At 38.8% G+C, this 144179-nt stretch overlaps 4 protein-coding genes across 7 annotated transcripts; 2 read left to right on the forward strand and 2 right to left on the reverse strand.

The window, feature by feature from the left end:
* Positions 1 to 11047: 11047 nt before the first annotated feature.
* Positions 11048 to 15289, reverse strand: nanp (N-acetylneuraminic acid phosphatase). Its single transcript, XM_042502312.2, has 2 exons — positions 15133 to 15289; positions 11048 to 13129 (listed from the first exon to the last, which is right to left on the reverse strand). Exons 1-2 carry the CDS (start codon positions 15220 to 15222, stop codon positions 12488 to 12490), a joined length of 732 nt encoding a protein of 243 aa, XP_042358246.2. The 5' UTR covers positions 15223 to 15289; the 3' UTR covers positions 11048 to 12487.
* Positions 15290 to 48276: 32987 nt separating this feature from the next.
* Positions 48277 to 56940, forward strand: cyp1b1 (cytochrome P450, family 1, subfamily B, polypeptide 1). 3 transcript variants are annotated; one of them, XM_042502687.2, is made up of 3 exons: positions 48277 to 48398; positions 51389 to 52393; positions 53898 to 56940. In XM_042502687.2, the coding sequence occupies exons 2-3, from the start codon at positions 51399 to 51401 to the stop codon at positions 54514 to 54516; spliced, it is 1614 nt and encodes a 537-aa protein (XP_042358621.2). In that variant the 5' UTR covers positions 48277 to 48398; positions 51389 to 51398; the 3' UTR covers positions 54517 to 56940. The 3 variants fall into 3 exon arrangements, with proteins under 3 accessions (XP_042358621.2, XP_087942272.1, XP_042358618.2); XM_088086146.1 differs by lacking the exon at positions 48277 to 48398 and adding an exon at positions 50973 to 51233; XM_042502684.2 differs by lacking the exon at positions 48277 to 48398 and adding an exon at positions 50974 to 51269.
* A 4547-nt stretch (positions 56941 to 61487) lies between these two features.
* On the reverse strand, positions 61488 to 103738 carry rmdn2 (regulator of microtubule dynamics 2). Of its 2 annotated transcripts, none has more exons than XM_088086147.1 (11): positions 103620 to 103738; positions 100214 to 100668; positions 88282 to 88459; positions 88070 to 88172; positions 85146 to 85206; positions 71929 to 72004; positions 71265 to 71342; positions 68901 to 68999; positions 66123 to 66176; positions 65898 to 65978; positions 61488 to 65774 (listed from the first exon to the last, which is right to left on the reverse strand). In XM_088086147.1, the coding sequence occupies exons 2-11, from the start codon at positions 100657 to 100659 to the stop codon at positions 65721 to 65723; spliced, it is 1230 nt and encodes a 409-aa protein (XP_087942273.1). In that variant the 5' UTR covers positions 100660 to 100668; positions 103620 to 103738; the 3' UTR covers positions 61488 to 65720. The 2 variants fall into 2 exon arrangements, with proteins under 2 accessions (XP_087942273.1, XP_042358417.1); XM_042502483.2 differs by lacking the exon at positions 103620 to 103738 and adding an exon at positions 102261 to 102305.
* Positions 103739 to 130714: 26976 nt separating this feature from the next.
* cdc42ep3 (CDC42 effector protein (Rho GTPase binding) 3) lies at positions 130715 to 137721 on the forward strand. Its single transcript, XM_042502233.2, has 2 exons — positions 130715 to 131337; positions 135889 to 137721. The coding sequence occupies exon 2, from the start codon at positions 136111 to 136113 to the stop codon at positions 137182 to 137184; it is 1074 nt and encodes a 357-aa protein (XP_042358167.1). The 5' UTR covers positions 130715 to 131337; positions 135889 to 136110; the 3' UTR covers positions 137185 to 137721.
* Positions 137722 to 144179: the final 6458 nt, after the last annotated feature.

Here is a 144179-nt window from a genome sequence, read left to right on the forward strand (position 1 = left end):
TTGCATGTTGAAAAAATGGCCGAAAAAGCCATACTATAGTATTGCACTTTTGTTGAAAAATGTCCAACTTTAAAATGTCTTAAAAACACTTGGAATCCACCTAAAATAGCATGTTAAAACATGTCATGGCAAAGAAAGTCGCAACAACGGTCAAAAACAGCATAAAATTGCATATTGAAAAAATGACCGAAAAAGCCATACTATAGTATTGCACTTTTGTTGAAAAATGTCCAAATTTAAAATGTCTTCAAAACACTTGGAATCCACCTAAAATAGCATGTCAAAACATGTCATGGCAAAGAAAGTCGCAACAACGGTCAAAAAAAGCATAAAATTGCATATTGAAAAAATGGCCGAAAAAGCCATACTATAGTATTGCACTTTTGTTGAAAAATGTCCAAATTTAAAATGTCTTAAAAACACTTGGAATCCACTTTAAATAGTGTGTCGAAACATGCCATGGCAAAGAAAGTTGCAACAACGGTCAAAAACAGCATAAAATTGCATATTGAAAAAATGGCAGAAAAAGCCATACTATAGTATTGCACTTTTGTTGAAAAATGTCCAAATTTAAAATGTCTTCAAAACACTTGGAATCCACTTTAAATAGCGTGCCGAAACATGCCATGGTGAAGAAAACTGCATAGACGGTCAAAAACAGCATAAAATTGCATGTTGAAAAAGTGGCCGAAAAAGTCATACTATAGTATTGCACTTTTGTTGAAAAATGTCCAAATTTCAAATGTCTTAAAAACAATTGGAATCCACCTAAAATAGCATGTTAACACATGCCATGGCAAAGAAAGTTGCAAAAACTAGTCAAAAAATGCATAAAATTGCATGTTGAAAAAATGACCGAAAAGTCATACTATAGTATTGCACTTTTGTTGAAAAATGTCCAAATTTAAAATGTCTTCAAAACACTTGGAATCCACCTAAAATAGCGTGCCGAAACATGCCATGGTGACGAAAACTGCATAGACGGTCAAAAACAGCATAAAATTGCATGTTGAAAAAGTGGTCGAAAAAGTCATACTATAGTATTGCACTTTTGTTGAAAAATGTCCAAATTTCAAATGTCTTAAAAACAATTGGAACCCACCTAAAATAGCGTGCCGAAACATGCCATGGCAAAGAAAACTGCATAGACGGTCAAAAATAGCGTAAAATTGCATATTGAAAAAATGGCAGAAAAAGCCATACTATAGTATTGCACTTTTGTTGAAAAATGTCCAAATTTAAAATGTCTTCAAAACACTTGGAATCCACTTTAAATAGTGTGTCGAAACATGCCATGGCAAAGAAAGTCGCAACAACGGTCAAAAACAGCATAAAATTGCATATTGAAAAAATGACCGAAAAAGCCATACTATAGTATTGCACTTTTGTTGAAAAATGTCCAAATTTAAAATGTCTTCAAAACACTTGGAATCCACCTAAAATAGCATGTTAACACATGCCATGGCAAAGAAAGTTGCAAAAACGGTGAAAAAATGCATAAAATTGCATGTTGAAAAAATTACCGAAAAAGCCATACTATAGTATTGCACTTTTGTTGAAAAATGTCCAAATTTAAAATGTCTTCAAAACACTTGGAATATACCTAAAATAGCGTGCCGAAACATGCCATGGTGACGAAAACTGCATAGACGGTCAAAAACAGCATAAAATTGCATGTTGAAAAAGTGGCCGAAAAAGCCATACTATAGTATTGCACTTTTGTTGAAAAATGTCCAAATTTAAAATGTCTTAAAAACAATTGGAATCCACCTAAAATAGCATGTTAAAACATGCCATGGCAAAGAAAGTTGCAAAAACGGTCAAAAACAGCATAAAATTACATATTGAAAAAATGGCCGAAAAAGCCATACTATAGTATTGCATTTTTGGTGAAAAATGTCCAAATTTAAAATGTCTTAAAAACAATTGGAATCCACCAAAAATAGCATGTTAAAACATGCCATGGCAAAGAAAGTTGCAACAACGGTCAAAAACAGCATAAAATTGCATATTGAAAAAATGGCCGAAAAAGCCATACTATAGTATTGCATATTTCGTGAAAAATGTCCAAATTTCAAATGTGGTAAAAACACTTGGAATCCACCTAAAATAGTGTGTCGAAACATGCCATGGCAAAGAAAGTCGCAACAACGGTCAAAAACAGCATAAAATTGCATATTGAAAAAATGACCGAAAAAGCCATACTATAGTATTGCACTTTTGTTGAAAAATGTCCAAATTTAAAATGTCTTCAAAACACTTGGAATCCACCTAAAATAGCATGTCAAAACATGTCATGGCAAAGAAAGTCGCAACAACGGTCAAAAAAAGCATAAAATTGCATATTGAAAAAATGGCCGAAAAAGCCATACTATAGTATTGCACTTTTGTTGAAAAATGTCCAAATTTAAAATGTCTTCAAAACACTTGGAATCCACTTTAAATAGCGTGCCGAAACATGCCATGGTGAAGAAAACTGCATAGACGGTCAAAAACAGCATAAAATTGCATGTTGAAAAAGTGGCCGAAAAAGCCATACTATAGTATTGCACTTTTGTTGAAAAATGTCCAAATTTAAAATGTCTTCAAAGCACTTGGAACCCACCTAAAATAGCGTGCTGAAACATGCCATGGTGACGAAAACTGCATAGATGGTCAAAAACAGCACAAAATTGCATGTTGAAAAAATGGCCGAAAAAGCCATACTATAGTATTGCATTTTTGGTGAAAAATGTCCAAATTTCAAATGTGTTAAAAACATTTGGAATATACCTAAAATAGCGTGCCGAAACATGCCATGGCAAAGAAAACTGCATAGACGGTCAAAAATAGCGTAAAATTGCATATTGAAAAAATGACCGAAAAAGCCATACTATAGTATTGCACTTTTGTTGAAAAATGTCCAAATTTAAAATGTCTTCAAAACACTTGGAATCCACTTTAAATAGTGTGTCGAAACATGCCATGGCAAAGAAAGTCGCAACAACGGTCAAAAACAGCATAAAATTGCATATTGAAAAAATGGCCGAAAAAGCCATACTATAGTATTGCACTTTTGTTGAAAAATGTCCAAATTTAAAATGTCTTCAAAACACTTGGAATCCACCTAAAATAGCATGTTAACACATGCCATGGCAAAGAAAGTTGCAAAAACGGTGAAAAAATGCATAAAATTGCATGTTGAAAAAATTACCGAAAAAGCCATACTATAGTATTGCACTTTTGTTGAAAAATGTCCAAATTTAAAATGTCTTCAAAACACTTGGAATATACCTAAAATAGCGTGCCGAAACATGCCATGGTGACGAAAACTGCATAGACGGTCAAAAACAGCATAAAATTGCATGTTGAAAAAATGGCAGAAAAAGTCATACTATAGTATTGCACTTTTGTTGAAAAATGTCCAAATTTAAAATGTCTTAAAAACAACTGGAATCCACCTAAAATAGCATGTTAAAACATGCCATGGTAAAGAAAGTTGCAAAAACGGTCAAAAACAGCATAAAATTACATATTGAAAAAATGGCCGAAAAAGCCATACTATAGTATTGCATTTTTGGTGAAAAATGTCCAAATTTAAAATGTCTTCAAAACCCTTGGAATCCACCTAAAATAGCATGTCAAAACATGTCATGGCAAAGAAAGTCGCAACAACGGTCAAAAAAAGCATAAAATTGCATATTGAAAAAATGGCAGAAAAAGCCATACTATAGTATTGCACTTTTGTTGAAAAATGTCCAAATTTAAAATGTCTTAAAAACACTTGGAATCCACTTTAAATAGTGTGTTGAAACATGCCATGGCAAAGAAAGTTGCAACAACGGTCAAAAACAGCGTAAAATTGCATATTGAAAAAATGACCGAAAAAGCCATACTATAGTATTGCACTTTTGTTGAAAAATGTCCAAATTTAAAATGTCTTCAAAACACTTGGAATCCACTTTAAATAGCGTGCCGAAACATGCCATGGTGAAGAAAACTGCATAGACGGTCAAAAACAGCATAAAATTGCATGTTGAAAAAATGGCCGAAAAAGCCATACTATAGTATTGCACTTTTGTTGAAAAATGTCCAAAGTTAAGATGTCTTAAAAACAATTGGAATCCACCTAAAATAGCATGTTAAAACATGCCATGGCAAAGAAAGTTGCAAAAACGGTCAAAAACAGCATAAAATTACATATTGAAAAAATGGCCGAAAAAGCCATACTATAGTATTGCATTTTTGGTGAAAAATGTCCAAATTTAAAATGTCTTCAAAACCCTTGGAATCCACCTAAAATAGCATGTCAAAACATGTCATGGCAAAGAAAGTCGCAACAACGGTCAAAAAAAGCATAAAATTGCATATTGAAAAAGTGGTCGAAAAAGTCATACTATAGTATTGCACTTTTGTTGAAAAATGTCCAAATTTAAAATGTCTTCAAAACACTTGGAATCCACTTTAAATAGCGTGCCGAAACATGCCATGGTGAAGAAAACTGCATAGACGGTCAAAAACAGCATAAAATTGCATGTTGAAAAAGTGGCCGAAAAAGTCATACTATAGTATTGCACTTTTGTTGAAAAATGTCCAAATTTAAAATGTCTTCAAAACACTTGGAATCCACTTTAAATAGCGTGCCGAAACATGCCATGGTGAAGAAAACTGCATAGACGGTCAAAAACAGCATAAAATTGCATGTTGAAAAAGTGGCCGAAAAAGTCATACTATAGTATTGCACTTTTGTTGAAAAATGTCCAAATTTAAAATGTCTTAAAAACAATTGGAATCCACCTAAAATAGCATGTTAAAACATGCCATGGCAAAGAAAGTTGCAAAAACGGTCAAAAACAGCATAAAATTACATATTGAAAAAATGGCCGAAAAAGCCATACTATAGTATTGCACTTTTGTTGAAAAATGTCCAAATTTAAAATGTCTTCAAAACACTTGGAATCCACCTAAAATAGTGTGTCGAAACATGCCATGGCAAAGAAAGTCGCAACAATGGTCAAAAACAGCATAAAATTGCATATTGAAAAAATGGCAGAAAAAGCCATACTATAGTATTGCACTTTTGTTGAAAAATGTCCAAATTTAAAATGTCTTAAAAACACTTGGAATCCACTTTAAATAGTGTGTTGAAACATGCCATGGCAAAGAAAGTTGCAACAACGGTCAAAAACAGCGTAAAATTGCATATTGAAAAAATGACCGAAAAAGCCATACTATAGTATTGCACTTTTGTTGAAAAATGTCCAAATTTAAAATGTCTTCAAAACACTTGGAATCCACTTTAAATAGCGTGCCGAAACATGCCATGGTGAAGAAAACTGCATAGACGGTCAAAAACAGCATAAAATTGCATGTTGAAAAAGTGGCCGAAAAAGTCATACTATAGTATTGCACTTTTGTTGAAAAATGTCCAAATTTAAAATGTCTTAAAAACAATTGGAATCCACCTAAAATAGCATGTTAAAACATGCCATGGCAAAGAAAGTTGCAAAAACGGTCAAAAACAGCATAAAATTACATATTGAAAAAATGGCCGAAAAAGCCATACTATAGTATTGCATTTTTGGTGAAAAATGTCCAAATTTAAAATGTCTTAAAAACAATTGGAATCCACCAAAAATAGCATGTTAAAACATGCCATGGCAAAGAAAGTTGCAACAACGGTCAAAAACAGCATAAAATTGCATATTGAAAAAATGGCCGAAAAAGCCATACTATAGTATTGCATATTTCGTGAAAAATGTCCAAATTTCAAATGTGGTAAAAACACTTGGAATCCACCTAAAATAGTGTGTCGAAACATGCCATGGCAAAGAAAGTCGCAACAACGGTCAAAAACAGCATAAAATTGCATATTGAAAAAATGACCGAAAAAGCCATACTATAGTATTGCACTTTTGTTGAAAAATGTCCAAATTTAAAATGTCTTCAAAACACTTGGAATCCACCTAAAATAGCATGTCAAAACATGTCATGGCAAAGAAAGTCGCAACAACGGTCAAAAAAAGTATAAAATTGCATATTGAAAAAATGGCCGAAAAAGCCATACGATAGTATTGCACTTTTGTTGAAAAATGTCCAAATTTAAAATGTCTTCAAAACACTTGGAATCCACTTTAAATAGCGTGCCGAAACATGCCATGGTGAAGAAAACTGCATAGACGGTCAAAAACAGCATAAAATTGCATGTTGAAAAAGTGGCCGAAAAAGCCATACTATAGTATTGCACTTTTGTTGAAAAATGTCCAAATTTAAAATGTCTTCAAAGCACTTGGAACCCACCTAAAATAGCGTGCTGAAACATGCCATGGTGACGAAAACTGCATAGATGGTCAAAAACAGCACAAAATTGCATGTTGAAAAAATGGCCGAAAAAGCCATACTATAGTATTGCATTTTTGGTGAAAAATGTCCAAATTTCAAATGTGTTAAAAACATTTGGAATACACCTAAAATAGCGTGCCGAAACATGCCATGGCAAAGAAAACTGCATAGACGGTCAAAAATAGCGTAAAATTGCATATTGAAAAAATGGCAGAAAAAGCCATACTATAGTATTGCACTTTTGTTGAAAAATGTCCAAATTTAAAATGTCTTCAAAACACTTGGAATCCACCTAAAATTGCATGTTAACACATGCCATGGCAAAGAAAGTTGCAAAAACGGTGAAAAAATGCATAAAATTGCATGTTGAAAAAATGACCGAAAAAGCCATAATATAGTATTGCACTTTTGTTGAAAAATGTCCAAATTTAAAATGTCTTCAAAACACTTGGAATATACCTAAAATAGCGTGCCGAAACATGCCATGGTGACGAAAACTGCATAGACGGTCAAAAACAGCATAAAATTGCATGTTGAAAACGTGGCCGAAAAAGCCATACTATAGTATTGCACTTTTGTTGAAAAATGTCCAAATTTAAAATGTCTTAAAAACAATTGGAATCCACCTAAAATAGCATGTTAAAACATGCCATGGCAAAGAAAGTTGCAAAAACGGTCAAAAAAAGCATAAAATTGCATATTGAAAAAATGGCCGAAAAAGCCATACGATAGTATTGCACTTTTGTTGAAAAATGTCCAAATTTAAAATGTCTTCAAAACACTTGGAATCCACTTTAAATAGCGTGCCGAAACATGCCATGGTGAAGAAAACTGCATAGACGGTCAAAAACAGCATAAAATTGCATGTTGAAAAAGTGGCCGAAAAAGCCATACTATAGTATTGCACTTTTGTTGAAAAATGTCCAAATTTAAAATGTCTTCAAAGCACTTGGAACCCACCTAAAATAGCGTGCCGAAACATGCCATGGTGACGAAAACTGCATAGACGGTCAAAAACGGCACAAAATTGCATGTTGAAAAAATGGCCGAAAAAGCCATACTATAGTATTGCACTTTTGTTGAAAAATGTCCAAATTTCAAATGTCTTAAAAACACTTGGAATACACCTAAAATAGCGTGCCGAAACATGCCATGGCAAAGAAAACTGCATAGACGGTCAAAAACAGCATAAAATTGCATATTGAAAAAATGGCCGAAAAAGCCATACTATAGTATTGCATATTTCGTGAAAAATGTCCAAATTTCAAATGTGGTAAAAACACTTGGAATCCACCTAAAATAGTGTGTCGAAACATGCCATGGCAAAGAAAGTCGCAACAACGGTCAAAAACAGCATAAAATTGCATATTGAAAAAATGACCGAAAAAGCCATACTATAGTATTGCACTTTTGTTGAAAAATGTCCAAATTTAAAATGTCTTCAAAACACTTGGAATCCACCTAAAATAGCATGTCAAAACATGTCATGGCAAAGAAAGTCGCAACAACGGTCAAAAAAAGCATAAAATTGCATATTGAAAAAAATGGCCGAAAAAGCCATACTATAGTATTGCACTTTTGTTGAAAAATGTCCAAATTTCAAATGTCTTAAAAACACTTGGAATCCACCTAAAATAGCATGTTAAAACATGCCATGGCAAAGAAAGTTGCAAAAACGGTCAAAAACAGCATAAAATTGCATATTGAAAAAATGGCCGAAAAAGTCATACTATAGTATTGCACTTTTGTTGAAAAATGTCCAAATTTCAAATGTCTTAAAAACACTTGGAATACACCTAAAATAGCGTGCCGAAACATGCCATGGCAAAGAAAACTGCATAGACGGTCAAAAACAGCATAAAATTGCATATTGAAAAAATGGCAGAAAAAGTCATACTATAGTATTGCACTTTTGTTGAAAAATGTCCAAATTTCAAATGTCTTAAAAACACTTGGAATACACCTAAAATAGCGTGCCGAAACATGCCATGGCAAAGAAAACTGCATAGACAGTCAAAAATAGCGTAAAATTGCATATTGAAAAAATGACCGAAAAAGCCATACTATAGTATTGCACTTTTGTTGAAAAATGTCCAAATTTAAAATGTCTTCAAAACACTTGGAATCCACCTAAAATAGTGTGCCGAAACATGCCATGGCAAAGAATGTGTCAAAACCGGTCAAAAACAGCATAAAATTGCATATTGAAAAAATGACCGAAAAAGCCATACTATAGTATTGCATGTTTGGTGAAATATGTCCAAATTTCAAATGTCTTAAAAATAATTGGAATCCACCTAAAATAGCATGTTAAAACATGCCATGGCAAAGAAAGTTGCAAAAACTAGTCAAAAAATGCATAAAATTGCATGTTGAAAAAATGACCAAAAAGTCATACTATAGTATTGCACTTTTGGTGAAAAATGTCCAAATTTAAAATGTCTTCAAAACACTTGGAATCCACCTAAAATAGCGTGCCGAAACATGCCATGGCAAAGAATGTCTCAAAAACAGTCAAAAACAGCATAAAATTGCATGTTGAAAAAATGGCAGAAAAAGCCATACTATAGTATTGCACTTTTGGTGAAAAATGTCCAAATTTCAAATGTCTTCAAAACACTTGGAATCCACCTAAAACAGCATGTTAAAACATGCCATGGCAAAGAAAGTCGCAACAACGGTCAAAAACAGCATAAAATTGCATATTGAAAAAATGGCCGAAAAAAGCCATACTATAGTATTGCACTTTTGTTGAAAAATGTCCAAATTTAGAATGTCTTCAAAACACTTGGAATCCACCTAAAATAGCATGTTAACACATGCCATGGTGATGAAAACTGCATAGACGGTCAAAAAATGCATAAAATTGCATGTTGAAAAAAATGACCGAAAAAGCCATACTATAGTATTGCACTTTTGTTGAAAAATGTCCAAATTTTAAATGTCTTAAAAACAATTGGAATCCACCTAAAACAGCGTGCCGAAACATGCCATGGTAAAGAAAATTGCATAGACGGTCAAAAACAGCATAAAATTGCATATTGAAAAAATGACCGAAAAAGCCATACTACAGAACTACAGTATTGCATTTTTGGTGAAAAATGTCTAAATTTCAAATGCCTTAAAAACACTTGGAATACACCTAAAAAAGTATGTTAAAACATGCCATGGCAAAGAATGTCGCTAAAACGGTCAAAAACATCAAAAACTGGTACATTGAAAGAATGACCGAAAAAGCCATAGTATAGTATTGCATTTTTGTTGAACAATGTCCAAATTTTAAATGTCTTCAAAACACTGGTAATCCACCTAAAATAGCGTGCCAAAACATGCCATTGCAACGAAAGTCTAAGAAACGGTCAAAAACAGCATAAAATTGCATATTGAAAAAATGACCAAAAAAGCCATACTATAGTATTGCATGTTTGGTGAAAAATGTCAAAATTTGATATGTCTTAAAAACATTTAAAATGCACCTAAAATAGCGTGCCAAAACATGCCATGGCAAAGAAAGTCACAAAAACGGTCAAAAACAGCATAAAATTGCATTTTTAAAAAATGACCAAAAAAGCCATACTATAGTATTGAATTTTTAATGAAAATGACCAAAAGCACTTGGAATCCACCTAAAATAGCGTGCTGAAACATGCCATGGCAAAGATATTAAAAAAATGTCCAAAAATGCCATAGTATAGTATGGCAAAAATGTCAAAATTTGACACGTCCAAAAAAGGCTATGAACAGCTGAAACCCACTTCAAATAACATGTAGAGGCACGCCATATCATAAAATGTTGCAAAAACTCCTGAAAACAACTTTAAATAGCATGTGGAAAAAATGACTGAAAAAGCCATACTATAGTATGGTAAAAAATGTTCAAATTTGACATGTCCAAAAAAGGCTAAACACAGCTAAAAACCAGTAGAAATAATGTGCAGAGGCATGCCATCGCGTAAAATGTTGCAAAACAGCCTAAAACAACTTGAAATAGCATTTTCAAAAAATATTAAAGCCATATAGAACCATATTATGACGTTTTCTTGCCATTTTCAATAACATATTATAATGTGCTGTTCTTGTGCCATTGTTGACAAGGCACAAAACATTGAAGACAACCAATAGTATTATGACATATGATGCTCTGACTTTTTCATTCCATTTTGGATTTCATACTATAGAGTGATGATTTTGTGACATTTTGGACTAAATACTATACTAAAACAACTTTGTGTCATGACTGACATAGTATACTATGAGGTTGTGTACCATTTCGCACAACAAAATATACCATTACATTTTGGTGCCATTTTGGACGACATACTCTAGTATTACATTTCCTTTGGACGACGTACCATACCATGACATTTTGGTGGTCCTTTGAAAGACGTAGTATAGTATGACATTTTGGTACCTTTTTGGACAACATACTATAGTGTGATTTTTTTTTTTTGTTGCCAGTGTGGACAACACAGTGAACTGTGATGGTTATGTGCCATTTTGGACAACATACTATATTATGACGGGTTTTTTTTTTTTCCATTTTCGATGACATCTTATAGTATTACGTTTTTTAGTAATTTTGGTCGACATACTATACTATGATGTGTTTTGGTGCCATTTTGGACCACATACTTATGTTATATCTCCAGTCTAAGGGGAACCTAGATATGACATGTTTGTGGCTTTCCCACACTCCCATTTCCAAGAACAGCCAGCTTTACAGTAGTTGTTTACAAACAAAACAGCAGTTTATTATCTCTGTTGTAAGTTAATGCCAAACACAACAAACACAAAACACCCCAATCTCTCAACTTACCTACAAATTAAACAAAAGCCAAACAAAAAGACCGGTCTCTAACGGGAAGTCCTGAACCGAAGAACAGGAGAAAACATTCAACACAAGAAACAGGCTACGCACTTCTACTACTGCTGCAACAAAGTTGTGTTCAAATATTTACAGTGGTTTAGTGTAATATCAAACAGAGTATTTACAAAATTCAATTTCAATAAAGTGTATAATAACACTATAACATGATGTTTTGATGCCATTTTAGAGGACATATCATACAATAATATTTTTATGCCATTTTTGATGACATACTTTATTATGATGCTTTAGTGCCATTTTGGAGAACCTACGGTACACTGACTTTTTTGTGCAATTTTGGATGACATGCTTTATATTTTAGACCACATACTATGCACACTACACATACTATAAGGATTTTTTTGAGTCATACTATACTATGAAATTTTTATGAGAGTTTGGACTACATATGATATTCTGACTTTTTTAAATGATTTTTTGAGCATCATAACATACTATGACTTTTTGTTAATATTTTGAGTGACGTACTATACTATGATGTTTTTATGATTTCTTCAGCAGCATACTATACTATGATGTTTTCAGCATTTTTTGAGCGGCAGACTACACCATGATGTTTTTATGATTTACTGAGTGACATACATAATGTCTTTTTATTATTTCACATTTCATGCGTGAACATGGTGGTACAAAAACCCTGAATTATTTTCATTTGCTGAAAGTGGCAAAGTGTGGGCTGGTTTAATTTTTAAACTTTGGAAAACTGGGCAAACTAGAATGAGTAATACACCTACAAAATGAGATCAGTTTATCTGATTCAAGTCTATGAATACCTTTATAGATGATAAATGATAATCTGCTGGGTAAGCCTGTTTCAGTTGAGCATTTTAATGCCAGATACTATACTGTTATCAAAATTCAGACCCTTTTATACATAGTTTAGTCGAAAAGAGGGTCAAAATTATTTGGCACTGTTAGGTTGAACATCTTTCCAGTATAACTTTATGATGGTCAATTTGAGAATGTAACAGCTGTCAGGTAAAAGTCATTTGAAAATTTACAGGGAGGTGTAGTTAGAGTTGCAGCCCTGCAGTGTCCACATATTACCTGTGCTGATTAGATGCCAAGAAGTCCTTAAAATAACACTGTTGATGCACAAGTTTCTTAGCTGCAAGTATAAAACAAGAAAATAATGTGTCCTCTGTTAAAAGTTAGATAATTAATCATGACCTCCATCTATTCATTTATACATAACTACAAATTCCCACAAAGTCCCCCTTGAAATGACAGTCCTTCTCATCCATTTGTTTTACACACAGTTACAGTCACCAGCTGTCCTTAGTTCAGTTGCTGCAAAATATCTGGCAGGTCCAGCACAGTCAAGATAGTGAAGTCTGGTTTCACTGAACCTTCTGGCACAGCACCTCCTGCACTGCTGACCCAAACTGTAGCTCGCAGTCTGGCATTAAAGCCCCCCTGAATATCTGTGTCCAGAGAGTCTCCCACTATTATACAGTCCTGGGCCTCCAACTCCAGCATGCTGAAACACAATGTGAAGATGGAGACGAATGGTTTCTGCTCTGCATGTTCTCCTGCAACCACGACGGCATTGAAGAACTCCTCACATCCGACTGCTTTAATTTTCTCCCTCTGAACCTGAGCTTCCCCGTTGGTCAGAAGCACCAGCTTGTATCTGCTGCGCAGTTGTCTCAGGAGGTTGCATATTTCAGGGGACAAACGGAGAACGTCCAGGCGACTGTTTTTCCATAGGTAGTAGCACTGAGCTCCCAGCAAGGGTGTGGAACAAATTCCAACAGCCTCCTGGATGCTCTCCTCCCAGTGACCCACACGGACCTCATCAATGGACCTGCCTGCTGAGGGGTCAAAGCTCTCATGAAGAAGCTTCTGCTTGAACTTGTCACAAATGCTGCTGACGGTCTTGTCATCGAGGGCCAGTGTGGTCTTCAAAAGTTCACTGCACTGTAAGATTCAAACACAAGATAAAACCCTTTAAAAAGTAAACCATGCTCATGTAACTCAGCAATACACCACAAGAGGTCAGCTCTGAGGTGGTATCGAGGTTAAAGTGTAAAACAGGAGTCAGGTGGTGGCAGAAGCACAGGACAGTGAGTGAATCTCTGATGATGCTGCAGGCTCCTCCATGAACTTTCGGTTGGTAGATGGTGAGGTTTGACAGTCTTCCCAGCAGTCTTTACCTCTCTCTGCAGGTGTTTTTGGTCCATAGTGGTGCTGTTTCTATACCACACGGTAGTTATACAGCTGGTTGAGATGCTCTATTTGATGCAATTGTAGAAACTTCTGTGAATCCTCTGTGACATGCCCAAATTTCCAATGTATTCTTGGAAGTACAACTGCTGTTGTGCTTTCTTGACCAGCTGGCTGATGGTAAATGTCCAGGTGAGGTCATCACAGATGTGGACGTCCAGGATTTTAAAGCTGCTTCACCTCAGCTTTGTGGACTGTAAGTTGCTGATGAGGTGTCCTCTCGTTCATGTTATCCGCCGTCATCTCCTTGGTTAAATCAGATCATATCAGATCCCTCCCTTAAAGCACCAGTGTGTAGTACTGAGGGGGGTATTTATATTTGCAGAAATAATAATTATAACTATTTTTTAAAATAGTTTATAATCACCTGTAAATAGGAATTGTTGTGTTTTCATAACATTAGAATGAACCATTTATATCTAATTACAGAGCGGGTCCTCGTCCTCTGCCATATTGTTCTACAGTAGCACAGAAAAGACACACCAAATACTGAATCTAAATTAGGACTAATAGTGTTTGTGCAAAGTATCACAGGTCAAATTACTCATCACGCAGAATGTGCTTTCATTTATCCTGACTGACTGCACCTCTGCTCAGGTTAAAGTTGGGCAGAGCTCTGATTGGACTTATATGAGAACACTAAACTGAACAAATAGTGATGATGTGGAAGTTGCCCTGCCCTAACTGGTGCAAATAAAACTAACAAGAATGTGTGCGAGACTTTTATCACACAGGATATTTTCACATGTCAAAGTAACACATAATAGGTGCAAATAATGAAAATAAATGTGGCTGTAATATTTCTCAATTCTTGTAACTAATGAGTCAATATGAGAGGAGTATTTCAGTGGTTGCTTCAGAAGGAGCTGATTGTAATGGTCGTATATGTTTTTGGGCAGTTTAATCTGTACAATGCACATTTTTGCACTGATAATATGTTTTAAATGTAAGATGTTAATTAATTAAGTAACAATAGCTACAAGATACATGTTGAACATACAAAAGTGGCCTGAAATGCAGAGGAGTTAAATTAGCCTTGAACAGAGAAGAAATGAAAATTCTCCAGTAAATTAAAGAAAGCTTAAGTCACATTTGAAATCATTTGCATGGCTGCATCATTTCAATGCAATGGTGTCATCAGTTAATTGGTAACATCGATGCTTTTCCTGCTATCACAAGTAAAAATGTCTGTTATAAAGGACTAGGGCGCCATAAGTGAATTCACCTATATGTTTAGGTGGAGGCTACAAGGCCTTTCAAGTGGAGTAAAAGTGCATAAAATAGTAATTATATTCATAAGGGATCTACTTGAGTAAATGTAGCTACTTTCTTTACAAATTCCAAAACTGTCAGTTGTGGAAAAAAGTACATTTACTCAAGTGGGTAAGTAGCAAAAATATATTTCCGAAGTAAATTAAAGGATTTATTTTTCACCCATTGCCTTTGAACGCAACTCAGCCAATGACTACCGGGTGATAGTAACCAAAGCGTTCACAACACCCCCTTTAGCTCAATTATCACTCAACACAGACATTAAAGTAGCCTTAAGTAAATACTTTAATATGACAGTCATTCTCCTGCAGTATCAGACAGGTCATTAGTAGTACACGACCCCTCAACTGAGTTCATTGAACACTTACGTTAACGGCTGACGTTACAAACACGGAAGTTAAGTGTAAAAAATTAAACTTTGTCACCTTTTGTATCGCCACACCGCCTGCCCGGCTTGTTTCAATGAGCGTGTTGTCCAAGTCAAACAATATCGCCTTTACAGCTTTTCCCTCCATCGCAGAAACACGCCGTTCGTATTATAAGGAAGTCGTTTCCTGGCAGAGGTAGTGCCGGGTAAACTGCATGATGGGAGTTGTAGTTCTAGTACATGTGCAGTACCTGCGAGCTTCCTCCTCAAGAGGGCGCCATTATACCAAAATACAAACTGATTTTTTAGCAGCGGTTTATAAGATTCTCAATGAGCTCTCCACACTGATCAAGCATTGATTTCAGCGGCTGCACCCATACTGAATAACTCAACACATTTTTACATTCAAACTTTTAAAATGTGTGTGCCATTTAAAGGATATGTGGACATCTTGCAGCTACTTATACACAAACAACATTTCAGATATTACTGTTTCAAAAACTACCCCACAAAAAAACCAAACAAACAAACCCCACCAAATTTCAAGGTGACTAGAGCCACTAGAGCACATGTCACTGCATTATATTATTTATTTTTTAGATAAGGCTATATTTAAATAAATTACTATATCAAAGATCCAGTGTGTCTGTTGGTAAGGTTGCAAAACTAAAACTTATCCAGTGTGCCAAGCATGTAGAAAAACACAGCTGACCAACTCAGAAGCACAAATGACTCTATATAGAGCCAGTGTTTGTTTTGTCCCTTCTGGGTTTCTGTTGAAACTCCGTGAAAGAGGACCCACATTGTATGTAGATAAAAATGTCTCATTCTAATAAAAACACAATAATTCTTATTTTTAGGTGATTATATAGTATTGGGAACAGTTATGAATATTGAATTATATTTTAGCCAATATATGCTTTTATAAACTGACATACTGGTCCTTTAAAGTACAATAAAAATATGAAACATATGAGAAAAAAAGAAGAAAAAGAAAGAAAAATTGATCTAGAGCTAATGGCACCTAACACTAAAATGCAGCATAGAAATTTTAAAGTGATTGTTTGTGAGAAAAAGGCCAAAGTGGAGCACTTGATTTGACTCTGCCACACACTACTTTTCATTTCAGACAAATTTTCCTTTTGGCGCTAACTGAACTGTAACTGGATCCCGCTTCAATTACACTCCAAAATTATTTATAGAAAGGAATAATCAAACTGAAAGGAAAATAATCAGTGTCATCACTTGTCTAGTTAAAAGCCCTACGTGACTTTTGACCACGCGTATTGCCAATTTAAACACATATTCCGTGACAGACACTCTTTCAAAATCAAAACATACCTCAATTCTTATGCAACCTGTCCTTTAACTCGCTCTCTCACCTGGCAACGGGCCAGAGGTTCACACGCAACATTGTGCAGGCCTGTTGCACTACTAAACCCAATCAGAAATCACAACAATCCTTTCTCACATTGCCTGACAGTATTCAGTTCATGTGCTTGTGTCTTTAAAAGAAACCTGACCTAATTATTTCAATTACTGTGGACCAAAAAGTGTCAAAGATAAACTATAAATGAAGAAATGGTGTGAGAGGCCTAACCTGCTTTCATCTATCAGAGCAGACAACAACTACAGCTTGCATGCAAAGGAGGAATATGCGTGTTTAAATGACAGACGAACAGCAGATGAGCTCAAAACCTTTTTTTTTTTATTACCCTTAACCTTAAAAAGGGAAGAGAAACATAAACAGTGGATGCGTGAAGAGTGAACTCACAAGTGCAGAGATGGAATTTCCCTTTTGATGTACAGGGGGAAAAAAAAGACACAAATGACTTCCCTAATAGTCCACGTGTGCATCTTCCAAGAAAGTGCATGCATCTGAAGGACCGGTGAGGCCTGGTGTCTTTGTCTGCACGACACCATTCCTCTTTTATCTGCGTGGGTGGCTGTGGCTACACAGTCACACGCTATCTCTCAGCTGGCCATGAAACCCCTGCAAAGGCCGATTATTAAGGGTGTCATTCCACCAAACACCTCTGAGCCTCTCAAGAGCAGGAAGATAACACTTAAGTACATTTGATCTGCCTTTTTTCTCCATTAGTTAAAGGACTTTATTATCACCTATTGTGTTTTTGTGACCCTCCCTTGGTTCTTTATAATTGGGGTGTTGATGTGGGCCAGAGGCATTTCTGATATACGGGTACCTCTGGGAGTGTGTGTGTGTGTGTGTTTATAAGTGTACAGTGGGCAGGTTTGCTCCTCCTTGGTGACTAAGTGTGGTTTAGGCCTGGATGGAACAAATGTAGGCCAGAGGGACAGGTGAGTCTTTAGGCCCTCAAAGGTAGAAGCTTATTTTTAAGAGGGATTTAAATTATTTTAGCTGCCGCTGAGTTTTAAAGGTTCAGTGAGTAAAAATTTGGGGGAATATATTGGCATAAATGAAATATTATATATATAAGTATATATATAAGTATTGAGAACTGTTAAATAAGAATTGTTGTGTTTTCTTTACCTTGGAGTGAGTCGTTTTTTTTTTTTATCTACACAGGAAGTGGGTCCTCAGCCATATTGCAATGCCATGTTTCTACAGTAGCCCACAATAAAAAAAATGCAAACACTGGCCATTCAGCATCAAGAGTGTAGGATTTAAAAAAAAATGGTTAAACTATGTTTTTCCATGTTTTAAACCACATGGTCCATTTGTTTTTCAATTGTACAATTTATGCTTGTTAGATGCATACAATCCATTTCAAAATGATCTGGAAAAACTCCTCGTATTTACCTTGTGCAACACAAGCATGTGGTTAGATTGATAGGAGAAGCTTGTATGTAGGTTATTATTGAAATATTCTGAGCTCTATGTGACACCAGACTGTTTAACAGAAAGTGTGCAGGTCACCCATAAATTGAGATATAATTCAGTCAAATTCAATTCAGTTTTATTTATAAAGCCCATTATCACAAAACACAGTTTGCCTCAGAGGGCTTTACAGCATATGACATCCCTCTGTCCCTCACATTGGCTAAGGAAAAACTCCCCCCAAAAACCTTGCAACGGGGGAAAAAATGGAAACCTCAGGAAAAGCGGCTGAGGAGGGATCCCTCTTTCAGGATGGACAGACGTGCAATAGATGTTGTAACTAACAATTAAATTACAATAACAACAAAAAAGAAAGAGAAAGAGAGAGGGGAAGGGAGAGGGAGAAAGGGGGAGAGATGCACAGCAATAATGGTAACAATAGCATGTCATATAACAATAGTGATAGTAAAATTACTAAATGCACTCTATGATAGCATGTGATGTTACGTGCAAATATTGTGGGGGTTGATAAGAGTCCCATGCGTATATTGATAGTGGAGGCATGACGCATATAAGCATTCCCTCCCATAGATGTTGCTCAGGGGTGTAACTTTTGACTAAATGACACCGAAATCATTACCTACAATCATTAAGTTGCTCTAAAAAATTGAACATATTTCAGATTTGGATCAAATATGCCTGCAATGCTGCTGCGATAGAGAAGAGAGCGACGTGCTCCAGTCAGGCCTGACCTCTGATACAGAGACAAACTACGGCCACACACACATGGATGTGAGATTTTATCTTGGCCGGGGGAATGTATGAACTACAGTCTAAAGAGAGAAACACTGGTGTGGCTAATGGCACTTGTCATGGTAACAAGAGGAGTCTGGCAACCTACATGCATAAACAAACAAAAACAACATGATCTGGGGCAGGATGGTGCCTCAACACGTGGTTATGTAATGCTCTTTATGATCAAGGCCCGATACGCTTTTCTACACTGCTTATGTAAATTGTGTGTCAAGACCTCCAGCAGCGTCTCACTCATAGACATCAGTAGCATTGCCAAATTCAAAGTATTTTTCATCTGCTTCAATTTACGGTATCAATGGTGGCTTCTTTTTGAGGCTGAAAGAACAAACAAACCAACAAGAAACATCCAACTGTAATTAGCCATTTTCTAAATGGGCTTATGGGGACAAATATTTATGTATATTTTAAAGTGTGGCTTGTGAGTGTTCTTATGAAAACACAGGACCTCCCATAGTCTGGCAGGCTTCCAGTAGCCCCTGTCTGTGTGCCGATACACCTGAGTTCTCCTGACCGGCCACTGAACCAGCACAGCAGCAGGGAGGGAGACAAACTATGTGTGGTCACTGGAGTATAGCCTTGAGAGCCACAGACATCAGCCAGTCCTTATTCAGCACTGGCTGAGACACAGCAGTCAATAACCAGAGGGGGATGTGTGTGTAGACTTATAATACTTCACCAATGTGTGAATGTGTGTTTGAATAGGTGAGAGTGACGAGTGCACTTTGAGTGGTCAGAACACCAGAAAGGCGCTATAAAATTTCAGGTCTCTTTGCTATTTACACGTCTCTAATGTGGGGACAAAAAGATGGTCCACAGCAAATAGGGTTAGGACTTGGTTTATGGTTGAGTGTGTAGTATGATATTTTAATGATTTTTTCAAAAAATGTAACAAAATATTATAGCATAGTCATGTCATTTAAAATGCCATGAAAAATATCATAGTATAGCAAGGGAGGAAAAAAATGTCATAAAAAAGTTGTGGTTTACTATGATTTAAACAATGTCATAAAAATACTATTGTATAATATGCCATAAAAATGTCATAAAAATATGTTACAGTATGCCTTAAAATGTCATAAAAATATCATAGTATGCTATACTTTAAAGAAAATGTCATAAAAATACCATAGCATAGTATGCCTTAAATGCCAAAAAATGTCATAAAGTAAGGTTAAGTCTGTTAATACGGGAAAAAAGTTACATTTTAGCAGTGAATCACCAAACATGTTTTTGCATTTTTACTATAAATGTGCTTTTCACAAAACAATTATTTTCATTGGCATGAGATTACAAAACTGGGCTGAGCAAGGAGTCCAAAAATCAGCGGTCCCAGAACCTGCAAGGAAAGCCACATTGCATGTTGGTTTTCTCTTTTTTGGTATTTAGAAGTACTGTAGCCAAAACAAGGAGGGCATTACAACTCAAATGGTTGTAGGGATGTTGCATTTTATTGAGTTTATTAAGTTATTTCATTAAACAAGTTTACATGCAATGGGAAACGGATTTGAGTGAGTACTTAATGCATTCAGGTAAAATGGGACCAAAAAAACCCCAACCCTAAAATGGGACATTTTTCTGAAGAGAAACTAGCATGTTTTAATTCTACCAGGTGCCATAAAATCCTGTCTTATGCTATTGTAAGGCTCTTCATTCTATTACAGACTATTTGAGTATTTTTTTCATTCAAAAAATATGAAAGATGATGTAGTTCCATTTAAATTTAAACAAACAAACGAATATGTCTGTCCTGTTTTAAGTATTTTACTTGGCAACATATTTTTTAGAAACATAGAAACATAGCAGCAAAACATAACAAGTTCTAAAAGTAAGAGTTATGGTAGTCTTTACTTTTATAATCTACCAAAACGTATCTCAAATTATCTGACCTCTCCCTATGACAATTCTGTAAAAACTATTCAAAAATTATCACGATTTGTTAAATGGAATTAATTCAACAAATTAAAATTGATTTTCCCTGTATTATTTCTTGGTCACCTCATGCTTTAGCAAGTTACAAAAAAAAAAAAAAAAAAATACAGCCGATAAACACGTCACAGATTTCTGAAGAATCATGCCCCTTCAGCTTGAAACACACCTGCTGTCAACTCCTAAACTCTCATGCTATAACTTTATTGTCACTCCTTTCTTTGTGACTCCAGTTTCTGTTTCAACAGGAAATAAACTGAATAAAGAAATCAGGATGTCAAAATGCGCAAACAAAATGCTACGTAATTGTGACTTCAAGACTCAAATCTCTGACTCTTATTACTCAAAGACAAACAAGTCGCAACAACATCACCACTTCTCTGGCACTGCTCTGTTGGCATGTAACTCACACTTATTATAACGTCTCATTTTTTTACAAGAGGTATGTAAACAACCTAAGAGACGTGATTTGACAGAAAATAAAATACTGTGTTAATGAAAACTTGTTCATACCTTATCTTAACTCATCAACACACTTAACATAACTTTTTTTTCCTGTTTTGAGTTCACGTATTTTGTAAAGATCATAAAGAATCAGCACTAACATTACAGACTGTTTGAAGATGACTTTCTTTTTAAGCTGATTCATCATGAGGTATGAGCAGCCTGGAGTAAATTGATATGAGTGTGTGTTTGTGTGTGTGTGTGATGGAGCTCCGCTAACCCTGAGGAGTTACACTACAGATTCTACATCACGTCACTGTATCCCAAAGGTGCAATTTTCCGGCTGGCTGGCCAAGGACGGGATGGGACAGGCTGAGACAGGTGACTGGACAAGGTGTATCAGAGGCTTTGATGCTTCTCTCTGACACACGCGATAGGAACCACAACACAGACACAACTTGCTGTTACCAAGTTAATAGTAATGTGGACTGCGGAAAGCAACATAATCTCTCATCAAAACATATTATTTGTAAGGTTTTGAAGATACAACACGATTATTTTAATAACAATAGCAAGAGGTTTACTCAAAGGAAGGGTCTTGGTTTTGAGTTTTAATACAGATGATGGCTGGAACTACAAAAATACTGTGAAAAACCCAAGTTGTTGTAGCACACAGAAGGTTCAACTGAATCAGAAAATAATTTAAATTCAGTACCAGACAGGCCGTCATCTTTGAGAGTAACTGGTATCATCTGAATTTTGTAACCTACTACTTCCCAGTGTGATTTTGAAATGATGATGTCATTAGTTTGTACACAACATTTCCTTGGAAAAACCCTTCAGGGACAGTTTCAAAGTTCAGACGTTTCAATCAATTGACAGCAGCTACACTCCATCAAGTGTCAGATGATTTGTCATCCGAGGCTGACTCAGAGCATATATGCCCTTTGAACTGAATGTGAAATATGACACAATGTCTCAGAGATTATAGAATCATGATCTTGGTTAGTGGTTCCCCAATCTTTGGGTCAGGACACAAATTTGTGGGTTCATGAGATGATTAATGGGACAGGATGCAATTTCAAATTTTGTTCTGTTATTTAAAAAAAAAAATCATTTTTAGTCTTTCTGTATTTATTCCTAATTTTGAGTGAAATAGTATAGTAATATAATAGCATAGTGTATTTTCTGGGATTGTTATTTTTTAAGACTTTTCTACAAGTTACTTGGAAAGCATTTTGTAATTTGGTTTTAACTGCAGGGAATATTGAGATAATGTTCTAATATTTTAGTTAGTTCTGCTCTGTTTAAATGCAAGTCAGTATTTACTTTTTTAATTTTATAATTTGAAACTTTGTTCTTTATTTATGTATAATTATAAGTTTGTCTGCAGACATATCAGACAGTTTCTGTGTGTCCAGCTGATCTGCTTTTGAATTGAGGTTATGCCATCTGAGCATTTAAAGGAATAGCTTGACAGTTTAGAAAATATTCTCATTTACATTCTTGAGACTTAAAACGAGAAGACTGATACCACTCTCATATTTGTGCAAAATGTGAAGCTATATGCAATGAGCCCAATAGCTTAGAAAATGTTGTGTCTGATGGACAAAAAAAAACAAATAAAAAACAAAACCCAATTCTCCCTACCAGCACCTCCTAAGTTCACTAACTAACATAATATATCTTGTTTGTTAATTTCACTGGGATAATGTGGTAGGGAATTTTTTTTGGCCATGTATAGAAACTTCCTGGACATGAGCAGGCAGCTGGCAGAGACTCCAGGAAGTTACTAAACCTGGCTAAGAAATAATCCCCTATGCATTGTTTTCATACTTTTTTCCTGTGATACAGTCTGGTATTGATCTTCTTATCTAAATGGCTAACTTTTTGTAATGTAATTAATTAATTTAAAGTGTGCCAGTTAAGACTGATCTCTATTTTACTGATAATTAGTACCACATTATACGTATGTTTCTTTAAAGGAAACCTCTTAAGGAACTGTAAAATACTGGGGGAAAAAACTTGCTCAATACTTTTAAACCTGTACCAGTGGTCACAAGTAGATATTGCTTTGTTCTGAGCCAGTTATGTCCAAAGTATGGCCCACAGGCCAATTGAGGCCCTCATACTAATTTAAATGGCCCTCAATTTGTCGTTCAAAATATACTATATGATTAACAAAAATGGATAATCAAGACATCTTCCAGGTAGGAGCTGCATATTCAAAACTTGTGCATTTTCATAAAGAGTGTAAGAGTGTGTAGGTTACCTCATAATAGATATTTCCTGCTAGGTATAGCAGACATGGCCACAGTAAAGAATCATGAATTTGGCAGCAAGGGGTGCTGCTTTCAGGAGCGGTGGAAAATTAAATACTTTTTCACTTAAATATAAAACTGTTGTGTTTAAAAAAAAACCCCATATGATGCAAGAAGCATCTGGCCCCGAGGTATTTTTAACATGATCTAATCTGGCCCAAATTTAAAAGTTTGGACACTCCTGTTCTAAGCGATACAAACTACTGCTCTGGATGATCTAGCCGCTGGATGATCACACGAATAGCTGTAATTTACTGATATATTTCTTCTGTGAGGTCTTTTTTGCACCTTACTCTCCTTGTTTATACCCTCCATCTGCTCAGAATTTACCCTGGACATGTCTGCAGGGTTTGCTCAAGGATGAAAAAACAAACCCAATCAAGTCCCTGTTTCCTCGCACTCCCTGACTGGATCATGACATGCAATGCAGAAAGGCAGGGAGCGGAGAGAACAGATGGTGTGTAGCTGCTTGACTCTGCCTGCACCGGCTGCAAACACTTTCCATTTGAAGGGCTTTTTTTCTCCTTCATCGGGTAGAAGTGTTGATGACATGATTTGTCCAGTGTCAATTGCAGAGCTTTAGAAGAGGCTTCCAGATGGATGTCTGGTGCTGACGTGGAGAAGACATGACTCCATATGGATTCTGTGTGTCATTCCTGCCCGTCCTTGTGTACGGGTTCACTCTTAGATCATCCACCCGTCACCTCCAACATATGACTGACAGAAGAGTCAGCAAGAAGAAAGTTTTCTGTTTTCTCTTTTTATATAGTATGAAGGAGAATTTCACAGCAGACTTGTAAATGAAAAGTCTGTGATACACAGCTTTTAAAACTTACTAAAACTTTAGCAGTGTATCAGATTTGAAAAATTCCCCATGCTTGCCTGCCTATAGTCATAAGCCACATTTAGGTTGCATAAATCATTGCAGGTACAGCTGTTAATACAGATGCACAGTAGTTCCCAGGCTGATACACTTCCTGTATCGAATGAACAGCTCAGTTTCTGTTCTCGGTGCCAAATAATTGTGACATAGTAGTATGTTACGGTACATGCTACTAATTCAACTGTCACAGACAGACTGCCAAAGCTGGTTTGACCCTTTCTTTTTTTTTACAGACACAAACAAATTCACACAGTGTAAAGTGCTGGATATTTCTCTGTTGTACAACATCGGTAAAAGCAGTATTCTCTTGCTAAAACAATTAATAAATAGAAAGAGCATTTAATGAATGGATGTTTGTTGTTGTTGCAAGATGTAAATCCAAAAGGGATTAATCTTACCTACTGCTGTTAGCAGAGGCATAGACTCAAGTCACATGTCTTGGACTCAAGTCAGACCTGAGTCAAATATTTGGTGACTTTAGAGTCGACTTGACAAAATCAAAAAGGTTTGCAACTTGACTTTGACACAAATGACTCCTTACTTCACTTTGTTTTGAGCCTTTTGATTTAAAAAAATACTTGATTTCATTTTGACTACATTTCATTAATGCCCAAAGTTACACATACTTAAAGGTGGGGCCGCTTGAGTGACATGCTGTCTGCAAAGTGTCATAGTCTATGACCTACATCAACCCCCTGCGCTACCTCATAGCTTCAGCCCCTCATCCAAATATGGTCACTTCTGGCTCCAAAAAAACAAGATGGCAACCGCCAAAATGTCAGTCTAAAAGTCCACAAACCAATGGGTGAAGTCATGGTAGTCATGTCCATATTTATACAGTCTATGCTTTGGACTTAACTTGGGACTCGAGTGCAAAGACTTATGACTTACTTGTTGGTTGCAAAAAATGACTTCCTTCCAACTCTGACTATTAACAAAATTGATTAAAATTATTGAGCTACTATTAAGCTTTGTGATCTAAGTTTATTGGATAAATCACAGTTGTGTTTAACAGGATTACGTTGTGAATATTGAGAAAAATCTTACTAAAGTGATATCCTTAAGCATCAGTGGCAAGACCAATTGCTCTTAACTCTAGAAAAGTTATTTAGAATCTGTCCTCTGTCCTCTCTGCCAGCAGAAAAAAACAATATCATTAAATAAAGAAAAAAATGTCAAATGATTTGTGGTTTATATCAGACTAATGAAAAAATTAGAAGTTGCGGTAATTTGGAGTATACACGGAATTGTGTTTCTCATGCATCCCTCGCCTCAGGGAGTTGGAAAAGTCTGCAAAGATTTCTTCTTTTAGCAGTGACTATATGGCTTATGTCATTACATAATTGGATCAAGTGGATTTCGTTTCCAGGGCAATGAAAGCAAGCATGATCAAAACTATACTAACCAGTTCCCATAAACACACCACGGCAAACACTGCATAGTATACACTGAGCATATACAATATGAATGACTTCAGATTTAGATCTACAGCACATAAAGGGAAGATAAATAAACATTTTACTGCAATTTTCAGGATACCCTTACATCTAATGACTCAGTGGAAATAAGCAGCGGTTCGGGTGTGCTGGTGAATTACATTCCTCACTGAACATCCTGGAGGTCCTTGCGCAGGCCTCTCTCATGAAGCAGGATCCCAGATGCTGATAAGAGCTGGTGACAGACGGCCCCCAGAGAGACTGATAACTGGACCCTTCTTTTATCTCACCTGGCTGAGAAGGACGGGACCTCTGACCTGGCCCGCTGAGGCTCAAGGGAAGCTTTGTTGTCAGCAACAGACCACAAAGAGGCCTTCTCTACAATCCCGTCTCATCAGTAACCTGTGCTCTGAGGACAGGTACACCTGTGTCTCTAGTCTGTCCGATGATGTGGGTAGAGTCGTTATCTGCTGTTATATGGCTGAGGTAGATCAAATGATCAGCCCTGCTATGGCTCACCGAGTTTGCACATCACAGTACGGTAATCATAATAAACTACAGCAAGTAGTTCTCGAAGCAGAGTGTGCAATGAGTTTTACAAGAAATCATGAAGCAGCAAGTGGGGATAGGAAAGACAGGACATTATAGAAATAAATTAAAATGTGAAAAAGCACTTAAATGAAAGCAAGTCTGGTGTGTTTTATCACAACTGAAACTGCACTAATCAACATTCTTACATCAAAAATGGGTCACATAATAATAAATGTGAAAGGTGGTGACCCCACAGAGAATAATCACAGAACTTTGAACAAACCCTCTCAGATCTAAAATATATCATCTCATTGTTATTGTTTTACAGCCTGCAACTTTAGGTTCCCTCTCATCAGTGAAACTTCCAGATGCACCCGACAGCTGTTTTCAGCAATAAAATTCTCATAAAATCGACTGTTTTATTGGCAGACAGACAAACTTTGTGCCTGCTAGATGTGTCAGTAGGAAACTCTTAACACATTTGCCACAACAGCTTTACAAAGAGCCAGAGTGAGATTAGAAGAGAAGTGAGAAAGGCTCCTTTCATAAGACTTTGCCATTCTGAATATCGTAAATAACTAATAAGTCTAATCCTGGAATATAGCTTTACCAAAAAGTATGATGTGTGGTTTTTACCATATGTCTAGCAAGCCAGTTGCCAAAGTAAATGTTGGCAATGTACATTTCTTCAGACCACTGATATGTTACATTTGTAGGTTATTATGTAGTGGATATGTTAAAACTTTATGTTTCAACAGGGCTGTGTTTAACATGTGGGTAGGTTAGGGCACAAAAACCGCTTGGTTGTGGTTAGGAAAATATAATGTAAAAAGGCAACATTTTCTACTGCTAAGTGGACTGTGTCTAGATAAGGATGATAATTCTGTTTTTAGCTTCTTTTTTAACAAACATTATGGAAATACCTCTACTTTATTTCTGAGTTTGGACAATTTAGTACAGATCATTTTCTCATTATGTTGTTTTGTTTTATGTTATTATGAAAAAGATGTATACGAACACGAGGAAACACTGCCCTCCAGTTGACATCCACACAGAGAATCCAAGTAATAAGTCCTAAAATCTGGAAATTACTTAGCATTTTAGCACCTCCAGTTCCCTTGTTGCAAAGTCAATGGACTTTTTGAATGGGTTTTTGGTTAGAAGCCTTAAATAAGGTCTGTGGTTAACATAAGCTTAGGAGACTTTCACGTTTTGTTCTACAACATAAAATACATCAGTAAACACCCCACTCACAAACTTTGGAGCTTCTATGTGTCTTAAAAAATATGGTTGCTAACAAGTAGCTAAACAAGACTACAGAACATTATCACGCCAAATCACACCAAACATGGCTTTGCAGCCTTGTAGTGGTGGATTATGGTAGATTATGAGGCTGAACATAACATGTAAGTATCATAAACATTTGTTTACCACAGAGCTTATTTTCTGTAATAATCCAAAATCCAATGGAAAAATCCCACAGGCTTTTTGGCAAGGGAACCAGGGTGACCTTAGCTTTTGGGTTTCGCCAAGAGAAAAACTTCATCCCTGGGGCACTCTATTAGCAATGAGTGCCCCATTCTGAGAATTTTTTTTTTTGTGTGTTGTTATGAATAGCGTTACCTGAGGGTGTATAAAGTATGTGTTGAAAATGATTTTAAGACTTAGATGATTTTCCATGACCAAGGGGTGGTGAGTAAGCTGCTAATGATGTGTTGGGACTTGGGTTTGTGAGGGCTGGTATGGTGTGCTAGTGCGCTAATGACGACCCACACCATGGTTACATTCCTGGAATGATGTTGATGAGTCAAACTGACTCGCAGCGGGAACAGCATGTTTGTAGAACAGATAATTGTTGGGTCTTGTTGCCTAATCCTGCTGTGGGATTATCTTTCTCATGACACATATCTGTCTGTTATACAGTAAATATGTATGTTGTATCAAGCTGAGTCATCACGCTTTTCTTGCATCATTACACCTGCAATCTTATTAATGAACAGACACACCAGCAAAGCCTTTGCAGGGTGATACTACCCTATGTACACCGTACATGGATGGATATTTATCCACAAGCCACAGGTGATCGCTTTTTTTCAAGCCAATCGCCAGAAAAAACATTTAGGCATTATACATTTCTGCAAACCACAGCCGTGTTACACATTACACATTATTTTAGAATAATGAAATGAATGAAACTTATATTTTCTCACCAACACTGTTTTGAAAGTGTGGTTAAGGTTAGGCACAAAAATCACTTGGTTATGATTAGGACAAGATCATGTTTTACCTTAAAGGATTAGGGTTAGGATAAAACATGGGTTCGGTGGCCCATATACTACTGAGAAACACTGTGATGTGTTAATAAAACAAAACAAACAAGCAAACAAAAGAAACTCCTTGAGTAAAAAAAATTAGATAAAAAAATGTTGTTCAGTCCAAATGAAGGTTTGTGCCAATTTGAAAAAGAAAATCCGCAGGGCAATCTTCACATATAGCGTTTGTGAGAATGACACAGATACAAGTTCACAGTCCACTTGACATCTGGCCTATGACCACCAATTTCAATAAAGGTCATCGTTGAGTCCAAGTGGATGTTTTTGCCAAATCTTAAGAAATTCCATTGGTGTGTTCATGAGTTACTGTGTCCACAAGAATGAGATCGAGAGGGTCACAGTGACTTTGATCTTTTACCGATGACCACCAAAGCTACTCAGTTCATTGTTGAGTCCCAGTAAACATTTATGCCCAATTTAAATATATTGCCTCAAGGTGTTCTTGAGATATCGCGTTCACAAGAATGGGACAGACTTACAGATGCAGGGATGTACACATGTACAGATGTACGGATGTACAGATGTATGGATTTACTGAACGTGGACGTGTGGATGTGTGGACATGCAGAAAATCCAAAAACGTAATGCCTCTAGCCGGGGTTATCACAGGCAAGGAAGCATAAAAAAACACCCACGCTCAGAACATTTTCCTCTGGCGACTGGGCTGCTTTCTTTTTTTAAGAAAATAACTAAGGTTGACCTAGGTAGGTTTATCTCTTACCTTAAAATTCTTCAGATTAGGTTGATCAGGTCTCCTAATATATATCACACCCTTCTTTTGATCATGTCTAGCCCTTTACTGATACCTCAGTGTTGATATATCCGTAAATACAGATGCATGCACTCAGTCCCTTTGTGCATTTAAAAAGTCAGAAGGTAAGGTAGAGGGTTTTCCCCCATCCTCCTAAATCCTAAACCAGGAAGCTGCAAATGGTTTGATAAAAAGAGACAGACAAAATGGCACCACATTGTTGTTTACTGTACCTGGCCTGACGGTTACTTTCCAACCAAACATCAAAGCAACAAACTGAGCCAACTGTGCAAACACAATGGCAGTGAATGAATCAACGTTAAAAATAGCAATGGTGGCAATATCACGTACTGTGCAGGTAGACAATCAGTTTTAGGAAATGTGTCAACAGGTTCATAGGGGTGGGCGGGATACGCAGACCGTGACACACATTGGGCTTTATTGTATCACCATTACCCAGGAGGTTTCATCTCCCTCTTTAGCACCAGGTTCCGGTTGAGGTGCATTGCTTTATTTACCAGGGTGTGACAGAGATTGCTTTAATACACCTAAATGCTTGCAAAAACATCCATGGTGATGACATTGTTGTATGGGTAGAGTCACATCATACTTTAGTGAGCTTGAATCGAATTTGATCTTTGCAATAAAATACTGCATATCTACAATATAAATTTCATTGTGCTTCTTGATGATCAATTTTGCATTTATGACCTTTGACATTATGCATCCTACGTTACTGTGTTATAATTAGCCTGCGGTGCGGTAGGACAGCAACAGATGTTGACATCAATTAGCAACGAGTAAACACATGAAAACAAAGGTCTGTCACTAAGACCTGTGGAAAGTGTTAAATTCAGCATGCACATGTTAACACAAAGAAGAACAGGCAGGGCTTATACAGCACAATGGGAAGCTGTCAGTGCCACCATCAGCAGTCCGGTAATTACTGAACACTTATTTCAGTTGTAGTGTAGGAGGAGGCCAGGCTCGAGTATCGCTGAAAAGGCCTCGATCAAAGAGATTACACTTAAGTGTCGGCTCTCAATGAAGCAGCACAAATCTTAGCATTTGGAAATTAAATAAGGATGGATTATGGTTAACAGTGATGTAAACCCAGCGGAGAAAGAGCAGAAGTCAACAAATATGTTTTCCATGAAAATCTCCCAGAGGCGTCATCTTTTGAAATCAAGTTAGCAGACATTGCCAAATGTATCAAAATGCGCTTCAATTTTGGGAATAATGATCAATGAAATACAAGCCATTAACGTGTCAGCCTTGCAGGGATTATGTTCATATTGGCTGATTCTGCAACTCAGAGTGATGAATGGTAGTGTGGCTTTCATGAAAAAAACAAAATAAACAAACAAACTAACGAACAAAAAAAACACATTTGTGTCCTGCAACAGACCTACAAATAACATCTATATTAATTGAGTTTTTCTTCTTTTGTGTTTGTGTAATCTGTCACCTTTCACACAGTAGAGAAAGTTCTGTATATGTATTTGCACTGTTTACCTCATATTGCAGAGATGTGCACAGACATGCTATGTTTTCACCACAAGGGACACAACAACAATCTACAGCCTCATTCCCACTACACAAAGACACTATATATGGAAATACAACACTTGGGTGAACATGCTAATTTCAGCTCCTTAACCGACATGCCACTAATTACTGTCCATCTCCTCCTAAGCCGTGCTATAACATCACTCCAGAAGACAGACTGAAAGTAAGAGATATGTAAAGATATATAAAGAGTGTTTATATATATAGTGTCTGTGTTTGAAAACCTGCGTGCATGCACTTGCTTTAGTGGGAAAGGGGTACACTAGTCATTTTCAGTGAAAACTGGTGAAGTGACAAACTTAAACCCGACACTTGTTGCTGCTGACAGGTGTAACGTGATGCAAACTAATCTTGGGCTGGTTTCAACTTTTTTCAGTGCTCCGATGATGCGGTGAAGCCTCAACCAATCATATGGTTTTGTTTCTAGCTGTGGTATTTTGTTATTTAGTGTACTCAGCTGATGCTATGCAAGCTTTATGTGCATTGCTGTGCACACAGAGATAGAAAGAGGCAGGCAAAATGTGATGTTAAAATGTGGCTGCATGGGGCCCATGTACAAAAAAGAGTCCTTTGCAGTGGTTCAATTGCAACCCAGGACCCTTTGCTACTTGTCCCCCCCCGCCCTTTTTTCTGGGGATATCTATCTTCAACTGTCCTGTCAAATAAAGGCAAAAAGCCCAAAAACTAATCTTAAAAACTTTGCATTGGATGTTAAAGTGCTGCTATCAGACTAAATTCAGAGGTTTGCAGAATCCACAAATATCAATGATACTGTCGAGTGATACAGTAGCATTATCTCATGTGGTCAATGCCATAAGTTCTTCAAGGTAGGTCATCAAACTATTTTGCACAAACGCAGGTAAAAAATATTCGACTTAAGCGCAAATACCTAAAATGTAAATTAAAGACTGAGACTGAGTTGCCATCTAACAGATCAGCTTTGTATATAGAAGCCTGTGTTTTAGGGTGTGATTTTAACTGGTTCAGCCGGAATTCTCAGACACACAGTGTTTCAGTGCCTACAGGGTCCTCACAAACAGCTGTTGATAATTTGATTAAATTCAAAACTGTTGGATTTGACGCTCATACTGAGCACATCATAGCTGGAAGTGTGTCTAGACTTTTAAGTAATCAGTCAGCAAAAACAGTTGCTGTGGTAAACCTCAAAGACACATAATTTCCCGAGTGTCCCGAGTTTTTTTTTCTCAAGTACTGCGACAATCAAATGTACTCTTCAGCAGGGTGTTACATTTCAAACACTGTTTCATTCATTTACTGTACATCCACTTTGATATGTGATGCGGCCTTGACTCAGTGAAACATGCAAGCATTCATCTCATTTTTCTGTTGCATTGTCACCCTCCTCCTGAGTGTGCCAGAACAGCCCTCCAGCTCTGTCTCACTGAGCCGAGCTTGTCTAGGGCTTTCAGCAAAATCTTGATATCCTTGCAAGCTCCCTATTTATCTGATGCAGCAGACTCTAATAGCTACTTCTGAGAGATTCTTCATTAGATATTGCACAGCGCTGTGAATCCTCCCCTCCCTCGCACAATCTTTTCGTGAGAAGACGGTGCAACAGAGAGTTGTCGGGGCAGAGCCACCACACGTGATGGTTGCGCTGTAACAATAACTCGTCGACAGCTCATCTTACCTCTGAACACCCTCATCTGCTGCTGTCTACTGAGCAGCCGAGGCCAAGTCCTGGTATTCATAAATCATACAGTCTGTGAGCAGCTGGAAAACAGGCAACCCATCATATTTTTTAAAATAAACGCCTTTTAATGGTTGAAAAATTTAACCCAAAATTTACACGCATGCAAAGCGTTGAATGTGATTGAGGCTGCAAAGCAAACTTCCCAGCAGGCATGTTTGCATGCTAACATGCGTGCCTGCAAGAGTCTGAAGGTTACAGCATCGCGTGCATCTGCAGCTACAACCCTGTCCATCCAGTTTGGTGTGTTTCATTCAGCTTGACACACACACACACACACACACACACACACACACACACACACACACACACACACACACACATATACACACTTCCATTACCTGGTTACAAACAGGAATGTAAACTACAAAGAATGTGGATGCAAAAAAAAAAAAAAAAGACAGACACACAGGGCACAACACAAAGACTTTTATGAATGGAAACAGTCTTTCTCATACACCATTCATAAATCCAGCTGAATGTACAGCATCATGTGTGGTGCCTGAACAAACTGCATCCCAAGAGGGGATACTGCAATTATCACTGATTTAATGTTGATCTTTTGGCCTCTTGCATCTCGAAAGCTAAAACATGCACGTAGCTCAGACAGACAATAAGATGAATTCGCAATAGCATTTTTTCCTTCCTGGGAAAGTTGCATTGCTCATGCAAACGCACTTGCCAGTTGAATAAATGTCCTGTCCATGGGAGCCAATCCAAACACAGAGAGGAAGCGTATGTTCCTGCAGCTTGTAAAAGTTATCTAAGGCTGTCAGTGCACATCAAAGTCCCGCTGAGACAGAAGTAATCCAGAGTGACAGGCCAGCCTCTCACCTCTCTGCCAGAGTACCAAAGCCATGACAGCACTTCTTTTTTTCAGAGAAACAAAACAATCCCTCACGATCCTGGCAGTGCTCTGTACACCTTGTTAGCGCCTTGGCAACCGAAGCGCCTGGCATGAACACTGGGAGTGGATACGTAGCGTGGTATCATGGGAAAGCTGCAAATAGCTCATAAAAGATGGTGTGTTTGAGGGCCTCAGTGGATGGACCCTGATGCATCAGGACTGTGAGGGTTAGAGGTCCTTCTGTCAGGCCAGACTCACCCAGAGGGTCGGACTCAATCTGACCAAAAAGGTCCTACCAACGCTAGGATCTAATTAGAGTTCAGTCTGAGTTATTAGAGCATGTCTGTCTTTGTGCCGCCAACCGTTAGACACACCCAAACAGTGGCCAAGGACAGGCACCTACATACGTTTGACCTCAATTAGACCTGTCAACATTTGTATTGTAGGTTCATCTCATAATGACCATCAGCCACACGCATTCTATTGAAATTAGCCCAAAATATAAACATGTCTTTAAGAGAAAAGGTTGCTCCTCAGGTTAATTCTGAAACCATCACATTATTTACAAAAATACAATTTAAAGACTTCATTTTTACAGTTAATTACAAAAACCATTTATGTAAAGCAGTATTACTTGATTATTTGGCAACTTAGGGGCAGCAGGACGAACACAGTATTGATTATCATCTTACAATATAAAAATAACAACTTTATACAGTAATTCAAGTATAATCCACGCATTTCAAAAGGCTGTGATCACGCGACCAATGTGCTTATGGGAGTAAACAAGGAAGCGGACCCGAGCGGTTCAGGAAAGAGGCAGGTTTGGGCGGTGTATAGCTCATAAAGCACAGGACTTTCCCAGCTGACCGTTGTTGGAGACTGTGTGAAATTTCAGTGAAATTTCGATCATTTTAAGGAATTTCCTCACCAAGTTTCTTTTCCCTAAACCTAACCACAGTAAATTTGCTTTCTTTTCCTGAACCCAATCTCAATTACAGTACTTTATGTTAAGAATGTAACATCATTCATGGGGTGTTAATTTGTAGGATATCATAAAACCGTTGAAAACATTATTCAACTACATCCATATTTGAGGTTTTTTTGTGAATTCAACTGCTCAAACCACAAACAATTTTGAGCCATAAAATGAAAAAATAGTATTTTATCATTGCTTCTGTAATGTATAATTGAACCCTCGGTGTAATTAATCACTTTCCAGCATCCAAAACACTTGTTCATGCAACATCCCTTCAAGGATCAATATGATCTACTTTCATAACAAAAGCAAGCAGCTCATGAAATAATAAAAATCACAACGGTTAAACTGGTGCATTAAAACAAACATTATCAAACATAGTCTCTGTCAAATATGTAATTATTTGACCAATTGTTGATTGTAACCTTACGGTGTAGAAAAGCTTTACAAGGTGACCGTTCTTGCAGCACACCACTACCATTAACAAAAAGGTTTACTGCTTACTCTCCCATGCCCTCAAAATCCTTCGCCGCTTTTCAGATTGACTGTCCAAGTGTGTGCACCCCCTGTGTCACCTTTATCTGCAATATATTGAGGAGCTGTGACATTCTGACAATGTTGTGGCAACATGATGAGAACGTCATGCTTGAGAGATCTTTCGCCACTGTCTCACAGTCCGTTTGGAGTCTTTTTGTGTGCGCGCATTTGTGTGTTTGTGTGTGTGAGACCGTTTACTCCCAGCACAACAGGGGACCGTCACGCTTAATGGGTTATTTATTTTGCAGGGGTCCCTTTGTTGTATAGGGGGCCAAATTACCAAAACTATTCTATTATCACACTAACTCCCACAGCCATCTGGGGCCTCGAGTCCGAGTTTGAGCTCAACTGTACGGACGCTTTACACTCGTCCTTTAAACTAGCCCACACCATCTCAAACCAAATATCCTGCCATCTGAAGATACTTTTAATACTATATAACAGTTTTTAAATTTGATTATGAAGTTACTTAATTACTTTGAGTTTTATCAAATATATTTAATGTTGAATTTAAGGCAAAATAGATTGAATCAAATTTAAGTATATATATTGCGTGTTTCCATCCAGCAGTTGGATCATTTTCAATCAAATAAAAACAGATGTTTTTTGTTTTGATAGCTCAGATGATAAGGTATATTTTGCTGTGTTGCTCTCTCTGTATCCCTCCACCCTTCCTTCTCTCAATACAGGCAGATCCGCTGGGAGTCTATTTTATTTCTGTACGGGGTTTTCTGTCTTTAGGGGGGAAGGGGGATGTGGGTGGAGAGGAAGTAGTTTGTTTCCACTGTGGGTTATAGCAACATATTACAAACTGGTACTTATTTCGGCTCATGGATTTTTTTTTCCAGTATTAGAGACCACCCATCTCTCCCCTCCAGTCTTCCCAGTTAGCTATCATCTATATAATTATTTTGATTTTGTTACCCCCTCTGGAATATCTATGGTATATACTGTAGAGGATGAGATCTAGCATATTTACCTTTAAGAATGAAGAATGTCTTGACTGCAAGTACATTTTCCAGTATTTGTTTTTTTTGAGTACATAAAAATTATGCCATCATGAAAATTGCATGGAACACAAAAAACAAACATAAAAAGAACATTTTTCTTTTTGTTTGACATGTTAAATTGCTTTTCACTGTTGGTCTTCAAAATCTCTGAATCATCTTTACCAAACACTATCTATATTATTAGTGGGAGTAATTCCTATCTATCAGCACGGTAAAAACATATAGGCTACCTACAGGGTGTGTCGTTTACTGCATGCCTTTTTACAACAGTATGTTTTTTTTCAATGGCAAATATAACAATGTTAACATACAACATACATATGTATATATGTGTGTGTGTGGGCGCGCTTGATGTCATTAAGTATCAGACAGTGAATCGCGGACTGATTTTGTGGAGCCATAGAATCTTAGAAAATGTGTCAGTATACTCAGAACTTTCATCTAGAAGATCTTTACCATTCATAATACCCTTCTGTTGTTGTTGTTGTTGAATGTACTGAATTTTGTGGCTCTGCATGGTCGACTGACACCTTACAAAAGTCCTTGACCCTGTAAGGTTTTTCTTTCTTTTTTTAAAATTACTTAATAATTGTTAATCATGATTAGGGAAAACAGACAAAAGGGTATTATTATTACTCACATGTGCACACCATGTAAAAATAATAATAATAATAATAATAATAATAATAATAATAATAATATGCATTTATTAATCTCCAAACTACAATTATTTGCATTCAGTACATTATACTTTGTCACTTGATAACAGTTTGTAACTCACATCCTGTCATTCTAAACCACTGATAAAAAAGAAAAGATATATATATATATATATATATATATATATATATAGAGAGAGAGAGAGAGAGAGAGAGAGAGAAATGAAATCGATTGAAAATGACAAACAACAAAGTTTTTATCTGATGCCAGTAGAAAAAGAAAAACCTTATGTTCCTTCATCTGCCTCCATATGAAACTATCTGATTGACTGCCGTTTCAGCAGCAACCACAGGCCCAAAGGAAATACCAATCCCCCTGTGAAACAATAAGCTAAGGACATACAGTTCAGAGCCTGAATAGACTCCCATATGGGACTATAAGGGAGGATCTCTTCCTCCATATGATGCCCTCGATGAACTGCACTCAACCTCATTTTGTATGACCTGATTTAAAAAACAATTACAGGATCGGCTGAGAAAGCAGCCTCGATTCTGACCTGTGAAGGACCACACCGAAGGTTTTGCATGTTTTACCTAATTTCCTAACAATTGTGTATGCTTTAAATGACATCTCAACAATTTGCATTTGTGTTTAAGATTGCACCACTATTCAAGGGTTCATTGGTCTATTCATTCATATAAAATATGAAAATCTATTGGTTTGAAGCTTGCTGTCAGCCGAAAGTTGGCATTCATTCTCTAAATGTTACATTGTCTGTACTAGGTGATAGTGCTGTTTCATTGAAAAGTTTGCACTGTTTTACTATGCAATTAACAGTGATGCAGCTTATATTATATTCATAAATAGACTGGACAACTCATGCAAGTCTCAAGAGTCAGTTATTGGATTTTCATGGCATATGGAAATAAATGTATATATATATGGCTGTATGTGGGTGTCTCTGGGGTGGTCCACCATGTTGTTGTACAGTAGCCCAGAATGGACATTTTAAACACTGGCTATAGATAGTGCACTATTCATTTTTGTGTTTTTACGTCGACCACTGTATTTCTCCTACAGGCTTGGTACATGGGAGAAGTAGTTTTGCAGCCTCACTGATAAATCCTACCCACTGGACCTTTAAGTTACAGAAGGTTGAGCGCCACACAGCTTTTCTTTGTGATTTGTCATGTGAAACCTCTAAATATAATCATTTGTAGTGAGATTTTAAATCACAGAATGATTGAAACACCTACCATTCAGGCACCTAGGAACATGTGATATGGTGTAATAGGAAAACATTATACGACTCTCTTAAACTGACCTCAAAATGTAATTTAATCAAATGAAATCATGGCCTGAAGAGCTGGCAAACTGTTGCAGAAGAGTTGATGAAGACACTTACCCCAGTCTATGTAAACTTTTGTTCTTGTGTTGTTCATTTACTATGTTTAATTTATCAACTAAACCTGCAAATTGTGACTTTTTTGTTACTACAGAATCCTAGGAGTGCTTGTTAGTACTTTAATTTTGACCATCTGTAAGATTATTGTTTTGTCAGTATTTGTTGGCAAAAATGTCATGGAGTGTCAGTTTTTTTTCTTTAGGACATTTCGTTTTTACAATGCGAACTATTCTCTAGTCGGCATTAAACAACTGCTTATACGACTCAATGGGTATGGCTGGCTCTGACAGGTCCTTTTAAAAAGCAAATCTATGCTTCATTAATCACTTTCCAGCATCCAAAACACTTGTTCATGCAATATCCCTTCAAGGATCAATATGATCTACTTCCATAACGAAAGCAAGCAGCTCATGAAATAATAAAAATCACAACGATTAAATTGATGCATTAAAACAAACATTCATATCAAACATAGTCTGTCAAATCCAGTCTTACTTCCAACAGACATTTGTCCGGCTTTCCAGTACAATTGTTGGATTATATATTCCACAGTGTTTCAACAGAGCGACATGGACTATAATGATTTCTTGTATCTTCATCATGACCCTTTGGAGCTGCATTAAACTAAAAAAATTCACGGTGCCTGTTTTTTTCCCAGTGTTGTTATCCAGGTTGTCTGGTGTCAGAACCAGCAGACAGAGTGCAAACATGCAGTCAGAAGAACAGCTGAAGAGCATCTCTGCACACGATACTTGTCTCTGAAGAAAACAGCTCAGAATACAGTTCGGTAGATGACCCATGTATCGTCTTTCTAATTAACACACGATGATATTCCCTCAAAAACACTGAGAAACATTAAAAAAGAAACCACAGTCCGTACAAACATCTCCGTGTAAACAAATGCGCTCCCTGCAACATCCACTTCCTTGAGCACTAGAATCAGATCGTCCCTCAGTTGTGGCAGGGCATTTTATACACCCTGTGTTTTCACATGACTGGCAAAATAAGTCACAGTTTAATGCTTCAGAGGACTGATGCTGGATTTGTTTGGGCTTTTCCAGCCATGAAGACACAAACATAAGACAACACTTTGTAAAGTGATACAAAGACTGAGAGCTTTTGCATAACAGGGACGTCTATGTGCTTTTGTCTTTTTGCTGTTTTTGTACTACTGAAACATGTAGTGATGCCACTGTCACTGTAATTGTTTACATTTAAACTTGTTGTATTATGTCTTCTGTATCTCTTGAGGAAACTTTTCTGAAGTTTGAGAAAACAGCCCCTAAGGACGTCATCAGGGTTGTCTTGTTTGAATACATATTAATACAGGCTGTTCTCATACAATGTTCGTATGTTGTTCCTACAAAAAGTAATGCACCAAAATTTATATGTACCCCATTTATAATGAGCCAGTAATTTGTGCATTATCTAAAAAATTTGGAAGGTTGCCATCATGTGATGACAGGAGTAAAGATGGATGCAGTCCCAAGTGGCCCAGTTAGGAGGCAGGTCGGGGTGGTGGATCTTCACAAAACACAGGACTTAGCCCCAGGAGTGTTCAGGATTGTGTAAAACTGAATGAATTTTGAGTTGTTTTTGGGGAATGTCCTCATAATGTTTTCTTTTTCTAAATCTAACGTGAGTGACTTAACTTAACTTGCCTAAACCTAACCTCTGTTGCTTACAAAAGTTTACTTAGAGATTAACACCATTCTTTCCCGCAGAAGTTTCCACAGGAGAACAGTGTTTGTAACTGTGTGAACATTATGTGAACTTGGAGTTGTTTTAAGGTACACTGTCATTATACTTCTTTCCTAAACCTAACTGCAGTAACTTTATATTTATTATGTAACTTTACTGTAATAATTTAGTATGAAACTGGGACTCCAGAGAAAAGCACTAAACACCAAGAGCAGTCTATCAGAACAAAATCTTAACTTCGATTAAATTCTAGCAATAAACTTCTTCTTATAAATCCTTTAAGTGTAAGCAAACATAAAACAAAGTCTGTAAATCCTAGCAGAGTCAAAAACCAGGGATTCAAACATGACAAAAAGGCTTTGAGAGCATGAACACACAATGGTGACAACGACAATCTGGCAACTGAATGGAGGAAACACTGAGCCTTCAATACACAAGGACTAATTGCCAACTACACACAGGTGAGTGATGCAAGACAGGTGAAACACATGAGGTTATCAACAGAGGCAGGAAACTCAGGAAGTAAAGTAACACTAAACACAACGAGAACGCATTTAAAAATAAAACCGGAACTGGACTCAAACACATAAACTTGACTGAATATCACATTTATGTTATCGACATCATTTTACGTTAAGGATGTAATGTCATTGGTGTGACGCTAATTCATATATGAATTGTTGTATAAGGACGAGGGGTCAACCGATATTGTTTTTTCAGGGCCAATACAGATTAGTAGTTAATGAGACAGATAACTGCTATTTGGAATCCATATGCGTTTACAATAAAAATGAATATCTTTCTGTTGATTTTTAGAATTTGGAATATAATAACCTAGAACAGAAAAACTTTGCTTAAGTGCCTTTCAGAGAGTATTTCAATATCATATACAGAAAAAACCTAGCAACTTTCTTAAAATGTCAAGTGAAAATTTGAATAAAAAATGAATAAAAAAAACCAAACCCTGAGGTTTTACAAATAAAAGATCCTCCCATTCTGACACTTCCGTTGCACTTTTTAGTTAATTATTTTTGTCACTTATTATTACAGTATATCGCCAATACGGATAATCGGCAAAATGCCAAATATCAGCCCTGATAGTCGGCCAGACCAATAATCTGTTGACCCCTAATGAGGACACAAATTATTAAAGAGACCCTGCGCTACAAACAGGCTGGTTTGGAGTTTGAAAAAACTGGCATTTATGAGGCACAGAAACAATAAATGAAAGATGCTATTGTGTTACATTTTGGGAAATGTAGGATCCAGTGTTTTATACTAGAGACGTAAAGTTTTGACATCTCAGCCTCTGTTTTCTAAATATGTGTCTCCTGAGCTTCCTGGATTTATGGAAGCACAATACCAAAATACCAATGTGATACTTTAAAAGCAGTTTTTATCATTTCTTAAAAAGTTTTGAACTGAGAACGAGGCTTTGTTTTTGCTGCATGTAACAAGATGGACAGACTGTATACTCTGCAGAGTTCTCCATCCTGACATCATGTTGCCCCTGAGCTCTCTGTTAGGTTAATTGCTTCTTATCATGCCTTCTTTCTATCTGTTTCTGTGAACATTGCTACTTCAGTTCATATGGTGGATAGAAGCTCTGCCTGGGACAAGACGCAGCACCTCGCGTGACTTCCACCTCTGCAGGCCATAGCCTATCGTGCACGACTGTCCGTCATCATTATTTTCTTGTAAAAACACCAAAGACAGGCCCGGGGAGGGGTCGTCGAGGAGGGGCCTAGCCTCCCTTTGAGCGCTGCTTCACCTTTGACCTCTCACAGGGGGAAAGAGATAAACACGAGGGGGGAGACAACTAAGCTTCAGTGACTTTTAATGACAGACCTGGTTTGGGTTAGAATAGCAACACTGTCATCATGCAGAGACTAGATAAGATTAGGCCTCATCAGGCAGGGGAAGGAGAAGTGACGGCCCGTGGTGCTCTGTTTTCTGCTGCATTTGTCTGTATGTGTGAGCTCAGATGTCTGTGTTGCGTGTGAGGTGGAATTAGCGTTTAGATACGCACAGTATGCACTAACATCAGATGTGAATTGTGCCTCCGAGGTCACTCGGTTTGCAGTTTCCTGCAGGAAAAAGCACTTGGTGCAGATGCAGTTTGGGGCAAAACTCACAAAGAGAAAAGATGTCTTTACCAATTTTTAAATGTGAGGTCCTGATCAAACTTGTCACCAACATTCATTTTCACATAATCCTTGGTTCATTCTTTTAACGCTGTAATCCGCAAAAACAAAACATCTCCGCCATCATTAAAAGCGATTCACATCCTATTCACTGGTAATTTTTCCATGGGCTTCTTGTCAGTCTCTTCAATTAGGTCAATAAAAACAAAGACTGATGACAACAGTTGCGAGGATGGAAGCAGGCAATGCTTTTCTTAGTTGGCGTGGATTTGAAATGCGCAGTCATGCGGCTGAACACGTAACAGTCCCATTCTTCCCAAAGAAGTACAAACAGTTCAACTGGACTCCACAAACCCCTGAAAAGGTTTTTCTCCAGTAAGACAAAAAAATCTGACATGCACGCCGATTCAGAATTCCAGGGGAAAATGCCCTTTTAGTGTGAGAATGGAGGGGAGACGCCTTCACGGGCTGCTGACTACGCTTTGGCAAGGGCCTCCGCAGCACTTGGCCAGACAAAAAAAAAGACCGTACAGATAGAGGTACCTCAATGAGTGCTCAGTTAATCTGCAAGGTCATTAGGATACTTGAAACACTCATTAGCATCATTCTCATGAACTTAGATGGAGGGATGGGGATTTTTTTTTCAGCATTGGTAAAGAAAAGAAAAATACAGGATTTGTGGACTTCTGGGAAATATCGGGGTGAGAGTCGGGGGGGAGTTGTTGTGGGGCAGTGTGACATTTGGAGTCACTGGGGTCATTCAGTCGTAATGAGGCGCTCGCGGTCAGACCAAAGTAAAAGGGTTTGCCCCAGCGCTCAACTCTCGCTGATTCACCGCCAAGCCAGATGACAGTTCGGTTTGGTGGTAGTCAGACCAATCACACGGCGGCAGGTTGATTCATCTCTAATGGAAAGTAATTAACAAGACGGGGCCAAACAGACAATCCTGATGTGTGTGTCTCTGCACGTCTCTCTGTGTTTCTGCATGTGTGTATTCACTTGGCTATTTTTACATATATTTTTCCTGTCTGTTTAATGGTGCAGATGGTAAACCCAGAGAAAATATAAACACCTAATGATAAAGGACTGTCTGTTTTTTGGGAGTTTTTTTCCTATTTGGGGGCAGCAGAAAAAAGTTCTTGTGTTCTTGTGTTCTGTCTAGGATGATTGAATGTCCCAGTTTGTGAAGTATGATAACATTTGCTTGTCCCAGTTCTTTTAAGTACTTTAAAGTTTTCTTATTGAGGTTTTGGCCACTAGGGGGCAGCAGAGACTGTACAAAGTTCCAATGGTCCGAAATCCCAATTTAAAATTCTTGAAGTCCCAAATATAGACCAAAAGTTCATCTTGCTGACAGCCCCTTATCCCAAAAACAAACACTCATCGCCCCGAAGTTGCGTTCCTCTGAAAATACACACTCTTGCAGTTGCAGAAAAAGTGTTGGCATTGTAATTTTTTGTGAACGATGGCTACGTCACATTTTGTAGTGGATACTTTCAAACTTTACATTTCTCAAAAATGCTGAAGTGAATTTTCAGGCACAAAAACAAGTTGATTTATGTAATCCTCTGCAAAAGCAGGTAAGAGTCAGTAACAACAGTCCTGACCAGTGGCTCAAACACTGCTGGGAAACAGAAACCAACTGCAGGAAATGTGTATTTTTGGAGAAAAAGCACTTTGGAGCAATGGCCGTTTGCTTTTCAGATATCTGGTTGTCGGAAAAATGGGCTTTTGATCCAGTGGGACATTTTTCAAATTATTGGGGCTACAGAATTTTTGGCAGGTGGAACAATGGTATGGTATCAACAGAACAGTCTGTTAACACAACACCGACATATTGTTATTGTATAAAGTCATCATGGAAAATGTGCTAAAAAACAATTTCTTCACATTACAGTTACAGAGCTTCATTGGCATTAAGTTAGAGTCGTTTTCTGTCCATCCAACGAATGTATGTTCCCCATCCTTTTAACTCTTTTGGTCTTCACCAACTGTTTAGGGTCAATATCCGACTCATTGGCAGCTAAATGCTCCACAATGTTCACCATCTACTCATTTAAGTTTGGTGTTTGGTGCTACATGGGTGAGACCAGGGACAACTTTTCACAATGTTTAGTGTTAATGTGATTACTCAAAAACCTCTTCAGCTATTTGGATACAATCTTTTATGTAGGTAACTTGTATCTGTGTTCTACTTGTTAACAGGCATCACATGTTTTTACAAGCAATGTTAGAGTCACAAAACTGAAAATATTTTACAAAGATAGAAATACATTTAGTCAAATGTCAAACACACGCAATAACTTTATATAAGTACCAAGAATCACCATAAACTCAAGAATATAAATATTGGCTAGTTAACACAATTCCAGTTTAACTTAAAAAGTATAATTCATCATATAATTATACAAACATAAAAACATCAGTTTGTCTGTTGGCAGGCAGTGAGGGGTTATCCCTGGCCATAGGTATAATGAGTTTCATGGTGCTGTCCTGTTTTATTTCAGTGGAATTTGAAATGTTACAACTGCCCTCAGTCTCCCAAGTTTATTGGAGCTTTTTCAGTTTAAATTATGTCCTTCAGGGTTTCAGGTGTTCCTCACTCTTGTTCTCAAATATACTGGGTGCAAACTTATTGTTTGATAATTTTTTGAAAGTTTTGTTGCCTTATTAAAAATTCGAATATGTATAAAAATGACATCAACATGAATCCAACATATTATTAGCAAAGGTTAATCGGCCTTATCCTAAAAAAAACCCCCAAAACAATAACGACAAAACCCCAATCCATTTAATTTAATGTAAACAACACTTATGACAGTACTGTATGCACCATATGTATGCACCAAAGATATGTTTATAATTGACGCTTCAGGCCACCCTGCACATTAATGTAGGCCCATTTTAAAATGCAGCTCAATTTTATATATGCAATAGGGGGTCACTGCATTGTCTCCATCAGTTAATCAGTCCTTGGCCTGAAAAGGGTCAAAGACCCCTGCTTTAAAGATCTTTAGTGGCGAGACTAAACCAAAACAAGAAGTAGGCTGTACTAACTGTATTGAAACAATGAGCTGAAAGATGCTAAAACCCTTTGCAGAGCAAGTTGATAATTCTATGTGAGGTTTTAAATAAAATGTGTGATGAGTGCAGCCTTAAATCATTTTGCATTTTTCCTGACAGAGGAATTGTGATGAGACACAGAAGGACTACAAAGAGACACAAAACAACAACAAAAAAACCCCAAAAGCTGCAAAATAGCCGTAAAGAGACACAAAACCGCAAAAAAATAAAAAATAGAAAATAAAAAAATTGCATAGTGACTACAGAGAGACAAAAACAACAACAATAATAACAAGACAAAACCACAAGTCTGTGTGCCTTGCTCCTATGTGGTGGGGCCTTTTGAATATCTGTGCCCAGGGGCCGACAGTCTTTTAATCCGCCAATGCCAAACACTCATCAAAGTTTCAACTGGCAGACATTGCTCGTAGCTGATAACTCTCTGTCCATGATTAAATTGCTGTAAAGATTAAGTCATTTCCCAAATGTGCTACATTGTGTTTTTGTTTTCTTCTTTAACGTGTTGAGAGCTGTTAATAAAATACACATCACCTTAATTTTTCTCTCCTGAAGCAATGCACTGCAATGCATTTACAAACCTGTTACACGACCAGAAAAGTTATTGTTCCAGTATATGATAAAACACACCCTGTATTCATGTTCTTCTTACATTGGACATTGGCATAAAATTAATATACTAAGTTATTTGATGCTCACTGTTGGCATTATATTAAAGGGTAAAATTAAATTAACAATAAACATTTGTATTTTTCTGTTTGTCATTTGTCAGTAAGCTTTATCAGTTCTATTTGTTAAATTACAATCATCCTCTCCTAACTTGTGATAGCTTATAAAAGCACGTTTGACAGAAGCTCCCTGCTGCATCAGCATCTGTCTAAAGCTTAACCAAGTCTTGGTGGGATAGCAGCTCTATTCTGTGGCTAACTCGAATAAGCACACGGTGGTAGACCTGTGTTTAGTGAAGTTGTCAGCGGCTTTCTATTCAGTTGTCACCCCCTATGATGAAGCACATGTGCGTGACTGCTCAGCACCTTTAGAATAGCCTTGGGCAGTCCCCTTCTATTCCTCTGTTTTCCCCAGAAGTTCACAGCATTGATTCGGAGAGTAAGATAAGCCCCGTAAGAGGCGCGCAGCTCTTCTGAGGTCCTGTGCATGCTTCCCATAATTACAGGCATAAATCAAAGTAATGGCCCGTTTCATTTATCATCCCTGTTTGGAGATGACGTAACTTCCTAATATGCCTCACTCTGATTTCCTGTGTATGAAACTATGCTCTGAATGTGAGAAATGTTGTTGGAATCAGACATGATCGCTAACCCTGCCGGGCTGGAACTTCACGATGTAACTGTACCTTAAGTGTCTGAGCAAATCATCACCTGTACACACCTTCCTGAGCTCCTCCCTGACCTCCATGCTCACTCACACGCGATGAGCAATTGAGCTGTCAGTCAAGCAGGAAGGGAAACTGGTGTTGAAACTGAACTTGCTCGCAGCGAGGTGCTCTAGGGGCCCAAAGGCAGAGGCCACTGTGTGGGCCCGTCTACCCTACAGGTTGCTCCGCAGTTGAAGTCACCTCACTGCACCTTTGAAGGGATTACCTCCAAGGCTCGGCATCCAAACACAAACAAATGTGGGTTTAAGGGCTATATTTAGGAGTCTTACACAGAAACACAGCTTAGTGGTGATTGAGTCTGTGCATGAAGCTGATAAAAATCAACATTATTCTTAACATTCTAACAAAAAATCATTTCTAATAAGATCCTGGTCCACTACCTATACAGCTATACAGCTGACAAAGCAGAAAGAAGATTATGAGAAAATTCAGATAGATCTCTGGATGAAAAAGGTTATAAACAATAATAGAAAGAGTGTGGGATGGGCTAATGTAAGAAAGTTAAACACAAAACTTGATGACAGACTGAGGTATAAGTACACATAGACAGGGGCTACTCAGTGGGGCGAAAAGTGGGACTGATTATCAAGGGCCCCAATGGGAGAGAGGTCCTGCACAGACTGCATACAGGTATGTTGGTTGTATACATGTAGTTAAATGGGTGAATATAGATCTGTTATATCTGGATATGTGGAAGGTGGATATATACTCCTGGAGGTGATGATGGACTGAGCTACAGCTCACAAGTATTGTGGCTTTCAAGTACTGCTTTCTGTACATATGCATATATATACACAAGAAATTAGAAGACGTCTAACTAGGCTGTATATATATCTGCAAATTAAAATCACCTTTGGTCACATTTCTGTAAATTATCAGCATAAACTACATAAAGACATCTTTTAGATAAGTCAAGAAAAAACCCTACAAACAAAAAGCAAAACATTAACCTATGTAAGCCTCTGTACATTACACACATTGATTTTAAACTTAGACATTCTTTGGGCAATTTCTCTGCACATAGTTATCACTTTGAAAAAACTGCATAGCTCTTTAATTACATATATAGATATGTAGTTCCTATTTTATAGTATTTTTTTTAAAAATATTATTATTATTGTATTTCTCCTCTAGTCTGTATCTCTTGATTTTTGCAATATTTGCTTGAATTGTTGCTTAATTTTTTTTTATATAGTTACATTATGCACCAGTACATCACCAGATATTTCTTGTGTGGGAAAACCTTTTTGGTAATAAACAGGATTCTGACTCTGCTAAAAAGTATCAAAATTCAATGGGACTGTCATGAAGATTCCAAGTGTAGGAGGTATTAGGCTTCATTTTAAGGCTAATTTGTAAATGAGAAAGATGATTTTAAACTCTAATGAGACAAGGCTGTGTTTTCCCATTTTGCGTTTTAACAAGAATTTAGAATTTGGAAAATCAATTAAACTGCCAAAAGAGTACAAAGAAGGGATTTTTCTCCATTATGGAGTGAATATATCATCTCCATTCAAGCAAAGAGTATTTGCTCTTTTAACAAGACAGAGTTCAACTAAAGACTTACTGAGTAACAAAGGTCTTATGACCATGGGATGTTCAGGATCAATGGTTTAACCACTGACCCACTGACTACACACACACACACACACACACACACACACACACACAGACACAGACACACACAGAGAGAGAGAGAGAGAGAGAGAGAGAGAGAGAGAGAGAGAGAAAGAAAGAAAGAAAGAAAGAAAGAAAGAAAGAAAGAAAGAAAGAAAGAAAGAAAAAGAAAATTTTATGAAAATGTCATTATTATGTCACATGAGAAGATTTAAGCAAATCCAACATGCATTTTACCCAAAGACCATGTGGATTAAATCGAAGGGGGACCTGCTGGGGCTTGGTCTACTAACTAGATCCTGCCAGTAAAGGAGGCTGGGACCAGTTGTTCATTCACTTGCTTTTCTCCACCCTCGTGGATGCATTCAGTACTGGAATAAAGACAGCTCACAGATAAGAAAAGGACAACTGGAGGGGTCTGATTCAGTAAGTGTCTGAATACATTAAATTCAATTAAACATATTTACTGTGCATGTGCTATATTTAATGTTTCTTATTTTGACCGTTTAAATGTAAAGAACTTTATTTATAATTTTGTAATGTATTATTTGTTATAATATGGTTACATTCATTCCTTAGTTCAAATGAATTTTGAAAACTCCAGCCAATAAGAATGCGATTAAACCCTGATTTTTACTTTTTTTTTTTTATTTTATTTTTTTTACCGTGTATATATTTCATAATTACATAGTCCGTAATACTCCGTAGACTAGCCGAATTATTGCAATAATGATTGAAAATATAATTTATCACCATGGCAAAAAACCATACAGCCATTAATTTATCATAATGATGATATTATGAAACCCAAAATATTCTTTGAGTACAATACGGTTATAATTTTCCGAGTAAATTAGGATACTACATGGTGGAGTGGCCTACTAGAAAGAGATTATTTTAATGTTTTTATTTTTTACATGGTATTATTATTATTATTATTCTTATTATTATTACTAACCAATCAAATGTTCCGGTATTTGTGTCGAAACTAAAAGACGCTGATGGGGCTGCAGCAGCTCAGAGGAGTTGAGGGTCAGAGGTTTATCTGAGCCGCTGTCCGCGGTGCTGAAACTGGATCCCCGAATCACATCACAACCTCACCAGACCTGAAGGCCCGAGCAGAGTACAGTGACCCAAATCTCATCTGCAGACTGAAAAAAATCTCATCCAAACAATAAAAGCTCATAAACATACACCAGTGTTTTTCTGAAACTATGCAGCAGGTCTGAACCCCCGATACACACAGCCGGAGTGAAAGAGGAAATAGACGGGTAACAATTATTACAATCAAATGCTTTGACCAGGAGTTTTTAAACTGTATGACCAAAACATCATCATCATCATCAATATCTATCTGCCTCTCTTGATTAATTGTTAGTGGCGCATTCCCAAACTGTCTCCTATAGAAAAAGTGTTTTGGTATAAAGATTTAAGTGAGAGGATGAGGCTGTGGTGTTCTGCAGGGACAGGTCTGATGTTCAGCATACTCGTTAATTAGGTGAATTTAATGAATGAGAACACGGGGTTCGCCTCCTCCTGGTGGCTCGGTGGGAAAGCGCACCCTCAATTATAATTGCATCAAACAGCTTTTTAATTTTGCATCTCTATCTTAAAATGCCGCCCAGGATAAATAGTGTTATGTAAAAAATAAAAATAAAAAAATAAAACATGCGTCCTCACACCTACGTCAAAGCAGTTATAAATTGATGTTTACAATGGATTTGATGTGTATAATTTATTTTAAATAGTCTGAACTCCGTTGACTTGTCGGGTGTTACCTTCCCTCAGGCTGCTGCGCACGTTGTTACAAGTGCTTTGACTTCGAGCCCTGTTTTCTAACACTGATGAGGAAGCCGTGAAAACAATGACAAAAATCTGAATGTTGATATGGCGCGGAAAAAATTATATAAATATTAATAGGCTACGTCTACTACAACAACTGCAAACATTCGAACAAAAGCAATAGGAGCTATTATTAATTATTATTATTATTATTATTATTAATAATAGTAGTAGTAGTACTACTTTTATTTTACATGTTTGTCTTTGTTGTATCACCGCCAATATCACCTCCCTCCAATAATAATAATAATAATAATAATAATTAGGGCTCATTGTTGTTATTTTTATTTTAATTATTATACATGTAACTTTTTGTTTGTTTGTTTTGTTTTTTGTCGTTTGGTGGTTACACATGTACTTACTAAATGACAATATCACCGCTACCAATAACACTCCAATAATGATAATAATAATAATAATAATAAAAACAACAACGATTATAACAATAATGATATTATTATTGTTGTTGTTATTATTGTTTTTGTTATCACCATTATTTTACACGTTTGTTTTTGTCGTTTAGTGGTTACATATGTACTGACTAATAGGCAATTTCACCGCCTCTAATAACAATGTCCTCCAATAATGACAATAATAATAATGATTATAAGAAAAACAACAACTACAATAATAATAATAATAATAATAAGGTTATAATTATTATTGTTGTTGTTATTCTCATTATTATACATAGTTTTTTGTCGTTTGTTGGTTGCGCATGTGCTGACACTAATGGCCATATCACCACTACCAATAATAATATAATAATATATTATTATATATTATTATAATAATATATTGCATATAATTATATAATAATAATATAATTATAATTATAATTATAATTTGTAGGTTAAAATTTTAAATAGTTTAAATCTACAAGTTAAATAGCGCATGCACAGTCCAACTTTATTATTCTCTTCAAAAGACTGTCACCTCTGATGACTTCCCGTTTCTCTCCTTTTAAACGCTCCCGTTTTCAAGTCGGACAATAAAACACGTTGTCTGTAAGTAAACTGGGAGAGAGAGAGAGAGAGAGAGAGAGAGAGAGAGAGAGAGAGAGAGAGAGAGAGGGGGGTGGGAGGGTGGGGTGACACCCTTTGCAACAAACCTACCCACTGTAACAAAGCCAGAGCGCACACGCGCGCGCACAAACACACACTGACGGGCCGTGATGCTGCGCTGTTTGGGGATAAGTGACTTCACTTGGTGCAGTGGGGCTTCAAAGCATGGGCAGGCAGCGGACAGAGAGCAGGGAGCTCTCTCTCACACACGCTGCTATCACACACTGTTTGTGGATGCAGACAGTGTGGTCGATCTATTGTGAATAACCTAATATTTTTTTGAAGGCTACAAAAGGTAGTCTCTTCATTGAGTTCACGGATAAAAACATTTAAAGTGGATTGATTAAAGATTTTGGTTAGTTTTTTTTTTTTAAACAAAGGACATGAGAGGGTATTTAACACCTCCTGATTTTTTCAACATTTAATTTCAGGAGCCTACACATATGCTCCTGTCAAATTTGAACATTAAATACTATGTGCGTTTAATATTGCCATCATATCCCCCTGCAGGATCTCCATCATGGATTTCAAATCGGAAGGGATTAACCTTGCGACTTTGCGCGCTCTGCTCCTGGCATGTGTGACTCTGCTGATCTCCCTCCACCTGTGGCGCTGGCTCCGGCAGCGGTCGATCCCCTGCCCGCCCGGTCCGCTCGCCTGGCCGGTCGTCGGGAACGCACCGCAACTTGGCAACGCACCGCACCTGTATTTTACGCGCATGGCTAAAAAATACGGCAACGTCTTCCAGATTAAACTGGGCTCCCGGACTGTTGTGGTGCTAAACGGGGACTCCATCAAACAGGCGCTGGTCAAGCAGGGGGGCGACTTTGCCGGCAGACCGGACTTCGCCTCTTTCCGGTACATCTCCGAGGGAAACAGCCTTGCGTTTGGCACCATGACGGACTGGTGGAAGATGCACCGCAGAGTGGCCCAGTCCACCGTCCGGATGTTTTCCACCGGGAACATGCACACCAAAAAGACTTTTGAGCACCACATCCTCTGCGAGTTCAGACAGCTGCTGCAGCTGTTTGTGGAGAAAACCAAGGAGGAGCAATATTTCCAGCCCATGACTTATCTCGTGGTGTCCACCGCCAACATAATGAGCGCGGTATGCTTTGGGCAAAGGTACTCCTACGAGGACGAGGAGTTTCGCGGGGTGGTGGGCAGGAATGACCAGTTCACCCAGACTGTGGGGGCTGGGAGCATAGTGGACGTGATGCCCTGGCTCCAATATTTCCCCAACCCCATCAAAACCATATTTGACAACTTCAAGAAGCTCAACCTGGAGTTTAGCGCGTTCATACGAGATAAAGTTGTTGAACACAGAAAAACAATCCAGTCAAGCACCATCAGAGACATGACAGATGCTTTTATACTGGCTATGGATTCTCTAAGAGACAAATCAGGGCTCTCATCAGGGAAGGACTATGTGCCCCCCACTATGGCGGACATCTTTGGAGCGAGTCAAGACACACTGTCAACTGCACTGCAGTGGATCATCCTCATCCTTGTCAAGTAAGCGTCATTTCATTTCACTGCTCCACCTCTTCAAAATTTCTAGTGGCAAACAACATAAATCACAGTTGGTCCTCAAGCTGTACAGACTTGAGAAAGTTGAGTAGCAATTGTGTTATGTAACAGCCCAGCGGGGAAGCAAAGACACAAGGCAGGTACTGACAGCCAAACATAAAGAGCTGAAACTGCTCCAGTCAAAGCGCCCAGTCAGCATTTTACAACACAAGTAGCAAGATCAGATTTTACAGTTTGTTTTCTAATCTGTCTTGATTGTTTAATCCCATCAGCGTCTGATGCCTTCATCAGTGTGTTGTGATACAACGCCCTGAGCCACTGTTTCCTTTAAAGAGATGGTGATCATAGCTCTGTGATGTTTTTCTAGCAGTGTATAAAGTGCTCAATAGATGTCACATCTTTTGCTTGGTAACTAAATGTCACTAAATGTCAGGTCAAGCGTCTGCAGATGGTCACTAAATTACAAGCGCATATGTTTCTGTTCAACAATGAGTAGGGTTTTAGAGTCCATTGCTAGAAAAATTTGAGCATAAAACATCTTCTCCTGCATCTCTTTGATTTTTGCTCACCAATTTATGGTGTACATTTATTTAATTTTGAAAAATAAAAGTTCTTTGCATGTATGTAAGATGGAAACATGTAAAATGCAGGTCTGGGGGTCCTTCACCATACAATTTGGAGCATAAAATACTTAATCTGGTGATTTTTTTATGCACCAATTTATTCTTCTTGTTCATCAATTTATGCTGTAAATGTCTTTATTTTTGTAAAAATAAAGGGCCTTTGCTTATATGTAAGAGGAAAACATAAAATGCAGGTGTGGGGGTCCTTTGGCAGAACATTTTTAATATAAAACATTTAATTTGCTACATTATTTTATGCACCATTTTATGCATTTTTCTGCATTAATTTATACTTTAAATGTCTTTAATTTTACTTACTTACTATCATTAAAGTGAAATGAGTGCAACCTCCATCATCAAGGCTGTCATCCTGAAATAAAAACAAAGACTTTTATGTAGACAAAATTAAAAACATTTAAACCATAAATTGATGCCGAAGTGCAAAATTTGGAGCATAACATTGACCAAAATGCGGGAGATTAAGTATTTTATGTTTAAAATGTTCTTGTGGAAGACCCCCAGACCCCCAATTTCATGCATTCTCCCAATGTTGTAACAAAAACTACACCCTGGATGAGGTAGTGTGGTGAAAATATGAAATGGATGAGGTAGTGTGGTGAAAATATGAAATGCAGGGTTTGCGGGTCTTCTACCAGAAAACGTTGTGCATCAAATACTTAATTTCCTGCATTCTGGTGCTGTAAATGTCTTCTTTTTTTAAATTAAAGGGTTGGGGGGCAAATGTGCATGTCCTCCCTAAACATCTGCACCTATGTTCACTATCATTTATAAAGTGGAAAACAAACAAGTGTAGCCTCTGTCATCAAGGCCGTCACCTAAAACGTAGGTCTTCCATGTGAATGTAGGTTTCCTGAGATGCAGGTGATACTCCAGCAAGAGGTGGACAAGGTGGTGGACCGCAGCCGCCTGCCCTCCATTGAGGACCAGCCACGGCTGCCTTACGTCATGGCCTTCATCTACGAGGTGATGCGCTACACAACTTTCGTGCCGCTCACCATCCCCCACTGTACCACCGTGGAAACCTCCATCATGGGCTACACCATACCAAAAGACACAGTTGTCTTTATCAACCAGTGGTCAATCAACCGCGACCCGTCCCTGTGGTCCCACCCAGAGATCTTTGACCCCCAGCGCTTCCTGGACCAGAACGGAGCACTGAACAAGGACCTGACTAGCAATGTCCTCATCTTCTCCCTGGGTAAGCGGCGGTGTATTGGCGAGGAGCTGTCTAAGCTGCAGCTGTTCCTCTTCATCGCCCTGATAGCACACCAGTGCAACATCACTGTGGATCCGGCCAGGCCGGCCAGACTGGACTACAATTATGGTCTGACTCTGAAACCTCATGCCTTCTCCATCGGAGTGACTCTACGGGATGATATGAAGCTGTTGGATGTGTCTACAAGGTTGTCCGTCCCTGAGGAGGTCAAGGACGAGCCCTCATCAGACTCATACACAAAGACATGAATCAAAACTGTAATAAGCAGAAATAAAATGAAGGCTGAATCACAAAGGGCTCATGAACTATGGCTCATGTTTGTGGGCTGAAAACTACATTTAAAAGCTGAAATCTCAGGCTAAATTCTTATCACTGATTACTGACTCATGTTTAAGTATTATAGTGTCAGGAGGGAACAGATGTGGCATCTGTTTGACACAAGAAATGGCATGGTGTGTGCACTTCACATCAGTCTGGTCTCCTACAGTATCAAACACAATCTGACATTTAGCAATTCTTTTGATTCATCAAGGCGGATGACTGCAGTTAGCTGCACATCACTGGAGATCAGCCTCAATCAGACCTCAGTGCAGTTAACAATATGATTACAGGAGCCTGAACAGCTGCTGTATCACACCTTTGTGATTTTAGTGTGAAGGCCATTGCTGCAAGAACTGATTGAAACCATCAAGCAAACGTCTTGCTTTCTTTGAACATTTTTGCTGTCAGACGAAAAAAATGACAACAAAAAAAAAACAATTTATCTCCAGAAATGTCAGCTTTTCATAAATCCCTTTAATTTGGCTGCAATTAAAATGCTTCTCTTTTTGATAAGGGTTCCGAAAGTAACCCTTTGAAACCTAAGCAAATTGGCTTGTTGGCAACTGGCAAGAGGGCAATGAGCAACTTAACAGGAAATTACCCCAAATTAGCAAGACATTACAGAAAAGATAGAAGAAAATGACCAGAAAATGAGAAATAAAGAAAGAATTTACTAAAACAACAAAAATCTAATCCAATCAAATATATTTTAATAAATTAAATTAAATAATTCTATCTCTCTAAAAATGTTTTCTTTTAATTTTTAGGTCAAGTCCTTGTCACCTTTTCATAATTTCTTGCTCACTATGTTTCTCTTTTTGCATTTTTCTTTTGAAAGAAATCCAACAAATTTGCTCAGGTTTCAATGGTTTAAATGCTTGTGAGAAGCATCTGAATGCAGCACAAAAAAAACTGATGGTAATCCAGTTTTGAAAGGGTTAAATGAAGAAATGAAAAATAGGTATACAATCAAAACTGGAGAGTTTTATGTGACAAAAGTAATGTGCCACCTAATGTCAGGCTCAATGCAGTGATTCTGCGTGAACAGGTGAATAAGCTCATGGAGTACATCAGCCCAGTATGTCTACTAAAATAAAATGTTCAATACTAATGTGTAGTTTTTCATACACAGTGAAAATCATTGCTACTCAGGAATAAGGTCTATTAAATGTCAAATACTGTTTTAACCAGAAGGCTTTTGAAAGTCACTGAATATAACCTAAAATCTACTGTAGACATTTAAAAGGCAAAGGGAGGGTAAGGGTACACCAAACAGACCTGCTGCTTGTGTCTGTAAACTGCTGTCCAATGCAAAGTATGAAAAGACTAATATTAGATCAGTGTTATTTAGTCGTGTATTGCTCTTTTTTGTTACTCACAAAGGTTTTTGTTTTAAAGTTATAGAATGCTGATCTGTGGGAAATTTCATAACCCCATCTTTTGTAATTTTCCCGCTCAAGTTGGCAGTAACCAAGTCGTTTCTTCTGTATGTTGTTTTATTTGCAAGAATATTCATGCTGTCCAATGAGGGCTGAGACACGGGGGGTTATTTTATAGTTTTTGTAGGCTCATCTAATTGCTGCCTCAGGCTGAGAGACAAATGCGCTGACTGTAAAGTCTTGGATTTTAGCATTTGTTGGCTTCCAAATGAAGAATTTTGGAAAAATGTAACTCATTTCATTTTTGAAATAGCAAGTCACTAAGGGAGTGTTAATGGTCCAGTGTGTATGATTTAGAGGGATATATAATATAACATAATATGATATAAAAAGTAACTGAAAATAAGAATCATTGTAGTTTTTTTTTTAACCTTAGAATGAGCTGTTTATATCTACATCGAAGCAGATCCTCCTCTATGGAGTCTGCAGTGTTGCACCATCATGTTTCTACAGTAGCCCAGGACGGACAAACCAGCTGGCTCTAGTGAGTGAACACATTAAAGTTAGACGTCTGTCACTATCCCTGAGTCTCGTCAAAAATAAATAAATTTATTATAAACACTACTGTGGTGTACAGTGCAAGAGAAGGGAATAAAAGTATCAAAACTCTTTTGTCGCCACGTAACAAATTAAAACTTCCATATGGCTTAAATTTGATCTTTTTCTTACAGAGTGAAGAAATATCTGAAATCCAAAACTTTACAGTGTCTTTACCTCATATGCTTCTTATGTAGTTAGATGAGTGCAACAAAAGGCATTCATTACTGCTCACTGCAGCAACACAGAACTTTAAGCTCTTACTGTAACTGACGCTGTGATGTTAATCTCCTGAGTATTTCTTCAATACGCTTGCCTGGAAGTTGTTCTGAATGATACTGTACAGCTACATAATAAACCGACACTTTAACTATTCCTCTGTTTCTCATTGATGTAGTTTCCTCTCCACAGGTTAAAGGTGAAACGATGGACACACATACCATTCCAAAATCTTTCTTTCAACAGTCTTCAAATGCACTTTGATTAATCCTTTGAAACTTGAGAAAATTGGCTTGATTTCTTACAAAAACTGTCTTGAATTGACTTCATTATTTCTATTATTATTATTATCATTATTTATTTATTATTATTATTTCTATCAGACATCAAACATATAAAATACTGAATAATAATTACAACAACAATAATCGTAAAAATATTTTTGGGGGCTTTTCCTCTAATTAAAATTAAAAAAAAAAATTATAACTATAACTATAACTATATAAAATATTCATAACTTCTAATAATTTCTCAATTTCTCAATCTCTCTTTCTCTCCCTTTAAAAACATATTTTCAGGCCATTTTCTTGCCACTTCTTCCTAATTTCTTGTAATTTGTGTTTTTTTTTGTTTTTGCCAAGTTGCTCATTGACTTTTAAGTCATGTTCTCAAAAGAAATTAAATCAATTTGCTCAAGTTTCAAAGGGTTAAGGTAAGAGAGATCGCGATTTTGGTTAGGTCTGAAATAGTTAATTAAGAAAAAACAACAATGCTCTGGTCACTGACAGTGGATACTTTTTTTGCGAGATTGCCTATTTTGGAAGAAAACAACTGAAATATGTTTTTACTCAACATTTTGCTGATTCGTTCAGTATCAACACTTTTGCAATTTGCGAGATATGTTAATGGGCAACATTTCCTCATTGTGCTCAGAAAACATCATTTGTTTGGCATTACATTTTCCTCAAAGCATATTTGCGTGTTTTAAAATTAGTTGTATATAAATGGAATTTCTAGGAGACAGGGCTGAGATTTGACACCACTGTGACTCCGTACCTGATGCTGATTAACATAACATGTCATACAGCCTCACTGTAAACTCCGTATGAAGTCTTGGCATGTTGCCAGGTCAGGTGGGAACAAAAGGGAAGTGTTTGGGAGATCCCTTTCCTAGCACAGCATTTTATCTCGCCCTGCCAGAACATCCTGTACTTTATCAGCGAGAGCCTTGCAGCCAGCCGGCCAGACAACTTTTCGGAGTGCGTGACAAATTCAGATAAAACCACAGTTGATGATTACTGATTATGGCTTGCTCCATGCTCCGTTTCATGTTTTTTTTACAAGTACAAAATTGAATCTGTAGACCAAGGAGCGCCAGTGAAGTCATGTGTGGCGACGGTCCAAGCATAATCTTTATGAGTCGGAAGGAAAATGCTAAGTTTGCTTTTGCACCTCTGTGCTGAAATAAGAAGTCAAAAGTGAGCTGACAAATCATCAGACACAAATGAACTGCAGAGACACAGACAGTGTCCTGGGTAATGTGCCTGAATCAGTGGGATAATGACTTGAGTTATAATAGAAGAAGATATCAGCCTTCAGGGGTTATTGCTTTTGTTGTGATCCCCTCCTTGCATTACAGGAAGCTGCACAAGGAAGCAAATATTCCTAATGCACAGCACAGCCACACAACTGTGTTATTCTGCAAGTTATTAGAAGGAAGCACAAAGAAAATCTGCTGATTTAAAAGCTGAGGGAAGAAACATCATGTCTTGCATTATAAAGCAGGTGCCCTGTGTGAGTAGAGAGGGCCATGGTGGAATAAGCCTGCTGAGAAAGATGAAATATCACATGAAGTGGTGGTAAGACACATCCTATGTCATTACAGCTTACACCTGTCAAGACTGCATTAACAAGATTAACGTGAATCTCTCTATTTAAGCTTGTATCCTGCATGTACGCGGCACAACAAGATCCTCCTGCTGCGGACTGTGAGTTGTGTAACTTAGACATACCTGAGCTTAGGCTGTGAATGGAGGGATGTACGTAGATCTGAATGAATCTTTGCAAGATTGTACAGATGTGATGTTCAGGGAGGAGGTCACCTGCTGTCGAGGCCGACCGATGGAAGCTCAGGAATGAAGAACAAAATGTATGCAGTCAACACCATCATTGCTGAATGCTAAGCAGGTCAGCTGGAGTACAGTGTTTACAGGAGGGTGAGTTTAGGTAAGGAGAACAGACTGAGTCATGAAGACACAGATCTGTATTTCACCCTCTCACATCTGTGTAATCAATGTATCGACAAGTTCAAGAAACTTAAAGCAAAATACAGCCTCAGGGCACCTGAAGGCTCCAGGTTCACTGTGTGGTTATGAGTTTATGGTAATTTGATCAATTTCCTTTTTTTTGTGTAATCCTATATGCATGCACCACTGAAGCACCAAACAAAGTGAAACGGGGCTAAAGGTGGCACCTGCATTATTACATCACCTCAAGGCCTCTTCTTGCTGAGGAGCTCAGAGTTAAAATCTCAGATTCAGGTCATTAATATTGGTTTGTTTAGTACTTACATAAACCTAAACCAATTTGTGGTTAATGAAGTTATTCTTTTCTACTTCATTACTAACAATACTAAGTTTACACGTGATGCACAGCAAGTGGGAGAAGCTGGTGGGATGGAGGGCCTTTAGCTTTTTGGGTGGTATGCTTATTAGGGTCATTCCTGTTTTGCAGCAACAGTTTGGCCTCATAACCTTTGTTAAAACAGGTGATTTTTTTTTAAAGTAAATAAGACTAGTGACATGTTTAAATGTCAGAATATCATATTGGCCAATCAGACACTCAATGATTTCTATGATAAACTGGTTTGCATTAGTCTATACAAGGTGGAAATTATGTGAGTGATCCAAATTTAGTTATCCTTATACATTCATTTATTGGATAGCCGTAATCCTCTTAAGGGTCCCAGTGGGGCTGAAGTCTATCCTAGCTGACATTGCCAGCGAAAGACAGGGTACTCCCTGGACAGGTCGCCAGACTATCGCAGGGCTGACACCTATGGGCAATTTAGAGTCACCACTAAACCTGTATGTCTTTGGACTGTGGGTGGAACTGCAGAACCTGAAGAAAACCCACGCTGGCATGGGGAGAGCATGCAAACCCCGCCCGACCCGGGTTCAGACCTTCACCTCTCTTGCTGTGAGGCAACAGTGCCAACCACAACACCAGCATGCTGCTTACCTTATACAAATCAACAGAAATTCCATAATTTTATCAAATATGTTTCAAAAAGCTTCTATTGGACCAACTTTCTTCATAATGAAGCCTAACAGGACAAAACACTAAGACTGTGACAAACAGACTAACAACATGAAATAAAGACATGAGTGAATACCTCAATGGTGATTAAAGAAGCCAAATATGGTGAACATTCTTGATGAATTACAGTAATAGGTGGCTGGGTTAAACAACAATAAAACTACACCAGAACATCCATTTATAAACTCTCACACAACTTGTGCAATATAATGCATAATAATAAGAATAATAATGCATTTTTCATTAAGATGTCATGATTTTAAACACTTCAGCACAAACAGTTTCATGCATAACTGAGTTGTGTGTGCTACTCAGCTACCCTAAGTGTGCTACCCTAAGTGTTTTAGCACAAAAAATGCATGTATTTAAGTACTGAGCATACAACAGGATAAATGAAACTTGGATGATATTGCACGAGTTGTGTGAGAGTTTGTAAATGGATGTTGAGATTTAGTTTTGCTGTTGTGAAACGTAGATTCCAATGACTTCAGTTCATAAGGAATGTTTGTCTTTTTTGGATTCTCACCATAGAGGCATGCGAGAAAAACAATTCATGGATTCAAGGCAACACAAGGTGAGTAACTGACTTTTTATATTGATATTTATAGTATATAGTAAGTCAGTTAGCAGGTGAAGTAATCTTTTAAAAAAGACAGAAGTGCAGGAAAACTGCAGGGAAATTGCTGCCTGCTCATGACAGAAATCAGCATGTTATGGGTATCTACTTGTCTTTTCTGTCTGGATTTCATGAGAAAAAAATCTGTATGCTGCAGCCTCTGAATTCTTATGCAACATAGTTTTTTAGGACAGCATGTACAGACATCAAGATTAGATGCAATCACACACACAGACATTCTATATAATGCCTGCGAACAAACACAAAACATCCAAAGTTTCCTTCATATGTAAACAACAACAGCTGTACGTGAATTCTGCAGCTGTTTGAGCTGAAGTGCACAGGCAGCTAATAAAATCAGTCAGGGAAAGGTAAAGTTTTCACGACTGTATAAACAAACACCTGTGCTCATTTAGAGTGGTTCTACTGTGGAAAAAAAGGCCCAGACATGACTAGACTGGTGGCCTGAATCTGATCCAGTAACAAATTCCCAATTGCCCTGGCACAAAATGTACAGTCTGGGGAAAAGGGAAGAGATGCCTTAAAACTCCACAATCACTGATAGTCATGCAAGAGTCTGCTTGTTACATTTTTACTAGTTTATGGATTAAGATCAATGTAGGTTATGACAAAAAATAATTACAGTACATTTTAATGATAAGTTAGAGATTACATTGTAAGAGGTTATTCCCTGTAAACGGCAATAAAACTAACAAGCACACAAACGAGCCCTTGAACAAGCAAGAAAAGCGGCAAACTGACACCTCGCACCAGGATTGCACAGATTTAATTATAGACTGCAGCTCCAATAATCATTCAGTGCACACCGCCTATGACAATGTACAGTGTAACCTCTATGTAGTGTATAAGATTTGAGGAATATTGTACTTTGGCATATGAAGATACATTCGTAGTGCTGGTAGAAAAATCTGTAAAGTGACAAATGAAAACATTTTTTTCTGTATATTTCACAACATAAAATAAATTAAAACAAATAGGACTCTAAATCCATAAACTCACCTGAAACAAATCTCAAGAGTAACCAAAAATAACCACTTACGGTTTCAAGATTTCAACATGCAGGTCTAAAATGTATCACACTTAACACGACAGAGTAGAAACATGATCAAGTGAGACAGTAATAAAATGAAACATTACATCAGTCAGATCAGGTCACCTTTAAGTGGCATTATCTAACCTGGAATGCAATTGTACAGTATGCACCATCACCTAATGGCACAGCAAAGTGTCCGCATCCTCTGCTTACTGCATTATAATTTTAATATAAAGCCATTGGTCCAGCGTTTTTGCAACAGAGAAACAGATAACGGAAAACCACAACCTGCCCTCCACCTTCTCAGACTCAGTTTACATGCACACCAGTGCTCCATCTAAACATGTTGTTTGTTCCTCCGTGTACTGATGAAGCCTAATCAACTTTCAAATTGTGGCTCAGGTGGACTTAACCAGGGTTGTTTTTTCATTTAAGGGGATCTATGCAAAATTCAGAGTGCATTTGTTTGTTGTAGCAGAAGACACTGTGGTGCAGGTCTCTGTAGGTGACGTGCAAGCTATGGGTGTTTGTTGCAATATGCTCCAAAATACATGGCAAACTAATTATTCTGCAGATTAGAAAAAAAAAAAAAACAAAAATCAAAAAAATCAATAAGTGTTATGGGAAGAACATTAGTGGAAAAGTAGGCTGTCTGGCAACATAAATAAAGCACAGACGCTAAACATTGCATTTGTGTACTGTAATTTTAACAACTGTTCTCAAATTTAAAATTATTTTATTCTGCTCTGTCTCCCCCCTGGTCACCATTTTTTAAATGAGGCTGTTTTTAGCTTTAACCTCAATCTTGCAATTCTTCCAAACCCTGCAGCAAAAAGTTTCTTCTTTCACGATTATTTTTCCTGGAAGAATAGCTGCGGCAAAGCTCTAGCCAATGGGGCACCTAATAAACTTAACTTTCCCAAGTGTGTTGCTATTTCTCTTTAAGAATTAAAGGCCACTTGACTGTCCCTATAATCTCTCAATAAATAGTCATTGTGGATTATTACAGTGGTGGGCACCTAAATAGAAAAATTCAGAGGTACACAACCAAGCACAATAACAACTTTCAAAGCCTTCGCACTCGACCCGCAGGGGGTAATTGTCATTTTTTTGGTGCAAAACACAAGATACCAGTGCTAATGGCATAAACAGCGCTCAAAAATATACTCAACAGTGTTCGCCAGGGGGGAACCGGAGGGTAGGTGCTACGCTTCCACGGCAGCACTATCCTGATACCAGCTGTTACAGCCATATAAGCATCGTGCAGAGCTAGCCAGTGATAAATGCACTAACATGCATGCCAGGCCGAACTGACTTACTACAACAAACCACAGAGAAGCTCAGATTACAACACACACAAGAGGAGTGTGACTTCATTCTCTGCTCAGCACGCCATTACTCCAATATATCTTTACAAAGAAAATAGTGTTTTGCTGCTATATTAATGCCCTGAATGTTGCACATAGAACCTTTTATTGAAACCTGAGCAAAACTTTAACTGAACCTTAAACAGCATGATTAAGTGTTGTATATATGTAAAGAAATAGGAGCCTTCTATGAAAATATGTGTCTTGGCATACCTATTGGAGTGGTGGCACTTTGTTTGCCTCCACACTTTCTGTCGCATTGAGAAGGTTCAAAAGAAAACAGATGTCTCAAAAAAAAAAAAAAAAAAGATTTTAGATTACGAAGATTTAAAAACTATAAAATGTAAGGCAGTCAGAGCTCCATGTGAATGTTCAAAGAGGAACTTGAAAAACTAGAGAATTCAGGAAGCCCCCAGGACAAGAAACCTTCCTAAAAAGTTCCAACAGGAACTTGGGATTAAAAAAGGGGAGATTTGCTCAAAAACACCTGTACAGATGCTCAGTAACACTTTACAATGAGTTAGAGTCACAGACAGTAAAATGATTCAGTGAGTGACAGAATTGTATCAGAGCGATCCAGGAAAAAAAAAAACTACAGCAGGGCTTTCTGAGAGTGTACCATGTCTCCATGTTGACATTACTGACGCAGGACATGGAGCTAACTAAACAATTCAATGGACAGATTAGCCCACAGATTTAAAAAAAAAAAAAAGTAACCTAAAAAACATCTACCTATATGTGTGTTAACAGTATGTAGTTATGGCCAGTGAGCACTGATGCTGGTCTGAGTGAGGAGTGCAGGAGGTCGTCCAGTGGTCACAGCATTCCAAGATCTTTGTTTGGGTGCGCCATTGTCTCATGTGCTTTTGTTATTGCCATCTGAATGTGTGGTGGGAGACACAACAACAGCAAAAACAAAAAAAAAAACAAAACAGGACGGAACAGGAAGGAACAGCAAGTCCTGTGGGTCACTTTGCCAAAAAGCGACAGGTCTTTGTTGTCAAGGAAACTCAGTATCCTTGAGACAGAGTGAAGTGACTTTCACTATCAGAGCAATCAGACCTCTGGGAGAAGGTCTGCTACACACAGATCAACTGCGATTATACTGTATATATACTAACAATCACCAAATTTACCATAATCTATGACTAATCCAATTTCAGTAAAGATTAAAATGAACAAAATCTACCTTAGATTAAATTGTCTCACTGATTTGGTACAACCAGGTGTGAGTTTCTTTTCCACTATCAAAACATTAAATAAAAATCTGATTTGAAACTACAGGTTCCCCACACATTTTTACAAATACATCTTTTTAAAACCTTTCCTTACATTTTCCATACTTCACCTAATTTCAATGAGTTAATTTGAGTGGTTTTAAAGGGATACCTGTATCACTGTTAACATTAGTAAACACGTACCTCCCACGCATTCACGGATAAGCAAACTGCTCGCATTGCTAAAATTCCTCGCTCGTTAGACATTCCTGTCACAAACTAGCTGCATATGTCCACTGCCATTAGACCAGACTGGCACATACAGGTACTTCACAAAACATTAAGGCCACGCCCCTTTTTGGGGGATAGAAAACAGACGATGCTATTGATGTGATTTGATATGTGTTGGGATAACAACCCTCACATTTATATGCTCTTATTTCTTGTTAAACAAACATTTGTTTATTTAATATGTCAAATTAATATTTTGCAATCTTGCCTCAACCTGAACGTCCTGATACCTCAATAAATGATGTCATGTACCTTCAGGCTTCCCCAGTCCAGGTGGATCTACACAGTGGAAAGATATAGTTATCCAGATGGATGATGATTTAATTAAACAATGTATATTTGATTGAATTATCATAACATTAGGCTGTATGCAAGCATTATTTGTAATTAACCAACCTGTTAATAGCCAACCCTTTGATCTAGAGGCTGTTAGCAATTTACCACAATGACAATAAACATTCATTATTGTATGTGCCTTAAATCTCAGTGTGAAATCCTCAGTTAACCTGCAATTTTTTCAGCATTTTCCTGTGTTCTTACTGATGTTGCCTTCCCACAAAAGGGGGTGTGACCTTGGCGATGACTCAGTGCAGGTCTGGTCTACGTGTATAACGTGATACTAGACATGTTCACCAATCACTCGACGGAGAACTCAATTTTAAATTTGTAATACCAGGAATGTATGTTAAACTAAACTATAAACTATAGCCAAAACAATGTACATTCAAAACTTTTAATTCCAAACCTTTCCCAGGCTTGGAAGACGTTTTTTCTAATTTCATAACTTTTCTAGAAACTTAATGACTGTGGGAACTCTTAAAACTATATGGGACGGCTCTGACTGTGGTATTGCGCCCATTGATTATATAATGCCACAGCACACCCTCCACTCACAGAGTGAATTAACATGATGGCCTCTCAATGCACACTATACACACACACACACACACACACACACACACACACACACACACACACACACACACACACACACACACACACACACACACACACACAGCCTGTAGCACATGGAAAATACATTTCCAAGAGAATGTGCTATGTGCACGCTGTCGTCACACTCCGAGCGCCGGTAGGAGCAAGCCCAACTCCTTTTGTGCGTCTTCATCCTGAGGAAAAACATTATTTAAGATACAAAAAATAAAATTGTATTAAACAGGATATTATCTTGTAGACGGAATAACCCTGTGAGATAGATATAAATACAGCAATTGTACAGTGATGAGGTCTACCTCTTTGGACACGACATTCATTGAAGAAGCAGCTTCACACATCTTTCTAGCTTTCCCCATCTGTCCCAGGTCTTTGTAACACTGTCAAAGACAGGAAGCAAAATCCGTCAACGTACTGTGTAGTCTTCAGTCTCGGATCCCACAGAACAGTGCACAGCGTCATCCAAAAACAAAACAAAACAAAACAACACAAAACAAGTTCAACTTGAAGTTCCTGGTACTGACCTTTGCTAGAAACACATAGTTGAGTTTAGAATATCCCGGCTGGATCTCCTCAACCTGAATAATAAAAAAACAAAAAACTTTAGTTTTAGAAAGACAATTCATCTTTCTTCTTAATGCAAAAAATACAACTATGTCACTCCAGTACTTTTTATAATATTTTCATGACAACAAAGCGGTAAAGCTTTAACAGTACAGTAGCTACTAGCATACCTGTTAATGTTTTAACTGGACTAAACTATATGAAGATTTCTATAGTATAAAGCAGAGTAGGAATCTCCCATGTAAAGTACATAAAATGAAAAAGCTCTGAGCTAACACTGCCTAAATTGGTTAGTTTTGTAACCACGTGACAAAATGCCTATCTAAATAACCTGTATCAGTGAAAGTGTATCCTACATTTAGAATATTATATTCTGACAGGGAACTGAAGTCACTATCTCAAAGCCAAAAGAAAAAAACTCCAACGACAAAAACACTAATTTTACTTTGAAGAACACTGACGTTGCTGGTCTACTGCAATTATTCCAAAAACAGCATATAATCTGTTACAAAAAACAGGGCTGGTCTCCATATCTAATTTCATTTTATTAATGACAACTGTACAGGGGGTGATTTATTTTAATAACTCACCCGTTTATATTTTATATGGTCGAAAGTTACGCATATTTAAGGGCGGGCCACTTTAGGTGAAAGGTTGTTTGTGAGTCAGATCCACCCCTCACTCCTTCACAGCTCCAGCCTCTCATCCAAATGGTCACTTCTGGCTCAAAAAGCCAAAATGGTCACGGTCAAAATGCCAGATTCTGGGCTTCAAAATGGGACTCCACAAAATGGGTGAAGTCCCGGTAGCTACATCCATTATTTAGATAATCTATGATTAAAATGAAGCCCGTGTCCACAGTGATACATAACTTCAACAACACAGTACATAAAGTAAGCACAGCAGAAATGTCAGACAGGTTGAACCACCGTGCTCAATCTTTAAACATTACAGTTAGGGCTGAAAATGAAAACAGAAACAAACAAGTTTGCCAGTTTTACCTATGGTTGCAAATAAATCAGTTGCCAGTTATCTGCCTGGAAGAGATTGTTGTTGGGTCTATAGTCTGGATTTAATTGAAGACACAGATCTTCACCCAGACATGGTCAATAGTTGTACCTGTATAATTACAAAGACCTACAACAACATTTAGCTTGACTCATTCACATGCCTGTCTTCCCCCTGCAGCTCCTGCAACCATAACAGCTCTGCTACAGTTAGTCAAGTACAGATAACCACAGGTTAGAGGCTGGGGACCTGCGTAACCCTACAGGACGTAATTTGTTAAAGCTCGACAGCCTCACCGGAGGCTCTCCTTGGGGTCAGGAGCGGCATGTTGAAACAGAAACTACCTAAATCAAATTGATGGGTGAGATACACAAGACATGAGGAAGAGGCATGAACAGGAATATTGGCCAGAAGCAAAATTCATTTCATTACTATATAAACACTTGAAATGTGGGATCACAGATTAAGCCTTTCTAAATATGAAGCGCTTGGTCTTTGGAAAAAAACTGAGTACAGAAGCAACCTGGAGGCAAGTTGCATGTGAACACTACACAAACAGGATGCCGTACACTGCATGTCTCATTAATCAGAGCGGCTCAAGGGAGAACTTGCAATCACTTCAAATGTATGGAAATAAAAACAATAACACAGAAGATATTACAATATCAGGCCTTATTTTGTGTATTTTTTTTTTCTAGTTAAAAGTCTGTTAATATACCAGGCACAATGACTGAGTGGAAGCAGTCCTGCAGGCATAAATATGCTTCCAACAAAGGGCAGATTGGATCATCAAACAGCATCTAAAACCCCCTTCCCCAACTTTCCAACATAGGAACTACGTCCTGTAACTTTCTGAAAACAATAGTCACGCCCACTTGTGTGGACTACTTTCATTAAAAAAGTCAGATGTGCAATAACTTTTCTCTCTCAATTTATTCTTCACACAGATAGGTGTGTATCGAAGAAAGGCACACTATGTTTCGGCTCATTTCGAAAGCTGACTACAGAGGTTCAACTTCAGACTGGAGACGGTAGCGCCTCAAAGCCTGGTAGCCGCCAAATTAAGCTTAGTAGCTTCTCCATCAGATTCCCAGTTGAGGTGAAAGTATCACTGCAGTGCTGACCTGCAGCAACTGTTTCAGCATCTTTTTTTTTTTTAGATTTTAATTTTAACCATATATCATTGCTGTTTGTGATTGATTATTTATAAAGATTATTTTTGGGGCATTTTTCCCTTTATTGAGAGGACAGCTTAAGATAGAGAGGAGAAGGGGGAGAGAGAAGGGGGGATGACATGCAGCAAAGGGCCACAGGCCGGAGATGGACCCGGGTCACTGCAGAAACCGCAGCAATATAGGATGCAGGAGGAATATAATCCAAAATCCGAGAGAAACTAACATCATCAGCAACCAAGACTACATGTAGCTGCATGGAGCAGGTTAGACTACATAATGTAAACACTTGCAGTAACGTGCCTGCAGCAGACGACATATAAAGAAATCTGTCATAAGCTTATGTCAGCTTGACTCAAATGAAGTAAAAAAACACTGCAAAAAGAGTATTAAGAATGTTCTGAAGCCTGAGATTTTTGGTCACATGGATAACCTCCGTTTACGTTATTAGTTACCTTATATCACATATGAGAGAAAATTAGGAAAAGCATAAAACGTCCCCTTGAAGATGCTGAATGTATGCATAGAGGAGAATGTTTGCAGAATGAATCACGGTACCTTAAGAAAATTCTTCAGTGCATCTTCGATCGTGGCACTTGGAGGTTCTCCAAATAATGTTGCAGCAACTTTCCTCTCAATCCATGACAACTGCGCCACCTGCAAAATGATCACCTCAAGTTGAAGGACAATTCTGCACATAAGTTTAAGACAAACTCAAAACCAGGCTAAAAGGCAGCATATTACTGGCCTCTGGATAAGGTTTCCCACGCTGGGTGAGGTTGGAAAGGTGCTTTGTTGCATCTGTAACTACACCCAACACAGATGTCACAATGACACTGAAGTACGCCTGCACATCACCAAAGTGACGTCACAAGTTTAACCACCAGAGGTCAACAAAAACAAGATTCTCAGTGAATGTTAAATTACTCTTGAAGACATCTTTAACGAGCTGTTGTAAACAGCTAAAATTTTCCCAACAAGATTCAATGTTCCCTTTTTTATGAAATGAAGTGGAAATTCCACAATTAATAATCTTTCACATTTTTTAAAGCTGTTGAGATATTTAAGTAATGCAGATATTTTTTCGTAAAATATAATTACATCTGTAAAATTAAGAATTTTAACAGTTAGTGGAAACAAAGTTAATGAATTTTGTAGGTATTCGTTTCCATACATTTCCTCGCTGGTTTGGTTGCATATCATTTTTCTTAACTATTCCAGACCAAAAAAACACAAACACACTTTCCCGACTGACTTTTCCAGTATTTCCATGACCACATGTACCGTGTACACTGATACTTTTCTACTGACACTTTTCGCAAACCATGATAAAGGCCAGGAGAAGCCTGGGTCAAACATGTTATGTTCCTGCCTTGCACCATTCATCAGAGCAACGTCTAATTGCAGGTGTAGCATTGCTTTGGTGTCATCAGAGGACCCTTCAAACAGAACCGCTGGCTCAATGCAAACAGTACATCACTGTTGAACATGAATGCACCACAGTTGGTCCATAAAACTCAATCCCTGAAAATATCAGGTGTTACTGCTTCGTGAAATCTGCACGGCCCCTCACTCCCTCTGTGGTACCAACAGTGTAGGTGAGTATTATATAATTTAATCAGAGCGATCTCTGTAATAGCTTCCTTCCTTTCATGCAGTTAGTCTGACAACTGGCACCAAGTTATGTGATAAATAGCTCATGAAACAACAGGGAAACTCAACAGCAAACATCTGTAAACCTTTGTATCTTCATGACAGTTATGGAATATAACTAGGCACATTTACTCAAATCCTGTACTTAAGTATGAATTTGAGGCACTTGTACTTAACTTTAGCATTTTTTCTTTTCATGCTACTTTATACTTTTACTCCAACACATTTCAGAAGAAAAATTGTACTTTTTAATTTTCTAAGTTTATCTGAATGCTTTAGTTACTTTGGCATTTTTTTTTTAAATTTGTAAACAGTTTATACAGTACAGCTGTAACAATTAGTTGATTAATCAATCAGTCGAGTCATAGAAAACTATTTGATAAACAACATAGAAAACTATATGATAAACATTTAAGTCTTTTTCTATGTTTTAAATGATTTTACAATTCGGGGGGTGTTATTTTCAATTTTGTTTATAATTTTGTTGTTTTTTATTTTTCCCCACTTTTAAAATAATTCTGACTTTGGGAGAGTTTTATCTATTTTTAATTTAATCTAACTAAGTTTAAGTTTTGTGGTGTTAATTTTTTTTATGTTAAAGTTTGGGGTGTTTTTGTCTTTATAATTTTGAGTTTTGGGATATTTTTATGACTTGTATCTATAGTTTTGAGTTTTTGTGGGGTGTTTTTCCTTTTTTTCTAAAAAAAAATTTGGTTTTAGGATGTGTATTGTTTTAAAGATTTTTTCTGAATTGGGTACTTTTACTTTTAATACTTTTAGTAAATTTTTCTGATTATACTTACTATTACTTAAGTGCCATTTGTATTTTCACAGGATGGAAATAGTACTTTTACCTAAGTAAAGGAGCTTAACACTTCTTTTACCACTGCTTAATGACAATAATTCGTCATCACAAATCATTTTCAAATACACCAATGGTGTTTAAATGACTGACAGATGAGATATTATCGTCATAGCACTGAAAGAACATGAGCTGAACAGAAACAGGATGAAAGTATCTCTCTGGTACAATCTGATTTAAAGCTAACAATGGCTGGTGTTAACCTCCTGTAGCGTTTCTGCAAATATCGCAGAGGGAAAAATAAACCTCAGCGAAGCCTAAACAGTGGAAATGAATGAGGGGAAACCGTGGGTGGGTTAGCACAGGGAGGAGGGGGGCACAGAGACATGTCAGCCTCCATAAATTCACCGTTTGTGTATGTGAGGAGAGATAAATGTGTTGCACAGTGTGTCGGGAGGGTCACATACAGCGTAGCACCAGCGGCCCAGCAGGTAGTAGGACATGGGATCTTGTGGCTTCAGCTCAATGGCTTTATCCAGATGATCCTGGGAGGGGAAGAAAGACAGACACACAGACAGACAGGGAGAAGATTTTCACTGTTGATTCATGACACGGCTGCTATTTCCACTGCCTTCTGTTCTGGCCTGATCTGTCCTGCTTCACCAACCCACAAGTATTTCACAAACACCTCTCACACACGCGATCTCGCAGAGCGACCACACACTCCTGGGCTGTCACGCACCCTCCCACGTTCTTTTCCATTCTCCCTCTCTTTCTGATTCAACCCCCCCCCCCTCCCTCCCCCCATATCTTCCCTCTCCGGCGCTCTATGGCTTTATCTTTCACCTGTCAAGAGTTTTGCAGGTACACAGTGTTTGGGGGAAGCCGCTGACAGAAGATAAAATGCTACGTGCTGTTGTTCCACACTCAGTCTTATGAAAGCCAAATGCTGTAGGAGTGGCTTACTGGTTTAAGTGGTATGACTAGCCGACCCCCCCACTCCACACTCTGAGAATATGGGAGAAGCAATGTTCAACATATATATAAAATGCATACACATAATAGTATTAGTATTATATAAATTAAAAGGTTCCAGACACAATATATAACTGCAGAGTACAGATAGCTTACCTTAAAGATGTATCCGTTCTTTATCTTGTTCTGTACCGTGTCATATTCTGCCATAATTCCACACATGATGGCATACCTTTGGAGAGATCAGCTGTGTATCAGGTGTCTACAAGTAATACTGCTTGGCTCATTATTTACAGAGAAAACAAAACAGACAACAGATTTATTTAAAAAGAAAATTAGTTTGATCTGTTTTTCACAGATTTTATGTTCCCTGCACCCAGAAAAAATCAAGACTGGCAGAAAATGCAAATGAGTAAAAGTTAAGTATAGACAAGGTTAATAAAAAACAGAAAAACACGCATTACAAATGGCAATTTAAAAATATTTCTGAACCCATTTAAGTTTTAAAAAATATTCATAGAAAGGTGTTTAACAAAGAGCGAGACACAGTTTAAAGGCATCAGTATACTTTAACCACAGTGCCTATTTGATGGTTGAACAATGTCTGAAACATTGAAACCTCATAAGAATCAGGGGGCGGTGTCCAAAAATTTTTGTAACTTTCCAAAAACCTATGATCTCCCCAGTACGCACATTTCATGCAGTGATTGAGAGGTGTGCAGAGGTGAGTAAAAAGGCCATTGTTCTCAGTAATACAATAGTTGTGCAACAATACTTTTGAGCACAGATTGTCCAAAAGTGCGTGCCCTTATCTCCACACAAGTGCGGTGTGTAATGCAAAAGCAGAGTTCAAATCTTCACATTCTCACTTCCAACTTGTCAAATACAAATGCTTGATCAGTTGCTCCTCACGTCAGAATATAATGCACTAGATAGTGCGCCTGTGTCAGCTTGAACAGTGAGGAAGGGCACATCAATTATGCTTTGTTACATGCATCGCCACACAAGCATAGTACACTACATATACTAGCACACTACTTGTTATTAAATTAAGTCAACTGACTTTGGTTTCACACGTGACACAAACAGAAGGCTCCTAGCTCACTTGCTCTTATACAATGGTAGTTGCTTGGAGTGTCAAGGAATCGCCCCAAATATCTCATACTGCTGCTAAAGCCCTAAAGTCCTAATGCAGTTGCCTATTACTTCAATGTATCAAGAATTTTCTCTGTTTTTGGATTTTTTTCATTCAGTGTGGAGGCATGTAGAGAAAAAAAAAATCTTTCAGATGCAATATAACACGGGGTGAGTAAGTGATCTACAAATGATCTTTTTGAGTATTCCTTTAAGACAGCTGGGGATCAAGTGTCTCGCACAAGGGCACCTTAACACCATCACTTAATCCATCCAACCAGCTGGTCTGGCAATTTGAATCTTTGACCTTGCTTGACAAGGTCACTCTCACTTTGCCTCATGCAGGCAGACCTGAGGATCTTGCAGAAGAAAGTAACAAAAGACAGGAATCATTTTCACTGTACTACTAGGTCAAACTAGAAATATCGCCATGTGGTTGTTTGCCTCCGTGCATCACTCAAGTTACACTTACAGTTTCCATCCATGTCTGTGAAAACATGGAGGCTTCACACACACCTTCCCCCATCAGCACAGAAGATGTAAACAATCAGCACAGTTTCAAGGTGAGCACCCAAAATTAGTGTCACATATTGAGTATCTGAGTAAATGTCTCTCCTTCTGTTCCTGAGTTATGGCACTGAGTAATGGACAGAAGTGTTTTTGCACAATGTTATGATGCCACAGCTGACCTTTGGCCTCTTAGATATAAAACGTCAGAACTTTATCATTATATACTATTAAGATATTTGTGTGAAATTTGAGCGCATGAATTCTCCGCCAAAACATGTTTTATGAGATTGCACTGACCTTGACCTTCGACATTCAACCACCAGATTCTAAAGAATTAATTTTAGAGTCCAAGTGGACATTTGTGTCAAATTTTAGGAAATTCCCTCAAGACCATCTTCATATATTGCGTTCATGAGAATGAGAAGTATGCAATGGCACAGTGACCTTGACCTTTAATTACAAATTCTAATCAGGTCATTGTAGAATCTACTTGTACATTTCTGCCAAATTTGATAAAAATACCTCCAAGGTGTTCTCGAGATACGGCTTTCACAAGAATGAGACAGACGAGGTCGCAATTACCTTAGCCTTTGACCTATGATCACTAAAATCTAATCAGTTCATCCTTGAGTCCAACTGGACATGTTTTTTTAAATTTGAAGAAAACACATTCACAAGAACCCGAAAACATAATTTCTCTAGCCTCAGCAATCGCCGGCGTGGAGGCATTAAAACGTGATTATTCTCAGTTGATATTTTACCAAGTTGCCAAGTTTTGGTTGCGCCCTGTCCTGACTGACTACAGTACAGAAGTCATGTAGTGAAGTTTTGTGTAGGTGGGAGGGTTGGAGAGAAATTGGACAGCACCTTTCAGTCTCACCACCTTTTCTTCGGGTCACTAACAATGAGAAACCAAAAGGACTTAAAAAAACCGCCAACACTCAACCTACTTCAGCAAGACTCCTCATTAGGCATCATCAGCAGAGATAAGCTGCTTCACCTTATTCCTTCAGCCACTAATTAATACACCGATGTGGACCAGTGGGCAGGTGGAGAGGAAACAAAGAGCGATCTCAGCTTCCAGATCTGTAAGTCGGCATGACGCTGTGGGTTTGGAGAGGAGCGGAGAGAGGTGATCAAAGTCTTTTCACCGCAAGGCTGCTTTAATCCTGCTGGTACTCTGTCAAACACCACAGAGTGACATAAATACCTTTTTATATGAAGGATCAGCGTGTACAAAGGTCATCTGACAGTGTCGTCTGACATGGTGGTGCTGATGGTAGATGGAATCTGCTACTGCGTGCGTGTGTGCACTGAGGTGTCTGGTATGTGTGAATGGGTTTTTTTTAACAAGGGATGATTTAGTGGTGGGCTACCGTTCACTGCAGCCACACTCACTTTTTCTGTCTCTGGACTGTGATCAGGCGCAGCATGCCGACACAGATTACAGCCAGGTGTAGCGTGCAAATTGTACTACATGATTAGCGGGTCATTACTTAATTAAGATAAAGTAGGTACAATGATCTTTCTCACGAACAAGTGGGCAATATGACTTCACTTGACAAAGTTCCAGCCACTAACTGATCAAAATGTACAAAAAGAAAAAAGATACATATCTCAGGTGGTTGTACTTGTGTGAAACATCATGAAAACATTAATCTTTGAGCTTAACATCATTACTCCTTCTTATTGTGGGCGGTGTTGAAAATGAGCGGTGATAAGACAAGTACTAACCACATCATGCCTAAGTGCCCAGAATATTCTCTGCAAAGAAAACACAGGCAGATGAATTGTGTGTTAACTGTAACCAAAAAGATCCGTTTATTTTCTTAAGGTAGTGCAGGGTGTGGCCTCGCTGCCACTGGTTGGCGCTCGATGAGTGGAACGCTCCACAGCATCACAGGGGCAGAAATGCTATCTGTCTGTAGTTGTGCTGCCGAGCTTCCAATGAAAACAGACTGCTGGATGTAAAGGCTTTGAGCAAATCCATCACCGCTGACTCAATATCGGCTGTGAGCAAACGGAGCCAGGACACAGCTGGGTTGTGCTCGGCCACCACATTTTAATCTAATTATGAGTGCCTGTCATACAAATAGTAAGGGTTTCTCAAGTATAGTAGTGCAACAATCTGGTTGCATGACACAACTGAAAGATATACCATGCAGGATTTTCCTAAAAAAAACAAAAAAACAAACAAACACACTAATAAAAACAATATACAGACTCAAATAGAAGTAATCCCTCTCAATTATCACCAACGACCCACTAGGAGTGTGTGGTGGTGTATTTATCTGCAGAGATTCTGCCCTCTGCTGGTATTTTCTTATTTTCTGTGCTCAGGACGTTTATGGGTGTGTACCGCCACGGCGCTCAGACGAATCAGGGCTTTATAGAAAGGTAGCAACCAGGTGCCAAATCGTAAGCAGCATTCATCCAAGAGACACAGTGACTGATCGGATTCGAAAATATTTCGTATATAGAGCATCCAATAATTTATTTTATGTCAGCTGTCATAGAGATGGTTTTACTTTCATCCACAGCAACGCAGAACGCAGCCTTTGTCACCTCTGTTCTACCAAGCTGTCTGTCACTCCTCTCTGCTGAACTTATGAGCAGCGGCTGAGCAGTACGAGACTGTTTACTTATGTAAATTCCGACAGTTATGAGCGCTCATTTCATTTCAGTTCAGTGTGAGTCTCACGTTCTGCTTTCAGCTACAATGCATGTTGTTTCTCCGCCCCACTCAGAGGAGAGAGCGGAGGAGCCAAACGCCATTGCAAAGAGAAACAAAAGCCCAACAAACAAAAAGCTGACATAGTTAATGAGACACTGGCTGCACTAAAACAACAAACACTGGACTCTTGAAAGGACAGTGACATTCCCACAAGAAAGCCAGGAGGCCAACGAGATTCAGGAGAGGATTTGTATTATTTTTTTTTTTTTACTTTATTTTGTAAAATAAATAAATAACAATAGGCTAATAAATAAAAAATTTAAAAAATCATCAAAATAACTTCAAAGAAACATTCTTATAGCGTGCACTGCAGCAGTATTATCTAGAAAAACAAAAGTACCAGATTGAGACTTCTTACCAGCAGATACTCAATATCAAATGACTTGGATATCATCGGGGGGCCAAAAAATGTGATCGGGACATCCCTACTAGCAGCTAACAACTATTGGGTGAATTACCATGAAGTTTGGTATCAATATACATGTTCTCCTCAGGATGAATTATAACACTGTTCACTTTCTATCTAGCCCCTTCATTAGGTCAAACTTTTACTTGTTGCTTTTCGTGTTGGTTTTGTTAACAGTAACACTATTAATTTCCAGCAAGCTGACACTTATTTCCCCAGGTCTACTTTCTTTGAACCAATCCAACAGTATCCAATCAAATCGCAGGAGAGAATTATTATGTTGTTAAAACGGCATTACACTTGCTGAAAAGCGCATCATTACTTCTTTAGGACTCGAAACTTAAAGTTTAAGACTTGGGATTTGACTCAGAACAAATCAGTCTAATACACTAATGAGCTCAGCTAAGAGAAATCTTTCTTCAAGAGCTATGCTAACTGGTTAGTCATCTCTCTCTCTACCAGTATGCTGTAAATATGCTTATGTGATTAAATGCAATAAATCTTGCATCTTGCTGGTGGTGAGATGAGGAGAGAGACCAGAGCAGCATACCAGAAGGGTATAGTAATCACAATTGAGACTGAGCATTACTCAGGTAAGGGGTGTGGGGTGAGATTGCTCAACATCCAGGCTACCACAAGATGGATTTATATTTCCCTCTGATCGGCTAGTTCAAGCATTATTCAGCAAATAACCATGCTGGCAGTGTTTACTGAGAAGTATGTGGAGCCCAGTGTGCCAGTGACAGAGCTGCCTATAATTGGCCCACCTGGACTTTCCCCTGCGGAGTCTTGCTGATAATGTCAAAGTTCACCCTCCGCCTGTGTTTCTGTCTTCCAACGAAAAAAACTTAAATCAAAGAGCATGAACTATGCCGGAGGTGGAGGTCGGAGTGTGTGTTGTTTTTGGTCTTACGCAACATATCCATTGTCATTATGTAAACTGCACCAGGCCCTCAGTGGAGGGGCGGGGAGAAGTAAGGGGAGTGAGCGTATAAGGAGACGGGATGTGAAGGTGTAGAGAGGTGTGTCGAGCCTCAGGGGCCAATCTGCTGTTGTTTATCCTTTCCTTTCTTCACTGAGTTGAAATACTATCTTTCCCCTGACTGTCTAAGGCAAGAAAAGGGAAATATCAAGCAGAGGAGGAAAGGTGGGCGGTGGCAAAACATGACAGGGATGAGAGGAGGACAGAACACTTAATTGCGCAAGGTTAGTGTGAGTTTTTTTACTGTGGCTCAGTGAAATCCCCCACTCTGCTGGTCAAAAACAAAAGGGCCTAAGTGTCAGCTGCTTGGTGGAAACAGCAGATTGATTTCAGCCTTCAAATCCAAACATAGAGACCTCATTCAAGGCAGGGAGGGCCAGGCAGGACTCCAGGCTAAAACTTGTACAGAAACAGGGGCAGGAACTCGGGGAATTCAAGGACAACCTGTGTGAGACAATGTGTGAAGTGTGCTGATAAACTTAGTCCATGACACAAGGAGCTGATAGTGTTTTCTTTGCATGGGAGGTGAGATTTGTGGCTGTGTGTCAAATGTTCTCGCAGCGATGAACCAGTGAAAGTTTACACACACACTGGGTCTCCACAGCTACTGGGAATGGAGCACAATGCTGCCACGGTGACACTAATGATGACCGTGGAAAACACAGGCACGTGTTTGAAATTAAAGTTTTCTTTGTAGAGGTCAAAGTGACCCCATCCCAACCCCTCACCCCCCCCCTCCTCTGGCTGGCACTGCCATAGGCTCCCTGCTTAATCCGCGGGCCTTTGTACCATCAGAGAGGCCCTTTAGCCAGGGATTTACATGGGCTGAATTCACACGGTCGGATCATTGAAAACGCACCTATAAACAAAGCCGGCGATACAAGAATGCAATCACATCTCACAGCCGTCAGCGCGCAGAGATTATACAAATAGGCTTCACACTTACTGTCACGAAAGCACCCTGTGTAACCCAATGCAAGCGCACGGTACATTCACTCACACACATTCAACTCATCTTACACTCAGGGTTCCCACACATTTTCATAGACAAATTTAATACATTTTCCATGACTTTTCAAGGACCTTAATTACATTTCAGGAAAGAATGCGCTTCACTGTGTCTTTGGCACTTGCTGGCCTGGATACAGTACTTTTCTACACACATAAACGCAGGAGAGTCTCGCCTCCCATAACAAACGCTGCCACACTATGTCACATATATTGCATATTTTGACTTTGTGTTTTTTGCTCTGTTTTCCATCTGTAATTTATGTGGCTGCTTGTCTTGGCCAGGACACTCTTTAAAAAGAGATTTTTCATCTCATAGTTTTTTTCTGGTTAAATGAAGCCTTAATAAATATTATGATAAAGATAAACTTAACCTGTCTTAAAGGGGAAGGCTCCTTTCAATGATTCATTTTGTTTTCCATACAAAGTTTTAACGTTTGAACGAGCTCCATGGGACGTTTAGTGTTAAAAGTGGCATTAATGTGAGATAGTAAACAAGCTAACGGCGCTAATGACCGGTTGTAAATGTGCAAGAACAGTTTTGGCTGACACTAGATATCAAACAAAAGTCAGAGATTGCATTGTATTAAGTTGCTGTGAGCTGCCAATTCACTACTTTAAAGCAGCTTCTCTATTGTTGTCTATGCACTGCCTGCATGTTCGCAGCTCCAAAGAGTAGCGTCTAAGTCAAGAGCAATCACTCCGCAGCAAAATTTAAGGCCCAAAGCGCCTCAAGAAGTACACTACACAGCCCACTGACAGGCAAAAACAAACAAACAATAAAAATGACTGCTTGATTTGAAGCTAACTCAGTGAACTGAGGGACTGATGATATGACTCACCCACTTTCAGGGGGCAGCCCTATTAAATTCCATAACCTTCCAAGTATTTTCCATGACTGTGGGATTTCTATACACTGTATCTTTTTTGTGGTCCACACATCAGCTCTCTTTTATGAAGTATATTACTAGAAAGCTCTATGGCAGTCACAACGGCTACATTGCTGGAGTGCTTTTGAAGAATGAAACCTGAGAGGAGAGAGGTGGAGGTGTGTAGAGGTGTGATATGCACAGAGAATTACTTCAAAAAATTTTGAGGTGACACTGTGGAGACGTATGCAGATGCTGATAGTATCTCAATGGTGCTCTTTGACTGCCTCAAAAAAAACTTCAAAAGACTCCTCATCCACCTCTCCTGGGAAAAGTACAGAGATTTGGTGCATGACAGAGTGGGAAAGTATGTGTAATCTCTTGTGAAGTGATGACTGTTATACGGACATCACATTCATTCATCACTTGAGCTCTACAAACGGCTGATGTGCAGGCTCAGAAAGGATGCTGCATGTTTCTGACTGCGTGAGGTTCACAAATGTCTTGTACTTGTAGCTGCACATCAACGCTTTTTCAGAGGTAAAAGCTTTGGGTTATTCAGCATAATCCCTGATTCTATGATCGCAGTCTGAGGTCTTTCGCTGTCGGCATTGACTTGGTGCTATACAAATAAAAAAACTCACAGTGTGAGCTTCATGGTTTTTTCAGTTAACCCTTTAAAACCTGAGCAAATTGGCTTGATTAAAAAAAAGAAGGCAATGAGCAACCAAAGAAAAAATTACCTATAAATTAGTAAGAAACCCAAAACAAAACATAAAATAGAAACAAACAAGAGAATGACAAAAGAAAAAAAAAAACAGGCAAACAAGTCTTAGAGAGAGAGTGCTTAAAAATTCTAATAATTCTGTAGTGTTATTTTAAATGTGTAATAATGTATAAATAGATTTTTACTTTCCTTTTTTCTTTTTTCCCTAATATTTTTCTATAGCTTTATAAATACTTTAAAAAATTGACTAATTTTTTTGCGTAAAAAGTACTGACCTAATAATTTGCAAGAAATTAGAAAAAAGTGCAAGAAAATTACCTGAAAAATTACCGAAAAAACTAAACAAAAACAAAAAAAGAAAAGAAAACAAACAAAAAACTACAAAAACAAAACAATGAAACCACCTAAAATATATTTTAAAAAATAATAATTCTGTAAAAGATTTTTAAACACATAATTATAATATTTATAGCTAATGTTTTTGGATTTTTTATAAAAAATAATTTTATAAATTCAATAATTTCTTGCAATTTACAGGACATTTCTTGTGAAGTTGCCAACTGCCTTTTCCCACATGTCCAGAAAATTTGCTCAGGGTTCAAAGGTTAAATATTTATGAACGCTGTCTGTATTCAGCACATGAAAACTGTTGATCCTGGTTTCAAAGGGTTAAATTATATGCTGTCAACTAACAAATTAATCGCCAACTAATTTAATAATTGATTAATCAGTTTCAGTAATTTTTTAAGAAGGTCAAAGTCAAAATGATCTGATTCCTGTTTCTAAAACGTGATTATTGTTTGGTTTCTTTTCTCTGTTACAGTAAACTGAATATATTTGGATTGTGAACAAAACAAGACATTTGAGGACATAATCTTGGGCTTTGGATAACACTTTGTGACATTTTATAAACCAAACAGCGAATCAATACCACAAAACAGAACAAAAAAACCCCACCGATTAATTAATGACCAAAATAATAATTTGTTGCACACCTACCAACGTATACAGCAGGTCATGAAGAAAGTACGTCAAAGGACCAGAAGGCCAAGCTGCACGTGCTCCTCACCAAACAGGATGGTCAACTTCAAAGCTTATTTCACTGGCTCACAATGAATTAGGCGATACTAATGAGCCAAAGTATGCACCGCTTATTTTCCATACGATTTTCTAAAAGAGAGGCTGCCTTACTCTACCCTTTTACGCAGAGTAAGTGAAGGAAGGACGAGCAATGTTAGTCCCCCTAAGACATATTTGCTCAAAATTCAAACATATTTGGGAGATACAAAGCCCTTAGACGGTACACAGCTAGAGTTATACCTTTCTCACAGAGACACAGTGTACTAGCATCTGTTCTGTTCTCAGATACAACAGAGCAGGTTTGTTGAGACTGTCCTCCTCACTCTACCTGTTAGCTGTCACTCACACATCCAACTTTGCATGAAGTGGCTATGATTTAAACTGTACCTCCCCAAATAAAAATGCCTTACATGAATATCCACAAATTAAATACAGATAAAATCATTTTAATATTAATTTGGAGGGAGTTTGATTTGTTCCAAACTTGCAGGCAGTAAACAGTAATTAAACGCTAATTGGAGATGTGTAAAACAGGTTTAACACAACAAGGTTTGTGTGTCGTCAAACTTAAAAATAGTTTCAGTTAAAATTTTGGTGAGCATCCAAAAACACCTGCCATGCCAGGATATTAGCCAGCTTTGTGGTAGCGTGCTTTGAAGACTAATAATGACTCAGCAGGTCTTGGTTTGGTCACAGTTACACAAAATAAGCTCAACAAAATTTGTCAATCGTGTAAAATTAACATGTTAATACAGTTTTGTTACAGTGTACCCAACAACAGCCCCCTTCATGCAGGGACAAATGAGGATGCCATCTTTTATTTTCCCATCAAGCTGGTGGTTGGAGAAGATAGAAATTCTTTTCTGTAACTTACAGTACACAGTGTACTGTAGTTCTACTGCTACTACTTTTTTTTTTTAATGTTCATTGACTTCAGCATTACATTAATGGCATATTTTGTTTTGCCAATTATTTGTGCATGAATTTTCCACAGATTTTTTTTTTTTAAAAAGCTATAAAAGTTAAAAATAATTTGTAGATCTTTCACATTAAAAAAAGCATTAATTTGACCCCATACCAACACTTAAATTGAATTGAATAAGGCTAGACAGCAATGGAAAGGTTCAAAAAGCCATTCATTCACTGAGGCTACTTAAATAAGTCTCTATAAGTAGTTTCAGTGGCAGAGCAGGAACTGACTGGCAGAGCTTCTAAACATTTGCCAAACTGTGACAAGCTGGGCTGCATTCAGGAAAACAGGTGACAACTTTTCTCACGGCATCGGTACACTAAGTAAACAGTTACCTCAGACATAAACTTTCTTGCAACACTGCCTGGCACCGTCCCCAGTCCCTGCCTCCTCCCTTCTCAAAGTGCGGCTTTACCTACTTTGCCCTGTCCATTCAATTTAGACAGCATTTCTGCTCGGTTTAAGAATCTTACAAATTCCATTAGTGGATATAGGATTAAGCATTAAGCTTTTTTAAAGCTGTTGCTCTTAATTAACTAAACAAACACGGCCTTCTATTTCACTTGACGTCTCGAGTGCTGCGGTATGTGCATGAGCTAATGCTAATTATTCCCTAACGAACAGAGCAAACAGGGCTGCTGGCTCCAGCAGGCGGCTTGGGTCTGTTTTCCATTAGAAAAGTTCACACGCGTGTACACAGAAAGAAACCACATGATCTCAATTACACAGGACAGGGAATGTAATTAATGGTAACAAATACGTACACTGGGGAAACTATTACTATCATATAAACAAGCAAACATAGCACAGCGTTTACTGTATGGACTTCATATATGCACCATATTGAACTCAAGGTAAACAAAGCTAAATAAAAAGGGCTTTGTAACATTTTATTTGCATCTAAGGCGCACTTTGCTGTTGTTTTCAAACCCCAGCAATTGCAAGCTGATCTCAGAGCTGCATCTGGTGCAATCTTCATCTCTCTATCCCAGCCATGGATTCCATGTATGATCGGCAGTCAAGTTTTGACATGAGCAGTGTTTCAGATGAGGAATGCACCACTTGGGCCTGCACAAATACACATGGGACTCATGCCATCAGGCCCACTCTGCACAACTAATTAAAAGCAAGGGGATTTTTCCTTGAGTCAGAGCAACCGGGGGGGTATACACGGTCCTCCTGATGTCCTTTGTGTGAGAATCACCTACAGCTGCGAAATTCCCCTTTACCTCATGTTATCCTGAGGACCACTCAGAGAGAAAATTATAAGCCACTTTTAAATGTCCACTAGCATCAGACAGATGCAACAAAAATTTATTTTAAAGCCTTCAGAGATAACTTTTTGTTTAAACATTTCATTCTGGAATTAATGTTAATTGCACAGCCTAATGGCTTTAAAACATTGAGAAATACTACTTTAAAATTGGTTTGCAATTAGCCTAGCTTTAACCATGCAATTCTAGCTGCCTCCGATCTCCTAGGCAAAATGAAGGATTGATTTACGGCACAAATGGAAGTGCTTCAGCCACTGCGCAACAAAAGCAGGGAGAGAACTGTGTGGTTTGTTTTCCCAGATCCAGCGCTAGCTATCTGCAGGAGGAGTAATTTTGCGGGGGAACAAGTGATTTTGCAGTCGTTATTACAGCAGGAGCAGAAAAGACCGAGGGCAGAGCAAGTAAAGGAACTGCTGAAATTCTGCATAGCAAAAGAGAAAGAGCCCTGTTAATGGAGCCTACAAAAGAAGCAAAGACAAAGAGCTACTGAAACCGCAGTAAAATGAGGGTGAATCTTGAAAGGGTTTTTGTACAATGGAGGAAACTACAGGATTTGAGAGGGTTCAGAACTGGTGTTGAGTTGGTTTTTTTTGTAACGTTACAGTGAACATGTTTTTCCTTCCGTCTTCAGTGTTGATGATGTTGTTTGGTCTCGATCGCTCGTCTGTGCATAGTTACTAAGCGCTGAAGAAAATGGAGAGCGATCAGCCCAGTCTTTGCGACAGTGGCCGCAACAGTAATACCACTTGGAGTTGATAGGTGGGGGTGGAATTGAAAAGCTGAAAACTTCTCGCTTTCCATTATTTTTAAATTTTTTTTTTAAAGAAATGTCTGTGGGACAATCAACCACAGCAACAGAATACAGTACATGAAATGCAATGCCACAATGCCTTAGCGTCAATTGTATTACAAGCATCAGCCCAAGCACTATTTATGGACAGCTGTATATATGTGCAGCTCATGCTGTGAGGCAACTGTCAACATACAAGGACAGCAATTTTAATAACACACTTTCACATTATTTCAATGAAACTGCCTATCTGAGCACCACTAACCCCGCCAGTGTTTACATTCTTCAACTGGATGCGATGCTATTAGATGGATGAGGGGGTGCTCTGCAGGAAGGATATGTTTGGGGCTAAGCTACTATTAAAATGCATGTCTGCAAAGCACGCGGCTGGAAATCTAACTCTTGACAAAATATGCACTTTTCTTTGCATTTCTCAACCTGTTTTGGTCTGAAGAGTAAACTCACATAATTCATATGTAAGTCACTCCCCTGTGGGTTTTCTGGGATGTTCCTCTGGGTTCATTCAAGTTACATTTGCTAAACTGCCCCAAGAAATGCCTGAGCAAACATCCACTCAAATGCTGAGGAACAGCTGCTCCGGGCTGACATGTCACTCAAAACCACAGCCCCCCGACACCTCTCATCTGGGGAAAGTACCTGTGCGTTCATTCTGTCTCATAGAATTTACTGAAACAGTTAAACCGGATTAGTATCCAACCATAGATGATTCGCATGACAAAGCTCAATGACAGCAAGTCACATGCCATCAAACTGCAGCTTCCAAATATCTTTGATTGATTTGCTTTTGAAATGACAGCTTTGAAGATTTCATGCCAAATGATGATGAATGTTGATGACATGTGGAAGGAAGGAAACAACTCAAACATACCACTGATGACTTTCAGCACATGTGGGGTTCAGGCTGACTGCCTCCTCACCAACTTTCTTCCCTAGGAGGAAAGAAAAGATGGATACTGATGCTTTACTTGAACACACAAGGACGTTCTCACAGCAAAAAAAAAAAAGAGAGAGAGCTTGGATTAGTAGAGTCAAGGGGTGTGTTGACTGAGAAAACACAACAGGATATAGATAAATCAGGAAACATTACCGGGCACCAGATTAAAGCAATAAAAACACAAGTGATATGTAATGCAATCCAAGAAGAGAGCTCAGTTTTAAATCCTTCATCACTCAGTGGAAAGTGTCTCATTCCAGTCACTCTATTAATATCTCAATGAATGTTAAATATGATGCTCTGTGACTTTGATTATCCACGTCTCTAATGTCAAACGCTTTGACATAGGTGTCTTTGCAGGAAGCACCTGGTTGCCTCTGATTAGAGGCACACTGATGAGGAAGGATTACGGAGAAACAGGTCAATCCAGTCTGAACTTCAGAAGAATCACAAAACAGGCTCTGTTTGAGATTTTAAAAAAAGCATCATGGTCTACTGGGCAAAGTCTTAGAGTGTAACACAAGATGAGCATGGAAAGTCCTTGTGCCCTGCTTTCCAAGAGTCTGTGTGTGATCAGTGTGACAATTTTTTTGTCATCATGACGATGACTTTAAGACTATGATGTGTCCTCTTTGTTGCGTGTATAACCTTTTTATGTGGAATACACATTCTGCATAGCAACTTCATGCCTACAGGTCAGGGTGCAATGGATTAACAATGTATATTAGCTCATTGTATATTTCATGTTGTGAGATGGATCCTAAAAAATCTTGGTCAAATTTGAGTCATGTCAGATTAACGTTTAAAAAACTGTAGGGCTACAATGTTAATTTAACAACTCAAGGCCTAGACCTAACAAGCTTACATAAGAGAACTTGTAGCGAAGGCCAGCTGTTGTGTCACCTCACATTGCCTGTGTCTTGTCCAAGAGGTAGCACTTGAACACAATGCAAAGACTACAGTGAACCGCGACCTTGCATGTACGTTCTGCACATGCATGACAGGAAATAACTCTGTGCCAGCAGGTAGCAGTATTCCGTATTCGTCATTCAAAAAGGGAAACTAGAAGACTTAGGGGACAGAACAACAGGATTTTCGACACTAGTTAGCCTGTTAGCACATTAACAACACAACCCTAAGGTAAAACAACAAATCATATTTACAGTGTGCCATAAAAAACCCAATTGGGAAACATTTCTGCTATTTTTAAAAAATTTTTATTTAATATGTAGGGCTGGGGCGATGCATTGAAGTAATCGATAACGTAAATACGTCTATTCACGTAACGTGCGTCGATGCGTCGCACCGTTTCACACAGCGTGTGCCGTGAGAGCGTGAGCAGCGCTGATCGTGTTGTTTTTTGTTTGGGCGCTCATATTATCAGTTAGAGCGTGCACCATGGATCTATTATAATTATTGCATACTGCTCGCCTAAGCAGCACTTGTCAGGCGCATCTCAGCTGCGTGTCAGCTGCAGCACATCTAAAGAAACGGCGCCTCAACTTCCTTGCTTCCCTTTCAAAACAAAAGCTATCTGTCTGTGTGTCTGTGGCCATAATGCCATCAGTTGCTGATACAATGCATTTTATTTTGAAACATTTGCAGGATGGGGTCAGCTGTGCAGGCGCTTGTATAACTTCATAAATGAGTGGAATATGTGCTTATAAATATGAAAATACAGCACTCATATCAGCAGGTAGCGATATGCCTTAAGGCCCAGTTAAGACTGGAGTATTTTGATACAGAAAGAATGTACTAGTTATAATTATTTCTGTTAGAGAAAAGTTATAGTGTTATTCAAATTGCACTCATTTTACTGAAAGGTGTTTTGTTTGACTGTTAGATTTGATGTTTGTTACTGTAACAGAGACTGTTTTGTTACTGCTCCTGAAAGTGACTTCAATTTTACATTGTTTTATTTATTTTGCTTTTGGATTGCTAAATGTAATAATGCTCTTGCATTAATTTTATTTTGGAGAGACTTTATATCAGACTGTAAAACACAAATTACCAGTTAAGACTCGGCTATTTTTTGTTGGGGAAAAATGCTCTGCAGCGTTTTAAAATGCTATTTTCGGTAAATTTGTTGTCATATTAATCGGTTAATAAAAAAAAAAAAAGAAATAGTTAGATCAATAAAAAAAATTAGCGATAGATTAATCAATTAATTGAAAAAATAATCGACAGATCAATCAATAAAAAAATAATCATTAGGTGCAGCCCTACTTATATAACAAGTTTGTTTTGATCTCACACCCTCTTGACTTTAGTCATTTGGTTGCTTTCCTCAATTCAGTTTCTGCCGATTCAATGTGCTGAATCAGCTGAAAAAGGCCTTGAGGGAGGAAGGGGTGAAGCAAAACGGGTAAGGCATTTTAAAAAAATTAGCACTAGGGAGAGACTTGTCTTTGAAATTTTGGCTCAGGTGAGGGACACTTTAAATGTTAGTGTTTTGTATTTCTTCTTAATTAAAAAAAGTCACTCTCCAGCCCATGGCTCATAGCATCAGTCACGGGTGAGATTTTGGTCAAACACTTCTGACAACAGAATTCTGATGATGCCCATGTTTTTTTTTTGTTTTCTTTCGTTATTGAGGGTCTAATTCTGCTGTCAGTGGACTTGTCTGTCAGTGGAATCTAGGAACATTTCATAGTGTTTCTCTAATGACTGCCAATGTTCATCTTTGACTGCCGACCATGGCACAGTGAAGAGGAAGAAGCATTTAAAGGCCCAATCTTCAATTAGTAGTGCTCTTTCCACCACAACAGTCAAACATTTTGCTTAATTATATAGCCGTCTTAACCGGTGTGGTAATGATGTGCAAGCACCACAATGGAGTACAAGTTACAATAGATTACCTGTTTCTGCATGATTCTTCTTCTCCTCCATTGTGGCGCTGATGTCATGAACATCACAGTAAGCTCGGATTAGCCGCCAAAGAAATGTTGAGTTCTGGCCAAACTACAGAAGTACATCAAAGTGTTAAGACATACAGCTCTTTAATAAGCTACTGGAATACTAACAACTATCGATTTAATGTATGCAGGAGTCAACAACCAATTAAACACACCTCCTCTCTCTGCTGCAAAAGGAGGTTGAGACTTTCCCTTTTGTCAGATTCAGCACCCTGATGCAGACTGTCGATCCTCTGGAGGAGGACACACAGCTTATCTGCAGGAAGTTCTTCATCCCTCTGCTCTGCATCACTTAGATCTTCTTCATCTGAATCTGTCAGTGCGGTCATATACCTGAAAGCACAAGGAGCACAATGTGTCGGTTGATGAAAAAGTATACCTTCAGTTTGCTGTCAGTATGTGCAATTAATCTTTACTGATGTGGATTAAAAAGGTGAGCTGAATACCTAGGTGGCTCCAACCACCAGGCCAGACTGTCTGCATCCTGCCGTCAGCGGGATGTGCATAATGGCCTCAGGAAGCATCGATAAACAGCTGTAATTTTGCCAGTTTCCCTGAATCACAAGACGATGGCTTGTGTCCCAGTAACTGGATATAAAACCATCTTCAACTTGTGAGGTGGAATGAAAACACCTCAGTTTAGAAGTTTTTTCAGATCAATCAAAATCCTGTCTTAACGAGCATTTTTTTTTTTTTTTTACAAGCCGTTTTTCTGCCAGGTGCTGATTAGAAAGGATCAATCTTCACTGCCTGTTTACACACAAAAACGGCACTGGGTTTGTTTACATAAGTGGGTCACTTAATTGTTTATAAATACTAGCTGTTAAGAAACTCTTGACGTCTTAACGTGGATACCCAAAGGCTTTTCCACGAACACAGGGAGACTTGTTTGTCGGGGTGAGGCACGCAACACTCGCATTAGATGTTTTATAGTGCCCTCTCAACTACTGTAAGTATGCACAAACACCCTGAGCTAACACTTCAGAAGCAGCAGTAAAAAATAGCTACATTAATAGTAAAGGTAAAAAATGAAAGACACAGACAAGGGTGAAAATATGAAAAGCCTCTATTAAGCGTTGGCAGCGGCTGCATGTGCGTCATTGGTGGTTAAGGGAATATTTTGGGATGTGAGCCATGGTTCATGAGGGATGTGTCAGAGCGGGCAACAGACAGAAACACCATGGACCCAACAGGTGCCTCGTGCCGGAGGCTGCTTCCTGACTCAACCCCACAACACACACCTTCAAACCTGAGTGCTGTGATTACAGGACTAACATCAGGGCATTTGAGCTAAAGAGATTTTCTTTAGTCAAGAAAGGAACTGTCAAGAATAACGCACCGTGGCTGACAAAGTTAACAACACCAAATGAAGCTGCAGTGGTGCGCTGACATGAAGCACTTCTGATCTATTTTACAAATCACAATGTTATGTTGTTTGTTGCAATTTACTGTCAAGCAGTTCTGCAGCTGTAGTCAATATTTCTATATAAACAATGAATCACACAAATACGTGTATGTCTTGGTTTTGGAGCCAGCGTCAAGTGGCCATTAGAGGAACTGCAGGTTTTGGCACTTGCGCAATGGCTTCATTTTTTTAAGCCCCAGAGGTTGCCACTTGAATAGACCTACAGCCAATCAGAGCTGCTAATCACCTGTTGCTGCCAGCACCACTGAAGTAATGTCTACTTTCTGCCAGTTTAGCTCAAGCAAACACACCACAAAGTGATCTTATCTCAGTGTTTCCTCTAGGATTTTTTTCAGCAGCGGGGGCAGGCTCTCCGGGGAGCCGTGGCGGCATAAACAAATGACACTTGACTGCAGATTTTAGTTTTATGCCCAGCATAATGCCCCTTTTTATTGAATGGTTGGCATGAAAATCGCTTTTTAAAGGCTGAATGTAAAAATACATCATGGCGTGTATATCGCTTAATGCTATCAATTAGTTTACTCACGTTAGCAACACTGAGTTGAGTTGGCACCGGGCCCAATTAACTTAAGCTATGTAACCTTAGCTGGCCATCAATATTTTGCGAATGTTTATTTAACTAATAAAATCTATTATAAGTTTTCTTAAGCTAATAAGTCTACCTTTTCTCCGGTAAGTTGCACGCTATTTTCAAGCCGACACTCCTCTGACTCTCCGACCTGATGCCTGGATGCGAGTAGCTAATTAACGTCGGCACCAGTTAGTTCTGTTGGGGGTGGGAGGCGGTGGTATCTACCCCAAAGAGTAGATACGGAGCAAGATAGTTATCTGCCTCAGCACTCGCGACACCCAACGCAGTGCAGGACTGTGCTGTGATGCGGCGGTGGTGTATTTGCAATTTTAAAAAAAAAACCCAAACCAACCAAAAAAAAAACGACATTTGAAGGAGCGGCGGGTAGGATTTAGGAGTGGCGGCCCGCCACTCCTAAATGAGTGTAGAGGAAACACTGTATCTTATCCCTTCTCCTCATATTTTGCCGCTAAGGGAAGAAACCCCACAGCAGTAGCTAACATCCGACACAGAGCCTTTGACCTCACTCCATCACCGAAACAGCTCAACTATGTCGTTAAACCTGTTAATAATCGATGGGTAAAGTTAGCCATGTGATGCCAAAAATTAGCCCTGTCACTGTGGGTGTGGATGTGTGTGTGTGTGTGTGTGTGTGTGCATGAGAGTGAGAGAGACTTTGTCTGAGGTGCAGAGCTCCAGTCCCTCAATAGTAGCCTTGTGATGAACAGAGAGACAGGGATTGCAAAACAATATGCTTTCCTCAGTTCTACAGAGAAATTCAATTTTATGAGATTTCACGTGTTTTAAATAGACAAATTTGCAGTGAAGTTTGGGTGATTGATCAAAACTGCAAGATTAACTGGTTGGATTGCAACAATTCATTAGGGACTAATTAATGTCTGAATGAGACTGTAGCCTGCAGTTTAAATATTTTGAGACATCTAGTGATATAAAGTGAGAGCTCTGTGACCCATGATTGTACTTGTGTTATGTCTAGTAGCTTAATAGGAACTAGAGAATCACTGAGAAACTAGACTTTACAGTATCTTTGTTTTAATCTCAATCTGTGTTGATACTGTCATTTTGAAATAGTGTGCAAAAGCCATCCTACAATCCCTCTCTCTGCACCAAACCCTGAGTAAACCCTCAAACCTGCAGGCAAGGCTCAAACCATTTATTGGCCAATATGCCCCAGCTTAAAAAATCTGAATGGGTGTGCTTTTGTGTTTACTCTGACAGTTGTGGTCGTACTTTGTTGTCTGACCGCACCATATTATACAGCAATGCCTTGCATTGAAAAGACTAGCTTTAAACTACAGCAAGGTAGTGGCATTATTGAACTTGTGTCATTCATTCACTCCCTAATTCATTCATCCCTTTGTCCTTTTATTCATTCAGCAGTCCGTTTTCCCTCCCTCCCTGCAGTTATTTACTCAGTGGAGCTGGAGAGACAGGCAGCAGAGTAGTGAGTGATCAGCGCATTCCTGTCACGCCATTCCACGGCTCATGAATCACTTGAGTTGAAAGAAAAAGAAGCTAAGGATCTATTTGTATTACTGTGTGTGTTTATGTTATGTATATATGTTTGCGAAGGAACCATTATAGTCCTTGCAATATAACTAGCAGTGCATAGCTCTGAAAGAACAAGTCTAAATATTTCATTTGCATTTCAACACTGTCTAAGTACATAATATACCAGCAGGCCCTCACGCATGACAAGAAATGCTATCGTTTTCTGCAGGCACATTCAGTCTATGAGTGCAGACAAAATTTGTTCTAATGTGCAAAACTGAAAAAAAATGAAAACTATACAATTTAGCAACTTTTGGTTTGTGATACACACAGAGAGGATTACATGGAAAATGACAAACAGCATTGAAGCACATAAAAGAGAGAGAAAGGGTAACAACTTTTTGAGCTGATACTCATACTGCAGATGTTGGTTGTTGTCTTTGACAACTGAAAGGCATACTATGCAGGACTTTTCTAAACTAGAATGACCACCTTGTGGTTGTATGCCTCCACAAACCAGTCAAGTTGGCGTTACAGTTTACATTCATGCCTGTCCACACTCATGTAGTCATGACAGCAGAGTCATATACGGATGTTGCTGCAAAAAAGCTACATATTCTAAAACACGGATGCTTCACATACATCTTCAATCGGTTGCACATAAGAACTATATGAGCAAACTCTCAAGATGGGCAGCAAAAATTTGTGTCAACAATTCAGTACCTGATCAAACCTGATCTAATCCCTTTCTAGCTAGAGGTCACAATGCAGTTGACCTTTGAACTTTTGGGTATAAAAAGTCATCACTTCATTATTTTAACCTGCTACATATTTGTGAGAGATTTTGTCATAAATGAATTCTCAATTATATGGTCAGAAATGCAGTTTGTGAGGTCACAGTGACCTTTGACTGCCACATTTTAATCAGTTCATCATAAAGTTTAGATCGAAGTTTGTGCCATATTTAAAGAAATTAGTATGTTGCGGTGTACATACAAGCAGCATAGGCAGGAGGTGTCAAGTTTGAATGTTGTATTTACAGTCACCAAATCCTGCATGGTAAACCATTAAGTTTGTAGTATTGAAGGGAGTAATCCAAATGTCCAATTTGTTATCTACAGTAATTTTCAATCTGACTTATTTACTTAATCATTAATATAATAGATGCGCCTATAGACACACATCCTAGAATAAGACAAACTAGAGGAATTGCAGCATTGATGATTAAAAGAAACATCTGAATAATGAGCAAAACTCATCAAACCAGGCCAGTAGCAGAATCAGCAAATCTGTTACTTGTATAAAACAGAGCCCAACTTTTTTTTCATATTCCACTTAGTATTCAGTGGCAAGAAACAGTATAATAGATTTACCCATGCTGTGTCCAACCTTGTAACACTCTGCACACTGTGTTAAGTTTAAGACCTTCATTTTCTACAGGCTGTGTTCTCACTAGAGGAGCTCAGCCATTCATTATACAGACCCCAAGGGGCATTGAAGGGATCTCTCAATAGAGCTTAGCAATGGTAGTCTCCGCGGTTACAAAGTTCAAAACAAACCCGAGTTACCATCCCAACATCAGCAGGCCTTGGAACATGCAGCTCAGCTTATTCAGTGTGTGTAGCTGTGGTGACAGGACCAATGAAAGCCTGCTCTACAACAGTGGCTGACTGACTGGAGACAGTCCAGTTACTTATTCTCTATCCCCCCCAAAGGCTGGGCAGGGACTGACTCCTTAGATGTTGACTCCCAATTCCCCATTGATCAGCCGCTGAACCACCCAGCAGACAACATCGCTGGGTTTCTATGTATTCCCTTCTCTGTTGTGGTAATACACGCAGAAAAGAAGTGGGCGAAAAATAACCTGTCATTCATTTACCATGACACATGATGACACAAGTCAATAATGAATGCAATAATTCACCTTGCAGGCTCATGCCATTACACTTGCTTTAATTCTATTGGGTGACCATAAATAGAACTTCTGTTACGATGTTGAAACACTTTGTTCCTAAAATAACACGAGGTAGAAACAAAGGGTTTGTACACAACTGCATACACGTGACATCTGGCTTGTAGTTTTGCCAAAAGGCAAACAGGCAAGAAAAACACCTGAGCAGGAGGTAGAATGACTCCTACTGGTACAGAGAAAGAATTTAAAGAAACAGAAAAGTTATATGAAATATGCTGGTGAGAGTAATGTAAAAGGAAAGTTTCCTCCTCTAATAGCAATGATGGCCGTGTCACGATAGCCAAGCACCAAAGGATGCTCAATAGTTTACATTAATCATGCCTCAGTGAACTTGGGAGTGGACCAAAGCAAAGCAGTTGTGGACTGGCAGACCAAAACAATGAAAAAAATTACAATACCAGTCCCAGTACCAGTAACCTTTAAAGTGGTTTGATCTGGCAGGTGGTCTGGGATCAGACCCTGACAGAAGAAGGATCTAGGCCTAATGCAGGTTATCGCTTCACAGAGGACGTTTGGATATCACTCGGTCCTGGGTAATTTTGGTCAACACCTGAAAGGTGTATTTCACAGATATAAAGAGGTTCCTCACATAAAACTAGGCTCTCTCTGCAGTGGAAAGATCCAAATACATTTGAAATTGGTGCTACATGACCAGAGATAACAGAGCAAATGGATGCTTTTGATCAAGAGGGAGAAAACCTACAACTACCAGAATGCATCACACTGTACCAGATGCTCCTGCTGACTTGTGCCATAATGTGGACTGGTTCCCAGTGAAACAATGGTGGCTGGCAATCTTGTATCACAGTTGAACGGTTCGCTAAAACAACAGTTTTACAATTCAGCAACAGAATCTTGGTTTATATTTCATCAATGCTGCTTAGTTGTAACATTTAATCTCGTTTTTTTTTTTGTTTTGCCTCCATTTTCACTGAGCAAAAAGCACTATGGCACTATGACACCCACTTCTTGTTCACAATCTCTCGCTACCACAGCTAAACAGGGCATTTTAATCTGTTTCTGGAAACATTTTAGGAGATGAAGAAGCAGTCCAGTAACATCTTTTATATTCGATCAGATTTCTGTCCGAGTTGAGAGAAAGAACAAGGGGAGCGGTCACTGTCTTGATCATCTGTGTGCTCTTTGTCCGCTTAGTTGGCGGCACAGGTGGCGGGTTAAAACGAAAATGTAGACATAGAGCCTGTAGTTTGAGCAATTCCTCCATATTAGGTAAATCACGTCTTTTGGAGGAGTTTCACCACAGGGGAGAATATGTTATTATATTTATATATATAATACTGGTTGGATGGAGGGGGATTAACAACAGTTCATCTACACATTCTACCCACATTGATTTGATTCAAAGTTGGTTGGAAATCAGCAAAATATCCCTTTAAAGGTATCGAGTACAAAAACCCGGTCCTTGCTGATAGATGCTAAAACCCTCCACAGATCTGAAAGAAACTGCAGGGTCAGATGATAATTCTCTGTGGGTTCATCACTTAGGGTGCCTAATTTCACAAACAGGTAGTCATGTGATTCATTGTCAATATAATTAAAGATTGATCAAGATCAGCATTTCATTTCAAGGGGCCTTATGCAATCAAGGTAGTCAAATCATAGAAAACTCAACAGATAAAGGTCAGAGACCAGCCAGGGTGACTGAAGACACTCAGACAGATGAATGAGTCTGCTCTGCTCTGTGCGCACAGTATACATTGTACACGCTTGTTTGTTTGACTAAAAGCTTTTTATTGAAGCATGAATCTGAGGATATACATGTGAATGTCTCGGATATGAACAGCTGCGGAGCAACATGAACAATGACGTCACAGGGAAGTCAGACTAAAGCTTTTAATCACAAAGCAGACAATGAGCTCCCTTTTCTCTTTCTAAACATTTCTGTGTGTGTTGATCAGGCTTGCCCGTCACTAAACAAAACTCCTGCTTCAAAAGTGCTTAAATCAACAACTATCCAATGTCATAAATGCTATTTTTTTGGAAAAGGAAAAAAGAAGTGGTAATGTCCTTGAGCTACAGCGACGTGATGTGAATAAACTGAGTGGGAACTGTTCAAGGAATTACAAGTTCCTACAAGACACTTTGAAATGAGGCCTCTGACAGCTTGGCACACAGACAGGGTGATTGATGGGTCTCCTTACCTGCAGAGAGGTAGCTCTGAGGAAGCTGTTGTGACACATGAGGAGTGAACGGAATAAACAGCTGGAACTTTCAACCTTTTGGTGGGTGGGTCTGCATGTTCCCCTTTTTTTGATCGACACCACAGTGCTCTGTAATTTTGACATTATGTCACACTAATAGTTCTGAGTATTTCTTTAGAGGAAATATGCAGCCTTATTCTGACTAAGGTCGGGACAACATTGTCTTATCAGACAGTTTGGCAACACTGGTCAAGCTTGAAATATCTCTGCAAACGTACATGACAAAGTTGATTTATAAAAATAATAATTTTTGTAATTTTGTAAATCAATCAACTTCAAATATGCAGGAAGAAAAAAACCCAAACAAATGTTAGAAAACCATTAAGATAATCAAAGTTATTAACTGCAGAAGTGTATAAACACAAGCCTTTGCCTATTCATGATGTTCATCTATCATGCTCTGCAGCAGAGCTTGCTATAAGCCCTGTTCATACTTGCACAATGCCCCCTGTTGGAAATCTGCTGCCCCACTAAAGCTGTTTTTTTTTCAGTTCAATAAATTCAGTTGATATACAATTCTAGACTTGTTTTTCTCTAATTTATTCAATATGTTGCTGATTGCTATTGGAGCACACAGTTTTTTAAGGGGACAAAATGTGAAACTGAGATGTTTGCAAACTCACATTTAGCACCATGCAATAAAAGCACTAATCTTGCTAATCTTAAATGTATTCTCAAGGCTTTAGATTTCAACAAACATGCAACATCTGTTACCCAACTCTTAGCATCACGGCTCTTATGGGGATATTGTGTGGAACTGTTATGCTCCAAACACTTCCAAGCCAGTCAATCAGACATGAAGAGCCCTTTAAATGGATGTGAGGATTAGGGGTGTAACTGGCTCCTCTGGGGGGGAACGCTACACATTCCCTGAGGGGCTGGAATTTCTTCACTACACCATTCCCAGTTACCCTCACACCCTTTGCTCATACAAATAACAGAGCGGCAGGAAAGGCTCTTTAATTATGGGAGGTGTGTGCGTGATGTGATTTCGTTTTAAGCATAATAACCCAGGGTGTAATTAACAGCATTTGAAGCGGCCGACGACTGTCACTCAAAACCTGTGAACCACATCTGCTAGAGGGCAGTCTTACACTTGCAGCTGCTTCTCTAGCCAATGAGGAACACGATGGTAACATCAGTAGAAGGCTAGCCTGAAATGTTTATTCATCATGAAAGAAGACTCATATGATATGGTGTTATTACCTGTTTGAGGGCTGTCTGTCTATGGTGCTGACAAACATGCATGACCCAGGCACTTTGTTACACATTTTGCCAAGAAAATAATGCTGAAAAAAGTTTATGTGCGTCTGGTTGCGTGTGAATTATCTCAAGTATCTTAAAAATGTCATTAGCTTCTTTCCTGGTTAAAACATAAATAAGAACACACAAAAAAATAAAATAAATACAATATGTGACCCAACCTTCGCCTGGTATGTTATTCTTAGAGGACACAGACGGTAAAAGACAACACTGATTAATTATCCAGGGTGCACTGGATGTTCAGTTGGCCTACTTTATGTTGTTGTAGTTGTAAAAATTTGCTCCGAGGCAACTGATTAATCATTGCGAGGACAGTAACAGAGGTGGGGAGAAGCCGCGCAGCTCTGATCTAAGGCTCACTGCACACCTAAAAACTTGCCGGCTAGTAAAAGCAGCTGCACTCAGTGTTATTTTTTCTCATACTCTACTTCCTACACAGAGTAAGTCAAAGTCAATCCATGTTACGTTAATGTCCATCATGTCCTGCAAAGATCACCCTGTGCTACAACATCTTAAGTCAGAATTCTCTGATCTGTTACAATTCCTGATTCGTGCATTTAAAATATATTTAGTCCATAAATGTCCAAAAAAAACTCAAGTCTGCATGACTGCTGAAAACATTAAAGCCTTGGCTTAATCGTCATAATTTAACTGCTGATGTTTGTTTTTATTAGATTTAAAATAATAGTCCATTCAAAAGAAACACATCTGTTGTTTATGTTATCTGAGGCTGGCAAAAGTTCAAGGCATTTGGCTGAGGTTGGAGGTGGATGACTGAGCATGCGGTGCTTGATTAGTCTGCCGTTCTCTGCAGCACCTGAGGCGAATGTACATACTGTCAGAACTATAATTGAGCGCACATAAAATGTGCAGCGTTAAATTGGCAAAATAGGAGGAGCATGAGATTACTGACGCACACACTGTTGTTAAAGTGGAAATAAACCTGAGATTTAATTAACAGCTTGCCACTTGTTCAGATATTTATCTGTTGCTTATCCATCTTCTGTCTACTGAAATTATTTACATGAAGAATTGACAAAAGCCTGGTGACATTTTGTGACTGCAACCGATAATAACAAGAAATTTTGCTTCCAATATATTGGCCAGTATAAACATAGGAAAATGTTTACAGCTATTCAGAGACCCTCTACGCCTACATCTGCTCATCTGTTATACTGTGCAATCTCATGAGCAGCAAAGTATTGTAAACAGTGAAGTCTGCTGGACAAACTATGTAATGATGACACTGATTCTATATCATTTCAAGCACTGTATCTGCATGATGACATGAAAAGTTGTCTTTATTTAGAATCCAGATCTCTCTATGAAACTCAATATATGTGATGGGACTATGCAATTCAATCATATACTGTATGATGAGACTTGATTAAAGCAGAAATGTTAATCAGTTGCGTATTTCACACTTTGATCAAGCATCTCAATCACCCTCAGTAACGAACTTATTTCTCCCTGATCACAGCTGGGTATAAATTAAGTTTTAGTTAGAGAAAGTCTGACTCTAACATTCATTAAACTACCACAATCATTCAACTTCCTTTTGTTTAGAGGTTATGTAACTTTTTACACGTATTAATCTTTTTTTTTTTTTTTTTTATCGCCAATGGGTGAACACACTGCACCTCACCTTAAAATTGAGACCTTCCCCGACTTTTTCAGTTACATATAACATTCTGTAAAATAATTTCTTTGCAAAGGACTCGGGAAATTTTCCATGAAAATCCAAGGTTATTCTCAAACCGATTATCAAATTAGCTGGCCATTCGTTTTATGTTGACAACTAATCGATAAATTGCTGCAGCGCTTCTAGACATTACTTTCTTTTCTGTATCCTACTTTATACATGTTAAATTGTTACTCATGATAATAACCAATTTAATTTCAAATTCTTGTGATGGACAGCCATCGCAGTTATATACGACCTGCTGATATTGTACAAGTGCAGCACAGTAGCACTAGATTAGGTATAATGGCAACAATCAAAGAGTCTCGTGAACCCTTGGGAACAACAGAAACTTTTTTGCCAAACATCTTTTCTGTATGAAACAGACTACAAGCACAGACATTCAAAAAGTTGTGTTTGAAGAGTCATAATTTGAACCAGTTGGAGATATGAAATCTTAATTAAATCTGTATCTGGCACATTAAAATAACAGTAACCTATTGACTCTGGCACGTTATTTTTCACAAACAACTTTCTCTAAATACTGGAGATCCTAATTCAGAAATACTAAGCTGATAACCTAAATTATTGACATGATTATGAAGTGAATGAAAGTTTGACTGGGAGAAAGGGACACTGTCATCATGTGATCAGCTAGATTGATTATATTAAAGACCACAAATATTCTGCTTGTGTTGTAAAAACTACAAAAACATTGGTTCACTCGTGATTGCACAGTGAGTGTTGTTACAGAGTGGTGGTTCAGACCAGTGGGCCCAAAAATATTATCAGACATAGAACGACCCTTATACAGATGCATTATGGATTCCAACAATAGAGTGTGGTTGAAGATTGGAACAAAATGTATATTCATGCATTTAATAATGTGTGATTAATAAACAGATGAATGGCACATGTGATGAAGACACCGTACTTTGAGCACAGGGTGTTCTGGTAAATTAATAATTGTCATGAGAGCAACGCTCCAAACTACTGGCTGTGATCAAAGGTCCAAGTCGGCCATGTGAAATTAAAATTTGGTTTACAAGTAAGCCAGGGACAACGTGTGAGTTCAGTTTAAAAATTGTTGACATTTTCTGTATCCTTTTAACTTAAATGCAGCAGGTGGGTTCAAGTAAAGCATTTAAAATATAGGTGTGTGTGTGTGTGTGTGTGTGTGTGTATGTATGTTTGTCATTGTGAGGGGCTGAGGAAAAATGCATCTCAGTATTACTTCTGTAGCTTGCACATTACTGCCTTAGAATCGGTTTTAGCCAAAGTGAGGTTGGATAATTGGATAATTTTGAAGAACTGGATGTGAGCACAGTGAAGTAAATCCTATGTTAGGACGTGTTTTTGAGAAATGTACAATAATCGATTATAAAATTTAGTGAATTAAAAGATTAAAAGATTAGTGAATCCACCTTGTAGAGTACTCACCCTCCTTCACTTTCGGCTTCCTCTGAGCTCCGACCCCCGGCTCTGGCCGCAGCGATGGTGACCGCGGCCCTTTTCCTTCGTGTTGGTGTGGTCCTGTGAAGAGGGCTGGCTCTACGTGCCTCATCCCGTCCCCTCAGCTCCTCCCTGACCTGGTCCTGCAGTGTCGGCAGAGCATTCTTCAATGACTTCATCTCATCCTTGAGCTCGGACACACACTGGATCAGGGCCTCAAGACGCTCCAGCACCTCAGCCTGACCCCGAGGCAGACCTGGACCGTCCACCAACATGAGGCCGGGCCCTCGTTCATTACTGCGATCCAGGTAGTACCCCGGACACGAGGCTCTTCGTCTTGACCTAAAGCCCTGGTAACAAACCACAGCCAAACTGATGCCAGCGACGCCAGCCAAGGCTCCCAGAACCAGCACCTTACTGTCTGCCTGGGCCATCCTGCGGGCCTGCAGAGGATGGACAAATATAACAAGTTTAAAGCTACTAAATTCATACATATTTTGCTTAAACTGCATGATTTAAATATGAAAATTGTGGGGCTTTCAAATGTGATCAATTAGTCCAAAGAGTAATTTGGCAAATTATTAAAAATCCTGTAGCTCTAAATCTCTTAAATCCTTAAAATGTCAGAAAATAGTTAAAATTATCAACAGATTTTCCAGAGCATTCCTTCAACAGCGCTCAATTCAAAAATATATCAGTTTACGACAACAAAACAATAAAAAGTAGCAGAGCCTCACATTCGAGAAGTCAAAACAAGCAAATATTTGGTGTAAACAACCAAAAATTGATTTATTACCAAAATTGTTGTCTAATAATCTATCAGTCAACTAAGTGACTAATTTTGTCTGTTAAAAAAAATCAATTTCTCTGTCTTCAGTACATGAGTAGAGTCCACTGGTTTTTGATTCAGTTTGAAACCAAGTGACACTAATATTTAACTCTGTATTAACTGATCAGTATTTCTCTGGAATTAAAATTTAGTTTGTACATAAGCCATTGTGTGCTCATGTTAACAACTGTTAATATTTTGTATTAGGTATTAAAGTTCTGTGGTCATGTTTCCTTAAGAGCTTTAACTGTTAGTAGCGGCACGTGTTCATCAGATGATACTAGTATAATATTAACACTGACACAATTACAAAATGTAACTCATAGTTAGCAGACACCGAGGTGAATATAAATATTGGAGAACTAAACACTAGAGAAGTGTGCATGTGTTAGGGTTTAAACCAGGTTCATTTGTAGTGACAAAAACAGTTGTAAAAAGATCTTTGTCACATGGATTTACCTTCTACTTTTAACACAACAGCACACTGAAAATCTCAATGGTTGACAGGAGCAGTGTCTACAGGTGAGAGCTTTAGATTTATTATTTTCAAACACTTATCAATTGAAGAAAAGGCCAACTGTAAAGACTAACTAACCAAAAAAAAAAGACTAACCAAATGTAAAGAACAAAAAAGGAAACATCAATCATTCAGTGAGTCAGTACAGTGGCCTTTTAACTGAACTCTAACTCTTTCCTGCTTCCGGTGTAATCCCTGTTCTTTAAGCAAACGCTATAATTGAGGAAGGCTAACGCTATAAACCACAGATAAGAAAGCGACTAACTGTCTGGGGACCAACACACAACAACAACAATCACGGCTGACCAACTAGCAGAGATAATTGGATCAACACACTAATCACACAGCGAGCGTGTTAGCCTAAACTCAGAGTAACAGCAGCCCTGAAGCCTGAACACACTGACAAACTCAGTGTCTGACGGGGTCTCGAGCATACGTCATCCTTATTAACTTCATATTGTCGTTATTAGACTTAATTATATTAACCAGCTGTCAATGACAGAGTCTCACTGCTAGCTAAAAGTCCTCAACCGTGGTGCTAACAGTAAAAACACAGTTCCTAGCCAAGGTTAAACGGTAAGAACGCATTCAAATGTTCACTTTTAACAATATATTATAACAACAAAACATGTTTAAATAAACATGTTTTGTCTAAATAACAACTTAATAAATAAAAGTAAAGGTCTTACTGCACAGGTAAGGACAGGAGGCACTTCTGTTGACTTGACAGCTCGGCGGTGTAACTGCTAAAATATACCGTGTGCGCTAAGGCGGACAGCAAAACGTTCCGGGCTTCAGCTGCGACAGTGAAAATGACTTACGTCTTATTTGTGAATTTGACACAAAATAAATCCTCTGTAAAAATCAGTTTATCATTATTTTTGCAAGAGCTGATCCGAGTAGACGTCCTATCTCTCTTTTTTTTTTTTAAAAAGGTGCTTTCTGTGTGGAGTTTGTATTCTTCCTCTGGGTGCCTCCTCTCTGAATTCAATCTGATGCATTTCAAGTGAAAAGGAATCTAACTTACCATTAGCCTGCCTGTAGATCTTCATCAGATTTTTTATTTATCTATAATTCCTATTTTGACATTTCAAATTTTGTAACAGAATTATTACATTTATTAAGCAATATTTCCAGGTCCTTTCCTTGTTTTTTTGTTTGTTTTTTATGTCTTTTTTTCCCCCAATGTTTTTTTAACTGATTTTTTTCATATAATTTTCCTGTACTTTTTAAAAAATATATTTTAATTTTACTATTTTCTTGGTAATTTTGGAGTCATTTCTTCTTTCATTGCTCATTGCCTTCCTCCCATGTTTTTGAAAGAAATCAAGCCAATTTGCTCAGGTTTCACAGGGTTAAACTGGCCAGATGGAGGCTGTCAGTCTGCAGTCGTGACCTGCATTTGCTTTGAGGGAAGACACTCCACTTTCACTAAGTTATTGCAAAATGCAAAATATGTTTGATTTAGACATCATTTCTTCAAATATTTTTTAAAAAATACCATAATTTACCTTGATGATGCTACAACATCAGTTTTTCTCCTCAATGCAAAAATAATATGCAGTAATAAAGCACATTACTGTAGATTTCAGGGTTTGTTTATCACTGGTTCTTAATAACATTATCTGATATTTATTGGCTTTATGTTTAATTTTTACATTTTAATCATAATATTGTGGCTCTATTGCTACACTTTACCCCCTCGACCTTTTGCCTTAGAAATGTATTCCATTTAAATAGTTTCCTCCATCAACCGTATCACCACAGCATAAATAATAAGCAAAGTTCGATACAAGAGCTTCAACGGGGTTGTGTTATAAAATGCCAGCTTTATAGGTTATAATAGCCATGTTCAAAGGGACTCAACATTTATTAATGAGTTATTTTAGGAGTTTGTTTTCAAGTAGATTGATCTAATTTTTCTGTGAATACTTTTTTCTATAATGATTATTAAAACGCCATGAAGTTTCATATTGTAAACCATAAATTAATGAAATGCTGCTCCAAATAATTATTCCGTAATAAGATGTTCAAATAAAAAGACCTACCTCTGTGATTTCCTCCTCTCACGAGTGTGTCTGTGCAGCGATCTTGGGCAGAGTGTGCACCAGGATTTAAAAAGTTACTAAACACACATATTATCTCATCAACCTTGGACCAGGTCAGCGAACATGAAGCTGTCCGTACTAGGTTTGATTCAAGTGTTACAAATGTCAATTCCTTTGGAAGTGAGTTAGAATGATTTACTATTAACAGACTTCCTGTATTTCAAGTTATACATCTGTGAAACACCATTTCAGATGCAACACCCTAACCTTTGTCTATATTTATAATTAAAAAAAAATATAGATATATTTTTTACAGATCTTTCCCAATTCTTTGCATATTTTTTTTTGCCAGTTGCTTGTTTATTTTCTTTTTCTCATTTAACCCTTGAAAACCTGGATTGACATCAGTGTTCGTTTGCTCCATTAAGACACCTTTCACAAACATTAAACCCTGAGCAAACTGGTTTGATTTCTCTATCGAAACGTGGGTGAAAAAAGAATGAGCAACTTGGCAGGTAATATCCCAAATATGGTAAGAAATGTGTGGTTTTATGAAATTATTTTTATAAAATGCAAAGGAAAAATGTCTAGAAAACTATTAAAAAAATTCTCTTTAAAAATCACCAAAATCTTTCCTTTTTTTTGAGACATCTTTGCTGATTTTTTAAGAAAACAATCGGTGTTTTTTTTAGCGATTTGTTTTTTCTTAAAAAATTTTGGGTGATTTTTTTTTTTAAAAAAAAGTTTTTTTAACATCATTTTTAGTGACTTTTTTTGCTCATTTAAAGAATCTGGGTCACCATTTTTTAAAGGAAAACAAAAGTTTTTTTTTCTGACAAATTTAAATTAAAAGAAGCTATTACATTTATCATAGTTTGGTATTTAAAATGATGTTGCAAAATTATCAGTTTTAAGAACTTTCTTTAGGTCATTTTTTTTTTTAAATTTTCAGATAATTTTCTTCAAGTTTATTAACTGTCATTCCATCAATATCTGCGAGAACACATACAGTGGAACAAAATAACGTACATCTGCACCAGTGTGCAAAATAAATTAAAATAAGTAAAAACAAATGAAATCTGAGATAATAAAAAGACAATGAGCAGCGGTAGAGACAAGGGAAATGGATAATAAAGTGCGATACAATCAAGTCCCTGATTTCAAAAGTTAAAATGCTTGGTAAAAACTCCTAAAAAAAAAGGGTAAAATATTAATGTTTGTGCAGGTTAAAAAGAGTTCAGCAGTCGTTTGGCCTGAGGGAAGAAGCTGTTGCACATTCTGCCTGTCTTAGAAATTAATTCTCGTATCTTGTTTGACAAATTTCCAAATGTTGCGGTCATTTCTTCTTACGTTGCTCATTGACTTTGTCCCATGTTTTTTTTTTTTTTTTTAAAGAAATCCACCAGTTTTGCTTAGGTTTGAAAGGGTTAATCTGGTTTATCTACACACAGGGACGAGTTCATGATGAACAGTACGAAAAAACAAACAAACAAACAATGCACTTGATGGCCGTATATTTACAGTACTTCATTAAGTTACATCAGTGGGATCATTATGCTTATTTGAGTTGGCAGTGGCATGTGAACTCTCTAAATAGATATTCCTTTCAGCCTATAGAGAGGTAGAGAGCCATACTTGCTTGGGTACAGAGATAACAGGGAGTTCCCTTGCATAACATGATGTAAGGATTGCTACGTGCAGTTTCTTCCCTGCTCTCTGAACACAGTATTGTTCCTTAGCCCACAGCCTGCATTCAGCCTGCACAGGGAACAAAAAGCCCACCTGAAACCTGGAGGCATAGCGGTGCAAAAAGAAAAAAAAAAAAAAAGCTTGCCTAGCGGATTGGGTTGGCCCCTGCAGACGTGGATATGTCGATAAGACAGGCGCATCCAGCCATGGCCTTGCTCCCATCGGGTCAAAGCCAGAAGATAAGCAGATATTGTCAACACTGTCATTTTATCCACCCACCACACATCTGCTCACACACATCTCCTACCACGGGGGGACAAACAAAAGCTGCCTCAGATTTGCCTTTGTGCACAGAAACAAGCCCATTACAGTTGTCAAACAATGCATAGAAGAATCAGGGTGAAATAAGGCATCACTATCAGGACTCTGCTGACAGATCACAGCGTGTGAAGCCCAATTGTTCCCTGTCAGTATTCTGCTCGTGTGCATCTACCTCAGTGGGAGGAAAAGCTAACTTCTGTAACAGTTGCATGCCGTGTTTACAGATACTTTAAAGACTCATTCAACCGTAGAGATGTGGCAGGCGTTGTGTAACAGAAGGCATAATAGCGCTCAGGTATATATCGTTCATGGGGAATTGGGGAAGTCCAACTCATTGGCCTACACTTGCTTTACTGATGTCTATCTCAGCAGCGAGCATTCACTGTTTTTATCCTTAGGCCTACCAAGCGACTCAAGTAGCTACTGTATTAGGGAGTGTCTCCAAGGAAACGAAAACTGTAACAAAACATGAAATTATGAAAAGCCCTTGACAGGAACAGTTAGTACTGAAACATCTTAACTGATGAGACTGCTGCATATGAACTCTGCCTTTAAGCAATTTCCATTCAAACTCTATGTCAACCTTCTGGCACTGCATTGATGATTCAGCGTCTTGTCCCTTTATTTTATGGTTGAGAATGTTTTTTTGTTTTTAAATGTACAAGTCTGGCTACAGAGATGAATGTTCAGTCCACTGACGGTATAGCACAAAAGAGAACCCTTTGAAACCTGAGCAAATTGGCTGGATTTCTTTAAAAATTATGAGAGAAAGAAGGCAATGAGCAACTTGAGAAGACAGCCAAAAACTTAGGAAGGAATGTATTTTTAAAAAATTAAAAGAGAATTACCTGAAAATAAGCAACCAAAAAAAGTAAAAACAAAACAAAAAAAAACAAACAAACATGAAAATTACCTTGAGAAAATGCTTTTAAAAAAGCTAATTTTCAAATCATTTGCTTGTCAACTTTTAGGAAATTAAGTATTTAATGCTGAACATTTCCTGGGGGAGGACCCCCATCTTCCTGGCTTCACATGTTCCTGCCCCTATAATAATAATAATAATAATAATAATAATAATAATAATAATAATAATAATAATAATAATAACAAATGCATTTTCATAGGTGCTTTTCAAAGCACTCAAGGACACCGTACAAGAACAGTTAAAAATAAGCAGCAATGTTTTTATGGATCATAAATGAAAACTAATCAGTAATTAGTTAACAAAATAACTAAACAAAAATCATACTTATTAAAACTAGGTATAAAATCACTGTCACAAATGCTGAACCACAACCTATGGCCTTGCCTGTAGGGATCATACTGTAGCCTGTTTTGTCACTATACGGCAGCCATCTCTCTCAATACTGGACTGATTTCAAAAGTTGTTTTTCCCATAAATCACTTACTCACAAAAATGTTAGGAAAAGGGCCAAGGTAAAACATTTCTTTAGTTTGAATAGCAGGAATAGTCAGGAAATTAAATGTACATCTTGTATGGCACACAGAAATCTCCTTCTTATATAAAAAGTGGCTTTACTCAAAGTCTGGGTCTGTTGCTGGAAAGGCAACTGATATCCTGAAACGAGTCTGCTGGCAGGTCAACTTGGATCTTAACTCCTGATCGTAGGCTAAAATTTCTGGCTTCAAATCTCAACTGTGGAGCCAAATTGTTGTTACGCACATCTAGCACATCAGTGTATCATAATATTCCAGACAGAAGAAGCTCTATATAGCATTTCTTATACAATTTGTTTGTGAATGTAGCAACTCCAGATCACCAGTGTATTTTACCTATGTCTACAACCAGCACAGCATCAGTTTTTTTCCACACAAATTGTATAATTAGAAATGACATTTGTTTTATGTTGTTTCAACTGTGTTTAAAAGAGCCTTAACATTTTAGCTCCAAATCGGTTTAATGGATTGTAATAATGGCTTTCAACCCAGACAACCTGGCACTGCATGTACCTGCATTCACATATGCTCTCTCACTGTGCCTCTGCAGCTACTCAGGTAACAGAGGTGGTGTGTTACCATTGTTAATTCATTGTTAACTCAAGTTATCTTGAGACATGCCAGGTTTCCACAGTTTGCTTTCGGTGTTCCACTTCTGAATACTGTCCTTCCAGAAAAAGAGGCTAAGCAAGAAGTGGGTCGTGGGAATACAATTCGTTTGCACGTAGACAATGTGCTGTCTCTCTCTGTAACACACACACACACACACACACCTCACCTCACCTACCTTATTAAAATCCAGTTTCCCCTGTCTGACAGTCAGTGCATCCTGCTGTGACAGACACAAAGAGTGATACTGAAAATCCTGGAACAAGAATTGTCACAATAAATCATTCATCAGTTAGATTATAACATTCAAATGTTTGCAGCTCAGACTTAAAACATTGTTTTCTTAAAGCTGGAACATGCACAGATGAGATGTTAGATTAGTTAAGGACAAGGCCGTGCACTGTAATATGTTTGTTGTACCTTTGCCATGGTCATGATCGACATCAAGTTTGTGTAAAGGTCAAGTGGCTCTGTGACACTGAGTTACAATAATATTGCAATGTTTTTTTTTGCAAAAGAATGATTAATAATACTTGCTGTTTCATACCATAATTTGCTGAGTGTTCTTGGCTGGTTAGACCACTTCTGGGGTGCGGGGTCCACACCCATGTGTCCAACTCATTATGTTTGACAGGCTGTTGTTTTAAAGCCTCTACTGATTATATATCTGATATCACAAACATCTGGAAAAACCCAATAGTGGAATGTAACTAAGTACATTTACTCAGTTAGTGGTACTTGTACATAACTTGAGTGGGCTTTCTTCCGTTTGACATAGACTGTTTAAAAATACTCGATGTAGCCAATGCGATACAATCCATTGGTCGGTGGACTCCTGTTTTGAAGCCTTGAGTCTGGCATTTTGGCAGTCACCATTTTGGGATTTTTTCGCACCACAGGTGACCATATTTAGACAAGAGGGTGCTGTGGTGGAGCAAGGGTTGGATCTGATTTACAGACTGCCTCACAGACAACTAGCCATATAAAGTGGCCATGCCCTTAATTTTGTGTAACGTTAAGAATGAATACAATTTAAATTAATTTAAGTTATATAATAATTCAATCCCTGTATATTTTTAATGAATGCTGCAATTAGCTACAGAGACTAGGCTGTTTATTTCTGCTGTAAAGTTGGACATCTTAACATGGAGGTCTATGAGGATGTCCTCACTTTTGGGGCCAGTCTCAAGTGGCCATCAGATGAACTGCAGTTTTTAGCACTTCCACATTGCCTTAATTTCTGAGCCTCGGAGGCAAATTTGTGTTTCCTTAAATAGTGAAAGCATGACTCACCCTACTCTTCCTCTGACTGGCTAGTATTCGTTGCCTTCATTGGTTGCGTTGGTTAGGCTTGGACAAGAGGAGTGAGACTGGTCAGGATTAGGCTGTCAGTCAGAAGCAGAGTAAGGCAGAGTAGGGCAGGTTATGCTTTCACTATATACTTTTTACTCCACTACGTTTATTTAAAATTTATTGACAATGTATGGTTATAGTAATATTTTTTACATGACAATAATTTGATGTGCTGATGACATGACGCACTACTAGCTCACTAATCTCCCCTGAAGTAAACAAATGATCTAAAACTGGTTCCACTTTGACAAACTACAACATTAAAATGCTACATGTAATTGTTGGTGATAAAGAGGGAATAATATATTATTCTATGATAATAAAACACTTTGAAAGGAGACATTCTGCATAAAGAATTATTTTACTTTTGATACTTTAACTGCATTTTGCTCATTACAGTTTTCACTTTTACTTAAGTAGTATTCTGAATTCAGGACTTTTAGTTGTTATGGATTTATATATATATATATATATATGTTACTTTTACATAAGTAACAGATCTGAGTACTTCTCCCACCACTGGAAAACCCACACAGATATATGTGTACGCAGCACATGTACTGTATATGTGCAAGTGCATAACTGGATTTTCCTGAAAGATTCTTGATATTAACTTTCAACATTATCGTAAATAACAAAATATTTTTTTTACATTTTGTAGTATTGACAATTTGTGCATTTTTGTGAGATTTTTACATAATATAATAATATACTGTATAATACTGTATATATAAATGTGAAGATTGAAATTAAAAAAGAGAACAAGCACGGGATTTGAGCAAACTCTAGGAAATAAAAACTAGGAATGTGGCGCACCAGTTTGTAGAGTACAGCATGTTATGTGCTCTGGCTTTACATAAACTGCAACCTACAGCAGCTAAAAAAGTGATTAAGGTTATGACAAAATGTTTTTCTTCCCTAAGATAAGATGAACGCTGGGAAAATCTAAGGCAGGCAGATTACATCAGAGACCTCTGCGTGACTCCTGACTTTGTGGTGTAATGATTTCTTCCTTCCTCTCTGTCCTCCTCTGCAGTGTCTCAGGGACACAATCAGTCATGCCATCAGACATTGTGCATTCCTCCGAGAGCAGATATACATCACTTACACAACAAATGTGGATGATTTTTTTGAGAGATACCTGTCTCCCACAGTAAAAATTAGTTTTTTTCCTTTTTTAAAAAAAAAAAAAAATAGTGGGAGTCGATGGTAAGAGCATAGGGTTTACTAACAAAACATTCAAAAATAACACAAAACACATTCCAGCCCTTGAACTTTGCTCAGCCCTCCCTGTCCTCTCCCTCTAACAAGTAAACACAGCTTATGACACCTATCTCTTCTAAGAGACATACGAACTTTAGCAGCAACATTTAGTTTAACAATTAACTGTTGGTATTTACAAGTGTCCTGTAAAGGCATCAAAGTTGAAAGAATACATGTCAATGTAATAACTTCTCTTATTGAAACTCTTCAGCATAGTAACAAAGTCACAGTTGCAAAGCAGATTGTGGCCAGCAGGTGGCGCCCTAAGAATTAGTATTAAGATCCTCCTGATGAGATGAAGTGATGGTGAAGAGCACAGGTAAGACATCCAACAGAAAACAGGATACACTACAAGCAGATATGTTGCTCTCTGTCATCCTCAGGCATGTTCTGTGAATTTTTCCTATCCTGAGTTGCCTGACACACAACAGCTCTTTGTGGTTCAGGTTGGAATAAGCCCGAGATCAAGATAATCTGCTTTTAAACACAGTCTGTGCTCCAGACACATTACCCAGACTGCATCTATCTGTGCATGTGAAGATGAGGACAGCCCGAGTCATGTCTATCTGTGTAGTTACATTATGTCTACTCTCCTCAGGTAGACCATATCATCGTAATTAGACATTTTCAAATGCCAAACAAGACTCCACATAAGTCCAAAACATCAGTGCGTATATATTTAGAAACACGCGTAACCTGTAGATGTAACTGATATAACGACTTAAAATAAGTTACCACAAATCTAAAGGCGAAAAACTTAGAGCTTTAACATTTTAAATAAAACTCCCTCAGACAATAACAAAATAAGTAGCCTAAGAGTTTACTGCCATGCTGTATGAGAGTTCACCATAGACTGTATATAATAAAAATGGATGACATGTCTCCACTTTCTCTAACTGTACAGAAATTAAGCAAAGATATTGTGGATATCGGGCACTGCTATCTTGCTCTGGTGAGATCATTTTGAGCCAGAGTCTGTGTGATAGTGATGGAAGGCGGAGCTGTATCGTGCACGCTTAAGTGCAGGTGAATGGGCCTGACACAATCATGAGCACACCTATGGACACACGGTTGTCAATCATGATGTCACACCCCCTTTTTGTGGCATTGAATAAGTAATTAAAACCAAACTTAGCTTACTTGTCTTTATTTATCTGATGTGCACTTCAATGCTTTAGTGTGTTCGATGTTGTGCTTTCAGCTAACTGCAGCTAACATCATCATGCTAACATGGTCACAATGACAGTGCTAGCAGGAAGGATGTTCCCCATAATATCCATCTCAGTTAAGCGTGTTAGCATACAGTGTATCCTCATATAAAAGTCTGTATGATATCTTACAAAAATGTATGTATGGTTTGTATTTGTACAAAAAAACAGAGCCCTTACTGGTTGGTTAGGTTTGGGAAAAGATTCAGAATTAGGCGTCGTTATGCACCTAGCGTAAAGTTATGTACTAAGTGTAAAGTAACATAGGTTAAGGAAAAGAAACGTGGTTGGTTATTTTCATGATATGTAGGCTACTTAATGTAAAGTTACATAAATAACATGACGTGATGATGTACCTTAACTCAGAGTTCATTTGGTTTCACATGGGACACAAACACTTGTCTCCTGGGGGAAATTCCTGTGTTTGTTTTGACTATCCACCACCCCAACCTGCTGAGTTTCATTCTTACTTACTTTTTTTTTCCCAGAAGATTGGTCATGTGATCGCAGCCTTCAAAAATAAGTGGGTTATATAAAAATAACTGGCTCACAATTTTGTGGATTGTATAGAAATTCTGGAGCAAGCCTCATCAGAGCAGCCTGTAGAATGCTAACATTTGCTAATTAGCTTTAAACATAAAGTCCAGCTGAGTGGGATCACATTGTTTTTAAAATTATAACATCATATTAGTGCTAGAGTAACAACATTTAACATTGTTTAATTATTGTTTGATATAGTATTCAATATTTGTTGAGGTATTTCAGTCTGAAACAAAGGTGAACCAACAGGCCAACACTGCCATCCATAGAGCCATGTGTTGCTGATAAAAGTCTTTGTCTAGGTGCTCTCAAAAAGTGTTGCTGTTACACCTTATAACCAGGATGCATGACATGAAACACAGTGAGACAGTAAGTAATTCAGTGTCTGACTCTGTAGCCTCAGGAGACACTATGGTAAGACATCCATCGGCTTCAAAGAGCGACTGAATTTTATGGTTCTTTCTTCATTTTCTTTTGATCAATGTTTAATGATTTCTCTAAGGAGGAACGGTGCGTGCCTGGCAAATAAAACTAAATTCACAAGTGAAAGGAAGAATACCACAAAGAGCGTGTACGGCCAACTCTTTTTGTGCCATAAGATGTTACAGAATTGATCCCCTTTAATGCTGTCTGTCATCAGTCAGGTGTAAGATAACCTCCATTCTAAAGGGAAGCTCAGTACTTAAGTTCAGACGGTGATTTATTGTTGAATTGGCTTTGAGCAGAGATAGTTTGCCTCTACAGAGCAGACAAAAGTGAAGTTATTAAGAGGAGGAAAGCTGCTGAGGGGCTGTGACACCAAGTTACAGACAGTTCAGTGGGAGGTTGAGAAGATGGTTTATTATCCATGACACAATGAATAGCATCCAGCACAGGCCTGTATTGTCTGAGGCCAGTGAGGCCTTACAGGGGAGCTGAGGAAATCTTTATGTTATTTCTAAAACCTGATATTATAAAAGTTAGAAGAACACATGGGGGTGTTTTTGCAGTTATGGGAGTTACATTCTGATTCAAAAGAAAAAAATCCCCTTTTAGACATTACTGAACTTGACATCTTGAGATCAATCACATATTGCCACATCAGTAAGCAGTTTACCATCATGTTAAGCCATTGTGTGACGCTTTAAAACAAAGGATATAAACGAGATGAGAGAAAAGGCAGCGTTAAGGCCACCAAGAGTTGCAATAGCCCCACCGCAGCACCACCAATAAATTACCAGAAGTTTGACTTACAAAATCCCGTCTGATCTCTTTTATTTGGCTGCTGTGTCTCCCATTCTCCAGCTGATTCTTTCCACTGGAGTCATAGGCTGGGAAAGTTCATGTCGCTCACCAGATGTATCTATAAAATGTATTATTTCATCAACAATGACCTAGTTGAGAGGTACCAAAAACTAGTGAAAATGAGAACATAAACATTGGCAGAGAAAGATTTAGAACAGCCAAGAGAGACCACCTGTGACCTACAACAGCGATTTCTCTGGTGTTATTCACTTCTTGCATTGCTGATTGTGATATTAGCCAGAGGCAGGACTGAAGATACTACAACCAGCATAAAGAGCTTAATTCATAGCTGGTTTTGAAATTTTTGATCACTGTGTTGCCTACTTGTAGAGATGTGAGTTGTGTAATTGTGTAATCACTTGATGCCCACCAGTCCCTTTCCTAAAGAGACTGTTGTAAAATGATGCTCCACTTTTGATAACTCACTAATAATAACATCTGATTTTCTCATTGTTTTTGGAAAAGTGAGCACATCACAAACCAAAATGTCATTTTCGTTATCTGCCTGAAAGTTCAACATCTTCAACAACGGACGTAGTTAAAAAAGCATAAAGGTTCACTCAGGGTGTGTTGGAAATGGATGGGTCCAACAAACAACGGACTTTGACCCTGAAGTTCGAGACCAGACTGCTATAAGAAGAGGGATAGATAATCTGGCTAAACTACTGATCTGATTGCAACCTGTTTGATTCTATTCCTGCTCTTATTTTAATGCCCCATTTGACTTTGTTTTGGCAATGTCATCCTCTTCTCATATCTCAACACTTACTTTGATGAGTATAATGTTATCTGACAAACAAAAGCTGCAAAACGGGACCCAAGCTATAATCAACCAGATTTATCATTTAAGCATGCTGGTGATACTATGGCCAACGTATTGTAATCTGCAGTGGCATGTCTTTGTTTTGGTGATGCCGCAGCCCCATAAATCCACTCAAAAACCATATGATGGCAAGTGATAATAAAAACCGGGACAAGCAGTCAACAATGCGTCTCCTCCCCTCCTCGCCTGAAGCTTCAATTTCTCATGTTTTTCTCTCTCAGGCTTTATTTGTGTGGTTGCTGAGTGAAAGCCACCACAGTGGCAGAGAGGCCCAGAATAGCCGAGGGTGGGGAAGGCCAGCGGACTTGCATGTGGGCTGTTGAGCTGTGTGCTCTGTAGTACCTCTAAACCATCCGCTGGCCTGTGGAATGGAGGCTGCTTCCTCATGCATGCCAGTGGTCAAAGCCCGGCCTACACACCCTCAACTATTTCTGTCCTCTTCTCCTACTCTTTTTCATTTTCTCTCCCTCGTTCTCTCCTTCCTTCTCCCTTTTTTTCCTATACAGCTGTCCTTTAGAGTTATACAATATTTGGGAATGTGGAGGAGGCATACAGGGAGATGAAAGGTAGGAGGGAAATTGAGTTTACAGAAGTATTTCACTGCTCGAAATACTGCCTTTTAATAAATCTAGGATGTCTATGCAGCAGAAAGACAGAAATACTGTTAAAATTGGTGTAACATGATCAAAGAAAACAGAGAAAAAGGGATGCTTTTGCTCAGGAGGGAGAAAACCTACAGCTACCAGAATATACTACCCTGCACCAGACCAATAAATGCTCCTGCTGGTGGGTGATGTAACACATCCCCATCTATTTGAAACAATGGCGGCCAGCTGATAATAAATTTCATCTTACAGTTAAACAGCAAGCTAATATGATTCTGAAAACATTTCAGGCAAGAAATATGCAACTCTATCACAGAATCTTGGTTTATATTTGATCAGCGCTGCTGCTTTTAATGTTTGATTTCTGAGTCATTTTCATTGTACAGGAAACAGTATGGTGCCCACTTTCTGTTTGCAAACTCTAGCTACAGGGCACTAAAATGTATTTCTAAAAACATTTGAGGTGATAAATACGCAACTCAGTCACAGGATTTTTATTTTTTTTAATCAGCGCTGCTTAGCTTTACTGTTTGATCTCAGCTTTTTCCTTTTTTTTTAAGGCTTGTCTTCATTGTGCAGGAAACAGTATGACACCCACTTCCTGTTCAAAAACTTTCACTATTGCAGCTAAACAGGGCACTAAAATGTGTTTGTAAAAACATTTCAGGTACTATAAGAAATAGGCAGTTCAGTAACATGGTCTCTTTTTATATTCTATGTACCATTTTATCTAATTTTGGTCAGAATTGGGAAAGAGAGAAGGGTGGGTCAACTTGCATATTCAAATTTACAGTATATGCCTTTTTCCCCCCGTTAAAGGGTATTTTGGGGGGGAGTTTTTCATTAGACGATGTGATGGTCTAAGGGCTGAGAGATGTCGTATGCTGTAAAGCACTCTGAGGAAAACTGAGTTTTGTGATAATGGGCTTTTTAAATAAAACTGAATTCAATTGAATTTATTTGAACTGGTAGTGGCATGGGTGGCAGGCAATATGAAAATTATGAAGTAAAGCCTATATGGTTTGAGCAACAGCCCCAAGAGCCAGTGATTCTCTGCCACATGACTTGCTTTGCATCAATTTGCATCATTCTTTTTGTTCGTTAGATAGAGGGAATTTTACCACATTCGATTTACACGTACTATCCACATTGCTTTGATACAAAGTTGGTTGAAAATTGGCGAAGTATCCCTTTAAGAGGGGAAATACCTTGATTCACTTCACCCTCTCCACTAATTTCCATTTGATCATACAGAACCAAAAATATATAAATACATAATGATATATATATTTTGTTCTACTCCTCTATTCCAACTATTGCAATTCTATAGTTTAGTATGACATAAAAAACTTTTTGGTACATGTATTTGACTTATTTATTCCACATAGAGTGTTTTCAGCCATGTACATCTTATTTTTGGCTGGTTTTCTGTAATATAATACTGGTGACACGAGAATATTTATCTGTTTTTCCCCCTTGTCGTAAAAATTCTCTGTTGGAAGGAAATGCTAAAATGTAAAAGGAAGAAATAACATATGCGACGAGTTAAACGCGCAATGCTATTTCTGGATTTCAAAAAAATGTAAGCAGTTCGGGAGAAAGGATAAACACACCCAGTGGAGTTGTTAATCACAGCATCAGTCATCAGAGTGAAATGAAATGCACTTTTAACACCAACATTCCTCGGGCGTTACTGCTGCTGATCACACAATTATGTGGAGCTCATTGAGTCTAATTCAATGACTAATGGATGTTTAGCTACCTCCAGGCAGGGCTGTGTAATCGGAGAGAATGTGAAACATTCCTTTTGTTTGGTATCTGAATGTGTCGGTGAACTGCACCACTGGGAAATATAAATTCAAAACAATGTAATGACGGGCTGTTGGGGAATTCTACAGCCGTACAGAGAACGGTATTGTTTTAGGGAGGCCTTAAGTTAATGTTTGTTACTCTCCAGCCTTCTTTGCTGACTTAAATATGTAGTATTCAGCTGCACAAAGGACCATACGAGTGAAATATCGTCTGTTTGTCCAGATGCATTCCCGGCACCTGGTGAAGCACAAACACACAGACACTCACTGTAGAAGAATGCATCTGCTGAACACAACTGCTGCTATAATATTTTCCACTCAAATAGTCACACTCCCTCTTTTTCTCTCACACTCACACTTACTGTACTTTAGTGGCCTGGAAATATGCCAGCTTGGCCTACTGTATTTCTCTACTTTATGGTTTAGTGACCTAAATTGTCCACATTGTCAAACCCACCACATTTCAGCTTAGATGTAAAGAGATCCCCTATCCAGACATCCCCCATAATGCATCCCAGTCTTGTCTTCACGTCTCAGCTCAGACACTTCTGTCTGTATCAGTGGCTGAAGGCTCTGATTGACGGCTAGCCTTGGCTCCACAGAGTAAGAGATAAGCAGGCCCAGATGGGGTAGGTCAGATGTGTCTGCCCACATGATTTAGCCTCGAGTCTGGGACAGTGGAGGGGACCAGCACAGAGCTTATGCCCCCCACCCACCATGTCAAATATATACCACATGGGAGAGGTATAGATCACTGTTTGATCTGCCCTGTGGAGGAATCGGGATATCCAGACAGCGTGTTGCTGGTGCTTCTCTGTCCTCAGCCTCTGTGTGACCTGGCGACCACGGGCAGAGAGAGGTTGGGATTGTTTACTCGGTAGTAAACTGTGATGGATAAAATATATGGCTGCACATTATGCCACAGAGGAAAGCAGACGGGTTGATCTTGGACGTCAGTCTCATCATTTTGTAGTCGGGCGCTCCTTCTCTGACCCTGCTGACTGTTGAGGTGAAGAGGTTGCATTGTGCAGAAGAAAAATAGAGTAGGTTTAAAAAGATGAATGGCTGAAGATGAATGATGGCTCAGTAATAGTAGCAGATGTTATCATGTAAGAGTAAGTGTTTCTGTCTGACCTGAATGAGTGGAAGTCTTTTAATGATCATTTGTTATTTTGTAGTTAACTACGGATAACAAGTCAGTGTCAGTGTTACTACGTATACAAAAGATTTGATTCTTAACAGCTCTCTTTGAAATGTAGAATATTATTTTTAAGTGCCTACGAATTTCACATACTAAATCCTTTTAACTTCCTAACTAATAACTTCACACAAAAAGTTAAATATATTGCAGAAGCCTTAGAAATAAGCCACATTAGAGCTAATGGTGTTTATCATTTCAATCCAGTTTTAATAGCTCTGTAATAGATCAGAAACATTTTCTCCTCCACTATCTTTCATCTCAACTGAAGCTTAAAGAGTTCATGCCTCACAGCAGTAATATTCAACCTAAGGCTTGTGGGCCATATATGGTGCCAGGTGGTCCACCTACTATTTTCTAAATCACAGTAAAAAGTCACACTGGGATTTGAATGCAAAAGTGGCCCCAGGGTAAAACAAGTTGAGTACACCGGCCTTACAGTATGTGTTGTATTTAAATATTGTTTTAGTCTGTGAGTTGCTCAACTTCTCACTGAAGGTGAAGTCAAGCAGAAGGAAACCTGGTGTCAAAATTTAGTAGAGACATTATTAACTATTTGAACTAAGAGTCTATGCTAGCAGCTCTGTGATTTGGCGAGCGACTACTTTAGCACAGCGGTGCTTTGGACTAAACATACTCAGAATGACAATGCTAATATCTTGATGTTTAGCGGCAGGCCTATGTTTACTGTGTTGACCATTTCAGTTTGGTGTGTTAGCATGCTAATATATGCCTGTTCACTTTAAACAAGTAAATACAGCTCATGCTGATGGGAAATGACTCAAGTTTTGCTACTATTTGCAAAGGTTTTGGACAAATTTAACATTTGACCTGACGATGGACCTAGATGAATGGTCAATGGATATCCATTGACATCCATACAGCCCACAGCATGTTGGTAGCGTGGCCAAAAAAGGAGAATTTTGTCAGATATGAAAGTTCAACAAAGGATAGATTGTTTGGAATAGGAAAAAAAAGTCAGTGTAATAATAAATCAGGGGAAAGGTGCTTTAATTAACTCTGGAGAAACAGAGTGACTGTTGAGTCTCAACCCTGGATTGTGATATCGGTGCTTTTGACTGGTAGGTGGAAAGAACCACCACCAACCTAAAGTGTCGGCATTTGACAACCTGGGAATGAGACTCAAAAATCAAAAATCTTTCTCCAGAGTTTCTTACAGCAATTTTAACAGATTAAAATATTGTTAGAAGCTTTTCAGTGCAATGCTCCCTCTAACTACTAAACCTGAATGCGTCGGTCCACATTATGAAAAATAATGGCTGAGAAAAAGTGCCAATATAAAACCATGCTGCTTAATTACAGCAACATAAGAGTTGCTATTCCATCACAACCCACCTATATGAGGGTATTCTTTAGGATCTGAGGGCTCAGCACCTCCCAGGACTTTCATCAACTCAACCTTTAATCCAGAATATTGAATGCTTACAGGCAACATCAGATAATAACCACTGCTGAATGATGCTGAAACTACTAATTTGTAAACTGGAAAGGTCTTTGAAAGACTCATTTGTTAGTTAATTATGATTTGGCTTCCAATCAGCATCCTCTTTGATGGTCTCTATGTTGATGCCACACACGGTTTGTGTCCAGGCCATCAGATGCCCTTCCTTTCACATGATCAGCTCTTTTGTGGCCTCTCTGTGCCTCTGCCTTTTGCACACGCTCAGTTTCACCGCACACGCTCGGTGTCTCAGTACTTCTGTACACGCTCGCTGGCTCTGAATACAATAAAGCCTGAGGTATCCCTGGTATTTGTCTAGCCCCCGCAGCAGCTCCCTCTGCCTCTGACACATACTGGAGTTTCTGAGGAACAGGCCATTATTACAAGCCTCCGCACACTCCTTTCTGGGCTAATTTCTATGTTTGAGTTGAAAAAGTGTAGAGTGTGATACTGTGTGTGGCATGTTTTGATGTTACATAAAGCGAGGGGTCATTTTGTGAAGGTGAAGAGAGGCGGAGAGGAATTTCAGGGTCAGCAGACTTCATTTAGTTAGACAGAGTAACTGAGAATGTGTCGAGTTAAAATACTTTTAGTGTTCCTCTCTCCTGTCGACAGGTTTGGACAGGTCCCCACTGTGTTACCACTGTCAGCTTTTAAACAACACGGTCAGCTTTTCTTAACAGTGACAGCAAGGTTGCTGAGAAGTTGCTTAACGCAACTTTTTTTCTGGGAGAAAACATTTTACAAATATTGTCATCACTCTGTGTTTTTACTCCTTTGATACATCACTCCATCACTCCTTTTTTAAGGCCAGGCCACAAGCCAAAACACATATTTATCTGCTATCCTTTAAAAAAATACTGTTTGGATTCGTCATAATTTTTTGCTTTTTCTCAAACAAACATGGACTTTCGACCAGGAGAATGCTATTTGCTATGTCCTGTGTGAAATCAAAAGTCAACATAGTTCAGAGTTTATGCAACTATGCAAGTACTTTATGTAGGCACTTTACATAACTATGCAAACTATGCAAGTTTATGTAACTTATGTCCCGTACATAGTTTTTTTTACCCAGAACCAAAAACTTTTCTAAAACTTTAACAAGCATTGTAGTTCTCTACTAAACCTAAACAAACTGTGACTACTCTGCAACAAAACTGTAACCTTTTCTGTTTGAATTTGCATTGACATTGTTTTCATATTGCCAGCCTGTGATTTTAACATGTTTTTTCCCACAACTATGTAGTGCATAGTTTGTTTTAGCACCTGTGGTGCACTGTGAAGGTGCACATAAATGGTAAGATTAGTTGCAGCTTCGCTCAGAGGTTGTAAAAAGGATGTAATAAGCCACAAGAGGCTGAGGTTGACAGTGATTTTAGAACAGCTAAGGGGCATTGTTAAGCACAACATGAGGCCTAAAACCTCCTTAATGTAAACCACAGCCTGTTCTGGATTATTGCTTTTATAAAATGGTTATTATTACAAGTACGTACCCACAAAAATAAAATAAACACACAGCAATAAAAATGCTGCAATTAATTATTAACAGTGAATAATCATTCATCTGCCAAGCAATGTAATTCTTCAGCAATATTTAGCATAATGGTTGCCAAGCAACACGCAGACGCAGTGGAAAGTGTGGGCAAGTACACCCCTATGGGCTTTAATAGTTAGCAGTTACAATATAACCATGCATATATGTATTTACCATCAGCAGCTATTGTGCTCATTTTGCTTGACTTACTGTTTCTTGACCTTTTATTTGTTAACTAACCATAGATGATTGGTGTAGCTTGGGCGGCAACCAGGACAGGTATTTCTCTTATGCTATGTGGGTTCCCTTACTGCTCAAACATAAATCAACAACAACAATAAAAGTACATTAATAGGATGAGAGCAATGCATAATTGTGATCACTTTCATTGTGGTGGATGATAAATGATTCAGACTTGAGTTGGCAGCTCCCCTTTTTAGCTCTGCATCCTGTATGAAAATAGGTGACTAATTGGTGCAGTGATACTAATGCTGTTATGCGATCACAGCAATGTGTTTATAGAGTATTTTACAACAGCTTAAAACACAGCTCAACTGATCATTATCAAAGACTGAAACTGTCTGTTTTATAATACATGTTTAAGACAGATGTCATGTCCTTTTTGGCTCTATCTCAACACTTTCATCAATTTCCTTTCCAGTCGCATCAGATATTTTTTAGCCAAAACCTTTAATACACTACCAGCCCAGTCTTAAGTCTTAAGACCAGATTACATGGAGGTGGGTACAAAATATGTTAAAATTACATGCTGGTAACACAAAAACATTTCAAAGCCAATGCAAATCTTTTGTCGTTGTGGTTACACAAATTAAGTATAAAGAGCAAGAAGTGCAGTGTAAGGCGGGTGGGAGGGAATGGATCACGCAAACATGGACATGGAAACAAGGTTGCTGTTTGTGCCCCACGTGAAACCAAAAGTTAATGCAGCGGCATAAGTTTACAGACTTACTTTACTTAGGTACTTTATTTTATGTAAAGTATGCAATTTTACATCACATACGTCCTGTACGTATCTTTTCCTAAAGTTATTCAAGTATTGTCTAATCCTAACCAAACTGTGACTGTTCAAATAGACTTGGCATTGTTTTCATCTTGCCAGCATGGCCTTTTGCCCATCAACAAGTAATGCACTGTTTAGACAATATGTCCATTTCACATGTTTGTGTGAGACACTTTTTCAGGACTGCAGACAGACACAGTTTGCAACTGGCTAGAGAGCATAGAATAAAATTCCACCATTTAAGTAGCAAATAATTCATTGGTGGAGACCAAAGCAAAGCGACAAGGAGAGTTTATATTGGACCTATCTTAATGCTAATATTAATTTGGAGTTGTGTATCTTGTGTAACGAGACAGTATATTGCTAATGCAATAGCCATACTAACTTAGCAGGGTAAACAAAAAGATAAATTCACCAAGCTTTAAAATATCTACATATGATTTAAAAAATAAAAAAAACGTAATTTAGATTTTAAGATTATTTATGCTAAGCTAATGCTTACAAAACTAAACCAGCATTGTTGAATTATGCTTCCCAGCTTTTAAAAAGCTTATGCTTCCAAGCTTTTCCCAGCTGCCCAGCTTTTAAAAAGAACTGCTTCTGATCCCATAGAGGTTCATTAACTAAGCAAAGCTAATCTTATTATTTAACGCATTAAAACGAAATGCAGGAACATGAATCCATGAGTCTATGTGACTCTGGTTAATAAGTTAAATGGTACCATTTCCTTGAAATCTAAATGTGAAATAAAGAATATATTGTTAAAAGCTGGTGGCACATCGCCAACTGTCACAGGGCTTTATCCAATATCTTGCGGAGGAAAAAGAAAAGCTAAAAACAGATTAATTGGGTCCATTTAAGAGAATTAGGAGTTCACGCTGAGATACATTCACTGTTTAAAAGAATGAAAGTCTCAAATTAAATCTGTTGAGATAAAAAAAAAAAGTTGAGCAGATGGTGTCTGGGTATCTTTAAAAGTCCTGGCTCAAATCTTCCCGGGCCTCTCTGCCTTTCCGTGCTCAGCGCTGTTTTGGAACCAATCATATGCTTCACCGTGGGATGCGTGCCATAAACAGAGCTGCCACTAAAATGAGCAATAATGCCCGAGAAATCCTCAAGAATGCGTTTCTTATTTCAAATTACACAATTAAGCAATTTTATAAGAAGTATGAACGCAATCAACTTAATCAAAGTGTTTCTAAGTCGGCAGCTGGAAACCTCCAAAGCGTCTAATGAACTGAGTCTTTGGAGATAATCTCACCAGATGTTACAAAGCACTCTGCTGTTGCTGGAAATAAAACCACACATACTTCTATCAAAAGCTGATGAATAGTGGCCAACACACATTCATTCTGATAATGTACAGTGCTGTGAAACACTCCCAGAGATCATAAATACTCATTATTATTATTGGCATTATCAGCTCTGTTAAATTAAATCAAAGGCATAACTTTCTGCCAGTGATTTGGGACTTTTTTCTTCTTTTCTCCCGAAGTTTCCAGTGGCAGCAAAGTGCAATATTTTTGAAAGGATACAACAAAAGTTAAAACGTCAGCTACAAACAGCAGCTTTTTTTCCCTATTTCGTTGGAATGTTATTTACTGACCAAGCAGATAAGACTTTCATAAACCAAAGCGCAGTGACACATGGGCTCCCAGAGGATACCTAAGTAGGCATGGAGAAAAACAGGAAGCAATTATTCGATCAGATTGGTGGTAACTGGACAACGGTTCCAGTTCAGAGGTTATTCCCCTCCCAAAGTTGTCATGCAGCGACCATGTAACATACTCCAGGTTCAAAAATAGAACTGAGCAACTATTCACTCAGTATCTCACTTGTATCTCTCAAGGAATGCTGAACATTTTCCTCCTCCTCATGTGACCACAGCAGAAAAATTAAATGTCTGGGATGTTGCCCTATAATTGCATCCAAACATCAGTTTATTCACTTTATTTTCTCACGTGAAAAATAATTATATAAGCATTGCTGTGTACATTCTCCAAATTCCAACATGCTGGTGCATGTTCTCAGAGCATTTCTAATGAGGAACAGACTTTGCCAGGGGCCGAAGAATAAATCAATGATGTGCTAAGGACACCGTAAAGACAGAACATAGCGTCCTTCAAGCTATCGAAAGATCTCCACCAGCACAACATGAAACATCCATGACCAGTGTTGGCCCTAATGCTGTCCTCCAGGGCAGTGATGTGAGCACAGCTCAGGTTCAGGCCTCCAGCTGGCCTCAGTTTGACTCTAGCTGGTATCCTGCTCTGCTCACCCCTCATGATATGGGCGAGGGCAGCCTGCCAATTCTCATGGACATAATAGCACTTTTGGTTGTGGATGGAGCAGGATGTAAGCTGGTGGAAATGGACAACCACAAGCTGATTGCAAGAGGGTGGCCTGTGGCACAGCTACTGGAATTCCAGTGGGAAGACTCTCTCCTCACCAAGTGATGTATCACTTGCTCTCTTTCCAAGGATGTGAGCCAGACATCGACACACTGGCGTGGATGTGGTCAGATAGTCTAATTGTAGTAGAGAGAGTTAGTCTCTTCAAGGTTAAGGGAAAATCCCGCTCGGATACTCTTACACTATCATCAATCTGAGATGTTAAATGCATTCCAGGAGTTGTTTTGCGATGAAGTGTTACATTATGTTACATGTATTTGTACATTTTTTCCACAAAGTTTGTGCTGTTTTCCATTTCCACGAGAACATGCCTCAATTTACTGCAATCAGTTGTGGTAAACATGGACGTCACGTTGGTGTAGAGAGCCATTGCAGTAATGATAGCAAACAATATTAGTAATGAGTGAGCTTTGGCAAGTTTTTCCCATTGACAAAATGAAAGAGTTGTGCCCATTAAATCAAATGTAGTATGACTGCAGCTGCACTGCATTCTGCTTTTTTTTTGAGGCTGTCAGTATCTGTATCTTGTTTGTGATGATTTCTTGCTCTCTGACTGTTTTGCAGTAATGATTTTTTTTGGCTGCTGAACAGTGAAACAAGCTGTGACCATAACACTGACCTTTTAAAAATGCCATGGCCAATGTGTTAGCAATTTTAATCAAGTACACACATAGCAACATTAGCATCAATTTGGGGTCATGTTTCTGGCTGCCTGATGAATAAAAGTCCAATATTTACTCTCCTTTTAGCTCTGTTTTGGTCTCCACCAATGTCCGTGGAAGATCTGGCTCTTTAGCTAATGCACTGAAAATCTCTGTTTAACTGCTAGTGACTAACTTTTTAGTGTACCATCTGCTGCTGAGCAGATAATGGTCATTGGTTTATCCGAGTTTGATTGACTGCTGCATTTGGAATTGGGGTTGATGAGAGCGGTAGGTCTAATGATCCATTCAGATGGAATCAAGTAGATGGAAGAAAGCAGACAAAATCTTCAAGACGGCACATTATGAAACATACATGGCAATATGATGTGGTGGTGATGTTGTATGTTAACAAAAATGGAATAAAATAAATTGAATGAAACTATTTTATGTAATAATTCTACATTGCCAATGTTCTCTCTTCTTATGAAAGAGTTATGAAACATCTGGTTGTAAATTCCATTTCAGGGGATGTCGAAAAGTTCAAATACTTTAACTTTGGACGCTAGTGCCATCCAACTCTTACTGTTGCCAGTATTTTTGCCAGCCTCGCCTACTTGTAGCCCCCAAGACTGCGAGGGAAAGGGAAAGTGGCCTATGTAGCAGATCAGCATGTCTGTGTCTGACTATAATTGTTGATTTTAAAGAAGGCCTGAAGACCAAAATGTCAGACAGCCAGAGTGAGTGACACTTGTTCCCTACTTAGTTTACTGCCAGTAATCACCACCTCACTTCAAGTGTGCGTTTCTTTTCTGTTTTGTATATTAGATAGATAGATAGATAGATAGATAGATAGATAGATATATACTTTATTGATCTCAAAACTGAGAAATTGGGGAATATTGCATGCTATTGTCTTTATGTCATCTACATTTGGCCACTTATTCATAAAATGTAGCTTTTTTGTTATCATTCTGAAGAGTTTTAGGGTGAATGTTACCTTAAATGTTCTAAATCCCACTGGAAATGAATGCACTGTCTTGTTTTTCTTTCTAAAGGCCGCTCACCAAAAAGATTAATGGCACTTACAATGAATAAAAAGTGTCATATTGCTCACAGTAACTATGCTGTAAGTTGCAATGATAATACACACCAGCAGTTTAAATCTTAACCTCTTGCCGTCCTTACTTTTGAACTCCACCTTTCACCTCACGCTAAGTTTGTTTAGTTGCTAAAATAGGCACAGAAGCCGAGGTGCTACCTCTGGTGTGTGTGGTCTGCAGTAATTCACTATGGTGCATCGCCCGCACACACACACAAAAAAACATTTTGGGATACAGCCACAGAGCAAAGACGGTGTTTAGACTACCCACAATCCCCTCCTCCCCCCTCCGCTCGGCTGCACATCTCCTGCACTCAGAAGGTTGGCCAGTGCCCTCAGGATCGGGTCCCTCCCTGTGTGCTGCCTGCAGGGCTGAGAACATTGTGAAATGTTTACTGCCAGAAAATAAACGTGTGTACGAGGATGCAGTGAATAAGCACAATCCAGAGAAAAACTTTAATAAGAATGGAAATAGAGCATATATAGACGAAGCTGTCAATATGTGGCGTCAAGTCTCCAACAATGTATGTTGAATGTGTGATGAACATTTTGTTCATGTTGTTTAAATCTGTGAAAGCTGTTGATAAATGCCATTGAAACTCCCTCTAGAGTCATAGGGAGGAAAGATGTTACAGCTACATATGTCTTTATTATTTTTTGGAGTTTTTTTCTTTTGGAATCAGTTAGGCTGCCCTCTTCAATGCCTGCCTCAGATTCAATGATGAAAATGAGAGTACACAAGATGACAATTCTCTGTGTCCACGCTTAGCCCTGAAAATTGTGTTTCCCTTCATACCTGCATTTATTAATGCAGTCACAATATATGTTTTCCACATGACAGATGGATTCCAGTAAATAAAGTCTGGGCAAATGTCCAGCGCACTATCGCCAGTTTCAAATGGCTGCACTAAAGCTGTCAGCAGAAGCAGCAACCTCTTTAAAAGACAATCAACAGCAGTGCTTTGTGTTTCAATTCCTCACCTCCCTCACTCAGCCTCCTTTAGAAGGGAAGTGATAATGATGTAGCTTACTTCATAATGGGTGTGAACACATTCATTGCAGTATCTGGGGGAGGAAGGGTGGAGTCAGCTGATGTGTTAACTGTGTGAGGTGTTAACGTAAGATTAGAACTAAATCTGTAAAACAGAAGTGATCATCCGCACTTATTGTAGGCGTTGTGTTGTCATGAGTTGCAACAGAAAGTGGTGAGCTGCTTCTTTAAATTCTGTTTTTCTCAGTTGTTTTATTTTGCCAAACAAGGACAGGCTTGTTTACCTGACCTGAGATCAGTGCATGGTGTGTCTGTTGGAGAAAAGTAACCTCAGTGGAACAGTTTAGACAGGACGCCTCAGACGGCACAGCAAACTCACTTAGAAAGCTCCCCTTGTGTAACGGCAAAGACACGTGCCAAAGCAGACCAAGGCAAATTAGCCTTGAACTGGAATGAAAAAATGAGTCTAATTCCTCCAATAACACAACCCAAAACACAAGTTGTGATGGAAAAACAAAAATAAAATGACATGCATATTCCTGGCAAACAGGCTTTGTTAAACAGGATACACCATACAGTGTACGTTTAGGCTGTCATCTCAACTTTGGTAAAAGAATATCTGAGTATAGCTCGGGGAAAAAAACACACACCCAAAAACACTGTACAAGTCTCATTAAGAAACTGAAAAGAAAAAAACAAAACAATAACAACACCAAAAACTGTTAGAGCCAATAATATAGCCTTGGATGGGTGTCAAGTTTTGCTAACACTTTCTATTAAATGAAAATAATTAAAGCTTATATCAGCTGTAAGTCATGGCATTATAGGTGGCATTTCTTAAGACTGAGCATTAACACATTAGTCATAATCATTAGTCAAAGTTTGCTCGGCTGGTTATTCTCCTTCATCATATGTGGCTTTATTTATTTATTTATTTATTTATTTTTAGCTTTTTTCCATGGATTACTAAAAAGTGAAATGCAGCTGACCATGAATTACCCTTGGGCAAACTGGTTTGATTTTGTTTTTCATTGAAGTGCAAGGTGTGTCTTTTGATTTGTCTTTAAAAGTATCTATTTATCAGCAAACATGGGAAGAAGGCAATGAGCAAATTAAGAAGAAATTACCCAGAAATTAGCAAGAAATTAGTAAATACAAGGAAATTACTCAATAAAAAACGAACCAAAGCGATGAAAAAAACCCCCAGAAAAAAAGGAACAAAAAGACTGAAAAGATAATGATATTACCTGGAAAAAAACATTATAATAATTCTATTAACTATGCAATTATTAATTATTCACCTAACTGTCCTATGCTTGTATTTCTAAAAGGCTTTTCTAATGGAGCATACTTTGGCATAACAGTAAGAAAAGCACAGGTGTTAATAATCATACCATGGCTGGATTCCATTTTGCTGATTCAGTTTCCAGGTCCTGGTATTGTGCACACTGGCCCACTGCTGATGACTAACTGGGACACTTGGATGGAGCACAGCCGTCATTAATGTTATTAGTGACACCTGTGCTTTTCCTACCATGACAAGTCAAAATGTCTCCTGTGAAAATGGGATATTGTTCTTTAGAAAATTTTGTTAACAGACTGCAGCTGGAGCATTCACAGGTATATTGAGTAAGGTGCATTATCCTTATAAAAAAGCAAATTAAATGATTTATTGACCATTATGAAGTAATTATTTACAAATTATACCCATTATGCCTAATTTATATCACTTACTGCATTTCCCATCTCACAACTACAAAGTAATTTATCTTTCGGTTGGGAAATACACAGTTTCCTTTTCTAGCAGTAGCTCTGGAGTTTCCAAGGTTTGACGGCCTTCATTGAATGAGAAGACAGTGTTGTGCGTTCTACTTTCAGATCATGTGTGAGCCACATGGATGACATCACCCTCAAGGCAACTCCACAACACAGTGCTAAAAGGGCTTCATTCACAACTGCTGTTTAACTGGTGCTAAATAACGCCTGTGTAAGTTAAATAGAGGGTGTCTGAGCAACGCAAGCCGCTCACAAACACACACATTCATTTCAGCTCTAGACTTTGAAAAGCATTATATATGGCTAGCTATTACAGTGTTGCACTCATCACATGTAATATAACAATAAAGGGGAACCGATTAAGGGAAGTGAGCGACTCCCAAATACAGCAGGAGGGAGAGGCAAGAATTTGTTGTGTTTGCAGAAGCATGAGCTGCTTTTTATGCTGGACAAGGCAGGATTGTTGCTATGACTGCTTGTGAGGACATGCAGTCAAACCTTCTCTTAAAGAGAGAGTTCAAATTTTGCATGGGGTTGTACGGAAGACTTATCCATGGACAGCATGTCACATACAACAGATGTAGGCATGCCCTTACATGGAAGCTTAGCAATGTACTGCTGTAGAGGGGTCGGCAACAAAACATTATATTTTAATCACTCCCCCCACCCCCTCACCCCCCAAAATCCCATCAATTTAAGCGCTGTATTTAGAATTTTTTTAAATATATTTTACGTTAATGTCAGACAGCAATTTTTGACAGTAAAATTAGTAGCTTTTTTATCGCTTTCTTCAAATCCAGGCTCAATTTATAAAAACAGGGATTTAACATCACTGAAAACAGGAGCTGCTGGTGTACTGCTACTTTGGTCGCTTGTTTTGTTTGTGTTATTTTGTGACTTTGGCCTTGAAAAGGGTTAGTTTGGATTCCCCAAAGCCACACAATAACACAAAATAATTAACTGATCGAAGCAGTGATAGACCAGCAGCTCCTGTGCTCAGTGAGCCAAAATTACTGTTTTTGTCAATGGAGTCTGGTGCTTAAGAGCATACATGGGGAACTGAGGACAATAGAGGCTTTCCTGTCGGATCAGGCTGTCTGACAGAAAGGTAAAATGGTAAAAATTCTCTGGTGTACACTTAGACTATCATGGATTTTTTTCGATGGGACTTTTTTTGGGTGGCTAAGATATGCTTTGCTAATGCTGCCATCCACAGCAGTAGATTGACATCTACTGAATGTAATATACTGATTATGCATAAGTACCTCATACACCCCCACTTTTAAAAAATCCAAACTATCCTTTCAACCACACACACACACACACACACACACACACACACACACACACACACACATACACACACACTGATTGAGACACAAGCACCCCTCCCCCCACATTTATCTCCTTTGCCCTTTTGTAATTTACTGTACAAGCACACACCTCTCTGCTTTCCCCAGCCTCTTTGGGGGGAAACACAGAAAGGTGTGACATCACCTCTGAGCTGCAGTGGTTACCAGGGTGATGGGATTTTTTTTTTTTTTTTGATCTCTACAAGAATAGGACCAAAAAAAAAAATGGGAAGCACAGGCGAGGTTTGCCATGTCCTTGACTTTAGGGCATCAGGTTAAAACCTTTACACGCTCTGTCCCTGTCTTTGCATTTACAGTCATTCTATAGAGAAAAGATTCCCACTGAGGAAGTCTATTTTTGCTGCAGGACTACTCGTGTACTGTCCGTTGGAAATGTCCCCAACATGTGCTGCAGTGCTGCAGTATTCTGCAGTAATCAGTCCATTCGCACAGTGTCGCCTCAGCCTGCTGCAGCAGGCACAAAATGATTCAAATTGAACAGAATATGAAGTGATTGCGCAGAGTTATAGTTTGTAAAAACAATGCAAGGGTGTGGGTGTGCATGATAGATAAGGACAGAGACAGGGAGGGTTAAGTCAAGTGTCTGCCAGCTGCATTAACAGACCAGCTCTTATCAGATGTGAGCAGTCGCGGAGTCAGACAGGATGAAGCAGAATAGCAAAAGAGGAAAAGAGTGAACGCATAACTCAGTGCGCAAATCATGAGGGACTGTTTTAGAGAGGGGAGACAGCCAGACATCCCACGAGGCATGTGCCTTTCTCCGCAAGACCGGAGCTTGTGATCACTCATCACCGCAGCTCCACCAAGGCACAGGAAGCAAGGAGGATCCTCAAAACACCACAGAGCTGCCTAAAAAAAATATGTGAAAAGAGGACAGACATGCACAGGTGCTGTTAGAGGGAGAGAAGAGAGCCAGAGCAGAGAGAGACAGAGGCAGAGAGAGAGAGAGAGAGGAAGGAAGGGGGGTTGTGAGGGGAGGTGTAGGAGGAGACTTGACGTGCTTCAGAAGGGAATAGGAGCCGGAGAGCAATTCCAAAACAGCTGTCCGGCAGACGTCCCAGTCGACAGAAGTGCAAGCCCCGAGGCAGAGACAGGAGGCAAGGCAGTGTCAACAAGCCACAGGAGCAGAACAGCAGCCACTGAACACACACATACAGACACACACATCAACCTGAGGCTGCAGCAGTCAGGAGAGCACCGGCAATACCTGGGAAGGATCAGGATCTCACCCATCGATTGTCTGAGGTGAGTGAGAGCGGGAGCATGTTGCATTTCACACTCTCCTGGTACAAGAATCGGCATTAGTAGATGGGATAATGTTGCAGTATACCTGCTGTCATGTCTGCGTTTTAGTTTTTGGTTTTGGATATTGCTCAGTGACATGGCAAAAGCATGCATGCTAAAATAAGCTTGTACAGGAGCGTTTGTCCGGCATGTAACACAAAAGCTGAACTGTTGGAAGCAACTTGATATCCTGCCCGCTTTCCAAGAGACATTTTTAGTCCCGGCTACACGCTTAAGGCATGTTCTTCTGAAATGCAGAGCTGGCTTTGCCTCTATCTCTCGAGGGAAAGAGTTTTTTTTTTTTATATACTGGGAGGAAAGGACTTTTTCTTTTCTGCCAGTATATGTTGACATTCCCTTCATGTTTCGTTAGCTTTGGTTCGGCTTCCTGCTCATCTCTGCCAAGGATAACTCTGGCATGTGCCGGCCATGCTCGCTGGTGGCACAAGGGGAGCGAGAAAGAAAGACAGAACAAACACTCCACCCTGCCATTCGCCCTCGTCCCAGCACTGCCACCAGGCCCCTGAGAGTAAGGCCTTTGCCTATAATTGAGGTTTTTTTTATGCAACAAACAGCTTGGTCTATTTTGTAAGGCTACCATTACCCTCTGTGGTATGTGCTTTTTATAACAGCCCCAAAGAGAGGGTCTTTCTGCTATTCAAAGGCGTGACAGATGTCAAGGCCACGGCTACATGTTAGTGTTTGGAGACTTCAAACTTGCATGAAGTTGCTTTGTAGACACAGTGGGAGGAACACAAGTTTGTCTCCCACAGGCTGATGATGTTATACTAACCACAAGTACAACACAAGAGCAGGATAGCGTGCTATTTTTCAGCAGCACTGATGGGTCATGTCAGCACAGTAATCCCATCACTGGAGGAATATTTATGGGATGCATGGTGTCTATTTTAAAGAATGGGGAAGTCATATACAGGTCATATTTTGAGCAGCTGCTCTCCTGAGCCTCTCTCTCCCTCAACACCGCATTTGGAGGAGTTCGGCTAACTGTAAAGCATCATCAAACTGCGGCATTTATTTAGACTACAGTAGAGTGACACTGAGTCTAAGAATACACTGACCTAGTAATGCCACACGTGACTCTTAGGTGACCAGAAATATCCAGACAAATCACGAGCCGTTTGTTTAATTACCAGATACCAACCCTGCATTTATCTGCCCTCACACTCCAACTTTCATCACCTCGCTCCCTTTGCTGACCCCTCACTAATGATCGACCCTCCGAGCACGAGCTGATGAAGCAAAGCTCCATTTTTAAAGAGTTCTGGAGCGGCTCCAGATCACTTCATGCCCAGACAGATAGCTGTTGCTGACCCAATGACACACTGGCTTTATCCTGCGGTGCCCATTATGACTGGATGCTCAGGCGAGCAATTTCGAAAAGGAAGGTGCCATCAGATCCTCACTTCCCCAGAGGTGTAAATGAAACCCACGACCGCATTCTGCGGCGGCGCCAGGCTCGAGCTAGCCAACACGTGCCACGCCGCTTCTTTTTGGACTGGTTCCAAAATGAGGGTGCAAATCTGGCCTTGGCTTTGAGATAGACCAGAATACACCTGCTTGACTATCAACATCCTGCAGAGACACAAATGTATTCACTGGGTCAGCAGACACTGGGGTCTATCCTGAGACAGCCTGAGCTGTAATTGATTAATCTCCTCTGGGGTCAAGACAAGCTAGAAAACTAACATTGCTATGACTCTTAGGATTCCCGACATACACTCGAATCAATACTAATTCACCCATGCTTTCATTAAATTAACCCTCTGATTCCTAAAAGACCAACATGAGGAGATTGTTTCCCTCATAATTTGCTGTTGGCCTCTGGAATTCCAGTCATGTTTGCCATATAAGCCAAACTGGGCCACCAGCAGGATGGCTGACAAGAAGGTCAAACCTCCAGGCTTTCATCGTACCAGCTGACTTCTCATGGGCCACAAGTGTTGACCTTGTAGGATGCACAGCAGATGTCCTCCTGTGAGATTTGCAAGAGTTCTGCTGGAGGATTTTGTATAACTTCTATCCATACTATTGATTTCAACCAGCATTATCATCTGTAATAATGCATGGGCTGTGCATTTTCTCAAGAGCAAAAGGTCCACACAGACTGGACAGATGTTATAATGACATCAGGAAGGACCAATAATCAATAGGTGCATTGATAGGGAGTGTTTGGGACAGCAGTGCTGCTTCTATTCTGGGGAACAGTCGTGCAAAAGTTAATACAGATATAGATATCTGCACTCTGAGCCCACAGGAAGCAGCTTTTGGCTTGGTGGTGCATTTGTTTCTCTTCCTATCCAAGCCCAATATTCCCACTGCAGTGAGCATCAGCTGTCAAGGTCAGAAAGGATTGAGGAGCAGCAGTGAAGGGAAAGAGAGACTACAAAAGAAAAAACAAGTGGGTGGAAGAGAAATGGAAGAAGAAAACGCTTGAGCTAAATAAGAGGGATTTTGCTGAACCCCCCCTCCCTCCCTTCATCAAACACTGCAGCACTCCTCTTCACTCCCCTCCTTCCCGGTCCCTTTCTCTCCCTCACTGTTAACAAACAAACACGCTCTCATTCGCGCACATGGCGTGCATTCAAAAACGCAATCTCTCCAGCACCTCGCGCAAACACTTACACTCACGCCAGCACTCGAAGGACCCTCGGAGAGAGCGGTGTTGCTATTCAACACACTCACACATGTTTTGCATCCCTCCGTGTTTGTCATGGCTATATATAGCCCCAGAGTGCTTGTTGGGTGACAGGTTTATTTGTGTTGTAATGACTTCCCCTGAAGTGAGAAGATTTCACCTTGTACTTCACATCCTAAAACTGTAACACAGATTCTGCGCTTCATCAGAGAGGACCTTTTTACAGAGATCGTGCTAGAGCAGTGGTTCCCAACTGGTGGGTCGTGGTCCAAAAGTGGGTTGTGGGTCTGTTCTGAATGGACTGCAAGTGACTTGAGAATCTGTCAATTTTGTAAAAAAAAAAAAAAACAAACAAAAAAAAAAAACATCTTCATTTTGAAGTACAGTGAATTTACAGTGAAGTGTAATTTTATGTGGTGGCCGAACTTGGTGTTTCCCTACTCAGAGAGTAAGGAGCTCCTGAATCTCATTGTTTCCCTCATTTATGGACATTTATGGCTACTTTTAGCTACTAGCTGCTTTTTTAAATCTCCTGCAGTGGGTCACACACAATTTTGGTGCTGTTACTACCTCAAATGGGGGGATTATAGGCGAGACATTTCTGTCCCCCCATTTCGTGATCACGCCTTATATACAGAACTGCAAGGCGACATAACGGTGTGATATTCCTGCCCTGAGCAAGCAGTGTAAAAGGAGCTACAGGTTGGAAACACAAGAATCCATGTTGAAAGAAGATGTCAGTGCAATGGTTTCCAGCCTGCTATTTGGATTTAAATACGTAGCAAGTGTCTGTCTCTCTGGCTCCGCACTAATGTGCCTGCTGAATAAACATAGCCTACTTAAAGTGTCTCTGATAAGGCTGATGCAGTGCATTTTCATGGGGTCGGTTGCAGCAGGAATGTGGATGTTTTCTTGATGAGACCTTTTTTTGGGTCGTACTTGACCGCCCAGGCACTTTTGTGCGGTGGTGCACTCTGTCAGACGGTCACTGCTGACAGACCTCTCATAAGTAAATATGTCTATAAATGGGCAAGCTCTCTACTCACTGCTGCTCTCTCCCACCCCCCCATCACACACACACATACACACTGTCAACTCCCTTCCTCCACGGAGTGTTTTTCCCCTTTTCTCCTTGGTTGCTAAGTCATTTCAAACGGTCAAACTGATTCTCTCTTCTTTTTACCGAGTTCATCAGACACTAAGCCGGCTGCCAACTTGGGGTTGGATTTGTAATGGAAAAGCTCTGAGAATACGGCATGCAATCAGGCACCTTTTATCAAATCCAATACCCCCTTAACAATGTTTACCCATCCTGATGTATTGTGCTACCTCACAGCCCTCATTATACTCTCTGCCCATCAAATTCACAATCTGCATCACCTTCTTTCTTAAGATCCACTTGCTCTGTAAGCCCTCTTTATCTTTTTCACACAATCCCCCGAAACCCCCTTAACTCCCTTCCCCCCATCTACTCCATCTCTTTCGATCTCTGTGCGTGTCTGCGCGGTAGCACCTAAAACAGGCTGCCCCACTCTGATCCTACTAAAGTCCCGCTTTGCTTCTCCTCTCCCAATCTGCGGTCCAGCTGTTCCACATTAGCACATCCAGAATTGCGGAGGCCAAAGGAGGCTCATGTGTGGAAATGTGAATAGAGCGGCAAAACGCCTCATCCTCCTCTGCTGCGGCCTCTGAGCTCGCCAGATGCAAGATGAGGATAAGATTTTTTTCCTGCAGGATCCAGAGGATGTTTGTGGGACATTCTTGAAGGCAGGACAGAAACCTTCAGGAAATGTGTCAGTGTTGAGTTCATGTTTTAAATAAATGCTGACATATTTTTTATTTGTCTCTGATTTCAGGAAGCCATTTGACCTTTCTGCACTGGCAGACATCACCAGTCCTGCTTGGAATCCCACCTCTCGATCGATGCCTCAATTGCTGAAATTATTTTTGGAGTCCTGTCTGACCGGTGTGTTACTGAGAATGTAACAGGAGCTTCTCCTGGGGGGAACTGTAACGTCCAGAACTCGTAGAGCATTTCCGACTTTGCTATATCTGAGATCTCTTCCGTGGTTACAGCCATGCCTGCAAAAGCACCCATATACCTGAAACCCAACAACAGTAAGAAGGGAAAGAAATGTCGCCTGCGAGATATATTGTCCCCAGACATGATCAGTCCACCACTTGGGGACTTTCGCCACACTATCCACATTGGCAAAGGCGGGGAGAGAGATGCCTTCGGAGACATGTCTTTCCTCCAGGGGAAGTATGAACTCCTACCAGGGAAGGGGGAAGTCCACCCTCAGTATGGCATCCAAAGTGAGTTTTTGAGAGCTAACAGCACTGGGGATGCTTCCTTTGCCGAGACACCATCTCCGGTGCTCAAGAACGCCATCTCACTCCCAACTATTGGTGGCTGTCAGGCGCTTACTCTTCCCCTGATCTCCTCCACTGTATTTACCATGCCCCCAGAGCCGCTGGAGGACATCATGGGGTCTACAGCTCCTATGAAATCTGACAACACAGAGGAGGTAGAGATCTTGCAGATGGATGCCTTGTTGCGCTCCATGGACGTCTTCAGCAGCGAGCCTTCGTCTCCATCTTCAGATATCCAGTCGAAGCCTGATGTCCTCTTGGATCTGCTGGAAAACAAAGATAAGTCCACCTCAAAGGCGGTGGCCAAAGCTAACAAAATAAACAAGAGCGAATCCAGGTTTGACAAGCCATCATCCTGTTATATCAACGGTCACAGTCCCTTCAAAGCCAACGGGAGCCTGAACAGTAACGTGAGCAGTGACAGCTTCGACAGCTTTAGCGGTAAAGGGGACTTCCAGAACAAGATGTGCAATGGCAGCAGGAGTCTCAACGGCAACGGAAACTGCAATAGTTATGGACACTTTAACGATGATGTAGCCCTGGGCTTCAAGCAGGAGCTGTCAAAGTGCAATGGAGAGTGGGTGGATAGGGACAGTGGGGTGGAGGAGGGTCGCATCTGTGATTTTGAGTTTGAGTTTACCAAGGAGAAGAGCACGTCGCAGGAGTCCCTCGCCCAGATCACTGGGTCGTTCCTCTCCCTTGAACTTGATCTGGGCCCGTCCATCTTGGACGAAGTTCTCAACATAATGGATAAACCCGCAGTGAAGAGCAGGCCTTGAGCTGCGCTGAGGCCCCAAAAGGAGAAAGGGAATTATTAAACTATAGCCATGAGGAGAGAGAGACTCTAAAAGCAATCAAAATGGTGTCTGGATATATCATTGAGATGAAAATGAGCTACAATAGACAGAGCTGCTTATGTTTTTATTGTCAAAACATGTAACTATTCTAGCTTCTATGGAGTGTTGAATTCTTCTTCTTTTGTTTTGTTTTGCCATGCTGGCCGCATGTTTAAGATGCATGTACTATTGAGTTACAGCTAAAACACAGCCATCGTGCCTTTGATTTGACATTACTGTAAAAATGCTAAATGATAGATATGTGTTCCTATGTTGACTTTCACCGTATTTACACAATAACTTTGAGGTCCTTTGCTTTTTTTTTTTTTACACAGCCTTGCATTTTGTGACTTTAAGTGTGTTTAACAAAGCATTTTTTGTTTGTCACATGTTTCATAATTCGCCAAATTTCAAACAACACAACACTATGCATATTTGTGTTTTTAAAAACTGTAACACAAATAAATTCATTTTCTCCTATTCTGGCTAATTTTTGGCAGGTAATGTGCGCATAAACCAGAACAGAGTGTTATGGGGTAAGCAGTAATGTGGAAAAGGCAAATATTGTAGAGTTTAATTGTAGAGCTTCACACAGTGCTCTCTCTCTCTCTCTCTCTCTCTCTCTCTCTCTCTCTGTTTATCAAACCAAATATGAGACATGAATTGCACTAAAATTAGGAATGTTTGTCAGGAAGGAATTGCAATTTGCTCAATTGGTTCATATGGGATGTTTGCCTGATGAAGTAAATTAAAACTGCCTAACCCAGCTTTAACAAAAAATAAATACAATAAAAGATTAAACAAAATAACTCAAGAGAGACTGAAAATCAGAATAACACAGAAAACAGAAGGAGCACAAAAGGGAAAAGGCAAACAAGAAAGGGAAAGAAAGAGATACAGTTTGACAGAAAGAAGGATAGAATGGATTTATTTTCTCGCCTCTGACATTCCTTACATTCTGCGTCCCTGCCCTGCAGTAGGAGCACCGGTGGGCCTTCATCTGCCCAACCAGGCGCCTGCTCCATTTGTTTGCGTGTGGACGGGACAGGCAGAGGAGGGGGCTTAGAAATTCCCTACATTCCAGCTGTAGAGCACAAGTGTCCAGGACCAGACATAAATCAGCTGTTTCAAGTGAGCAGAGAAGGCTCGCTATTGGCAGTCAGAATGTATGGTGAGATGAGGCTGTAAAACACACGCTTACAATCCAAAAGCAAACTTTGTTCAGTGCCGAACGAGTTTCTTCTGTCTAGTTACAATAAGGATATGTTGACCCAGCAGTGTTGAAACAGCAGCCGTGATTATATGCAGCCTCTTGAACTCAACCACCCCTCATCAGTGGCCTCCTCGCCCTCATCCCCTGTCCCTATAGGCCCCTCATTGTAGACACATGAAGGGTAAGTCATAACAAGACCTTATGGCAGGCTTCCCCCGAGCACCCACGTGCCACTGCGTCACGCTTGTTTAGAGAAAACGCCATCACTTTGCCTCTAACACATATGTTCTTGTGTTAGCAAGCTAATTTTATATGCAAATAATTATCTGGGTTTGGTTACACTTCTGTCATTTAGCAAGCCAATGTGGCGAACCTCCTCGAATCCCTCAGAGGCCTCAGAATGTCCGTAAACAACCTCCACCGGGCCTGCCGTGGCGTCTGAAGTCGTTGCTAAACCAGATGTTAGAGGAGACATGAAGAAAAGCTGTGTCATGGCAGATGCTCCTCCAACCATTGGAAAATCCCAGCATTAGTGCTAAAGGGTTTGCATATGCTGAGCTTGAAGTAACAACCCCAGAGTATGAGTAATGAAAACCTTTGCTGTTAAGGTAATTACTATGCTTCTACCTGCAATAGTACATCATTGACTTGATGACAGCCTTCATTTTGACAGGCATGGACCCCAAGCAAACTCCCTTTAGTTTAAGAAAGAGCTTGTGACCACAGCACTGTAGCGTGTTGTGTAACATGTTTAAAAGTATTTCTGTGGAAATGCCAAAGCTCTCAGACACAAAATACCAGGAAATACCAGTGTTTTTATGAAATCCAACACAAATACTCAACATATGTTACACCCTGAACTATGCCTCAATGTTTTCTGACTGTGAGTTTAGCCCTCTACATGACATACAGGGTGAAGACTTGTCTAGTGTAAGTCTCTGCATCTTTATTTGAATTGCACAACTTTTACAGTGTGTTGGCTACCAGCAGACACAGGGTGTCTTGTCCTGTTTCTGGCTTTAGTCTCCTCTAGAGGCTTGAGGGCAGACGAGAAAACACCAGAGACGGAAGGTAGAAATAGTTATAGTAGACTGTTTCTCATTACCTCAGGTTCAAGGTGGAAGTTTGACCCGAAGAGACCTTGACTCCAACTGCCTCCGATATCTCATGTAAACTCCACAAACATGCTGTACAGCAACACAATCAGGCAACTCATTGTGACACCCACAGACTCACAAGCAGAACAATAATCCATTTGTTTTCCTGGCCACTCACATCTTAGCTTAGCTTTGTGTTTTTCACTTTGCTTGAATCTCTCTGAAGATACATGGGCTGAAAAAACATATATGTCTTTGATTTTGCTGAGATGTTTTTGGTGTAGCCAAACTTGTGTTACTGAAAACAACCAAATTGGTGACGTTAGCAAAGAGAGGGAGGTGACACGGGTGTTGCCTCTACCTGCTGCCTTCTAATTTACAAACCAGTTGCTTTCTTGACAAAAACAAGAAAGGCCTAATTGCTAAATTCTGTCTCTGACTTTGATGCGGTGGTTTAGGAGGATGGTAAAAAAATATGAGGAGAAAAAAAAGAACATGCACAACACTTTAAAGTTCCAGTGTTTAAGATTTAGGAGAAATATTGGGTGAAATAGAATATATGTATGTTTTCTTTGGTGTATAATCACGTGAAAATAAAAATCTTCCTGTTTGCGTCACCTTAGAATGAGCAGTTTATATCTACATAGGGAGCAGGTCCTCTTCAATGAAGTCCGCCATGATTCTACAGTAGCCCGGAGCAGACAAACCAGACACTGGCTCTAGAAAGGGTCATTCACATTTTCATGTAAGCCTGCATAATTAGCAGCCCTTCTGTGGGAGTCCAAAAGCATAAGAAAAACACTGATTTTTTGCGTGAAACTTCTTTATTCAGTGTTTTTCCCAGTTTAAATCACTGGGTTTATTTGTTTCAGAGAGGAAGAGACTTCTGTGGATACTTCAGCTCCCGATAAAAACCTCCTGAACATCAGGATCTTAAGTTATCAGAGAAAAAAGGTGAGCAGACATTAGCAGATTCTGGGCTAGTGGCACATCTGTGATGAGCTTAACAGTATCAGGAAAACACTGATAGGTGATGTGAAATGACTTTATGTTTGTACTGTATGTACTCAATGTTTAACTGTTAATCACCTGGTACATTTGTTTTGAAGAGGAAGAGACCTCTGTTGATAATTGATCTCCCAGTAAAAACCTCCTGAACAATCAATAATGAAGGGAGATCACGCTTGGCTCACAGGAGAAGTTTTAGTTTGTTGCAATCTGAGATCCTCACTGCTAGATGCCTTTAAAACACATCCTTTATGGTTAGCATAAACCAGAAGATGCATGTTAGCATCTTCTGCTTTATGCTAACCATGGTATAATCATACTGTGAGGCTAATTCTATCATATTAAATATAAATGATCAAGACGAAAAGGCAAACAAAGGCCTTTCGTAAAATTTGCTGACATTACAAGGTAAATTATTCAAGAATATTATAAATGTTCCTCCAGCAGATCGGTGATCTGGGGGATCCGGCTCCTCAGTTTCCTGGGCTAAGGTGAAGCTGTCAGTTCACAGATGAATAAGCTTTGGCCCAGAGGCCAAAGAAAGCACAGCTCAGACCCAGCAAAATTTTCCACCCAACCTCCACTACAGCGCTGCATAATGTGCACACTGTCTTTCACATAGAGGTGTCGGTGAAGCAGCCCCTAGTAGCCGGACTTGAGCTGTGTCAGGCCGATGAGAGGGGAAATTTTAATAAGACGTTTCCCCATGTGCAGCAGGATAAAGCTCCTCTTGTCTTCACATGCTGCAACTGTTGTACGGCACAAAATGAGCCCAAACACAGATACAGTACTCTCCATCGAGCTAACAGACCAAGCAGGAGGAAATATCTGAGGTGTGAGCACAGCTCTTCTTAGAAATATTATTGTTAAATATTTCTCTTGCTTGCTAGAGAGATATCTTTCACCGTTGATACATACTGTACGTGCTCCAAAATTGAACGCCATGACTCTGATAATGGGGGGCCGCAGTAGTAAAAAGTTTCTTGGTAACATTTACTTTGGGATGCTGAGCATGAAGCTTGGAATCAAGTGTTCTGCAGATCTGCTGATTTAGCAGCGCAGGGCTGCAGCTTTCTTTCAAAAGACAACAGGAGGGAGCAGAGAGAGCTTATTCCCAGGGGTGAAGAAAAAGAGGCTGAGCAGAGGTTGATGCAGTGCAGATACCAGCGAGCTCACATGTAGTTTGGTCTGGCAGGCAATGGCTACCTCAGGTTTGCTGCACTGTTGACTGCTGTTTGGCTGACAGTTACCATAGTGAGTTAAGTTTGTATCTCAGCACGTGAGGGCTGAGCTGAAAGGAGGGCAGAGAGAGGAAGAGTTAAAGTGAGCAGAGTCACCTCGGAGGCACCAGCATACCTCTGTGACAAAACCCAGGCCCAGTTAATCGTGGTGCCACGCTATGTAGAGCAAAACAAGAGCTACTGTGTGCTTAATCGCACACTGCATTCATCTCTAATGTGCATTATTATTTTGTGGCTATTTGCACCTGGTAGTAATCAGCTCAATGCTTGGTTCTGAATAGTACTTTTCAAAAAGTGCTCAAATACATGTAACTACAGTTATCACCTGTAATTCATAAAGTTATTTTTTAACATTAAATGCTGATTATTTAAAATTGTTTTACTTTATAAATTTTGCATTACAGTCAGACAGGTTTTGTGCTCATTTGTCTGAAACACTTTACATAACATAACCTATAACAAGTGAAACTTTGAATTCACAATTAATCATTCATTCATCGTTACTTTGTCTGGTGTGACCAATAACTAATGGTGACAACAACCTGGTCTTTATCACAAGATGTCAAATGTTGATGGTTGGTCAGTGACCCATGGTGTCACATACCAATGCATTGAAGCATCCTTTAGTGGTGGTATGAGATGCATCGCATGGCAGCATTGTTTGACACTGAGCAATTGCTGTAGAAGAAACAATGAGAAAGTCTACACAGGGCAGGTGGAAGGACAGTTATGCTCGTAGGCTACATGTAGCATTCTATGCTCATGGCCTATGTGATGTGGCGTATGTGACATATGTCATGTAGCATAACATTATGTCAGGAACCAACACCAAAACCATAAAACTAACCATGTGCTAAAACTAACCACATGTTTTTGTTCCCTAAACCCCTGAGGAAATAAACCTAAATGTGTTAGCTATTTTGTAAGCAAACTATTATCAACCCTGTCTCTAGAAAGTGTGTTTATATACAGTCTGTTCTCATTCCAAACACGTAAGACACCGCCGCTTTGACAGTGCTTTTGGTTTAAGATCACAACGCCAAAATCCACCTTTCATGTCCACATGAAACGCCACTGGACAGTGTCAGGTGAGAACGCGACCAGACAAAACTGGTCGCAGTGTTATTATATGCCGGTGGACAGCTGGACAGCATCTACCATATAATTTGAGAATGCAGCTGAATGGAACTGGTCGCATCAGCATGAAACCTGGAAGAATGACGGCAGGTTCGAATGCCAGTAATGACATAAGAGCAGAAGGGAGGGGGTGGTAGATGGGTCCAACAAATCCTGGACTTTCATGCACAAGTCCAGTGTTCATTTCCTGTCTGAATGTGATGGGTTTTTTTTACACCTTACCATGTGTCTCCTTCCTCTAATCCTAACCATCTGTGACGCTGTTGCCTAATTTTAACCATTCATGCCTGCATGTGCGTTTTTTGACATTAGACCATAATATGTAGATACGGAAGTCCACTGCAAAGCTGCAATATGCGACAACTTGTGATGAGAATGTGTTGTTATATATTGCTGTTGGCAACTGTGCTAGTTTTTCTTTAATCTACTCTCTCTTAATGCCTTTATTTAGCACTAATTGGGCCACAAGTTTTTTCTAACATGTGTGTGTAATGTGTGTTAAATGGCCTAATTAAAGAAACACTAAAACCATTTAAGCTCTTATTAAAAATTAACTGCATATAAAGGAAAATGCAAAGCTAAATGATGTAGCTATTTCAATTGAGCTGTTTCAATTAAGAGTTGTCTTTATTTCACCACAAACTCCTACACACTGGGGACTTTGTGTCAAAATTGTTTCATAATGCTGAGTCATGCAAATCAGCCGTTTATCAGGCGCTACAGTGTACAGCATTTTCCAAGATAAACACCAGATAATGTACATTACTGTATTACTTTCAGCCTGCAGTCATTGACATTCACTGTCCTCCTGTCAGCATTATGAATAATACTGCACGGGTGCTCTGAGACATGGGGCTTAGCACAAACTCTGTGCTTTCCATTTTAATCGGCTTAATTTACAACAACCCCCACACTGCAAACAATTCATGAATTATTCATATTTATTCACATTTATTCCCGCTTGGGAAGAGCGGGACTGTGACTGAGCCCAGTCGGATGGGACCGTAATGTATGCTCTCTGTCTCTGAACTCTCCTTCTAAGGCAACACCAGGGAATGAAACCAAACTCAGTGATCATGTGAGTCTTTCTAAGATCACCACTGTCTATATTTTGTCTCTTTTTAAATGGCATGCCCCCCCCAGCAGGGCAGCAACTGCCCGGTCGGGTCCTCTGCTTTGGCCAGCAACCTATATTCAACCATAGGAGGTATTTATATATTTGCTCTTTGCTGCATTTCCTCC

The sequence above is a fragment of the Plectropomus leopardus genome, chromosome 13 (assembly GCF_026936395.1).
Source record: "Plectropomus leopardus strain MGB_pleo_1.0 chromosome 13, ASM2693639v1, whole genome shotgun sequence".
Lineage (NCBI taxonomy): Eukaryota > Metazoa > Chordata > Actinopteri > Perciformes > Serranidae > Plectropomus > Plectropomus leopardus.

Excerpts from the sequence above, each read along its gene's own strand:
- nanp (XM_042502312.2), bottom strand. The coding sequence starts at position 15,222 with ATGGAGGGAAAAGCTGTAAAGGCGATATTGTTTGACTTGGACAACACG. Across the intron at positions 13,130-15,132 it reads GCGGTGTGGCGATACAAAAG|TGCAGTGAACTTTTGAAGAC; the intron begins GTGACAAAGTTT and ends TGAATCTTACAG.
- cyp1b1 (XM_042502684.2), top strand. Across the intron at positions 52,394-53,897 it reads ATCATCCTCATCCTTGTCAA|GTTTCCTGAGATGCAGGTGA; the intron begins GTAAGCGTCATT and ends ATGTGAATGTAG.
- rmdn2 (XM_088086147.1), bottom strand. The coding sequence starts at position 100,659 with ATGGCCCAGGCAGACAGTAAGGTGCTGGTTCTGGGAGCCTTGGCTGGC. Across the intron at positions 88,173-88,281 it reads TTTTGCAGCAGAGAGAGGAG|TTTGGCCAGAACTCAACATT; the intron begins GTGTGTTTAATT and ends GTACTTCTGTAG. Across the intron at positions 72,005-85,145 it reads TGTGCTGAAAGTCATCAGTG|GTATGCCATCATGTGTGGAA; the intron begins GTATGTTTGAGT and ends ATCTCTCCAAAG.
- cdc42ep3 (XM_042502233.2), top strand. The coding sequence starts at position 136,111 with ATGCCTGCAAAAGCACCCATATACCTGAAACCCAACAACAGTAAGAAG.